The 144,179-nt window shown below is 40.1% G+C and overlaps 6 protein-coding genes and 1 non-coding gene across 17 annotated transcripts in view; 4 read left to right on the top strand and 3 right to left on the bottom strand.

The window, feature by feature from the left end:
* The first annotated feature begins 18,542 nt into the window (after nt 1-18,542).
* On the top strand, nt 18,543-18,649 carry LOC131219795 (small nucleolar RNA R71). The gene has a single exon (XR_009158439.1). It is a non-coding gene; the product is annotated as a small nucleolar RNA R71 (small nucleolar RNA).
* An 18,034-nt stretch (nt 18,650-36,683) lies between these two features.
* On the top strand, nt 36,684-50,304 carry LOC131219565 (uncharacterized). The gene is made up of 7 exons (XM_058214780.1): nt 36,684-38,192; nt 44,999-45,115; nt 45,457-45,635; nt 46,495-46,588; nt 48,135-48,212; nt 48,542-48,643; nt 49,568-50,304. Exons 1-7 carry the CDS (start codon nt 37,704-37,706, stop codon nt 49,700-49,702), a joined length of 1,194 nt encoding a protein of 397 aa, XP_058070763.1. The 5' UTR covers nt 36,684-37,703; the 3' UTR covers nt 49,703-50,304.
* A 1,414-nt stretch (nt 50,305-51,718) lies between these two features.
* On the bottom strand, nt 51,719-90,758 carry LOC131219563 (protein ENHANCED DOWNY MILDEW 2-like). Of its 7 annotated transcripts, none has more exons than XM_058214775.1 (20): nt 90,619-90,758; nt 88,815-89,306; nt 88,631-88,727; nt 82,744-82,794; nt 82,454-82,617; nt 80,643-80,739; nt 80,435-80,533; nt 79,218-79,465; nt 75,973-76,062; nt 75,117-75,638; nt 74,468-74,612; nt 74,264-74,365; nt 70,966-71,058; nt 61,754-61,795; nt 55,611-55,721; nt 54,369-54,440; nt 54,152-54,270; nt 53,619-53,685; nt 53,134-53,322; nt 51,719-53,100 (listed from the first exon to the last, which is right to left on the bottom strand). In XM_058214775.1, exons 2-20 carry the CDS (start codon nt 89,222-89,224, stop codon nt 51,856-51,858), a joined length of 3,963 nt encoding a protein of 1,320 aa, XP_058070758.1. In that variant the 5' UTR covers nt 89,225-89,306; nt 90,619-90,758; the 3' UTR covers nt 51,719-51,855. The 7 variants fall into 7 exon arrangements, with proteins under 7 accessions (XP_058070758.1, XP_058070759.1, XP_058070761.1 ...); XM_058214776.1 differs by having other exon boundaries at nt 51,719-53,133; nt 53,167-53,322; XM_058214778.1 differs by having other exon boundaries at nt 53,167-53,322.
* A 4,667-nt stretch (nt 90,759-95,425) lies between these two features.
* On the top strand, nt 95,426-104,930 carry LOC131219562 (cytoplasmic tRNA 2-thiolation protein 2). 2 transcript variants are annotated; one of them, XM_058214771.1, is made up of 7 exons: nt 95,426-96,101; nt 101,065-101,413; nt 101,502-101,588; nt 102,731-102,852; nt 102,935-103,013; nt 104,075-104,472; nt 104,601-104,930. In XM_058214771.1, exons 1-7 carry the CDS (start codon nt 95,611-95,613, stop codon nt 104,662-104,664), a joined length of 1,590 nt encoding a protein of 529 aa, XP_058070754.1. In that variant the 5' UTR covers nt 95,426-95,610; the 3' UTR covers nt 104,665-104,930. The 2 variants fall into 2 exon arrangements, with proteins under 2 accessions (XP_058070754.1, XP_058070755.1); XM_058214772.1 differs by having other exon boundaries at nt 95,430-96,101; nt 104,616-104,930.
* Nucleotides 104,931-114,791: 9,861 nt separating this feature from the next.
* LOC131219561 (uncharacterized) lies at nt 114,792-126,465 on the bottom strand. Its single transcript, XM_058214770.1, has 6 exons — nt 126,134-126,465; nt 125,635-125,726; nt 123,512-123,611; nt 120,443-121,307; nt 120,193-120,326; nt 114,792-115,728 (listed from the first exon to the last, which is right to left on the bottom strand). Exons 1-6 carry the CDS (start codon nt 126,262-126,264, stop codon nt 114,864-114,866), a joined length of 2,187 nt encoding a protein of 728 aa, XP_058070753.1. The 5' UTR covers nt 126,265-126,465; the 3' UTR covers nt 114,792-114,863.
* A 2,677-nt stretch (nt 126,466-129,142) lies between these two features.
* LOC131219560 (BTB/POZ domain-containing protein At2g04740) lies at nt 129,143-141,135 on the top strand. 2 transcript variants are annotated; one of them, XM_058214767.1, is made up of 5 exons: nt 129,153-129,752; nt 136,971-137,694; nt 138,416-138,452; nt 138,558-138,691; nt 140,743-141,135. In XM_058214767.1, exons 1-5 carry the CDS (start codon nt 129,284-129,286, stop codon nt 141,077-141,079), a joined length of 1,701 nt encoding a protein of 566 aa, XP_058070750.1. In that variant the 5' UTR covers nt 129,153-129,283; the 3' UTR covers nt 141,080-141,135. The 2 variants fall into 2 exon arrangements, with proteins under 2 accessions (XP_058070751.1, XP_058070750.1); XM_058214768.1 differs by lacking the exon at nt 140,743-141,135 and having other exon boundaries at nt 129,143-129,752; nt 138,416-138,459; nt 138,558-138,697.
* Nucleotides 141,136-143,668: 2,533 nt separating this feature from the next.
* LOC131219559 (fimbrin-5-like) overlaps nt 143,669-144,179 on the bottom strand; it is a 14,457-nt gene continuing 13,946 nt past the window's right edge. For all 3 annotated transcript variants that reach the window (XM_058214764.1, XM_058214765.1, XM_058214766.1), the window contains one exon: nt 143,669-144,179. This exon is cut by the window's right edge and continues 225 nt beyond it. In XM_058214764.1, coding sequence (XP_058070747.1) covers nt 144,174-144,179 — 6 coding nt within the window. In that variant the 3' untranslated portion in view covers nt 143,669-144,173.

Here is a 144,179-nt window from a genome sequence, read left to right as displayed (position 1 = left end):
CCCGACTCAATACCTATGACCAGGTCGGACTTGATCTAAGTTAGTCTAGGCTAGACTCGGACTCAGATCGAGTGGCATGCTAGACTCAGTACCGAGTAGGGTCGAGTTCGGGTGAAGTTTATTTCAAAACCAGGTTAAGTCGGGTCAACCCTAACTTGGTCTCACTCAACTCCGTGCCTAACTGACGCAAGGATGAATGTGATGAGGATAATTTCTCCAAATCCATGGAGCTTCTCTGGACTCCTCACAGAGACTTCTCGAATCCACGAGGAAAGAAAGCAGAAAAATAGAAATAAATTCTAAAAAATTTGAAATTGATTAATTGATGACTAAAAATGAGTTCACAACCCTTTAAATAGGGGTACCAAGCAATAGGAAAGAAATCAGAATCAAACTACAACTAAAACTCCTAGAATCTGCGACTTACTATAAATAGTAAACTTACTATTTATAGACAGTTATGATGTCTACTAGCGCGCAAGGTTTTTGGCCAAAAATAGTAAGTGTCCTATTTGGCTTCACCAAACAATTCCCCTAATTATTTTAAGCTCTTTTCACGTTGGACGCAACTCCTAAAGCCCGACGGATAAAGAGTTATAATCAAACTAAAACTTACTATTTATAGTAAAAATGAAATTAAAGCAGGGAAATGACCGTCGATCCAGGGGTTTTTTGCAATTCCGGGCTGTGTAACCCAACGTAATGGCGTTAGTTGGCTAAAGTAGCTCGTTCTACCCCAAAATCATATATTTTACGTCAGGTAACTCATTCCGAATTGCGAGATACGCCCGATCTAAGGTCCGACAGTTCGGATCACTTCTGTCGTCGACCAGGCCTTTTCTAATCCATCTTGGCTATGAAGTTCTCTGCGACCCGCTCCACATCACCAAATCTAGTCCTGGCAATGGACTGGGCTTGGACAAACCTTGACGTGGCATAAACCCGGGCCGTTGACAACCCAACTAGATTGTTAGGATCATTTGTGGATGAACTACAATGTGGCTCTTGGATAGGCATCATCCATCTTCCTAGCCTCTACCACATGGTTAGGATCATCAAGGTGGGTCTTGTGTAATCCATGGTGACCTTTTCTAGTATATGACTAATATGAACCATCCACTTTCTTAGTCATTGAATAAATGGTTAGAATCAACTAATCTAGATGATTTTTTAGGAAGGACGGAAAATTAAAGATGGCCTCACATGATGAAGCTCCCATAATGATGACCACACTGTTTCTAGTATATCAATATGGATCATCCATTTACCTAGCCATTGATTAGATGATAAAGATCATCTGATCAAAAAGTGAATTTTGGGAAGCATTTAGGAGTGTTTTCTTTGTAGGAAATATCGTAACCAAGGGTGCAATTCATTGCACCTAACATCACGAAATTTTATAATAATAATGAAATTTCGTGATGTCTGGTGCAACCAAAAGCATCCCTAGTTACCATATTTTCTACAAAGAAACTATGAGGAAAATACCGTGAGCCCCACCGACTGTGGCCATGCACAACACATTCATATCCGGTCTCGAAAATATAGAAAATCAGATACAGCAGGAAAACAAGACACTTGATGCCGATAAGAGATTGATGTCTAAGGCAGAGCTACAACATAATTGCCCACATATCATGTGTAGCAAGCATCCTACCATCCAAAAGGTTAGTCCCACAGTGAAGAACATCTGTTATAAAAATCAGATGGATCCACTCATCAGGTAAGCCACACATGAGCTTTTGAGGATCCACTCATCAGGTAAGCCGCACATGAACTTTTGACCAGATTGGTAGTTTTTAATTTCTTTGGGTTATGTGAACTACCTTATGAGTGAACGAGTCTGAGTCTGATTCTGCATCAGGTCCATTTAGGTAGGTTGGATGTTCAATCATTTCATAGTTGGATGAGAGAGAGAGAGAGAGAGAGAGAGAGAGAGAGAGAGAGAAGTCTCTTTCAAAGTCACCCACCATGACTTGTGCATGTTCCTAATCAAGTTCTCAATTAAGTGTGCATATCAAGCCATTGATGTTGTGTCCCACCATAAGCAGCTAAAGTGAGTCACCTACTTCATTTTTAATCCATAAAATAACGTTTGAATGTCTTCCAGGGAAAGGGTTGGACTCATGCCTTAGTTTTGAACCATTTAAAAAATAGTGATCGTTCTTCAACCACAAACATGACACATTTGTATCAATAAAGAATGTCTTAATGGTTGACCCAACTTTAGATAAAGCATAATCAAAAAAATGCACTGAGAAGATAATATCAACCATCAATATCATTGAATATGGCCCACCAAGCCCACTTGTAGCTAGCTAAGAGTGGATGGTCCTACACATTCAAGACTTGAAATATTTCTAATTGGATATTTCTTTTCTGAACCTCTTATTTTGATATCCAAATTAAAGCAATGATTGAAATAAAAGAGAGAAATCTAATATTACTGAAATCAGCCTTATAACATCTAAAGTCTTTTCAATCATCTTAATCCATTTTATTATAAAATGAGAGGCATCCTCTCGGTAAAAGCATTCATCCTATTATTCAAGAGAATTCTAATAAACAAAATTTAAAAATAAATGATAAATTAATATCTATTTTCAATTAAAATACTTGTAAACAATCTAAACCGTACATCATGTGCCAAAGTCATCCTGACTATAGGATCAAGTAGGTGATTAGATCTTTTTTTATTATTATTATTTTTTAAATCCTAGTTAGGTGAATCACTTAACATATGCAGTTTATTTTTCACTTTGTGCGAAGATCCTAAGACTACATAGATACCATTACATCTGTGGACTCAATCATCCCAGCCTATTACTCACTATTTTACTTTTAACTATTTATTTGATAGTTTATTAATTGGATGGGTAGGATTGATTGCTTAGTATGATTTTAGATATATGATCCATCCACAATGGGACCCACAATTTGGATGGTATGGATAAATGCACATGAACACCACATGTAAGGAGATGAGACACCAACCTTTCTTAAATTGTGCAAAACTAACATGTTAGCCAACCGCATTATAATTTTAAAAAAAAAAAAAACCACGTGAAAATGAACGGAGAACACCGATTGAGTGGATTAGGTCAGACGGTGCAACAAATCGAAGAGATTTGCCAAGAACACGCTCGTGTACAAGGCAGTTCATGCACACGCCACCATATCTGCCTAAGGATTACACCAGCATAATATCCAAGCCGTACATTACGAGGATCCACCATTTAGGTCTAATGATAGTATGATACCAACAAATTAGTCTGGCTCATGTCATAGTGAGTTGGACGGCTTAGAAAAACTTTTCCGAAGTGCTTTCACACGTCCATTTCCTTTCTAAAGTATGGTCAAGATGATAAACTGACCGGCCTGAAGTTTGTATAGAAGAATCTAAATAATGGATTAGACCTGATGGACGGATTGGATATTGTACACGTGTTCGATACTAGCGCATGTGGTGGCGTGTAGATGGATGCGATAGGGCAACGCTTGACTAGAGAATGATTAATGGCCATTTCTAAATGGTGGTGACTAATCCTCCTGACAAGCATCTATGGAAATCTGGGACCCACAAATCTTGGCCCCCAATGTGGATGGAGCATAACTCAAATATCTCGTTGATGGGATATAATATTAACAATCCAATTGGTGGATATAAATGGACGGTTAATATAAGATGACCTGAGGTCCAAATTCAACATGCAAAATCAGATGATCTAGATCGTCCAGCCAGTGTAATTTTCAAGCTAAATTACATCCTCCCATACACATTGTGACCCACAATTAAAAGGGGTGGAATTTAAATACCTCTTTGCCCCTTTCCCAATGATAAACCTCCACATTTTACTAAAATATCAAAAAAATAAAAATAAAAATTGCTTATTGACACTCGATTCTAACGTTGAAACTTTTTCAAAATGACAACATTATTTTCTTCTTATAACCTACACCGATCGTCTATTTTGTGAGGCTGCCCCAAAGCTCAAGGACCACACCATAAAAAGTTATGGGGACAATGATGCCCACCATTGAAACCTTCCTAGGGTCGATCATACTGTTATTTGCCATCCAATTTATTCATACAGTTACACAGATTCGGATGAAGGGAAAACACAAAAATTAACTTGATCCAAAACTTCAATAACCTCCAAAAAGTTTTTAATTGTAGGCATTCAATTTCCGCTAATTTTTGTGGTGGTCTACTTAAACTTTGAATATGTCTCATTTTTAGGATCATAATCAAAAATAATAATATGAAAAATTAGATGAATGTTATGGATTTGATAAATGCATCATGTTAGGACATAGAACTTTGCCACATCAACACAATAACGAAGAAGGTAAGGGGTCGTTTGGACGAATGTATTAAAGTGTATTCGGTCGTAGTAGGTTGGATATGAGCGTCATATCCAACAGAGTACGGGTGTCTGCCTATTTGGATGGGAGAGAGATGAGCAGGGCAGCGTCGCCTGCTGGATTAACTGCTGGATTGCAGGATAGCGCCGTATACGAACCTCTCTCTCTCTCTCTCTGGATTTCCCTCGGATATGCTCCCCTCTCTCTCTCTGGATTTGCCTCGAGCCCATCTCAGTCCTTCGTATGAACTGAGGGATGGGATTGAAGGTCGCTGGATATGGCGGGAGCGGTGGCGGGAAGGATCATTTCGCGCGATAATCGTCTTATAAATCTCAGGTATTTTCGACGATGGTAGCCATCAGAGCCATCATCGTTGCTACGCACAAGTACATCTTCTTCCTCCTATGGCCTGATACGGTGGCATATTGTTGGGAATCTATCATGTATGTCATCCCACCACTCTGTGAGAGGGTCATTGGCTTCCGATCTGCATGTCCGGTTACACAGGCTCCTGGATTTTGGGAGCTTCTGTGCAATCTGATTTTTTATTTATTGTGCACTCTAGAAATTGGGGGTTTCGGGTTTTTAGGGTGTGATGGCTTAATCTGAGATGGAATAGAGAATCCAGGAGGATTGTTTGTACTTCAATCCTTCTGTATTCAATTGATTGCTTCCATTTTCAGAAACCTCTTTGCTTATGTTTTCTGGATATTGGGGGCTTTGGGAAATTAGATTTTTTTCGATGTTGCTTTCTCCAGATAACCCCCATATAAGCAGATTGTAGGCGTTGTGGCTTAATCTGATTTGGATTTTCTTAATTTAAATAACTGATTCTTCTTCAAACAGTCTGTATTCAGTCCTATTGTTGATTTTCAAAAACCAGTTTACTCATGGTATCTGGAAATTGGGGGTTTTGTGAAATCTTAATTCTACTCTTCAATCTCACTCCAGATAACCTCCAATTTCTGGATTTTGGGCATTTTCGCTTAATCTGAGATGGATTTCCGCATCCAGGAGGACTGATTTTGCTAGAAACAGTCTATATTAAACTGATGGATTTCAATTTTCGAAACCTGTTTGCTCATAGTTTTTGAATATTGGGGGTTTTGTGAAATCTTAATTCTACTGTTGGGAGGGTTTTTCAGAAAATAAAGGTTTCAGGATTTTCAATTTTTAGTTAATCTAAAATCTAACAGTCTTCATATCCAACTGTTGATTTGCTTCCATTTCCAACTCAGTGTTCTTTGATCTCCGCCATTGGCTTAGATAAAGATCTCTTGTATGCTCCATATTATTTTTCTTACTTTTTCCATCTCTCATTCATAACATTTTCTACCTCCATAGCTAAAAGTGATGAAATATTATTGTAGATCACGCTTTACTCTGTTTCACAGTTTGATAGACAGTGCAATATCCCTCGAATTATTATATATGTTATCCACTCTGCTATCTTCATGGAGAAATAATTTTTATTTTGCCTCGTAAGGAAAAGTTTATTATGAAACAAGTTACTCTGTCCATTTCTGTTTGGGACCCAGTTGTTGAGGCACATCGATCCAGTCATTATATACAAATGGTAAACCATTTAACTGAACAGGTCTCACTAAGAATGAGTGTGATGGTGAATGCTTGCCAAATCTGGTTTACCCTTGTTGCATCACTGATTCAGATTCTAAGATTCGAGGGTGCTATTAGTAATCTGAGGCTGGACACATTAATTTCATATTTTGTTGTTAACAATATGACCTAATGTGCATGTGTCATGTCCTTCAAAACCTCTATACACTGACAGAGGAAGCTTGTTTATTTATCATATGCCACTGATCATTTAAATGAGTTTTCGATAGTTGATTCGTGAGTTCTTATTGTTTAAAATATCCCACCTTGTTGCCCAAATGTATACATTCACACCTCTTTTATATAACTCTCCAACTGTGAAATTTGGATGATTTTTGAGCAAGTGAATATATACTTCTATTGTGAATTTATTCTAAGATTCAATCAAAGTGATTCACATGCTTGAAATTAGGTTTCAAGAGATAATGCAGGAAGACCTGTACAGGGAACAAAGTTAAACACAGGTCCTTCGAGAGCATATATTGAAATTTGGACATTTCGAACTCCTTACATATTGGGTTTTACTTTATCCATGTTTTTTTCAAGCTAATGGCATACCTAAAGTACTGCAATAGGAATATCCAACTCATTGTTATGCATCTAACCTCTATCCCTTGACTCGCGTTTTAGGTTTTTAGTGGCAATAGTGAAGGTCAATCCTCAGGTCAGTCTGCAATAGGATCCTTCCTTTGATATGAAAGTAAGATACCGCACGTATTTAGGTATATGTGCTTGGTGTGTATAGCCAATAGACTTGTATTTTTCAAAACTATTTTATTGTTGCAACGAAGATTGTCACTCTTAATGTCAATATGTAGCTGAGTTTCAAACTTTTATATTGAAGAGCATATTTCCAATTACAACAAAGGTATTTCTTCATTTTCCATTTTACAATTGCCTTCTAAATATCCAAAATAAAGAAATAATGACACAACCAAGATCTTGCAGCCACTCTTCCAACAAATATTACACTACCATCTTATTATTTACAAACTGGTACTGCAACAATCATCACAAAATTGTTATGAAAAAATGATCATACATATGTACTTCACATTTGGGCATTTTTCAAATGAGACATATGCCCATTTGGGCATTTTCACTACTCTAATTGGACAGATGTTCTTCAAATTTGAGCATTTTTAAAAATAGGATGTATGCCAGAATACATATCCTTGCACAACGAAATCATGAACTAGCAGCCTCTTCTCTTCCTAGATCTCTATGTACCCAATAGTAATATTCTCATTCTATTTACTAAGGACAAGTTAATTTGGTTGGCCCCATATCAATACATATCAATATCATGTAGTTTGAAGACTTGCTGGGCTGACCCAAATTTGTACCAGTTGATATAGTCAATTTGGTTATCTCTTATTATAAGATTTCTGTTAATTGCCTGTCATAATGATTGGAGTTTTGGTTATCTCTTAATCTACGATTTTTGTTCATTGCCTGTCTGAAAGATATAATTGTGCCATACATTGTTTCTTATAAGGCCCTGCATTATTGTGGACTATGGAATACTCTGCGTGCTACTGTCAGTTTGGTTATTTGTTTTGAAATGAAAAAACATATAGGTTACATGTGAATGGTTTAACATGCATAATCAGGTGAACAGGAAAGAGTTGTTTATATGCTATATGGTAATGATAAGCAATTTTCATAATTTTGCTGCATCTGTCATGAATCTATATGGGGCTGAACAAGTGGATAAATACTTTTTGAATATGATCATTTCAGTCACTAAGACATGCTAATCAGATCTCCATACCGGGGTTTATCTATGAACATTTTCAGTAGAAGATTCTCAGAGTGCTATAAATCCTCATGTTTGCTGTTGTTTCTTATCAAACTTATTTGTGGACCTAATGACAGGTATTTACTTATACAGTGGGGACACCATTCGAAGCTGCGTATCAGGTAGAACCACAATAGATTGATCTTATACTGCATTATCTATTTCTTTTAACAGCTTCTTCTGACATAGCTAATTAGACCATCTTTTTTATATATAAAATATAACCCTCACCAGATGAGTATAACAAAACATCTCTGACCACAAAAGTAACCCTTGCCAGATGATTCACGCATTAGTTTTCATTTCTTATTGTTTAAGTTTTTCATCATACAAGTCCCCCTATTGAGAAAATAAAATGAATGGTTTAATACACCTCAGGAATCCGGCTTCTATGTACTTGTATATGATTTCTGCCTTTAGCTTACTTTTAGAAATGAGATGAACATTGTATATCAGTTAGCTATTTTCCTCTTTCTTTGCCTCTTCAGTAGAAGATAAGAGGGTAAAAAACAACATTCATACACAATTCCATATTGATCTTTTGGTGAAGAGAAAGATGTGATCCTTGAGAAGGGTTAGAGGCCGACCATGGAGGTCTAAGTATTCATATACTATATATATTTATATATATATATATATATATATATATATATATCTATATATATCTATAGATATATAACTTCGTCCAATATATATATTTGTACCCATTGTTATTTGCGATGTATATTTATGAGAAATCCATATGTGAGAGTGTAGGTTATCAGTTGACGATGGATTCTTCAGATGAGGAATCGCCGGATAGAATAATTGTGTTTCAAGCTGTGGCACCTTGTGTATAGGCTCTTGGGGAATATCATCGTATGTACATGTTCAAGCAACTGGCGTGTCATGGGGATGATGAGCGAGAAAGGTTCATCATTTCTATTATTCGGGTTAGCGACGAAGATTGTGTAGATCAACTTAGGATGAATGGAGATTTATCTTTTGAACTATATACGCTGCTACGCAAGAAGACACGACTCCGTGATATGCGTAATGTTAGTCTTGAAGAACAAGTAGTTATTTTTCTTCACACGTTGGGGCACAATGTTTGCAACCGGGTCATAAGTCATAGATTTATTCAATCGGATGAGACAGTCAGTTGGCACTTTCACCGTGTACTAGAGGTAATTATATCAATGTACCGTGATTTAGTTAAACCGGTAGGCACAGAGACGCCATCAGAGATCCAAACAAATCTAAATTAGTCTGCATACTTTCAGGTACATTTGCAATGGATGTATTTTCTAAGTCTGTATTTTTTACTTCCCTCCATTGTACGGTCGCTTCATGGTTATTGATTCTTCACATTTAGGATTGCATTGGTGCAATTGATGGTACATACATTCCAGCGCATGTGTTAGCGGTTGACCACACGAGCTTCTGCAATCACGAAGGGGTGCTCTCCCAAAATGTACTGGCAGCTTATTCTATCGATATGAAATTTACATATGTATTGGCCGGTTAAGAGGGTTTTGCTTGGGATGCGAGAGTGCTACACAACGCATTGACTCGATTAGATGATCTCTTGTTTGTCTCAAACGGTACTGATTATCTGTTATAAAAGTATCAATCTAATTCTTAACTATAACTGTATCTAGTTTTTCAGTTAATAGAACGCTGATTCGAATGTGTAGGAAAATATTATGTTGTCGACGCTGGGTACGCTCATTCACTGAATTTATAACTCAATACCAAGGCGTTCGGTATCACTTACAAGAGTATCAAACCGAGAGAGCTCCTGCGAACATGAATAAGTTATTTAATTACCGACATGCACAATTACGTAATGCAATTGAGCGATGTTTCGGTGTATTGAAAGACAAATTTCCCATCTTAATGAGCGTTATGCATTATGAATTTCAAACACAAGTCCATATTGTGATAGCCTTCTGTGTCCTATACAATTATATACGTTGCCAAAATGAGTCTCCACAGGATAGTGATTTTGTTAGTATATCTGCTACCGATGAGGAGGGTATCCCAACGCCACAAGAGGTATTAAGTAATGACAAGTGGCAATGGTTGTTTCGAGTAACGCAGCGAGAAAAAGATGCTTGGAATCGAATACATGATGACATTGCAACCTGAATGTGGGCAGATGCTCAACAGAATAGTAGGAGTAGATGACGATGCTTTCTATTTAATTTTCATACATTACTTGGTGATGCTATATTTAAGGTTTATTTAACTTCGAAAATCAGGACTTATGGTCACTGTTACACACTTGGTGGTTTGTTGGATACTTATAAGGACCAGTGAATTTATGTTATATAAGTCTATCTTAATATTTATTGTTTTAACGATTATAGTTGCCATTTGCAAAAAAAATCATACATATTTCATATTCAAGTGAAATGGCAGACTCCTTCTTTAACGAAACATCCACACCGACCCAGTCATCGGTAAAAACACTGTCAGTACCTACCTAATGTTCACCACATGCAAAAACCATGAAATCTCTCGTGGAGCCTTCATCTAGAGCGTCGAAGATCAAATGGACAAGTGCTATGGACCAGATACTGTTCGACACATTCCTTGAACAGGTCGCACTAGGCCGTAAGGCTGATAACGGATTCAAGCGGGAGGCATACTGTTCACACCCCAAGTGCAGGGTTGTGATGTAGTAATAAACTCGGTAAGACCGAGGTCGAATCCACAGGGACTGAAACCTGTACGTTATCTGAAAATAACCAGATCTAGAACTAGGCTAAGATGAAATTTAAACCAATTGTGATTTGAGGAATATGGTGAAATATTAATTTAAACTTAAAGAATTCAGAGAAAGTGAACTAGGGATTCAGAGGATCCACTTGTAGAGATCAGGGAGATCTTATACCTGCTTCATGGATATTATACTGAACTTACTTGATATAGTTTTCAAGAGATGAAAGGTATAAGAATTAGGTATGATTCCATCACAAATCCATGCCTAAGAGACAAGGTAAACAACAGAACTTAGACCAATCCATAACCAATCAAAAGATGTATGAGTGCTAGGAAGGATCCCATCATCCACCCATGTCTATGAGACGATGGCGAACAACAGGGTTTCTGAACATCAAAATAAAAGGAAAGGAATTATTCAAGCCATCACAGATCTACTGTAATTTAAATCACAACAAATCATTAATGACTAAAAGAATTTCTTAAATCAAACAAAGTCAATCAGTTCAGTTTAATCAAACCTGTAGAAGCTCCCATCACGCCACAAGCTTCACCTCTTAGCCCTAGCTAAGGGATTTAGCCTAACATAATCATAGGAAGAAAAAGAAAAATAAAGAAAAAATACATAAAAATTCCAAACACTTCTCTCTCCACCTCTCTCTCTCTATCTGACGTCCCCTATTCAAGCAGCCCCTCTTCTCCACGTTTGGAACTCTTTTTATAGCTTTTAGAGTGGTGGAAATCGGATTTGGGAAGCTATCGCATGCGCAGCGAAAGCCTTTTCGCAGCCAAGTTCGGGGCTTCATAACTCTCACGTTCCTTACATTATTTCTGTAAAATCAGCGTCTCTTGGAAGTGTTTTAGCTGGCCTACACGATGGACGGTTCAAATCTGTCATATGATCAAAGATGGTGGGCCACAACTGCCTAGAAAGTCTGATTTTGCGGACGTGCGTAGCCTTTCGCACGTCCGGCACTGACGTGATCGGTGGGCTCCATAGAGGTATTTTCGGAGAAATTCACCCCGTCCATTAGATTGCCCTCGAAATTTCGGTAAGAAACAGATGGTTTTTCATGTCCATTGACTCAGAATCAGAGAAGAAATCATCCAAACATCAATTTGAACATTGCAGGGCAGTCCACTTATGGCCTCTGTATCGCGCACGTGTGATTGCATGAGTCCAAAAGCTCAGCATGGGTTCGATGAATTCGTGGCCCTCTACACGATGGACGGATTGGATTATCCGTACAGGCCATGGGTGGGGCCCACTTGCGTCCGCAAAAACGGACAGTTTCCGTCCGTTATACAACGTTAATGCGGCAATTGCCGTTTTAAAGAAGAAGATACGGGTCAGCCGCGCTGACCCGTTATACACGGTATGGTGCGGCTCGGCACATGTGTACCTCATGTACACACTTTGGTTATACGGGGCCCACTGTAATGTATATACAAGATCCGATCCATCCATTTGTTTCCTCATCTTATTTAAACCGCCGAGACCAAAGTTGAGACAGTTCCAAGTATCAGGTGGGCCCAGAATCAACGGTTTATGGGCTGATCTGTCAGTTGGGGCACTTCTATAGTGATCCAAGGGCTAAATTTTGATATGTACGGTTAATTTATGGCCCTCAGGCCATGTATGAAGTTTTGAGCCAATCAGATGGCGAGAACTATATGATCTTGCATTTTTCACCAATTTCAGGCCTCTTTAACGTGAATAACTTGATTTCCTCGGATCCCTGGTGTGTAATTCCATCGATCTTGGTCCCCTGGAGTCCGTCCCTTGCCTTGGGTGTCATCAGAGCGTCAAATCCATGGTTTAAGCACCCTTTTTCAGTTCATGCTTGTCAATACACTCTGCATCACAAATACAATTAAATCAGGCTATTAAACGGTATCATGCTTGTAAATCCATGCAATAAATGGGTCTGATATGCAATATTTGACCCTCAACACAACCCCCAACCAGCATTTTGCTAGTCCCGAGCAAAATATGCGAAAAGTAAGTTGAGAATTACAAAACAATTTCTATAAACTCGCGTGATTTTTGTAGAATAATCCAGATATAAGAATTCCCAGATTCATGAATGTTGGATATTACTTCCTCCTAGACTCAAGCGCACGGTAAACTTCATAGTCAAGTTCAAAGTATTATTCCATTAATTAGAAAAATTCTAATCGTTGAGATCTATGAGCGTACAGTGTAATCTCAGCTTATCATCATTAAAATTCACTTCTCTATTTTAGAATATCACTGGTAACCAATAAGAAGATTCATGATAACCAAAACTTGCCTCACAGATCATCTTTTCATTCCTTCACTTTTGATTTTTCATTAAAAGTAACGCCAAGAAGGGGAATCAAATCCTCACCTACAGGAGCAAACCTATGATGAAGATCGTATACCTAAATTTTTCACATATCATTCATAGGAATTAAATCTACACCTATAGGAGCAAACCTATGGTGTAGACCATTCGCCCAATCCTTTCAATTTCTCAGGTTGGTTCCCTTCAAGCTTAATGAGTACCAAGTAAATCCTTCAATATCAAACTGAAACCTTAATGTGAAAGCGAGATGTGACATGTGAGATCATAACTCAATCAATGTTTACAACTTCTAATCAGAGATTAACACTTCAAACTTAACTGTGAAATCTAATAACTGAATCTAAGAGTCATAAATTACCAACATCACTCATCTTGTAATTCTAAGTGCCCTAGATGGCCGTCAAAATCACTTCGAATTCATACGAAATTCCATAAAAATTTAAAATTTTCACAATTTTTGCTCAAGACCAAGAAAACACAGATTAGGAAACCTAATCTCCCACCCCCAACCTAAAATCTACATTGTCCTCAATGTAAAAGAAATAAGCATGCAATGCACATGGGACAACAAAAATATAAGAGGAGTGATGGAAAGATAGTACCTGGACGAAAGAATCAAAAGACTTTCCAAAGATATCTACGTAAGAGCAGGTCAGCACAAGAGAGAAACCAATATAAGTAAAATAAAAATAACAAAAATGAAATCCTACCTACACCACTTTCGCAAGTACTCTCGATTGCATTTAGCGTATGCAATAAGCCTTAAAACCCCTAGGTTGCCCCTAGTGGACGAGTTGTAGTCTCGTGAGGGTTTGCAGTAATGTTACCCACAAACATTGAACTAACTAACTAGGAAAATGAAATAGAAAGAAAAACTGGATTGGCTCCCAGGAGCGCTAAGTTTACCGTCTATCCTAAAACAGAATAAAGGAAACTATCTTATTCCTATGAAAACAGGAATCCTACCTATACCTCCATCAGACTAGGAGATCAATCCTGGTAAACAGGATCAGTCAGAAGCATGGACATGTCCTCTGAATTAAATTTCTCGACAAATGGCTTTAAGCGATGTCCATTTACTTTAAACTCCTTGCCATTGTCGGGGTCTCTTATCTCGACGGCCCCATGAGAGTAAACAGTGATAACAGTGAAAGGGCCGGTCCAACGAGATCGAAGCTTACCCGGAAAGAGATGTAATCGAGCGTTATACAAGAGGACTTTCTGGCCTGGCGTGAATGATTTTCGTAAAATATGTTGGTCATGAAACGCCTTCATCTTGTCCTTGTAAATTCTCGAGTTCTCATAAGCATCGTTCCGGATTTCTTCGAGTTCATTTAACTGAAGTTTGCGTAGTGAGCCAGCGTTGTCCAAATTGAAATTCAAACTTTTGATTGCCCAGTAGGCTCTATGTTCCAACTCCACAGGCAAGTGGCAAGCTTTCCCATAGACAAGTCTAAAGGGAGACATTCCAATAGGGGTTTTAAAAGCAGTACGGTACGCCCATAAGGCATCGGTCAATCGAATTGACCAATTCTTACGTTCAGGGTTAACCGTTTTTTCCAAAATGTGTTTGATCTCCCTATTGGAAATCTCAACTTGCCCGCTTGTCTGTGGGTGGTATGGGGTGCTCACCTTATGAGAGATACCGTATTTCTTCATTAAACTCTCAAATGGTCTATTACAAAAGTGTGAGCCCCCATCACTAATGATAGCTCGAGGCGTTCCAAATCGGGAAAGGATGTTTTCTTTCAAGAATTTAATGACCGTGCGATGGTCATTAGTTCGACATGGAATCGCTTCGACCCATTTAGTGACATAGTCTATAGCAAGCAAAATATATAAATTCCCAAAAAATTGGGGGAATGACCCCATAAAATCGATGCCCCAGCAATCAAATGCCTCGATGATAAGAATGGGGTTCAGAGGCATCATATTTCGACGGGACAATGCTCCCAATTTTTGACAACGCTCACAAGCTTTGCAAAACTCGTGAGTGTCCCTGAACATAGTGGGCCAGTAAAAGCCACACTGTAAAATCTTGGCCGTGGTCTTTTTAGCAGAAAAGTGACCACCACAGGCCTGTGAGTGACAAAAGGAGATGATACTTTGATGCTCATCATCTGGCACACATCTCCTCAGGATTTGGTCTGGGCAATATTTAAACAAATACGGATCATCCCAGAAAAAGTTACGTACCTTGGTGAAAAATTTCTTCTTATCTTGCGCAGTCCAATGTGTCGGTATGGAACCTGTGGCAAGATAATTAACAATATCAGCGAACCAAGGTGAATGGGAGACTCTGAACAATTGTTCATTGGGGAACATGTCATTGATATGTGTTGTTTCAAGGGAATCAGAGGGATTAAGGCGAGAAAGATGGTCAGCCACTACGTTCTCTACTCCCTTTTTATCTTTTATCTCTAGGTCAAATTCCTGGAGTAGGAGGATCCATCGTATCAGGCGGGGCTTAGCATCATTCTTAGACAGAAGATACTTAAGCGCTGCGTGATCAGTGTAAATAATGATCTTGGATCCAATCAAGTATGACCTAAATTTGTCCAAGGCGAACACTACGGCTAAGAGTTCCTTTTCCGTAGTCGAGTAGTTCACTTGGGCAGGATTTAGAGTCTTACTTGTGTAGTAAATGACGTAGGGCTTCTTATCTTTTCTCTGGCCTAGGACCGCCCCAAGAGCATAATCAGACGCGTCGCACATAAGTTCAAAAGGAATGCTCCGGTCGGGGGTGTATGATGGGTGCACTAGTCAATGTGCCCTTAAGCTTAGTGAAAGCTTCCTGACATGGTTCAGTCCACTCGTATGGTGCATCCTTTTGAAGTAGATTACATAGAGGACGAGAGATGAGACTAAAGTCCTTTATGAATCTTTTGTAAAACCCGGCGTGTCCTAAGAAGGATCGCACGTCCCTTATGTTCTTGGGTGGAGGTAGGTTAGAAATAAGATCGATCTTTGCCTTATCCACCTCGATTCCTTTGGATGAAATAATGTGTCCAAGGACAATTCCCTTCTGAACCATGAAATGACACTTCTCCCAATTAAGTACCAAGTTCTTTTCTTCACATCTCTTCAGCACGCATTTAAGACTTTCCAAGCACTCGCTGAAAGATGGACCGAAGACAGAGAAATCGTCCATGAAGACCTCTAAATATTGCCCCATCATGTCAGAAAATATGCTCATCATACATCGCTGGAAGGTGGCAGGAGCATTACATAGTCCAAACGGCATCCTTCGGTAAGCAAAGGTACCGTAGGGACATGTAAATGTAGTCTTTTCTTGATCTTCAGGGGCAATCTCTATCTGGTTGTAGCCCGAATACCCGTCAAGGAAACTGTAATAGGAATGACCAGCTAACCTTTCCAAGATCTGATCAATGAAGGGCAAAGGAAAGTGGTCTTTCCTTGTGACGACATTTAATTTTCTGTAGTCAATGCACATCCTCCAACCAGTAGTGACTCTAGTCGGCACGAGTTCATTATTGGCATTGGCTACGATGGTGATCCCGGACTTCTTAGGAACCACCTGAGTTGGACTCACCCATTGACTATCAGATATAGGGTATATGATACCCACATCCAATAGTTTAAGAACCTCGGCCTTAACCACTTCCTTCATGTTTGGATTTAGTCTACGTTGTGGTTGCCGAGCGGTCTTCGCATTATCCTCAAGATATATGCGGTGAGTACAAATCGAGGGGTCGATTCCCTTGAGGTCCGCGATTGTCCATCCAAGGGCTCCCTTATGTTCCAGGAGAGTAGATATGAGCATACTCTCTTGTTCTTTCTCAAGGTGGGCAGAAATCACCACCGGGTATGTCTCATCTTGACCTAAGTATGCATATTTTAAATCAGAGGGCAAAGGTTTTAGGTCAAGCTTCGGTGGCTTGAGGTTAGACGGTAGAGGCACTTCATCAGTTTGGGGTAATTCTTCAAATTGTGGCCTCCACCGGTTAACTTCAAGTACCGGTAGCGCATCAAGCATGGCACACGTCTCCCTAATTATGTCATCATCAAACTCATGGGAGTGGGCCAGGCACGTCTCTAGAGGATCAGAGGATAAAGTAAGGGGTGTCCTGTTATCCACAAAAGTATCGATCATGTTAATATCGTAGATATCGTCATCTTCCTCTATCCGTCTGGCCGTGTTGAAAAAGATATTCATTTCTAATGTCATATTCCCGAAAGACATACTCATGACACCATTCCTGCAATTGATAATTGCGTTTGAAGTGGCAAGGAATGGGCGACCAAGAATGACGGGAATCTGAGTGCTTGTGTTACCGATGGGTTCGGTATCCAGGATGATGAAATCAACTGGGTAGTAAAATCGATCAACCTGGACCAACACATCCTCAATTATCCCTCTTGGTATACGAACAGAGCGATCAGCAAGTTGTAGTGTGGTTAAGGTGGGTTTTAATTCACCTAAGCCCAACTGTTTATATACCGAGTAGGGGATAAGATTAACACTCGCTTCTAAGTCAAGAAGCGCGTAATTAATTCGATGGTCCCCAATTACACATGATATGGTTGGGCTACTAGGGTCTTTAAATTTTTGCGGCACATCTTGCTTTAGGATGGCACTCACTTTCTCAATCAGAAAGATTTTCTTTTGAATATTTTACCGTCTTTTGGTCGTACATAAGTCTTTCAGGAATTTGGCATATGAAGGTATTTGTTTCACGGCATCAAGTAGTGGAATATTGACCTTCACTTGTTTCAACACCTCTAGAATATCCTGAGAGTTAGAGAGCGATTTTGGTGCAACCAACCGTTGGGGAAATGGAACAACCGGCTTTCCTTGAGGTTCCGGTTCTAACTCTGGTGGGGTATGACTAGATCCATCTTCTTTATCCACTTCCGGGTCCTTAGGATTTTCAGCCCTAACCGGAATGGTTTTGTCAATGATCTTTCCACTCCTAAGAGTGGTGATGGATTTAGCTTGCTCCATCTGATTTGAAGAGCTTGGGTCGCTAACTTCATATTGCGGTTTAGGATTGGGAAGAGGTTGAGCTGGGAAGCTCCCCTTGTTCCCAATCGTATTTTCAGCCTTAAGTACTTGGATCGTTTTTATAAGGTCTTGAAATGCTTGTAGCATACCCTGATTGGAAAGCTCTTACTTTTGAAAGTGTTTTAGAACCGAATCCTCTTGAGATTTCCCTTGAGTTGGAATTTGATTTAGGAAACCTTGAGGTGTAGTAGTTTGTCCATTCCTCCAATTGAAGTTTGGATGATTTCTCCAGCCAGGATTGTATGTGTTAGAGGTGGGCCCACTGAAAGGTCTTTGGTAATTGCTTACAGCATTGGATTGCTCATTCAATACTTCTTGAAAGGCAAATATAGTTGGGGAATTTTCAGTAATGTGAATGTCGCAACCATAAATACTACAAACAATTTCCTTAGCCTTATCCTTCTTTAATTCCATGGCCTTAAGTTTTCTAGTGAGATTGGTCACTTTAGCATTAATATCATCATCCTCTTTCAGGAGATACATTCAACCCCTTTCCTTAGAGTGAGTCGGCCTAGACGCAGTACTAGGTCTAGGAGAGATATCCCATGTTTGTGTGTTCTCAGCAAGTTTATCAAAGTAATCCCACACTTCATCAACTCCTTTATTCATAAACTCTCCATTACACATCGTCTCGACTAATTGGCGCATGGGAGATGTCAGTCCATCATAGAAAAAGTTCGTGATGCGCCACGTTTCAAAACCATGTTGTGGGCATGAACTGACAAGATCCTTGAACCGCTCCCAACATTGGAAGAATGTTTCATCTTCCCTTTGGGCGAAGTTCATGATTGACTTTCTTAGGGTGTTCGTCTTATGGTATGGGAAAAACTTCTTAATGAACTCCCTTGTCATGTCATTCCATCTGCCAATTGATCGAGGACGTAGTGAATGTAACCACGTCTTGACTTTCTCTTTCAAAGAAAAGGGAAAGAGTTTCAACCTGATCGTGTCATCAGATACGTTAAGAAAGTATAAGGTAGCTATGATCTCGTCAAATTCTTTTAAATGTAAGTAAGGATTCTCTGACTCAAGCCCATGAAATTTAAGGAGGAGTTGGATCACCCCTGGCTTGATATCCATGTGTCCTTCATTCTCAGGAAAAACCATGCATGAGGGCGTGCTCACCCCCGCCGGTTGTAAGTAATCTCGTAAGGTACGAGGCGGGGGTGCTTGATGCACCTCATTCTCATCTTGGAGATCTTCTACCCTAGGTTGGGGTAGAAGAGGTTGATTTTCAGCCATATCCTCCATTAACTCAGGGGATTTCGAGCGGTGTCTAGTCCTACGATGGACAGTTAACCCCTCAACTAATCCTCCTTCAGTCAAGAGACGTCGAGTGTTGTCACGAGTCCACTTGAGCATGAAACACTCGCAACCCTCAATCAAATTCTAAGCCTAATCCTATGAAGGGAAATAAAAATCTAAACAGAAAAAGAGGGTTGGAAGGAAGTTACCAATTTGGAGTCCCTAAATTGAAACCTGCAAAATAGAACAAAACAAGTTAGTTTCTAAGAATGGCAAGCCTATAAAATTCCTAAGAAGAGAAATATAGAAATAAAAAGAAACAAGGAAGAATTCCTAAATTAGAAAGTAGCAATTTAGAAAGAGCGTACCAAATTTAGAAATTTCTAATAAGCCTACAAAACAGAAAAGTTAGTTTCTAAACAGAAAGTCTTAAAATAGAAAATTTCTAAAAATAAAATAGGAAACAAAATTAGATTCTAAAAAAGTTAGAATTAGAAACTCATTAAAAAGGAATCCTAATCTAGAAATAGTAAGGAAGAGAGAAATTACCAATTTAGAAACCTATCTCAGAATCCTACAAAATAAGAAAGTTTGGTTAGTTTCTAAAAAAAGGAAAACTATCTAAAAATAGAAAGTTATTTAAATAGAAGATTTCTAAAAATTAAAGGAAAACATGGAATTAGAAAATTCTAAAATAAATCCTAAAAATCAGAAAAGTCCTAATCCTAAAACTAGTTATCTTCAGGAAACGTAGCCGTCAATCCCCGGCAACGGTGCCAAAAACTTGTTCATACCCCAAGTGCAGGGTTGTGATGTAGTAATAAACTCGGTAAGACCGAGGTCGAATCCACAGGGACTGAAACCTGTACGTTATCTGAAAATAACCAGATCTAGAACTAGGCTAAGATGAAATTTAAACCAATTGTGATTCGAGGAATATGGTGAAATATTAATTTAAACTTAAAGAATTCAGAGAAAGTGAACTAGGGATTCAGAGGATCCACTTGTAGAGATTAGGGAGATCTTATACCTGCTTCATGGATATTATACTGAACTTACTTGATATAGTTTTCAAGAGATGAAAGGTATAAGAATTAGGTATGATTCCATCACAAATCCATGCCTAAGAGACAAGGTAAATAACAGAACTTAGACCAATCCATAACCAATCAAAAGATGTATGAGTGCTAGGAAGGATCCCATCATCCACCCATGTCTATGAGACGATGGCGAACAACAGGGTTTCTGAACATCAAAATAAAAGGAAAGGAATTATTCAAGCCATCACAGATCTATTGTAATTTAAATCACAACAAATCATTAATGACTAAAAGAATTTCTTAAATCAAACAAAGTCAATCAGTTCAGTTCAATCAAACCTGTAGAAGCTCTCATCACGCCGCAAGCTTCACCTCTTAGCCCTAGCTAAGGGATTTAGCCTAACATAATCATAGGAAAAAGAAGAAAAATAAAGAAAAAATACATAAAAATTCCAAACACTTCTCTCTCCGCCTCCCTCTCTCTATCTGACGTCCCCTATTCAAGCATTCCCTCTTCTCCACGTTTGGAACTCTTTTTATAGCTTTTGGAGTGGTGGAAATCGGATTTGGGAAGCTATCGTACGCGCAGCGAAAGCCTTTTCGTAGCCAAGTTTGGGGCTTCATAACTCTCACGTTCCTTGCATTATTTCTGTAAAATCAGCGTCTCTTGGAAGTGTTTTGGCTGGCCTACACGATGGACGGTTCAGATCTGCCATATGATCAAAGATGGTGGGCCACAACTGCCTGGAAAGTCCGATTTCGCGGACGTGCGTAGCCTTTCGCACGTCCGGCGCTGACGTGATTGGTGGGCCCCACAGAGGTGTTTTCAAGGAAATCCACCCCGTCCATTAGATTGCCCTCGAAATTTCAGTAAGAAACGGATGGTTTTTCATATCCATTGACTAAGAATCAGAGAAGAAATCATCCAAACATCAATTTGAACGTTGCAGGGCAGTCCACTTATGGCCTCTGTATCGCGCACGTGTGATTGCATGAGTCCAAAAGCTCAGCATGGGTTCGATGAATTCGTGGCCCTCTACACGATGGACGGATTGGATTATCCGTACAGGCCATGGGTGGGGCCCACTTGCGTCCGCAAAAACGGACAGTTTCCGTCCGTTATACAACGTTAATGCGGCAATTGCCGTTTTAAAGAAGAAGATACGGGTCAGCCGCGCTGACCCGTTATACACGGTATGGTGCGGCTCGGCACATGTGTACCTCATGTACACACTTTGGTTATACGGGGCCCACTGTAATGTATATACAAGATCCGATCCATCCATTTGTTTCCTCATCTTATTTAAACCGCCGAGACCAAAGTTGAGACAGTTCCAAATATCAGGTGGGCCCAGAATCAACGGTTTATGGGCTGATCTGTCAGTTGGGGCACTTCTATAGTGATCCAAGGGCTAAATTTTGATATGTACGGTTAATTTATGGCCCTCAGGCCATGTATGAAGTTTTGAGCCAATCAGATGGCGAGAACTATATGATCGTGCATTTTTCACCAATTTCAGGCCTCTTTAACGTGAATAACTTGATTTCCTCGGATCCCTGGTGTGTAATTCCATCGATCTTGGTCCCCTGGAGTCCGTCCCTTGCCTTGGGTGTCATCAGAGCGTCAAATCCATGGTTTAAGCACCCTTTTTCAGTTCATGCTTGTCAATACACTCTGCATCACAAATACAATTAAATCAGGCTATTAAACGGTATCATGCTTGTAAATCCATGCAATAAATGGGTCTGATATGCAATATTTGACCCTCAACACATACCAGATTGCGGCTGACGAAGTTACAAAGCACACTGAGGTAGTTGTCACATAGCAAAACGTGTCTAATCGGTTGAGATATTATCAGCGAGAGTATACTGAAGTGAAGGACATGCTGGCAGTGAGTGGCTTTGGTTGGGACTCTGAGAGGATGGTTGTGACAGCTCCTAATGAAGTCTGGCAGCAATATCTTAGGATAAGTTTGACAGGTTTTGAATTTCTTATCATCTATCTCTATGTCACGCCCTAAACTCGGAAATCGGGCTCACAAAATTTTCAATCGCCTAATCTGGCGCTGACAGCCTCCGTAGAACCCCATTCTCGGCTCCCAGCGCCCATTCGCCAGGTTCCGATCCTGGTATACTACGAGGAGGATTTTCAACATCAGTTTGATTCGTAATAAGCATAACCAAAGGCATAACCCACAAACAACAACCAAAAACTCCATCACATTTTCACTATGATCAAAAACTTTAAAAGTACAATGAGCATAAAGGAAAATACAATGATAATAAACAAAAAGCTCCAAGATGATCTGCAAAGCGCTCCTGCCTCAGCGCTGTTGTGCTCCAACGTCACCTGTACGCAACGGTCGTGCATAAGCTTATAGAAAGTTTAGAGGATGGTGTAAGTGTGTGCGCAAGGTAGTAGTATAATTATGCAGTGTCAGAGTAATGCGGAACATGCTAAAGAATCCATAAATGCTATTAGCCGTACCAAGGCCATGCGGTGCAAGACATGAATGATGTCGGCCATACCAAGGCCATGCGGTGTGAAATGTAACTCAAGCATGTGAATCCTCATCTCAGTCCACATATCAATACATCTCAACTCTGGAATATCACCGAGGTCTAGTACACTCCAACCAAATTGCCGTCCCATCGCGCGCAATAAGGTGAGTGGAAGAGACCTCACTATCCACCTGCCAATATCGGGATCGACTTGTCGATAGCGGACCCATTCCTCGAGTTGGTCAGACTCAGCCTAGCTTTGCCCCCTTCTCCCAGGCGGGTAAGGCTACACCCTCTTCTAACCGACCATGACACAATGGAAAGCGCAACCGTTTGGTAATCGGCACTCGGCGCTCATGCACCCACTCGGTCTAGACGTTAGAGCAATCTCTTTGTACCATAAGGGTTTAGGGACTTTCACTCAAGGATATTTATTGCACCCCATGTAGAACAAGATTTTCGGTATCCAATCCTGTCAACCACGATCTGCCTGTGGAGGCTACGGCCCTAATGTCGCTAGGGCGTACAGTACCATATCACACAATACGAATGCATGAATCACACTATCTAGTCATGCAGCAATCCTGCGCGTATCGTGCGCTCATGTAGGGCAACACCGCTCATTCGGGAGCCCCTAAATAATCTGTCCGAAGGCATATGCTATGATCAGTCACTTCTCATATCAAGCATACATATAATGCGTATGATCATGAATTATGGAACTATACTAAACATGCTATAAAGTAATGCACTATCCTTACAACGCAGATGGACTAGACGACCTACACACAACAAGTACGGGCCAAACAATGAACCCTAGGGAGAGTTGTAATGTGGACATTTAATCAACATTATACTTACAATGTGGACGTCAAACCAATATTGCTCCCAAGGCACGGCTATCAAAAACATCATTACTCAAACCATGGTAGAGTTACACATTGTAATGGACTTGTGTACATCCAATTAGGCCTCGACCCATGGGCCTTATGCATATCAGGTGGGCCTCAATGGATGGGCCATAACTACATCAAGATGGGCCTAATCATATGGGCCTCATGCATATCAAGGTGGGCCTCAACAACGGCCTCGTATATCATATCTGCCTAACCAACTGGGCCCCAAGTACATCGCATCGGGCCTAGTCAACTGGGCCGATTTAAATAGCCGAGTCAAATGGACCATATGTATATCAAATCGGGCCCACCCTTATGTGTTTGAGGTCCGACATATCCATAAGTTATCATAGAGATAGATAAAATGAAAACAAGTGGAAATTACCGTGGCCCTTATGGGTTTGAATGGTGGATGACACGGTACACTACTTAACTGGTGGGGTCCACTTGAACTTTAGATCTGGCTCACCACTATTTTTCATGCTGTAAAATGATCTCACAAATGGTTGGACGGCATGGATACAACACATGCATCATAGTGGGCCCCGTCGTTCAATTAGTGGACGGTGTCAATAGAGCACATACATCGTTAGGGTCCATGCCAGGGGGAATGAAACACATACATCTAGTGTGGGTCCCACCGTCAGATCACACGTGCATCATGGTGACCCCACAGGGCTCTGGACGTTAAGAGAGTGAGACAGAGAGAGATAAAGAGAGGGAGATAGAGAGAGCAGCACGTGGCTGCTGAAATGAGCAGCATAGCCGCCTTTTTATTTTTATTATTATTATTTTTATACTTTTTTCTTTTCCTTTCTCAGGTCAGAGGCAAAACAGAGGTGGGTCCCACGTAGGGCCCACCACAGTAGCTGTACATATAAGATATAAATTATATCATATAATATATAATATATATAATATAATACATATATTAAATGCATGACGTCCAGGCTGTCCAGGGCCTGGACGGTCACATAAACCAGGGAGGGCCCCACACGTGGGGGTGGGTCCCACCGTCCAAAGGTGGTGGACACCACACGTGTATGGTGGTGTGGCCCACTCCAAATGAATGAACGGTGTGGATGGGTCCCACGGCCCACCGTCAGTCCACACTTCCCTATTAGCCACCGCACTAGGGATGGATGCTAGGACCTCAGCGTGAAACGAGGTATCTTTCACTCGGTCTGCCAGTTAGCTATGGATTTGGGTGTGTTCCACCGTTGAAACGGTGCATCCCCACTCAGTCTGCCAATGAGCTATGGACTTGGGCATGGGAGTGGGCCCCATACAGACATCGTCCCACTGTCTAGAACGGTGGACGGTTTGGATAAAGCACATACCTCATGGTGTGGCCCATTTAGAGGGGTGGAGGACGGGTGTGGTACTCATGGATCCACCGTCAATTCACATCACTGTTAGCCACCCCTGGCAGCCCACCCTTCACTCCAGCAGACGCCCAGCGTCCCTGGACGATGGAGAGTGTGGGTGTAACACCAATCTCATGGTGGGTCCCACAGGGACGTGATCCACCTAAAATTTATATATATATATATATATATATATATATATATATATATATATATATATATATATTGGATCAAGTTGTTATTTATGTTTCCCCTACATCCAGACCCACCCAAAGGTGGTCCGCAAGGTGGGCCCCACGGATGAGACAGCATGGATCATACATCATAGTGGGGTCCACAATACAAGAAAGAGAGAGAGAGAGATAAAGAGACAGAGAGAGAGAGATTTTGGCGGCGATGGAGGGGCCCCGCCACTATGGGCCCACTCTTTGTTATAAAACATACATCAAGGTGGATTCCACAGATGTGGACCCTTAAATCAAAGAAAGAATAAAAGACAACAACCAAGATCACTCACCGGCTTTTGCTTGCACCCTAGGCTTCCTTAACTCCTTAACTTTGATTCCAACAGAGGAGATGAGGTTTGGATGGTTGAGATGGGAGATAAAGGGGTAGGAAATGGGCCACACTTGAAGCTTGAGATGAATGGGAGAGGCTTGGACAGATGGTGCTCTTGGGTTACTTGGGAGGTGAATTGGAAAATGAAGGGGAGAGAGAATTGTAAAGAGAGATGGGTGATGTGTGATGGAGTGATGGATGGGAGAGAGAGGGATAGGTGTGTAAGGCTTCTATTGACTTTTATGGCAAATGGTGTAAGAAAAGTATGGGCTTGTAAGAACTTTTTGGACTTTTGTGGTTACTTGGGAATGGGTGAAAGGTTATGTGTACTTGACATGTACTTGACATGATGGGATTGATGGGTTGATTGATTGATGTGACATCTCGTAGAGATTCTCTCGTAATTCGCACGCGCGGCGTTTTCCTCGCACCGAACGCTGGCCCGCATCTCCTGACCAGAGTATTGGATCAGCGCGCGAGTCGCGGCATCGGAACAGCGGCGACGGCGTGGTCGCTAGGGTATCAATCTCGGGTTGAGTCGACTTGGGTTGACGGCGTGTGAATCAGTGTCGCGTGCAAATACCAGTTAAGGGTCGAAGGTTGCCGGAATTCTACCGGGAAGACCGCGGAAGTCTATGGAACGGTACGGTCTAGGATACGGGGCTTACACTCTGTGTAGTATTTACCCATAATTACATCTATCTTATTCCTCTGGCAATCTCACCCAAATGTTGTAAGACTCCGCGGAAAACGAATTGATAGAATAAATGACCTCGCAGTCATATGCGGATCTGAATAGACCACGGGGCGTTATGTATGAGGCAGCAGGAGTATGGCCGCAACGGCATCTTCTTCTCGTCTGCAGCGAGACCTTAATGAAGCATGAAATTCTGTTGATGACGATATAAATGATACGATAGATCTATCAGAGGATTACATAACAGACTCCACAGGCACCATTCCATTACCATCGGACAGTCTTGCGACGGGACATCACAGATCCCGTGATACTCCCACTCGCACTCTTGATTCCGATGGTACTCGCGGAGGGATAGCAACAAGGAAACGATCGCGCCCGCCTCATTCATGTGATGTACTCGAGGCCTCATTAAATACCGTTACCGAGTCAATGATGAAATTTGGGCTCCGCAAACAGGTTAATCGTACTAACAAAGTACTTGATGTGCTGGAAGAGGTGAAAGGCCTGACCAACAAAGAATTTAAAGATGTTGGTGAGATCCTGAGTAAGGACAAGTTGTTGGCGTCGTTCTTTATCAGTCTTCAACTCGAGCGTCGAGTGGAGTGGTTAAAGGAAAAACTCCGTGATCACTTGGGTGATGGAGTGATGGTTCTGTCTGACAGGGTGTGGTCAATGGGTTTGTTATGCTGGTTTTTATTATGGGCATGTAATAACTTATATTGTTGTGATGTTTGTTTCCGTATACTGAAATTTTTTTCTTCATAATTTTGGATTTTGTTGTGCTGGTATGTATGCCTAATGTATACCATTGTGACTGCTGTTTTAATGACTAAATATGTTTTTAAAGCAATTTGGTATATCTACTCACATGCTTGCATTACGCACATTAACTCGGATTGAATTAGTCAGTGGATATAAAGGAGGAAGGGTACGTACATACAACTTTCATATTCTTATTAAGGATTAGTATGGGATATTTGAATTACGGATGTTCAGTTTTTAATATATCACAAAAATAATTCATGCATGTTATTGCAGATGGGTAAAGAAAACTATGTTGTCCTCGTCGGACGTCGCCCTAGGATATATGACACTTGGGATGAGGCGCGAGTAGAAGTTGAGGGATATAGTGGCGGCAGGCACCGCGCCTTTCGCAACTAGAAGGAGGTCGTAGCATGCTGGGACATTTTTTTCCGTAAGGCTTGTGAGCCATCCAGACCACTGCCAGAGTCTCCGTGTCTTAAGGTTGCCGCTGCATCTGCTGAAATGGAGATCCAGCACACTACGACCTTGTCTACCCATCAGTCGACCCAGACGAGACACGAGGTGGTGGAGAGGGCCACATCGACTGATGATCTTACTCCATCAGATAGCGAGAAAGTCGTTGCCATTTTTGTGGGCGTCTTGGTTCCTTTTTTTTTTTTCATTGCCTATTATTATTAAATTTAAAATATTATTGTTGTAACTTTGATTAAATTTTTTACTTTCGTTTATGGTTTTTGTAGACTATAGCCGAAGGGTTTAATATATTATAGTCTGTGTGTGGGTTGAATGGATTTTCTTTGTGCTTTTGATATATCTCGACATCTCTAGTATTAATTTGACATGGATCTCCCCATTCTATCGATTACCAAAATGAACGGAGTGGATGAAACACATCCATGAATGTGCGGCCCATATTTGAAATGGACAGTCTCATACGGGTTATGTGAAATCGGTTTGCGTACTGAGATACGCTCTACAACTCCAGCATTTACACAGTGGGCCCCACCATAATATATGTCTTTCATCCATTCTATTCATCCACTTTTACTGAATTTGTTATGACTTCATCTCAAAAATTAAAGGTATATAAATCTCAGGTGAACCACACAAGCTGAAAACAATAGTGATTGGATATCCATCATTATGACCGTTCAATCTAAGAATCTCATCCACGACTTCAGATTCAATATGTTGATGTTGTAGACAATAAACAGATGAAGGGGAACTGCAAAAATTAGCTTGATCGAAAACTTTCATAGCCCCAAAATGTCTTTAATGGTCGATGCTCATGGAGATCTATTTTCCTGTAATGTGGTCAGTAGAATTTGGGATATTCACAGAAAGTTGTTTCTGTATTGACCATCTAATAGGTCAATATATATGGATGGCGTGGATGAGACACAGGTTTAGACGGTACCTATTGAACGGCGTGGATGGGACACAGACATCATAGTGCCCCATGAAGTACCCAATCCAGTCCATGGCACCCTTTCAAATACAGTGGTGGCCGTCAGTTTCAAATTCTGCAACATCCAAACACTCTCACTGTTGGATTGCATGGGCATGCCCGCCAAACATCCACCACATCCACCATCCATGGATTTCGTGAACCGTCCAAACGTGCACACCAAGTGGGCGTTGGATCGTCTACTCCAATTGGATTGGAGACAATCCACTGACGGGCAATAAATGGTTTCGTTTACTGTACACTCCACCCCATTACAACCTACTCCACTTGAATACATCTATCCAAACGGACCCTAATGTGTCATGGTTTCACAATCCAAGCAGAACTCCTGCTAAAGCGTGCGTTTATCAAGAAGTCTTGCCCTGGGATTCTAAGTGGGGCCCACTGTGATGTTTGCGAGAAATCCACCTTGTCCATCCATATTACAATCTCATTTTAGGACGTGCCAAACAAGAAGCATATCTAAAACTCAGGATGACTTCATCTATAAAATAAAAATGTGTACATGTGGTCCACCGATTCACCGGGATGAGAATATTTTTTCCTAACAAAAGCATTTTTTTGATTAAAGGTCATCAAGCCAAAAATATATTGTAGGTGGGACAATAGAGATAAATGGTCCAATATTATGCTGGTATAAAATCTCATATTCCACTAATCGAAGAGTTATAATTATTCTATTAAAAAAAGTATAGCATCTATCAATTTAGGAATTATATTTGATACATTTATATGTATGCCAAATTTGATGGTAATGCAATAATATTATTATTTTTATGTTCTACTAAAGATAGAAATTCATATAATAAAGACAAATATAATAAATTGTCAATTTTTAGACATTTGACGTCTGTTTTTATTAAATAGATTTTTACTGAAAAAAAAAAAAAAAGTGCTTACTTGCAAACATCAGACATTTTTCTGACAAATTACTAATCAAATTATTCAGTACTCGTAAGTACTTAAATTTAACGTTTTAAATTTTTAACAGCCAAATTAATTTTCAAACCTTATTTTCCCATTTACGAAACTACACCTTATATATATATATATAACTAACTGAATAGGGGATGGGTGGACATTTATGGGACGGTTAAAATTTAAAATATCCGAGGGTCCTATTTCACAACAAGTGTCCATCAACCAGCAGTTGGGACTATTTAAGAAGCCTAAGGTATGCCACGTGTACGGATTTCGAGTGCCCGTATATTAAGTGGTACACGCTGCCCGAGTATCAAATAACTCTTAATCAACCTCTTCAAAGCATCGCCCATCCTCCTCACTCCACCATCATATACCTGAAGCATTCAATTCATTCATGGGCCCTTCTCATTATACCTACCCTTTCATTTCATTTCACGTGTGGTGACAGGTGCGCGTGTTTGCACGTGCCATATGTCAGGTTTTGGCCCATCAAAATATTAAAATCAACATGGTTCGAACCTTTTGTGCACATGGTTGGATCATTTTTTGGGCCCCACCTAGTGATGTGGCCCAATAAAGATCATGTATGAAATACACAACAAAAACATCTTACGTGTGGCATTTTTACACGTCATCACATCAATATGGACACGCTTTGAATTGTCCGATCTATAGGATTTTTGGCGTATGGTCCACCCTCAATGGAGTAAACAACTTGGACGGTCTCGATTCGCCTCTACATGTGCCACGTGTACTGTGGATGAGATACAGTTCAACTAGTTTGTAGTAAACACACACTAGAGTAGATACTTCCCACCAAGGTGTCATCTGTGCGGGACATCTGAGCGTTGAAATGTCTAACTCTTATCACTGGATATCCATTTACTTGGACGGCTTGGATAGGAAAGACATCTATGTGATCATTTAGTGGGCCCCACCATGGTGTACGTGTTTCATCCATTCCGTTCATCCATTTTTAAATATCATTTTAGGGCTTTTTCCCAAAGTTGAGATGGATATAATTTTCAGGTGGACCACACTACAGGAAAACAATAGTGATTGGATATCCACCATTTAAATCCTCCTATTGTATTGTTTATTTGACATCCAATCTGTTGATTAGGTCATACAGACCCAGATGAAGGGGAAAAACAAAGATCAGCTTGATCCAAAACTTTTATAGCCCCCAAAAATCTTTTAATGGTCGACCTTCATTGAACACTTTACAGTTTCCTGTAATGTGGTCGACCTGAGATTGTGATATAAGTCATTTTTGGTATAATAGCATAAAATTATCTACAAAGATAGATGGAAGGCATGGATGAAACAAATGCATCATTTTGGGGCCCACAGAGCACCAGCCATCAGCCATTGGCTGGTGGCAGGGGGAGTAGCCAATCCGTTTCCAGCTAATCTATGCCACGCGTACAAATTACGATTGCCTGCGTATCAGGTTTCATACGGTGCCCGAGTATCATATAACAGCCTCGTTGAAATGGAAAAGCCTCTGTTATTTGATTTAATTACATGACTGCCATTACTACTCAACCGACCAAAACGCGTTTTAATCGTTGTGAATTGACAGGAATACCCCTGGAGCATTTTAAGGACAATGGTCGACAGCGCCTATTTAACTGCCTGCGAGACACGCGCAAAACCGTGTACCTGCTTACCACTACGTATCCATTTGAAAACGATTCAGTGATCCTGACCGTCCATTTGTAGATCCAGATTTCAGATAGATAATACTAACTGTCAGATTAGTTTCTTGCAAATGGATTGTCATCAAAAAAGGTTTTCTTCATTCTCATGACCCATTTGCAGGATCAACGAACAGGATGTTAGAATCGTAATATCTGTGTAATTCTTGTCTAAAGGAAAATCATGCTTTCCACATGAACGGTCTGGATAATAGGGAATTATTATACTTGTATGGGGAGGATCGGTGGGACATAAATCCGTCGTTTTTCTCTTCTTTGACTGGGAGGATCGGTCGGACATAAATAGGATATTCCGTGTTTTCTCTCTTCTTTGCCTTGGATCTGCTGTTGGCAGTACGCGGATTCGGTGGTGAAACCCAGACCACCTCCAGCCAAGGCCACCTCCAGCCAGAACGCATCACCAGCCGGCTACGTGGTGTCAAAGCTCCGTGGGCCCCACCATGATGTATGCATTTTATCCAACATTGTGTATTTATTTTTTGGTATCATTTCATGATATGAGCTAAAAAATGAGGCAGATCCACATCTCAAGGAGACCACACCACAGGAAATAACATTGATTGGACGATCATGGTTTAAAAAAAATCCCACGTAGACCACAGCAAAGGAAACAGTGTTAATTAAATAACAACAATTAAAAATTTTCTAAAGCCCCCTGTAATGTTTATTTGCCATCCAATCTATTTGTTGACAAGGTCCAAAGTAGACATGGAAGAATGGAAAATGCAAGTATCAGCTTGATCCACAACTTCCATGTCCCTGAGAAATTTATAATGGCAGGCATCCAGGCCCCAATCCTATGATGTAGGCCATTGAGATAAGGATATGCATCATTTGGGTTCATATTTTAAAATGGTACGACAAAATGAATGGGCAACATAGATTAAACGCACATATAGGATGGGTTTGTAGAGCTTTGACACCGGTTAGCTGGCTAGTTTTGGAGTCACCAACCAAACGGCATCCACCTCCAATAGCGGTGAATTGACGTGGCAAAATTTGAATGACCGGCTGACTGGGTGTCCTCAGATAACTAGGGTGTGGCTTTGGTGGATAAAGCCATACATAAGTTAGCTCGGTTAACTCGATTGATTCGGCTTGCAAAAGCTCTATTTTACTCGGTCTGAAACTAAGTTTGAGCTGATTTTGGAACTTGAAAAAATTTCAAGCCAAGTTAGAGCTTGTCCAAGCTTAGATTGACTCGGATTAAACCTCAACTCAAATCGAATTAATTCGATGACTTGGTTATTTTAATATTGACGTTGCTTACCAAGTGTTTGATAAAATGACTCGACAAAGTGTTGATATTCTGTGCATGATTGGCTGGCAGTGAAGAAGGTGCATTCACTAAATAAATCATTACAAAAAAAAAAACTTTATATGATAAAACTATTCTCATATTTTGATTTTGATGACGCTTATCAAGTGTTTGATAAAATATTTGTAAAACCATTGACGTTGTTTTGTGAACTTTGAGAAATTGAAAGTGTACTCCATGTGTTTGAGTAATTGTCACATAGGCTTGAACTCGGTTTGAAGTGGCCCAAGCTGCTAATCGAAACGAGGCAAGCTAGCCAGTTAAGCTTGAGGACGGAGCCAAACTAAGTTCGAGCTGGGTCAGTTATTGGGTATGATTTTTGGTCCATATGACTAAAATTATATGTCAAATCTAATGGTTAGATTGGATTTCATGTAATTACGACGGTAAGCCTATAAAATCAAGGGTGAAGCCTTTCTCTGAGTTATTTCTCTTGGTGTGACACAAAAAATAATAATATGATAATTGTTGCCTTATACGCTACTTCCAATCATGTGGCCCAAACATGAGGTGATACACCCAGTGGATTCAACGTAGACATCACAGTGGGGCCCACTCAAGTAGTAGACACGTTTGCTTGCAGGCCCACTAAACTGACTGGCATATAAATGCTACAAATACCGTTGAAGGATATTCCTATGGTTTAGGGAATGTAAATTACATATTAATTTGCTAGCTTTTTCTTTATATATATAATCTTAGTATTTAAACTTGAGTCGAACATGTGGAAGCTGGGTGGGCCCTCTGTGATGTTCGTGAGAAATCCACCCCGTCTAGCCATTTTGCCGGTCCATGTTAGGATTTGGACTGCTAATTTTTTTTTCCAACCATCCATCTTGATGGTCACCAATCAGACGGTAAGGATCATGGGATATGGATATTCCACATGTGTCGGCCAATCGACACGACAAGCATGTCCGGCGTGGAAATGGATTGGCTACTCCCCCTGTCACCAGCCAATGGCTAGTGGTCGGTGCTCTGTGGGCTCCACCATGATGTATATGTTTCATCCATGCGGTCCATCTAATTTTCTAGATCATTTTATGGTACTATACTAAAAATGAGTTATATCCGAATTTCAAGTGGACCACGTTAAAGAAAACAGTGTTGAATGAACCTCGACCATTAAAAAGTTTTTGGGGGCCATAAAAGTTTTGAATCAAGCTGATCTTTGCTTTTTTTGCCTTCATCTGGGTCTGTATGACCTAATAAACAGATTGGATGTCAAATAAACAGTACAGCGGGCCTTAGGAGGATTTAAATGGTGGTTATCCAATCACTATTGTTTTCCTGTGGTGTGGTCCACCTGATATTCATATCCCTCTAATTTTTGGGATAAATCCCTAACATGATCTGTAAAAATGGATGAACGAAATGGATTAACAAATAAACTATGGTAGGCCCACAGAGCACAGACCACCAGCCACCGAGCTGGTGGCAGGGGGCGTAGCCAATCCGTTTCCGTCCGGCGCATGCACTGTGGATGACACATTGAACAGTATGCCGTTAACTACTTTCATTTCCTAGCGTTGAATCAATCCCTGCCGTCCAGATGGAAAAAAATCTACAAAATGTGTTGTTTTTAAAAAACAAGCCATAAATGGTAGGCCCCAGTATCTGAATGGACTTGATTGATACATCACCTTAACAAGTGTACGGTTGAGAGATGGCTTTACCATATTCTCCGTGCTCCACCGTTTTATCTCCCTCTTTCAACATCTTTGGGCAATTCCGGAATATCACAAAACCCGGGTTGAATCATTCCCTATGAAAACGACAGGGACATTTATGACAAGACAGGGGCATTTTCGTAATTTCGTCCCGACTTTTCACTCCCTCAACACGCAAGTTTTTCTAATTCCACACGCGCAGTGGCGCTTCCCAAACAAGTGCAAGTACACGTGCGAGATCGTAATACATGTATTTGATCAGATCCATCCACCAGGTTGGATCCTATTTTTGGATCCAAATCACTGAAACTATTTTACACCTCATGTAATCCTCAATCCAGGAAACAAATGGACAGTTACGATGAACAATGCGAGTTTACTTAGTATATTGTGGGCCACCTGATAAGTAAAACTGAATATTTATCAAAATAAAAGATTTAAATATTATTTTTCAATCAGAAGGAAAGATTAGATTGTTATATATATTAATTTATCCACGTGTGACTGCGTGTAAATGAGAAGTCCCCACACGCGAGTGGCATTAACCTAAGCATCGTCGTCCTTTGAAAATTAAAACCACGCGTGCTCCACCACCCATCTTTCTCCCACGCTCAGTGTGACGGACGGAATACTCTACAACAACCGTCTTAGGACGCGGATTTCCAGCGAAAGTCTTTTGCAGGAAGTTCCTGCGCAAGAATGCTGGTTGGGGCCCACCAAGATGTTTGTGAGAAATCCACCCTGTCCATCGGTTTTTTGAGATCATTTTAGGACGTTCGACCGAAATTTAAATGTATCGAAGACTCAAGTGGGCCACACGAGAGGAAAAGGTGGGAATTCAATGAGCACCGTTGAAGCATTCTCATGGCCATAAAAGTTTGATATAATTATATATTTTTGGTGTTTTCAAGTAATCCCATTGGGAATGACCTTATAACGGTTTAGATAGCATATAAACCTCAAGGTAGAGCTTAGGAAGGTATCAACGGTAGAAATTTCTTTCCCCAATTTTACCTCTCGTGTGACCAATTTGAGTATTTTATCATCTTTATTTTTGGTCACGTCCCCTAAATTGATCTATAAAAACGGACGGACGGAATGGATTTAACATATACATTGTAGTGGGCCCCACCCAGCATCCTCGCGCAGGGTGTTCCTTCGCAGGGCTTTCGCAGGAAATCCGCGTCCACCGTCTTAGCGCAGAAATCGGATTGCGTACTGAGGTAAATCAGTATGCTTTATCGCACTGAGTAAACTTTGTTGGGCCCACCATAAATATATTTGTATCTTATCCAATCCGTCCATTCGTTTTTTTAGATTATTTTATTGGTTGATCCAAAAAATTTAAGAACACAAAAAACTCAAGTAAACCTCACCACAGGAAAAAGTGGGGATAATGATGTCCACCGTGGAAACCTTTCTAGGGCCCACATTGTTGTTTATTTGTCATCGAACCTGTTCATAAGCTCACAAAGACATGGAAGAAGGGAAAATAAAACTATCAGCTTGATCTAAAACTTTTTTGGCCCCTTTCAAGATTTCAATGGTATGTGATCAATTAGCATTGTCTCCCCTAGTGTGGTCCACTTGAGCTATGGATATAGTTATATTTTGGGGTAATAATCTAAAATAATATTTTAAAATGGATGAATGGAGTAGATAAAACACATAACTCATCATAACCCCCCACAGTGATGAATGGAGTACGTTGTAGTGTACACGCTATATCGTACTGAGTTAACGCAGTACGTTGAACTGTACACGCTATATCGTACTGAGTTACCTAAGTGCGCAGAAACACCCAAAGCTCGTGGGGCCCACCAGTTGTATTTCTGAAATCCCATCCGTTCATCAGGTTCATCCTCGGTTTTAGAACGGTAGATAACATCTAGATCCACAACTCAGGTGAGTTACACGGAAGGGAGCGATGGGGATAGAATTCCAACCGTAGGTTTGTGCGTGGGGCCATCATGATATTTTATTTCATCAAAACCGTTAATCAGGTGTAAACCCCCAGGATGAAGTGAATATTAAAAAATCAGCCTCATGTAAAGTTCATGCGGGTACATCACGTGAACTTATTGGTTTTAAGAGAAATTTTACTTTGTTCCTTTTGGTATGGCCCATCAGAGCTTTTATCAGGATGATGTTTTGTATGTACGGTTAAAATAGTATTTTTCACCTGATGGACGGGGTAGATATACAAATAAAATATAGTGGGCCCCACATAGCTTGGGTGTGCTGCTTAAAACAGGTGTTGTACGTTATTCGGGTCCCAGTGTAAGTAGACATTTCCTAAAATGACCATTTGGAATCTCAATTTTACTTACTCTAACCAACTCCAGTACAATCTCCATTGAAAAAAAAAAAAAAAAACCCTAAAAAGTTAAAATTAAAATAATAAAAAATAATTAATTTTTTAAAAAAAGAAAACTCATTTTTTAATCGAAAACCCCAGAAATGTACCACTAACAGCAAAAAGATGGGTTTTCTTGCATACCAAACACCCACCTCCCAACCTTCCATGTGTTGAAACATCTTGTCTTTTTCTCATCTGTCATCTTCTCAAGGAATTTTATTATTATTATTATTTTTTAAAATCCAGATGAAAAAATCAGTCTTTGGGCCTCTTATCCTTATTTTTTCAATATCTTTTGTACCAAAAAATTGCTTGTTTCTGAGAAACAATGCTCATGAATCCAAAATTCACTGAATTTTTTGAAAACCCATTTCAAAAAACCACATTTTTTTCACTTCCAGTTCATCAAAAGGCCTTAACATTGCTCTGTAAATGCTGGTGCATGTTACCATATCTTACTTCACAAAATCCATCTTCAAAAATATTTTTTTTTCCTCTTTCCCCTCTTTAGATTTCAAGCTCTAGTGCTTCGAAACAAAAGCCCTTTCATGGTTTCAAATATGTTGGGTCTTTGCTAACATTCTCAGCTGGTGAATTTACCACACCTTGTTTTTTCTTTTTGGTTTTTTTCTCATCACATCTCATCAGATTTGACGCTCTTATGCCTCAAAAAGAAGGCATTCGATGGTTATAAAAAGCATGTTTTTGCTAACATACTCTGTTGGTGAATTCAGCCACACCCTGCTTTAGAAAAACCATAGATTTCAAGCACTTAGGTCTCAAAAGGCCTTCCATAGCTTCAAAAGATCTTGGGTTTTTGCCTACATGCTCTATTGGTGAGTTTAACCACACCTTGCCTTAGAAAAATCATCAGATTTTAAGCTCTTTAAGTCTCAAAAAAGGCCTTTCCTGGCTTAAAAAATCTTGGGTTTTTACCTGCTTTGTTGGTGAATTTGAAAGAGTTTGTTTTCCCCTTCTCATCAGATTTCAAGCTCTCATGCCTTACAAAAACAGGCCTTTTCATGCCTTAAAAGACATGGGTTTTTGCTAACATACTCTGCTGGTGAATCTAACCACATCTTGCTCTTAAAATATCCCATTTCAAAAATCTCCTTTAAAATTTTTAAAAAATAAAAAATAAAAAATCTCTCTTGTCAGATTTCAAGCTAAAATGCGTCAACAAAATGCCATTCCATGGCTTTTCAAAGACATGGGTTTTTTCTAAGCTATCCTGCTCTTGAATCCAACCTTTTCTTCCATTGTAAAAACCCAATCAAAGTCTTCTGAATTCTCTCCCCTTTTGATCTCATACTTCTAAGGAGATGTTTGGAACCCATCCCCAAAGAGAATTCTCTCCTGAATTCCAACCCCAAAAGCCGCATTACAAAGCTGCCAATGCCACCAAGAAGGCAAGCATTTCAGTGAACTTTGAGGATCTGTATGGTTTCCCTGTCGAAGGGAACGTCGACGATGTGAACGTCCTGAATGAGGTGACGGAGAGGGTGCGGCAGCAGGGCCGGGTATGGTGGGCCCTCGAGGCCAGCAAAGGCGCCAACTGGTACCTGCAACCACAGATTTCTTCCCTATCAGAAGCCATCGCAGTGTCTTCGCTCAGGCCATCCATCGTCACCAACACAATAGCACTGAAGAGGCTTATAAGGAAGGGGATCCCACCTGTTCTGAGGCCCAAGGTGTGGCTCTCTGTTTCGGGTGCTTCGAGAAAGCGATCAACAGTGCCTGATAGCTATTACGATGATTTGATCCAGGCCGTGGAGGGGAAGGTCACGCCAGCAACACGGCAGATTGATCATGTGAGTTACTCAGTATCCTGTAAGATTGTTATAGCAATTGGAGAATTGGGTTTCGGTTCTTCCGGGTTAATGGCGTTTGACTTTTTCTTGATTCATTAGTATCATTTTCCAGTGAATCAATGCAATGAATGCTGCATTTCTTTTGAATCTATGCTGAATTTGGTTAGGTGATTCTATGTTTGGATATAAAATCGCTTTAGATTGCAATAATTAAGTGGCAACAAAGTGAAATGCCCAAAGTTGGATTATTTTCATTCATGATTCTGAAATCATCCGAAACTTAGTTGAATCTGCCGAGTCGTCTTGGTTTTGGTGGGCAACTAAATGAGTAATCCGTCCGAAACAGAACAAGTCAGGCCAGTCATATGTCCTGGGCTCCTCGTGTGTTGTATAATAATGCTAGTTAAAGCATGTTCCCATATATATTTTTTTTGAAGTGAACAATCAGCTTTGATTATTTCTGGAAGCCGAGTTCTCTATTCGTTCCAGCCGGGAACTTTGCTGTTCAGAACTTAGTTTGTAGATGTGGAGCCCATGGTTGGTCTATCCAAGCCATTAATCTGACAGCCCCCATCACCGATGGACCATTCTCAGAATATCCTCTCAATCAGTCTAAGTTTAACCTTCCTGTTGTTGGCATGCAAATACATGGTTAAAAGGAAATGCACGAAGGAACCAGATTCAATGGAGGAAAGACCAAAGATTCAATGGTTAGGATTTTCCAATTCGGAAAATTTCAGGAAATGGTACATCCATGATGGGGGTCATTAGATCAATGGCTTCGATAACCATCCATGGGCCCCACATCTACAAACTAAGTTCTGAACTTGAAATTCCCTATTTGGAATGTATAGGGCATTTGGACGCTTATTTCTGTTTTAAGTTGGACCTGTAAACAAACAATTGCAAGGATATTGGAGATGATGAATATGTAAACATTGGAATAATTCATATCAACTTTCTTGAACCTTAGTTATCACAATCAAAAGTCCATTTTATATCCAAACACAGCCTATAGCCTAAAAAATATTAGACGATTCATTTCCACCTTCTTGAATTTCAAAATTTGAAGTCTATTATATTTTCAAACGCACCCTAATTTCATGAATACAGTGATAATTTTTTAGGATGGGTTGATTGGAATTGTTGGCAATTTTGAGACGCCTTATTTATTCATGAAACACTATGTCTCACTTTCCACCTGTATTGAGAAATAACGCTCTAAATATTGTTTGAAACCGAGTCAGTGAACTAGGCCAATCGTCTTGGTTTCAGTGTGATGGAGTTAGATGCTTCTTTGATTCTTTTCCCTGGCGCAGTTAGTTGTACAGGTTTTGGTCTCCAGGCGACTTGCACTACGAAACCGCTATTTCAATCCATGTTCTTCACATCTTTGCCTCCATTGTTAGACTCTTATATTTTGTTTCCTACAAGAAGAGTTTCTTGTTGAAGTAAATATCACTTCTAAGGTATTCCATAACAGTAACGTTGGCCAGAACTGTCACTACCATTACTATAGAGGCCATTACAATTTTATTTTTTATTTTTTATTTGAAAAAAAAAAAACAGCTATGTAATAGACCGTTACGGGGCTGTTACAGCTACCAAGTCAATTTTTCCGAAACAGCCATTACGGCCATTACAACCCTGTAACGTGTAATGGTTACCACTGTTAGTATTATGTAATGGCCATCACATAGCCGTTTTGGGATACTTTGGTGATGTTCGACCATTGTTCACTCCCCAAGTGCAGGGTTGTGATGTAGTAATAAACTCGGTAAGACCGAGGTCGAATCCCAAGGGACTGATACCTGTATGTTACCTGAAACTAGGTAGAAATAGAAGTAGCCTAAGATAAAATCTAAATCAAATATAAATTGATGAATGGTGGTGAGAAATTATTGTAAAATTTAAGAGAAATCAGAGATAAGAAACTAGGGATTCAGAGGATCCACTTGTAGAGATCAGGGAGATCTTATGGCTGCATCAACATTATGAAAATTAAACTGAACTTCCTCAGATATAATTTTAAAGAGATGAAATGTATATGAATTGGAATGGATTCCATCACCAAACCATGCCCAGGGGACAAAGTCAACAAAAGAATTAAACTAATTACCAACCAATCAGATGATTATGAATGTTAGGAAGGGTACCGTCATCCGACCATGCCCATGAGACAATGGTGAACAACAGGGCTTCCTGACGTCATAAACATAAAAGGAAAGGAACATGCTCAAAGCTATCACAGACCCATTGTAATTTCAGTCACAATAGACCATTAAAAACTACAAACATTCCCTTAATAATTAAACCACAATCAAGTTCAATTCACAATTAAATAGTTAAATCAACAAATAGAGTCTCCCATCTCACTACAAGCTTCACCTCTTAGCCCTAGCTAAGAGGTTTAGCCGACCATGATTAGGCTAATGACCTTAGGAGTCATAAAAGAAAGAAAGAAAAAAAAAACAGCAAAGAAGATCAGGAAAAGGAAAAGAGAATAAGAAAAAGAGAACCGTGCTCTCCCTGTCTTCACGTTCCAGCCTCAACCGAGCTAAGATCCCCTCCCCTCCTTTCGGCTCTCTCTCTCTCTCTCTCTCTCTCTCTCTCTCTTGCTTATATAGAGGACCAGTCCCGTGGCCAGAGTCGGCAGGACCGACTCTCTTTACGCAGTGCGAAAGGATTCGCCCTCCCCTGATTTTGCGCACGAAGGCTCTAAAAAGAACTTGCGTTTGCATTGAATCTGGGACGACAGCGCAACCAGTCCGGTCAATCCGACCACCTAGGACTAGTCGAGACCCCTGATTCTGAAGCCTGGATGGTGTGGATCATCAAATGGATCGAAGAAGGTGAGCCACAAACGGCCGGAAAGTCCGGATTTCCCGGACTTTGCAGACTGCGCACCGCGAGTTGCGCTGGACGCTGTGGAATCCACATTCGTTGATTAGCAAGCAAATCCACTCCGTCTATTGGATTGGCGTCGAAAAAACAACTGGAAATGGATGGTTTTGGCTGTCTCTTGATGCAGCTCGCCTGATCTATCTCGCCGCCGTTCGTCTGATGTTTACACGATCAAAACTGATCTCACACAGTATTGTGAGATTTCTCCACCTAGGTGATGGTTACAGGGTCCTTTGGAGTCCATTGGACAGTCCAGATCGGACTGATCACTTCATATGGTGGCCCACAACATTCCACCGCGGGCTCTGTTGCGAAACAGAGCCTGCGCGTTTTAGCGCTGTGATGGTCGGCGGACCACTGCTTGATGCCAGGTGTAGAATCCACTCCGACCATTCAATTCACGTCGAAAAACCAGTAAGAATTGGTTGGCTTCATGTTGGATTCGGTGTGGCCCATGCGATCCTTGTTCCCACCGTCCATTCCTGCGTTTACATGCAATCTGCCTGTGTGTGTGTGCATGGGACCAAAAGGACAGCTAGGCGACGGTTTTGGCTAACCCTTGAAACGAATGAACGGCTTGGATCGTCCACATGGACAATGGGTGGGGCCCACAACCTGAACCAGCGTCCGCACCCCGCGGACGCTGTTTTACTTGAGATTGGATCGGTCAGCGCTCGCTGACCGATCTTGGTTGGTCCGGTGCAGCTCGCATGTGCGTGCAGTCAGTGCACGCAAAACCTCATGTGGCATCCACTGTGAAGTTCGTGTCAAATCTGCTCCGTTCATCCTTTTCCCCAGCCTTGTTAAAGCGCTAACAATGAGATTGAAGCATATCCAGATATCCGGTGAGCCCCAAATTACTAATTTATGGGCTGATCTGTCCGTTGGGCTGCTTCCACGAGGATTTCACTGCTGAATTTCGACGTGTACGGTTAATATATGGTCTTCAGGTCCTGTATAAAGTTTCGAGTCGAACGGATGGTGAGAACCTTGTGATCTTGCATTTTGGACGTCTTTCAAGCCACTTGAGCTTCAGTTTCTCGGTTTCCTCGGATTTCTGGCGTGTATATCCATCGATCTCGGTCTCCTAGGGTCTGTCCCCTGCCTTGGTGTACTCTGAGCGTTAAATTTATGCTTTTAGCACCCTGTTTCAGTCCCAGCTCCTGATTACATCCTGCAATAAGAACACAATTAAAATATGACATTAAGCATTATCATATACGTAAAATCAGGCAATAACTGGGGTCTGATATGTAATATTTGACCCTCAACAACCATGCCCTAACAAAGCGCATACGAGATTCCACAGGAGTCCTCTCACCGCCCAACACAAGTTTGGTTCCAATATCTTCTTGTTTCTTGGCACAACACAAGAGGTATTGTGCATAGGTGCTCAAAACATGTTTACCATGATCCTTACCAGCCAAATCCTATTGTATTGGGTCGGAACAAGGTTTTGATGCCAGTTTGTTGGAGAGAACTTTTGAGTGACTTGATGGAAGCTAGAGATGGGCCATAAAATATCAAAATATCGTACTTTTATTATAACTACACAAAATTTACAAGGCTTTCTAGAGTCACCACACTTTAGAGACACTACACACTAAACTCACTACACTTTAAGCAAAACATTACACTAGAATCTTGCTAGACTCTCACTAGAAGACACTTCACATCATTCTTACAACTCTTACATGTTTTGGACTTATCTTATACCCCACCCAACATCACCTATTTATAAGGAACCATCCACCGACTACAAACTCTCTAAAATTCCTTTAAATACACTGCTTTTAGTCACCGCCTAAGACTATCCATAATAGCTGACTTAGGCACCGACTTCTGGAAATGGCTTCTAATTTCTGGGGCATTCATGATAAACCCTATTGGGTTTGCGTATTCCAACTTTTTTACCCTTTTTTCAAAAACTTGCCAAGACTTAAGATGTTGTTCTTCATGGCTAGAACATAGTAGATGTCAGAGATGTAATTATGTTCTCCATTTTTGTTTGGATCATAATTTTGCCTTTGCCTTTGCCTTTTTACTAGAATTTTAAAAGAATGTCCGAAAGTGACTTCCCATGTATTGACTCTTCCAATTCAACAAATATCTCTTTCATATTGCCTGTATGATTGTCAGTGCTATGTCAAGATACCTTGGGCACTTCTTAGCTTGAAAAGAGGTTTTAAAAAAGTTGCAATATGCGAACCCAGTAGGGTTTATTGTGAATGCCCTAGAAAGTTGTTGTTTCCTAAAGTCTGTGCCTAAGTTGGGTTCTAGAAATGTTTTAGGTGATGGCTAGAGGCAGTGCATTTAAGAGGGATGTTAGAAAGTTTGTAGCTGTTAATAGTCCCTTATAAATAGGTGCATTGGGTGGTGCTTAGGATAAGCCCAAAACATATAAGAGTTATGAGAGTGAGGTGAGGTGTCTTCTAGTGAGTCTCGCAAGACTCTAGTGTAGTGTTTCTCCTAAAGTTTAGTGTGTAGTGTCTCTTAAATTATGGTGAGTGAAGAAAGCCTTATAAATGTAGTGGTGTAAAAAAGTTTGATATTTTGTGGCCCATCTCTAGCTTTCATCAAGGAATAACAATAAGCTTTCTCCAACAAATCCTAACACCTGAGAAATATGCAATAAAGCAACCAAGGGAACTGGCTTCGAAATATGGGACCTTAAAACTCTAATCTAGGAACCATTTTTCCTCTATAATACACCAGATACTTCATCACAGATAACAAATCCAACTTCAATTAAGTGTAACGCCATCCTCATTGTAGGGGGGAAGTGTCTATTTCAAAATGTTAACAAGCATGACCAAGACCATGAGTCCAAACCGTGATTTGAAGGTTGTGTATAAGGTTTCTGCAACTAAAGTTCTCACATCATATCATCCCACACCCTTGTTGTAGCTGGGTATAGCTCATAACATTGGAGAACTCAAAGGCAATTCTCTACAACATTCATTAAACCTCTAAAAGGTAGCATGCTTTTCTTCCCTTGAGCTCGCCACTAACTTAAATCTTAGAGGCTAGTTGAGTAGCAATATGATGACATTACTAGGACTGCAACTTGGGTTTGGGTCACCAAACCCGACTAACCCAACCCGAGTTCGGTTCGGGTTGTCAAGGTCCCAGAGCCAGGTTTTGTTTGGAAACATCAACCTGATTCGAAATTGGGTTGAGTTCAGGTTGAGCAAATTCTAGTCGGGTTACATCAGGTTGAGAATAATTACTTGTATTTGGGTCGGGTTGGATCATATATTGACTATAGAGGAATTCGGGTCGGGTCGGGTTGTGGTTTGGGTCCTCTTGTGGTCAACTTGGGCTCGGGTTGACCCTCAACCTGACCCAACCTGCCCGATTTGCACCCTAGACGACACTATATGTCAGTTCAATTAGACCAAGCATGCCTCTCACTATGCATTCAAACCTAGGCACATAAGCATGTATTTTCAACATGACATACATGTATTAAGGAAAAGAGGAATTCTAGGGTCCCACTCATCAACAAACATACAGTTTTCTGATACACATGATCCCATACAAGTTGAGCCAAATATTAGACGATCCAAATTGTTGATCTTTTGGGACACACCTTGGATGAGGGTTGGGACCCATATTGGAAGATCATAACCCTTTAACGCTCGGTTTCTTTTTCATTGATTATGGACAGTTGCTGTATATTGCCTCTTAACCAGCTATTTATTGGACACACATAGGAAGGTTGGGATTGTCCAATATGGATGGTTTCAGGACCATCCACAGTGAGGGCCATCAGATCAATGGTTTGAATTTAATAAAAATTGTGTTAACATTAAAAAATAAATAAATAAATAGAAAATGATACTTCCCAATGTCTTTCACTGCTCTTGACTCATTTCAATTCTTCCTTGGAATGTATGCAGGATCTGCCACGAACATTCCCTGGTCATCCTTGGCTAGACACACCTGAAGGACATGCATCTCTACGACGGGTCCTTGTTGGGTATTCTTTTCGGGATTCTGATGTCGGGTATTGTCAAGTGAGTCGGCTTTGTTTGTTGTCGGTCCAATTTAAACCTTTGGAGCTCTGATACTGAATTCGGATCTCCCCAAACATGCCAATTTGGAACATATGATGGATCCAGGCTATTCATGAAGTGAACCACACCGTGTATGTGCCATAGCCAGATCATCAGGTCTGTCCGTCATTTGTTGAGCCACATGTGGGTGTCCATATTTTCCACGCAAATAACCAGACAGGCCTAATTTAAGGCCATTGCACATTCATGGCAGGGTCCACCTGATGAATGGCCCAGATCCTTCGTGATATTTAAATTCTGATTGTTTTGATTACAGATTGAGTTCTTATGTGATGGTGCAGGGTTTAAATTACGTGGCCGCATTGTTGTTGTTGGTGATGAAAACGGAGGAAGATGCATTCTGGTTGCTTGCTGTCCTCTTGGAAAACGTGCTAGTGAACAATTGCTACACCGGAAACTTATCCGGATGCCATGTCGAGCAAAGGGTGTTCAAGGATTTGCTAGCTAAAAAGTGCCCAAGGTAATGTTCATTTTGCTTTTCTCTTTCTTGGGCTAAATCGGTATTTCTTTGAATCTTCTTCTGTGTAACAAGGAGTCAGAGATACAATGTCCTGCACTTGAGGCTTACCTCAAAATTCCTCTGTAATTCTGATTTTACCAGATAGTGGGAGGTGCTTTCTTACGGATGAAATGACCAAAATGCCCTTTTGATTTTTCTCTTTCAAAGGTGTTAAAGTCAAGAATTATGGGGGCCACATGGTATGTGTGTCGCATACAACTCGTCCAACAAATGCAACCCACCATGGTATTCAGATGAACCCGACATTTGGACAATCCAATCATAAGGTGGGCCACGCCGTGAAAAGCAATGTACACAACCCAACATATTCAAATTCATGTTTAACGCATCTGATGATTTGATCGGTCGTATTTTTGGTTTGTCTGGTCTTCATGGCAGAGTGCATATGTTGGACACGTTGGATGTCATACACATGCCATGTCAGCCACACAATTCTCAACTTTACACCACTTTTTTAAATAGAAAAAAATGATCGAGGGTATTTTGTTAATTTCTCTCTTCAAAAAGCACCTCACCATAATTTCGATTAGCAGAAGCGTTATTTGGTAAAATGACAACTCCCAAGGAATTTTCGGTAAAAACCTCGGCTCTTCTCTGACAATGGTCTACATTCAACTTTATAAGGTCCTAATATTGGTCACTGACATTGTCTGATCTAGGGATTTTGGGGGGCATTGTCCACCTACGGTGGGGCTCAACAAACCAGTTGTCTGGATTGACAGGCCATTGGGCCACAATGATCATAAAATTCCTCTCGCATTGCTTGAATTTCCTCACAGCTGAAAAAAAAATATTGCAGGATTGCCGCTCATTTGGAAGCTATGGAGTTTGATGTCTCCCTTGTAACAACAGAGTGGTTCTTGTGCCTCTTCTCTAAGAGCTTGCCTTCTGAGGTTAGAACTCCCTTTCTTCTTTAGCCAGCAGCATTTGAATGTGGGCCGAATAGTGATTGGCGGGGCTTGGGAACTTCCAAATGATGGACCCACACAAGTATAGGCCCATGCACTTTGATATGTTGATCTTCAAGCAGCAGTGGTCACATGCCTCTGAGGCTCATGGTTCATTTTTAGTAACCTGTTCTATCTTAAGGGGTCCAACTCAGTCGAGTTGGGTCAGGTAAAGAGTCAACCCAAGCCCGACCTCACCATAAGAGGATCTAACACGAATTCCAACCTGAGGTGCCCGAGACAAACCCAACTTAAATTCACCTATATTGGACCCAACCTGACCCAAATACATGTGATTATTTCCTACTTGACCCAAATTTGCTCAACCCAAACCCAACCCAATTTCAAATCCGGTTGGCATTTCCAACCGGAACCTGACCCAACCCAACTTGCGTTGGGTCAATCAGGTTTGGGTTGACCCAAACCCAACTTGCAGCCCTGGTCCTTCTAACCAGGTGCCACTGTTGCTTCAAATCACGCTTTGGAGCTGCGCTCTCACTTCCTATGTCTTTGTACTTGCTAACATTTTGAAATAGACACGTTCTTCAGTTCCCTGCTTTGCACTCGAATATGCTGCTGCTTCATTTCACACTTTCTGCATGTATAGGCTCATCATCTGCAAGAGAGGAATGCTAAGTTCAAATGCCCCTCTTCAAGCGTCAAACACAAACACACATGCTTGCCAATGCAGCACGTGTAGGGGATTCAGGATGTTGATGGCATGGACCCCACAATGAATGTTTCCTGGCCCCAAAATCCTGCTGGTTATCAGGCGTGCTGTGCAGATGAAGAGGCTCGGAAAATGAACAACCAATGGTCAATGTTCAACATGCATGGGATGGCTTCATTTTTAGGTAATGCAGGGGCATTTTCACACCGGGCTCGAGTGGGGTCGCCTGTGGGATGCAAGGGCACACTCGGGGTGGGCGAGGCCCACGAGAGAGATCTCGTGTTCGAGACTCCTCACCGGGGGTGATTAATGCATATTTCACACCGGGCTCGAGTGGGGTAGCTTGTGGAATGCGGGGATACACTCGGGGTGAGCAGCCCATGTGAGGCGGTACCCATGTGATTTGGAGCCCACAAAGGGGGTTCAGCCAAGGTCCTAACCCATGAGATGTGGGGCCTGGGCTATGAGATAAGGGGATTAATTCGTCATGCTCTAACAATTCGAGCTTTTAGAGCAAATGGTTAAGTGTCCTCCATCAAATTGGTATCAGAGCGGGAGGTCTCGTGTTCGAGACTCTTCACCGGGGGTGATTAATGCAGGGGCATTTTCACACCAGGCTCGAGTGGGGTCCCCTGTGGGATGCAAGGGCACACTCAAGGTGGGCGAGGCCCACGGGGGAGATCTTGTGTTCAAGACTCCTCACCGGGGGTGATTAATGCGCATTTCACACCGGGCTCGAGTGGATAGAAAAATTCATTCTTCATTTACATTAGTTTCTTGTTCTGATTATATTGATTCTTCCACCGTCAAACTCGTTTTCAGACAACTCTAAGGGTTTGGGACATTCTTTTCAATGAAGGGGCGAAGGTTTTATTTCATGTGGCCTTGGCAATCTTCAAGGTAACCAATTCTCCATATACCCTTCTTGCCATTTGCCTTTTTCTGTATTTAAATTTTATTCCTTGAATATTGTAGCAGAAGTTAGGACGGAGATGTACCCAAAATGAAAATGTTTGAGAGAGATCTAAAACGTTTCATCAGGTAGGCCCCACGTGGCTAGGCTGGTCTCTTCTGGTCATCAGATGGTCCATACATGCATTAGAAAATGGACTGACATACACACGCGGGCCACCTGAAGAACATGCTCGAATAACCGAATGAAAATTACTAATGAATCTTTACAAGCTCAGCAAGAGAACGGATTGTCTAAGCTCTCTTACTAAGTGCAGATGAAGGAAGAGGAGTTGCTATCTGCCCATCAGATTGGAGATGTGGTCAGCATCTTGCATGATACCTCTCATCATCTATTCGATCCTGACGAATTGCTGACAGTAAGTCAATTCCTCAAACCTACTCTTTTTACTATACAGCTGTAGCAAAACTCATTTGGCTTAGATGGCATCATTCCATGTGATCTTGCTTGGAGTGGGCCACCTAAATTGGGAATGCCAGGGTCCGGGTCAAAGACAATTTCAGAACCATTTAAAATGTCCACTGTTTGGATTGCATGGAAATGGACATTTGGCTATCGGCGCTTGGTGGGACTGTGAGGTTGGTCACCCAGATTGTGGAATATCGGTCAAAGAAAATATCCCAATCATTTAAAATATCCGCTATTTGGATTGCATGAAATGGGAGGATTCCTTGTGAAGATTTCCATCCGTGCACCGAGTGAGTTGGGGAAATGTGTTCACTATAGCCTTTTTACATGGGGATTGTAGTGGTATCTAGTATGGTCTTAAGACTCAGATGAGTCTGATGTGACTCGTATGAATCGACTCGGACTTGGTCCAACGAGATTTGGTTCAATGCCACAACTCGACTCAGGGCTGATCGAGTCAGGTCAAGTTGCCGAGTCTTCAAACCATAGTCTCTTGTAGACTATAATATTTTGACCACCCTATTATAAGTGTGCAACAAGCTCACCTATCAGGATCCGTTAATTGAAAGGCCCCACCAAGTATGGGCCACAACCTAAAACTTGCACCAATCGAGTGGTTCTAACCATCTTGATCAATGACCTCCAAACTATAAAATGTTTAAATGGCCCACATTCAACAGTTAAAACTGTCAAACTCCACTATTTAAGTTCTGATCAGGTGCAACCTTCAGGCCATGGTCCATTGAGGGTGGGGTCCAGCCGACAATTCAGTCAGGTTTTGTCAGGATAATCTGGACCAGTGTATTATTGCGACTTCTCGAGAAAGGGGGAATAAAAAGCTCAATCTAATCATTCATTGTATCACAACTTACAGGTGGCTTTCGATAAGATCGGTTCCATGACAACCAATGCCATCACCAAACAAAGGAAGAAACAGGAACCAGCGGTCATGGCAGAGCTTGATCAAAGGCTGAGACGACTCAATTGTTCAAAAATGGACAACAAATGATTCAATCTGGCGCAACCGCCCGTATGTAACTACCCCAGTTGGATATGCTGCCTGAGATTTCACTGAATCCCAACCGTTTAATCTGTGATGGATAAATTGTTGAAAGTTTTGAGCTGGACTAGCAATGTTGGAAACAAGTCCATGTCATCAATCAAACTATCTCTGTCTACATGGTACAAGCAAACAGAATCTGGACTGTTCATCTTTAGTGTCTTACTGTAGATGGGCCACACCTTAAAAATCATAGCTGCTGGGTGATCCTAGCATCTGTTAGAATTTGGCTCGTTGAACATTAACAGTTAACTGGATTGTTTTATTCTCACCCTCAATTTGTAAGAATCAAAGTTCCCTACAAGTGGTTAGGATCGTCCGAAGGGTGTGATTTTTGGGGTACATGGCGTCCCAGCAGATGGATGGTCCAGATATGTTTCCTAAATGTGATTAATTATACAGTTCATCCTGTGGATTGTAACTTGGGTTGTGATGGATCCTTATCCACTTGTTGTGATATTAGGTGTGTTAGCATTCACCCAATTGCCTTTAAATTCATTTATTTCAGTTAACAATCTATTCAATTCTTGTAGTTTGGAAACTTGAATCCATCCCATGATTTGATTATCGGCTACAGTAAGAAATTTTTCTTTTTGTTTTTTATGGTTCTTCAAGGATTAGGTGTCCCTTACTGTGGGGCCCACCTTGATGCATGTATTCTACATTTATGTCGTTGTCCATCTGTTTCGCCGGATCATTTTACGGCATGACCCCAAAAATGAAGCAGATCCAAATCTCTGGTGGACCATACCATGGGAAACAGTGGTGATTGATCATTAAAATTTTATTGTGGGCCACAAATTTTGGATCAAGTTGATATTTGTTTTTCCCCCTTTCATCCAGGTTTGTGTGACCTTATCAACAGGTTGGATGGCTAATAAACACTATGATGGGCCCTAGGAAGTTTTTAATGGTGCTGGCTAATAAAGACTATGGTGGGCCCTAGGAAGTTTTTAATGGTGCAGCGCTCAAGCACCATTGTTTCCTGTAATGTGGTCCGTCCGAGATTTTGTTTGCTTCACTTTTGGGCTAATGCCCCAAAAATGATCAGGAAAAACGGATGGACGGTGTGGATGTAGAATACATACATCAAGGTGGGCCCCACGGAAAGGGCTGCACCTAATCCGTTGTAAAAGTGACATTTGTCTCGTGAAAGGTGAAATTGTCCATTGGTGTAAAAAAGTGACTGTGAAAAGCGTGGAGACGAAGACTCATCAAATTTCAATTATTTTTTCACAGAAAAAGAAACCTGAAAATGACAACAGTTATGCTTCACTGATTTGTCCACTTGTGGGGCCCACTTTTGCAATGCGGCCGTTGGAGGGTCGCCGTTGATGGTGATGGGCTAGAATCCATAATGCATTGCACACAAAATTGCATCTGGAGCATCCAATCATAGGATGAAATCTCCATTGTGGGGGAGGGGGTCCATTTCTCACGGACCTCATCCTGTCTGTCCATTTCTCACATTTGGCAAACCTAAAACCCAAGCGGACCATGTACTTAAGGTTGTGCTGTAACTGAAATTCATGCATCTGTGAATAGAGGCACATCAACGGAGACCTATTTAACTACAATCTCTGCCACATGCAGCAATGTGATCATCAAATCCAGAGCATCCAAATATCAGGTCCCACATCAGATTGCCTAGTCCCAAAATCATGGGAAAACCAGCAATTGGGCAGTTAAAAGAATAATCTGGTCCCCGTTCAGTGGGTGGAAAAAGCCGGAAAGGCAGTGATGAGACAAGATGGTCTGGTTGGAACGCACCCTGATTTTCACTAGGGCCCACCTGAGTCCCTTGATTTTCACTGGGGCCCACTTGAGTCGCAGAACAGCTTGATTTTTATCCCTGACTACTCATCCGGGGCAGATGATTATCTGAACAGCCTGGATTTCGTATACACAACACAGTAAGCCCCCACAAAAATCAACGGTGGTGGCCATCACCCTCTCAACTTGTCCTAACCCTCAAACAAGTTATTCCTGTTAGAAATGAAAATCAGTAGTTCTATAACAAGTACAACAAAACAAGCATGTGTGGTACGAATTGCATTGTCAAAGAGGACCAGCATGTCCAGATGAATGGCTACAAACTACAGTCACTCATCAAGCCACCCAGATGACCCCTGGTGCTGGAAAGTCCGGTGGGGGCCTGGCGCGAAGCCCCGCGGGTCTGCATGGAAGCCGGACCGCGACCCGGGCGCTGTGTCAAAAATGCTGCCCATGCCAGGTGCCAGTGGCACCTCGGGCCTTAATGGGCTCCTCGACCTTGCATAGTTCGTCTCATCAAGGCGCGGGGCGTACCGCTGTGTCACGGACGAACCCATCCTCGAAGGCTCAGCTGACATACTCGAGAAACCGAATGGTAAAGGAAGTAATCCCGGCTGGCTGAGTCCGGGGTTCGAAGAAAGCGAACCCAGTTGGCCAATTCCGGGGCTTGAAGAAAGTGAACCTAGCTGACCCGGTCCTGAGCTCCGTTCCAACTGATACTGGTGGTTCCTTTGAGCCAAATCATCAGGGTAGCCTTGCTGACCGAACATGTGGATATGCCGCCGCAGGTCTGTAGTCCGTGCATACTTCTCAGCCATGCTGAGATCATCAGTATAAGGATTACGACTGAAAGTGTCAACGTTTCTATCTCTGACATACCCTGGAAGCGCTTCCTCAATACTCTGAATCCCACCACCGCTGAGACTGAGGCTACCACTGCTTGTCCATTTGTGGGGCCCACTGGCAAACTGGTCATCTCGGTTTGAGCTATACCGTCTCTCAATATCCTTCAGGTCATCATCGGGAATGCTCGGCTGCAATCCATACCCAATTCCAAAATCTGAGCCGGATCCTGGAAGGCCAAGGTCGAAATGCCGGAAGCCTTCTTCACTGCCAGCTCTTTCCAAGCGATTCTCGAACGGTTCCAATGGCTGAGCTTCCAAGATGTTTCTAGAATCAGTTCTTTTGGGCGGTGAACTGATCCTCGGAGAAGTTCGGTTTTCTGACATTCTAGCCTTCATCCTCGCGCGCTTCCCTTTACGTCCCCGCCTCTCCTTAGAATTTTCTTGGGACATTTCCCTCCCATGCCCATTTTTCTCACGGCCGCCCCCATCACCATCACCTTCATGTCTCCTCGGGCCATCTAGGCCATTGTATTTTGGGGACCGGGATGGAGAGATTTCCATATCTTCCTCGAAGGAAACAACTCCTGCTTGTTCGGGCACCACCTCTGCTTGATCGTTGAGAATTGGCATATCGTTTATGATCTTGGAGAGACCACCATAGAAATCATGGTCCTCTGCTGCCTGTTCCAAAGCTGGTGTCTCTTTGTGACTTTCTTCAATGGATGCTGCCTCCTGTTCCTTGGATATATGCCCCTGCTTGGCCTCCTGTTCCTTAGATATGTGGCCCTGCTTGGCCTCCTGTTCCTTAGATATGTGCCCCTGCTTGATGCCGATGGCCTTGTTCCGCTCGGTCCAGTCGGGGCGGCTCCAAAGATAGAGCAATGGGGGTTTCAAGTTCCATTGATCCATTTGCTTGTCATTCACATCGACAGATCCCGGCAAGTAGAAAGACTGTAAAAGAGGAGCACATGGGTATTAGCCACACCGAGGAAAGGTTGTGGAGATTTACTTCAAAGGGGTTATGTGATGCTCAATAATATGGTGGGCCCAATCATATTTCCCATATCAGATGATGACTTTGGTCCAAAAAGAAATGGACAATTGCAACCAATAGCTCAGATTTAGTGTAGGCAAATCATGCAGCTATGATCATTAGATGGGGAAGAGTTATTGGCGGAATACTTCCGCTTGATGAAATCATCAGTGAGTATAAAATGAACATGTTTAAATTGTCTACTGCATCCAACCTTGCCAGAGAGTTTTTCGCCATCCTCCCAAAGAAGATCATATGGTGATTGCTTCTTCTCATCTAGCCTGGTAAAGAAACATCCAAATGAGAGAGAGAGAGAGAGAGAGAGAGAGAGATCCCACAGTTTCAAGATCCCAGCCCAACCACAGACAACAACCTGGCCTTTCATCTGGAATCCAAGCCGTTCGCAAGATCCCAGCCCAACCACAGACAACAACCTGGCCTTTCATCTGGAATCCAAGCCGTTCGCCATGTGCCCAATCACATTTATGACATCACACAAAGATCAGGCAGGGTCCAATCACCAGTTAGGCCAGTGTACAAAAGGATGGACGAATAGAAAGTTTTGGCCAATGGCCACATCCAACATACATGTGTGGCCCACCTGATGAATGCATGATTCTCAGGTCAGGGCCAAGAAAACAATGGACCAACCTAATAGACATCTTGGATCTCCCATGTGCATAACGCATGGCCAGAACGCCTGGATCTACATGCATATAGAATAATAAAACCTTGCCAAAGGCATACCTTTCTGTTTCTTTTGGAACGATAAGAATGAGAAGCTTTGGTTTGAACTCAAGAGCCTTGTCTATGAACTTGTTTGCAAGGCCTGCTTTGACTCCGAACGGAGGGTTCAGACCCATTATCTACTCACAAAATCAGCAAGAACAGAAACATTATCACAATCCAGACATGCTGCTCACAGAATGCTTAATGCATGTTCAAGTGAGAAAAGATCCCGTACCAATTGGGACCCAGTAGGCAATTCCCTTGGGCGGACTGTCATCCAATCTCTCTTTTCAAAACTAAAATCATTCTACAGGGAAAAAAAAAAAAAAGCATCAATTAAGCATCCAATATAGCAGCTAATGGCCAGGTAGCATCAAAAGCATGCACTAATTATCTATGGTGACAAGAAACATGCATCACACCAGTCACAGAAACTGATGAAAATAACATGCAGTGCTTCAATATCAATATATTGCTGAAGTTTGGATGAATGAGGAACTATATGGTCCTCGACCCGAGGGCTACAGTAACCGGGCACTTCAAAATGGGTGCCTTGCACACATCAGAAACATGTACTTTGGGCCTGTTTGATCAGCGGGAAAAGAAAGGATAAGAAAGTTTTCCTTTGACAAGACGTTTTCAGCTGTTTGATATGCAAAGAAAACCATGGATTCCACGAAGTAATCATTAGCCTTTTTTATATTGACATTTCTCTAGCAGAAGGCATAAGGTAACTGTTGTCTAAGAAATATGAGACTACTTGTAAAACAAACAAATCCCTAAAAATGGAATCCAATTTTTATTTCTATTTTTTGAAAAGCAACTAGGATTTTATTAAAATGGAAACAAGAAACAAACAATGCCAAGCTGTCGAGATGGCGACCTGGCTACATGCCAAGAAAGAATCATTAAATAATCATTGTGATTTCCTTTCTTTCACCAGGTTTTCCCGCTTAACAAACAAGCCTTAAGTGTAAATGATATACCTGATGTCATTCCCATGCAACATGAAGTAGGGCCAAAAGTTTGGAGATTCAGACCATTGATCAGACAGGAGTCACAGGAGCACCCTAGATGTCTCCAAAAATCTCCTTGACAGCACAATGCTAACTCTTTAATCAGTGGCCTGAAAAGCTGCGACTTCCACATTCAACAGAAAAGGCCGAAAATTAAATGTCTGGGATCATCCCAGATGGGAGATCATTGGATATAGTCCATCCACTTGAAGTGCCCATCAGATAAATGGTCTGGATCATCGATCCATGGTTGCCACTTGTACAGATTTAGGGCTGATGATTTGTGACATACTCTTAAGGTCAAGCACAATATAGTTCCTCCAAAAGAAATAAACAGTCACCATGACATGCAAAGTTACCATACAGATTTTTAAAAAACCGGATAAAGATGTAAAAGAGCTCATTAAATGCTGGTGCTCTGCAATGTGAGAAACTATTACTAGAAAGGTTTAAGTGCTTACCTTTGGTTGAATAACATCAAAATTTTTGAACGAGCACTGTTTCCCAGATTCTTGAAGCTTGTCTCTCATTAAGAGACTGAAATCATTAGAACCACAGCAGAAGTCGACAATCTGGCAAAAGGGATCGGGCAGAACTCAGAAATCCTTACAGAGAAAAGATGTGTAAAAATGCTGAAACATGATAGTCAACAGGTTTCACAGAATTCAATAGATCTCCTCATCCAAATCCTTCAATTAACACTTCTATATTATATGTACTATGAGGTATGGCACATGCAAAGCATGTGGTTGGAACAGGAGAGAGAAAAAAGGAGGGAGAGAGGGAAAGGGTGTGGCTACTCTCATGTGCATGATACACAGAAAAAGAGAGAAGGGCGCCTAGAGTGGTTTCAATGGTGGACGACCCATCCCCACTTTTTCTAATTCTATGGCCTATTAGACCTTTAGACCTGCCTCGTTTCTGGGCTGATGTAGGCACAGCAGATGCATGAGTGGATGTCACTGAGTCATCCCCCACACAGCCTTTGTTGCATGGCTCCCTGAGAAGACACCGTTTGCATGGACTACGTGCAGATAGGAGGAAAGTGAGAGTGTGCTACTCACATGAAAGGATTGAAATGACAAAAATGTCCTCAAATGAAGGGCCAGAAATGCCATCTTTCCTTTTGAAATTGAAAGCTTACACCCTCCTTTGATTAATTGCAGGGGTAAAATTGGTCAAATCCTAGTCACTTTATATATAGTGGAGATGTGCATACGTAGTAGATGTGTTTGTGTATGCGTATGTTTGGGTGAAGTTCGATCTACCGCAAATCAGTGGAACCACTATTTTGGCAGAACAGAGTGGCATGTTTCCATGGGGCACTCGGGCAGTATGCAAAACCATAACCACAATGTAGGATATGATTTTTATCCTCCTTTTCCACCCAAAACAATATTGGTTACTTTCAAGTTCTACTGAAGTGGATATTAATGATATTAATAAGGTGGGAAAAGCATCCTGCTCGCCCACTTTTCTAGGCACTCTGTGGGTTTTATTTTGGAAATAAGGTTCCAGCAAGTGGGCTTTCTTTTCAGGGCATACCATTGGCTAAGGCCCATTCATTAGTGACAAAATTAAGTGGGAGAAATCATAGTCAAGATCACATTTTGTAATTAATTTTATCCAGTATGCAAGTCTAGGGGTATAGAGGGGTGACTATACAATTTTAAAAAAAAAATTAAAAAAAAAAAATCCAGTATGCAAGTCTAGGAGAATATACAATTTCAACAAAAAGATATACACAATATTATTCTTTTTATGGAATATTGGACGTGAGAAGCAATCGTCTCTCTTTTAATTTATTCAAATCAACATGGTACTTTTTCCTTATCAATAGCAAAGAGTTTTATTAAGAGCACCAAGGGAGGAACAAGCCAACACAATTCACGAAGACAATGGAAACACGACCACAAATAGCTATAACAAGTCTATGATGATGATGAATTGAATTGCAACTTGATTGTGATTTTGTGCACTGTTAAATGACAAGCACTCTAAGAGCATAGAGAAATAAGGAACCATACACTCAAAGTATCCTTCTCTATGCTTTATCCTTGGCCATGTGGTCTTCGGTCATTTCCTTCTTCTGTATTAGCTAGGTGATGCCATCCTCTATTGAGGAGGCCTTCATCTCTTGATCTCTTGGCATGATGGCTACAGTGTGAAGATAGGCAGATCCCGATAGCGGGTAGATCTGTTGGTTGTCTTATGGGTAGTTTGGGACATGAGAAATGATCGGTGTTTCAGGAATCCTTCATCCTATGTGGACAGGTTCGTATATAAGGTTTTCCTGTATGTTAGGGAGTGGGCTTCATGACGGTTGGGTTCTCTTTTCTGTTTTGCTTTGGGTTTCTAGGTGGTTCTAGGGTTGGCTTTCGCCCCGCGGTTTTTTTTGGAACTGGAGAGACGATTTGATCAAAGTAATTTTGCCGCCCGGAGAGAGCAATTGTTTTTCCACAAGGATAATTTCTCTCCATTCTTTCCACCACTTTATCCTAGAGATGACTTGCTGGCTTACCAAGGCATGGGGAAGACCGAGGTAAGACGAAGGGAAAGATCTTATCAGACACCCAAAAATGTCTGCAAACCAGAAAAAGGACTCCTGTGGAGCGAGGATGCCCAGGATCTCACTTTTAGCTAGGTTAACATTTAACCTAGACACAACTTCAAACCATCTCATAAAAAATTTCAGATTTGCCACCATAGACTCGTCAGCCTCGTAAAACAAAATTGTGTCATCAGCAAATTGAAGATGAAAAATCAAACGGGAAAATGACCATCCATGGGTGATTGAAAAAATTCACGGACCACTCGAACGAAGAACTTATCTTCTCCGGTGATTATTGGAATTGACTCGGGGACAAAGATGGACCTCTTTTGACTGATACACACCCTAGCCCAGCGGAGTTTCTCCCATTTCTCAGTTTCCTAATCAATGGCAATCACCTTACTGAGCCGAGATGTTACCTCAGGGGCAGAAGGATTAAGGGAGATGTTACTCGAATTAGCTTTGCTTGCCTCTGAATTAGAGCCTCCCATCAAGGTGCTTGCATACAACATCGGTCCTCTTCAAGTCCCCTCCTCCATAGCTCTCCTATGAGAGGCTTCTTGGGGCTTTGGATATGCAATAGTACTCAACACCAAGGTATTCAAAATCGGTTACGTAATGGCCGTTACGTAACGGTAACGGTCATAACCGTTACGCGTTACGGAGTCGAAACGACTTTTACAAAAAAAAAAAAGAAGAGCAGTAATGGTCCCATAATGGCCCCATAACGGTCCTATAACAGTTTTTCCAAAAAATAAAAAAGGATCATAATAACTGATACGGCCCGTATCATAACGGTAACGGTGGTGGCCGTTACGACCACCGTTACCATTTTGGAACACCTTGGTCAACACCCTCTCCCCTTTCCTTATGCCACCATCATCCTCCCTCCCTTCTTAGTTCGCCACCCTCAGCCCATGCTAAGTGTGATGGGCACGGATTTCTTTCCCATTAAATCTTTTACTTTTGAGACCCTCAATAGCCCTCCAAAGGTCTTGCTCGCTATCCATCATAACAAATGCAAATCCCCAGGTCATAGAAGACCCTTTAAATCCTAGGAATTACCACCTCCCTGAATTTGCTGAACAGTCCAAACACTCGTGAGAAATGCAAGTGCATCCATTCATCAAGGAATCAATTGACGCAAAAAGTAAGGAGCTCACTGAGTGTAGTTCCTTCCCTCAAGCTTTCGCCTGTCCTCTTTTCCTTCCTTTAACTGTCAGGATCCACACCCTCTTTCCTCCTCGTCAGACATTGGAGATGCTTCCGACCTTACTATAAGCACCCTTTTTACTTTGGGAAAATCCCTTCTCCTATTTCCCAATATGCTTTGACGAGATATCTCAGATCTCCTTTGCTACTCTTTGAATGACCCCTGCTAGGCTCAGGCGAAGACTTCCCACCATAACTTCCCTTTGAGAAGGAGACCCCTCTTCGATGTGAAGATCTTCCCCAACCAACATAGGAAAACCCCCTTCTCTCTCTCGCCCTATCATAATGCCAACTTCTATCTCTACCACCATTCCTATACCTTCCTCTAGGGTTTTCTCTTGAAGCATCTCTAGCTAGTGTTTCAAGTATCAACGATATTGGCTGATAAATCCCATGATATATCTTGTATCCCAGTTGTGCGATACGAAACACACAGGTAGTGCCGATATATCCCACCTATTCAATTCGGTGAGCATTTTCGATTTTTGATCCTTTTTTAATGTAAATCACGTTAAATCGGTGTCAAATGGTTACAAATCTATGGTTCTTGATGTTTTCCATGAAAATCATAGATTTCGCGCTTCGGTTTTGAGATTTGGGGGAGATGGGCCTGCAGAAAATTGGGAAAAATCGAAATTTCTCAATTTCTTTCTAATCAATTGCAATCTTTGTATCCAAACACAAAATCAAACATGTATGTAACCTAATCCAGTGATTCTTCTTTTGCCTTTAAATCTATTACTTGTGTTTCCATACATGTCTTTTTACGTTTATAAATTGTATGAATATACTTGCATCAGTTTAATTAGACAACGCTTATATTAGAACCCCATACAAAGGAAACTCCTATTATGCGCACCTTTTTTTTTGTAATGTTTTGATTTCTATGAATTGATATCTTTTTCAACAATTCTTGAAGTTTCATTGAAAAATTCGACCAATTTCCCAATGGTCTCATGTTTCCCAACAACAACGATACATTATGCAATACAACCGATATATCCCATGTGATAACCGAAATGTATCTGCATACCAAGGGTGTGATACATTACACGATAACAATATTAAAAACATTGTCTCTAGCGAACTCCTCTCTAAAATCTACTCTAGATCCATCTCTCAAAACTCTCTTCGCTTTACTTCTCCTTGTGCCTTTCAAGCCTTTGGAAAAAATCTTCTCTAGCTCTCGAACCTTCTTTCAAGATGTCCTTAGCACGAAGATCTTCACTAGGCTCAAAGATGGGAGCGTATTCCATTCTCTCTTATTCCTAGTGGTGCATAGCAATGTGCTATTGTTAAAGCCTGAGCTAAAGGGAACTGATAGCTGACTAGATTTGGCTGCTTATCATTTGTCACTCTTTTTTTTTTTTTTTGAAGGATAATGTGTTGATTTTATTAAAACCAGCTTCAAGAATTACAAGCCACAAACAATACATCAAAAATCTAACTACAATTGAATATAGAACATGCAACCAAAGTGTCCACATTACAGGAGCTAGCTGCCCATTCTATAGTCTCTCTTGATTTTCCAAAAACCATCTTCCCAAGGGACCCCTTGTTGCGAAAACATCTAGAGTTTCGCTCCCCCCAAATGTTTCGAAGTACGGCTAGGTCTTTTTCTAAATCTAGCTTGCAAACCACTCCTTTTAGGCTTGTTTGATTTTCCGTGAATTGGTAAATACAGTGTAAAAATAATAATAATTATTTCCCAATGCATTTACAACAAACCTGATTAGACTGCTTACTTTTTTACACGAAAACCAAGAATATTATAAAATATCTGTGGGTCCCACTGTGATGCATTTTCGCTTATCCACACCGTTCGTCCATTATTCCAGCTGAATTTATAGCATGAGTAAAAAAATGAGGCTTATCCAAAACTCAAGTGGACCACGTCATATGAAAAAGGGAATCGAATACTTACCGTTAAAAACTTTGTGGGGCCACTGTTTCTTTTGGCGGGGGTCACTTGAGTGTTGGATCTGCTTCATTTTTTGTCTCATGCTTCAAAATATTGTAGTAAAACAGATGGACGGAACGGATATATCATATGCATTATCTTGAGGTTCAAAAATTAAAATTATCTCTTTTAAACCAGTTTTAAAGACACGAATTACTATGAATTTTCAAACACAGTGAAATCGTAATAAGTACTATTTACCGTGGATTTACCATTGTTTTGAAAAAACAAACAGGCCCTTAGTTCCTTCCTTTTGTTTTGAATCAATACACTCATAAGTAGTGCACTATCCAAAATTTGTCGATTTGCTAGAAATGCACCCTAGTTCTCTGCTATAACCGAAGGAAGCACCAATCTGAACCTATTAGCCAGCACCTAAACCAGTATTTTGTAGGGGCTTCCAAGAAGACTAAAAGGCCAAAAGCCTGAACAATGACTCTGCACTGTCTCTCTTAGGAGTCAATGCTAAAAAGGCAGTCCCCATCCCAATAGTAAGCTTACCTCTCTCACTAAATTCTTGGACAAGGTCCATGGCATCCTTTTTTAAACTAGTATACTAGCTAAAAGAGGAACGGAACTATTGTGTGTTACCTGTTTCAAACCTGCTCATTTTGCAATTATTCTGATGTGAAGAATGGGTTACTGTTTTACTACAGCATTGCCAAAGGTGCGAAGGATAGATGCACTTATCAGTCAGAGTGGGGCAAAAACATGAAAACCATATGTAGCCAACAAGTAGGAAAACAAATAGTAGGGTTTTTGCAAGTCCAGCACACATTTCATGTTCCAACATGAATAACCACTAGTTTAAATCCAAAGACAAAATAAAGCATGGTTGAGAAAAGAGAAACGAGCAGCAAGAATGAGTACGCAGTTGTTACCGTGTCGCCATTTTGGACATACCAATGGAGCTTGTCAACAATCTGCACAACAAAAATCAGTCTAGTAGCATTCATATTATCTGGAAACATGTGGGCAGTGTACACAAAAGACAATGACGGTGATGGTGATGATTACGACAATGACTAGGATGATCATAATGGTAATTTTTTTTTTAAAAAAAAAAAAAAAAACATAATGATAATCAGAACAATACTAGTAGCAAAAGGAATAACAATAACAGTAATAGGCAAAGTACTCTAATATGGAATTGAAAACGCTAGAATAACTCGCATAGGTATGTGGGCAGGGTAACTTTCAGTAAGCAAGCAACACATAGAGGTGCTAGACTCCAATGTTGCTTACTTCTGAAACAATTTTTAAATGGCTGACTCTTCACACTTTAGCACACATGCCATAGGTGTATGGCAGTCCAGACCATCAGCCAACTTTAAATGGACCATCATTGTAATTTTGCATTGGGAAGACAACATTAACCATCTGATTTTTCCCTTCAAATTCGAACCACTCACTATTTTTTTAACAACCCATTTGGTACCATTAATTGGATGGTTACAATTGATGGATCAGTGTAATTTTAGATATATGCTCCATTCACAACGGGACCCATGATTTAGATGGTCTGGATAGCCGTATGTCAGGGCCACATATGAGGATGAGTCAACACCAGTCTCTACTGGTACAAAACTAACATAGGACTAGCAGTCTATCCTAAAGCCATCCCCAACTGGGGCTCAGTCAACATAAATCACGCCCTCGTGTTGTAAGCAAGTTATGCTAGCACCAGCCGCTACGGAATAGGGGGTCCAACACAGTGCGATCCTTATATGCAGGACCCATGGTTCAGCAACCCAAACCATTGATCTCATGCACTTGTGATTATGGACCGGGCCCCAAAAATGGGGTTGAGGATGGACCAGGTCCGGGCAGGATTTGAAATGATCAGACTGGGCCAATTCAAAATATGAATATGCTTGGCCCACTCCATTTTCCACTACCCAAAATCTCCCTGGTGGTACATAACCTTTTCAATTGTTGGACAGAAAAAATCTCAGAATTTGGACAAAAATAAAATAAAATACACCAGTCACCTATACAATGAAAAAAGGCCAAAGGGATTGGATGGCTAAGATCTGATATATAAGATTTCTGGGGCATCTCCCATCCACATTGGGGCCCAACAAATGGTCTGCATGACTAAACAATGGGCACAACATGCATGGTCTCAATGCCAAATTGGAGTTTCGCCATTCTTACGAAGAGTCCCTTGGCCTCTAACAACAGCAATAACATGTATAATAATGGCAGCAACAACTTTTATTAAGTCCTGTGATAACAGATGTGGCAAGCATACAGCGTTTGGGTATTCATGAGCAGGTTAGATATGATGCATTATTACTTGCCACAACAATGTCCAAGTATCACAAGTAAAAAGACATCCTCCCCGCCTCCATCTCTCTCTTTCTTCACTTATTCTCTTCTCTCCACAATCTTCTCTTGCTACACTCCTACAACCGTTTGTGCATAGATCAGCCCATTACATCGCCCATTTTCACCCACCAGAAGAAGTTTCAAATGGTATCAGAGCAGATCTGATCCATCCCTGCGTGACCCGCCGATCTTGATTTCTACCCGCACCCACGCATCATATTCGTGCTTGGCGTCGTCAGTAGCGTGATCCGATCACATCATGCCTTCTTTCTTTAATGCAGAATCCGTTGGGTTCTGCCCTAATGTGCTGCCATTAATGGAGTGAGACAGTGTGCGTAATCTTCTTCCCTTGGTGTGGCATTGTCGAATCAATCAGATCCGGGATTCTCGGCTTGGAACGTGTTCGGATCAGTTGGATCCATGAACACCCAAATCTATCCGGCCAACTTTGTTGGATACCTAGTACAGCGGTGGTGTCGCCTCTTTTTTGGGATCAATCAACACTGGTTTGCTGGATCTGCATTCAACATTGAGGAAGATTATCCTATCCTTTTCCTTTGTGGGCCACACCATTCAAGTTGTGGTTTTTATAGTGGGTTGTGCTATAGTTGATGTGTGCTGGAAGACCTTGTCTATCTATGCTCCTTGCTCCAAACAAACAAGCCACCAAACCATACGTGGTGGCACCTCCTATTGTTGCTGACAATCCACACGTGGTGGCCCATACTATTGCTGGACGCACTCCCAAATCTACTTCGATCCAGATCTACCTCAGTCCACATTCAAATCCTCTTCAGCCCATTGGCCACACGTGTGGCTTTGAAGAGAAGGTGGGCCCACATTTGACGACTCATCTAAAGGAACTCACGTGTTTGGCCAGCGTGAAGGAATCATGGTCTTAGCCAGTGTGCCGAATTTGCATCGGCCAGCTGGATTGAACTTCATCGACGGACCATTGAGTTCGTTTTGTTGCATCAACATCTAGCACATTGGTTGATTGATATTGTGGTAACTGATTCTCCCCATCTCAGTTTCCTTATTATTCTGTGATTGATTGAAAATGGAAACTCGAGTCGAGAGTAAAACTGAGAATCTACAAATTGTGTCAATTAAATTGCAGGGTGTTGAGAATTACTTGGCTTGGGCTCGTTCTATCACCGTCTTTCTACAATCCAAATGGAAGTATAAACATATTTCAGAAAATGGCCCAAGTAAGGAATCTGATACGAGAGAGGATGATTACCAAGTAATGAGTTGGCTCTTCAACTGTATGGAAGAGCAAGTTTACAATAATGTGATGTATCAAGAGGCCGCCAAAGAAATTTGGGATAATTTACAACAACTCTACTCCATGGAGAAGAATAAACAACGCCTCTATGATATCTTCTGTGAGTTCCAAACAATTAAACAGGGGGACATTTTGCATGCGGATTGTGCTCGATTATGTGGCTTAGTTGATGAACGGTCACTTCACCACCCATTCACCCAAGACTCATCCCAACAACAACGTCAACTAGAAGAGATCTTGGTTGCACTATTTCTGGCCATTGTATGCCCCTATTTGGACCTAGTTAAAACCTAAATTATTGGCAATGAGCAAGTGCCATCTCTTTCAAATGTTTTTACACATGCTTTACGAGTGTCCACTCCCAATCCTACACACCACTTGACGCTCTCTCCAGATAATGCTGCCCTTTACACTGATATGGGCAACAATGCTCAGGGGGGACGCACATTTACTGGTGGCCATGTTGGAGGACGTGGTCATGATCGATCCTCTTCACAACAGTGGTATTGCATTTACTGTAAAAAGACCAATCAAACAATGGATAAATATTGGGAAATCATGAAGAGAAATGGAATCTCTAGCTCTCCTCGAGCCAACCCCGTTGTCTTCTCTAGCAAGACATCTTCTTCAAGCACATCAATTACCATCTCTCTAGCAGACTTGGAGAAATTACTTGGGAGGACCTCAGTCACAGATTCTGGTGTCGGTGCATCCACTTCACTTGCTACCTCAGGTAACGCCTCAGCTGCGTACAATGGATCTTCACCCCTGGTGATTGATTCGGGGGGCCACAGATCATATGACAGGTACCCTCTCAGTTGTCTTCTTTTGATTGTTCTTTCTCTTTCGTCCTAGGCAAAGGGATTGCATCTCTGAGCACTCGATTTGATTTGGATTCAATTTTATTTGTACCGAAACATCCTCTGAATCTCGTCTATTAGTAAACTCACTAAATCCTTGAAATGTTCCATCACATTTTTTCCTTCACATTGTGTTTTTCAGGGCCTCCAAACAAAAGCGACGATTGGTAGGGGGCATGAGCCAAGGGGGCTATATTACTTCAAACCAGAGGGTGTGAACTCTGCACTACTCTCAACCAATTCCATTCCTCCGTCAGTATGGCACGTCCACCTTGGGCACCCTTCTCTTGGTTCTTTACATAATTAGTTCCATCTTTATCTGTATTACCCAAATAAATTGCAAAGCATGTCAGCTGTCTAAACATGGTTGATCGTCCCTTTTACCTCATACTTTAAGTCGTAGTTTATCCCCTTTTGATTTGGTACATTTAGATATTTGGGGTCCCCTTCGAGTACCAAACTTGAACAAATTTAATTATTATGTTATTTTTATTAATGACTTCTCTAGGATGACTTGGGTTTATTTGCTACATGATCGTTTTGAATTTTTTTACGTGTTTAAATCCTTTCACATGGAAATACGTACACAAATTCAAAAGGAAATATGTTGCCTACGATTTGATAATGGAGTTGAGTATTTCTTCTTTTGTGAATTATTTCACTTTATGTGACATTATGCACCAGACTTCTTGCACCCACACACCCCAACAGAATGGTATTGTCGAACGGAAAAATCATCACCTCTTGGAGGTAGCACACTCAATCTTGACTCACATGAATATTCTCAAGCATTTCTAGAGTTATGCAATGCTCACTGCTTGTTGCCTCATTAATGGGCAACCATCCTCTATTCTTCAATGGGGTACTCCATTCTCTATTTTATATCCTAACATTGAACATTTTGCACTGGCTGCTAGAGCATTTGGATGTGTCGCCTTTGTTCATAAATTGGGTGGTTCCAGTGATAAACTTGACCCACATGCTCTAAAATATATGATCTTAGGATATTCCAGAACTCAAAAAGGATATAGGTGCATAGACCCAACTACCAACCTTATGTTAATGTCGATGTCTCTTTGTTTGAGGACATGCCATATTGTCCCAAAGATTCATCATTACAACCTCGCCTCATGCCACCACAACCTTGCCCTATGCTACCACCCCTAGCGCCTTCATTTAGAAGGGAGGATGTGCTATGTGCCTCACCTCTCCCATCGCCACCACTATCATTGGAGGTCCCACCTCATGGTCCCTTTGATTTAGACATCCCTAATGCATTTCGCAAAGGTATTTGATCTTGCACTCTTCACCCCATATCTTATTTTGTTTCCTATAACCATCTCTTTCCTCTTTTCGCTCCTTTGCCTTGGCACTGTCTCATGATGTGGTCCCCGCATCTCTCCATGATGTGTTGGCTCATCCAAGGTGGCGGAAAGCCATGGAGGACGAGATATCTGCCATGAATTGAACTAGCACTTGGTCCTTGACCTCTCTTCCTCTTGGTAAGAAACTCGTCGACTATAGATGGGTCTACACAATCAAATATAAATCTGATGGTTCTATTGAGCATCTCAAGGCTAGACTTGTTGCCAAGGGCTACGCTCAGATTGTCGGCTTGGATTTTGAGGAGATCTTTTCACCTATAGCTAAATTAAATTCTATTCAAGTTTTGATCTCTATTGGAGCAAACAGGTCCTGACCCTTTTACCAACTTGATGTCACTAATGCTTTCCTTAGGGGTGATCTTTCTGAAGAGGTATACATGGAGCAACCTCCAAGATTTGTTGCTCAGGGGGAGAGTGGGAAAGTGTGCAAGTTAGAGGAAAGCCATCTATGGGCTTAAACAGTCTCCGCATGCATGGTTCAAAAAATTTAGCAGGTCTCTTTTAAACTTCGGCTTTCGTCGTTGTAGAGTCGATCATTTAGTGTTGGTAAAACACCGAGCCAAGGGAGTAGTGATTCTGATCGTCTATGTGGATGATATTGCTATCTCTGAAAGTGATGATGAAGAGATGGCCAAAGTTAACAATCACATATGACAACAAATTCAAACAAAAGAACTTGGCCCCTTGAAATATTTCCTTGGAATTGAAGTGGCGCGATCTCACTTGGGCATCTTACTTTCTCAACATAAATACACTCTTAACCTGCTATATATATATATTGAGGATGCAAACTGTGTGACACTCCCATCGATCCAAACGTGAAGCTGGATGATGATCAGGGGAAGCCTCGTGAAGACTCAAAGAAATACAGGAGATTGGTGGGCAAGCTTATACACCTGATTGTCACTCATCCAAACATCTCCTTCGCCATTGGAATGCTTAGCAGATTCATGCACAAAGCAAGGACACATCACTAGGATGCATATTTTCAGATTTTTCACTACTTAAAGGGTGAACCTGGGAAAGGACTCATTTATAGGAGGAATGGACATCTTATGATCAAAAGCTTGTTGATATGGACTAGGATGGATCATTAACATACAACAAATCTACTTTAGGGTACTACACATTCATTAGAGGGAACCTTGCAACATGGAACATTTGCCATACATGGCTTGGATCGCACATTACCTTACATGGCTTGGACCACATACTTGACCTACACGGCTTGTATAACTTATTTTCATTCGTAGCTTTGATGAAGCATTGATGCCATTTTGTGGCTTGTTGGTTATATTCGTATATCTTGTTGATTTTTGGTCATTATGAGGAGTTCGTTATGATTTTCGGGTGGAGCTGATGTTCGTTTATCGATTTTTTAACTATCTTGCAGAGTCCTTGAAATATTTCCTTGGAATTGAAGTGGCGCGATCTCACTTGGGCATCTTACTTTCTCAACATAAATACACTCTTAACCTGCTATATATATATATTGAGCCCCACGTTATGGACCTAGGCCGAGTCCACTTGCATTAAATAAAAAAAGAGGGTGAGGACGTGAAACCCTAACACGTCCTCCCCACCTCCATCTCTCTCTTGCTAGTGCTACACTCTACAACCGTTTGTGCATAAATCAGCCCATTACATTGCCCATATACATCCGTCAGAAGGAGTTTCTCAATAATTCAAAAATCAAGCAAACAAGCACATGGAATATGGCTAACATGGATTGTCAGTTTCTCAGTTCCATTTTGTATAGCCTTGAGGGTGAATCCTATAAACCTAGCTAGACGACATCAAATGGGATATCCAAAAGAAAAAAAAGCAATGCAACAACCCATCAATTATACCTGCAAATGCTTTTAAACATCGAATGGGAGGAATCTAAACAACCAATGTCAGTGCCTCAGTGGGGAAGAGTCATTGGGGTGGGGAGGGAATGGCAGGTGCATCTTCACTGTCTCAAGGTGAATTGGAGGTAAAAATTGTTGATGCCTTCAAGTAGTTGTTCAAGCTCTACAATCCTCAGCCATAAATGTCGGATGCAGACACAATCTGGCTTGGGGGAAAAAAAAAAAAAACTTCTTGGGAAAGATATGTATTGGTTGGAAGCTGAAAAAAGAGCCCAAATATACAGTTCCATACAAATCTTTTATGCAGAGGCCTCCAGAAATCATAGCTTTCTGCCAAGGAATCCATTTCTTTTTTCTTTTTCTTTTTTAATTTAGACACGCACACACCCCACACAATCACGCCTTGGTGGGGTTTCACCACCTATGGATACTCGAACCCTTGACCAGATGTTGAGACTCCTAAGAGCCTCCAGAAATCATAGCTTTCTGGCAAGGAATCCATTTTGAGTGACCCGATTGCTCATCTGAAGGTCTTTTTTAGATTTGCTACAGTTAATTTAGTAAATTTTGTGACCCACCATTTTGGACATTGAATCACATCCCAGAATTCATTGGCGTTTTTTAGGCACTTTGGGCACAATAAAATGTACATTGCCTAAGGCTAAGGGTCACTAGGTTTGAGACTTTGATCAACAGTTGAAAATGGAGCTTAGATTTCGTTTGGTTTTACTTATGAGGTGATTTAACAAGCACAGTTAAGTTGTTTTGTGCAATTCCTTCACCTCTTGTTGCATAACAAAATTATGCTTGTAAACTGCTTAAGTTAATACACTGGCATACATGAAGCACAAACGATCACGATAGTTAGAGTTGGGCATCGAGTCGAGTCGGACCGAGTTAGGGCTGACCCGACTAGATTCGTTTTTGAAATAGACCTAACCTGAACTCAACTCGACTGGTACTGAGTCCAGCATGCCTGAATCGATCCAAATCTGAGTCTTGCCTAGACTAATCCGAACCGAGTCCAACCCGGTAAAAAGTACCGAGTCGATTCGAATTAGCACTGATTCGGATCAAGAGATGAGGGAAGGAGGTAGTGGAGGGGAGAGAGAGGACGACGGTGGTGAATCCGATGATGGTGGCAGGTGGCTGCTGAGCTTGGGAGGGGGGGGGGGGGGGGGGGGGGGGGGAGAGAGAGAGAGAGAGAGAGAGAGGAGGGTGGTGATGGTGATTGTCGGACTTGGAAGAGGAGGACGAGGGAGGAAGAGAGTTTGGGATTGGGCCGGGGTGGGTTGGGTCCGGTGTATAGGGTTAGAGATATTTAAATTTTAGGATTTTTTATTATATATATAGCCGAATCCGAGTCGAGTCGGTTTCGGGTCGAGTCGAGTTTGACCGGATTGAGTTTCAGGTCGAGTTACTGGGTAACTCGAACTCCACTCAGTTTGAGTTCGGATTCGGCGAAGGCTACTCAGTTAGGACCGACTCACCCATTCGGTTCAGGTCAAGTCAGTTCCAAACGAGTCGGATGAGTCGAGTTAGGCGAGTCGAGTCGGTCCGATCCCAGCTCTAACGGTAGTTCAGTCAGTGACCTTATTCAATCAAGGTTTTGGATCAAAGTTCAAAGATTAAACTCAGACTGATCTGTTTAGTTTAAAAATAGTATTTACCAGTTCCTAAAATAATTATGAACATTAATTACAGTATCGATAGTGTTTGCCAATACTACAAGTACTGCACCTCAGCAACATGAAATATCCAGGGAGTACTCTCTGGTAACATGCAATATATCTTTGACATTAATGTGACGTATCAAGATAACAATGATATATCCCAAAATATTGTCCTGTTTCAGTTATAACACTCCACTTTTTTGTCGATACATGCGTTATGTGTCGACAATACAGCGACAGCTTGTCTTCGAAATTCAAAAAGAATTAAAAACAAATTAAAAACAAAAAACATCGTTTTCCAGGATCTCTTCTAAACTGTATTAAGGCAACTCCTTTTGAGTTATTCTGGAAGAAATCTCGTTTCCAGCATGGAAATCAAGACCAAAGAAACAGTCTGGGAACCCATTCAATAAGATTTTTGTTATTTTCTTTGTTTTTACTTCATTATGTTGCTCACAATCCAACGAACATCTTATCATGGGGAAGAGCATGCCTCAGTACTTGTAGATCATGTCAGAAAGTCAGCAATTTCTTTTATTTAACTTGCAAAAACTGGCCATACCCTGAAGTAACCATCGACAATGCATTGCTTTCAAAATCAAAATGCAGCTAACACAATACAGCAATTATCCTTCAAAGAAGTACAACAACTTAGTTCTATTTCATATGAAATCATTTTTAAATATAGCAACCACTACCATACCTCCTTAAGCTTGTCCACTTTCGTGAAATGGCGACCAAAAGATGTATAGCGCATGCCATGGAGAAATGGTGCAAGGTAAACTTTGAGCTTGTTCTGAAGCAAAAAAAAAAAAAAAGTACGGTACCTGTAAGGGTTCTCAGGCTCATTTTACCTTTCAAAAGATGTGAGAAAATTATACACACAACATGTAATAGAAAAACAGAATTTTCTGCAAGATAAATGTAACTGCTGCATGCAATCGTGTTCTTGTAATTAAATGCCAGATACAGAAAACACGATAAATAAATATCAGAGTTGAGCAAGCCTAAAGATAGAGAACAAGTCATTAGCTCATACTTCTATGTCACAAATTACAAATGCATGCACACCCACACACACAGGTGGGCACGTGCACACACAAAGATGCTTGTGCGCAACAGGTTGGACCGCTAATTTTCCAACCAATCTGGGGATAATTTCCATCCTATCATGTGTGTGGATCACCAAATATGATATCAGTTGATCCACTCATCATGTGCGCTGCAATTGTATTGTTTTGTTAGATCAGAAGCTATGTACATAGTTTCCAATGGCTTTGTTCACCTGGTGAGATGATCCAGCTGATTTTGCATTAGGTGGTCCTCATACTAGGCCCGACCTATCAGATGGATAGGATCTTTTGGGCACATGGCGGGTTGGAACTTATCTGCCAGTTGGATAGTAACTTATCAACCAACTGGTTGGACATGAGCATTTCTCCATTCCCACACACACACACACACACACACACATGAAAACATGCATACCTACGGCAATGATCCAAAACAGTCAGTTGTACGGGAAGTTCCCATACAGTCAAGTTGTATGGGGGCCCACCATAACATGTGTAACATCCACCTTGTCCATCAGGTACACCTTCCAAATTTTGGCCCTAAACCCAAGAATCAGCTCAATCCAAAACTCAGGTGGACCACACCACAAAAAACAAGGGAGAGGGGACGTCCAACATAGACTTGTGTGTGTGGCTCCCAAGGTGTGTATATGCCATCCAACAGGTTCATCATGTTCACCCCACCAAGATGAAGGGACACCAGATATCAAGCCATCACAAATCTCAGGTGAACCACCTAAAAGGCTCTTCTCGGACAAATGTTCTCCCTTCTACCCAACCCACCCCATTTCCAAACCCTTAGTGAGATCCCACCTGAACCAGTATTCTAAGATCGATTCCCCCTTTCGTCAACTACAATCTTGTAAGACATCACCCTTTTGGTCTCATTGTGCTTCAGTTGCTCCACCACCATATCTGTGGAGCCATTCGAGTTACTGGCATGAACTGTAGTACCAGTAGGTGCTCCGCCCCCTCAATGGGAACCCAGTCGATACTTCGCTATTTTCACCCAGATCTTCTGATCACCAACTGCTCATTGCAAAGACTGATCACCTCTTTTACTTATCCTGACTCCTATGCCATGGCTTACAAAAGTGAACCCTCAGGAGGCTGCGGTCATCTTATCCTGTGCCATGTGACAATCTCTCATGAAACCCACACCATAGAAGATAACCAACAAATTCAAAAACATGCATCATGATCCAGCTCCTAAAAGCAGAGAACAGCGTACTCTTCTCCAACTTCTTCTATGGCTCATGAAACAGGGAAATCCTAATAGGAAATGTCTGCTCACATATTATCATCGGTCCACTTCCAACAAAATCTAGAACATCAAAGGATGTTTTTCACAGCTATTTTTTTATCTAATTACAAGAGGGGCAGCATAACAATTTCAAATGTAAAACCAAATCACCATGTACTCCAAAATTGATCCTTCCATTTTTTCTTCTATCATATGACAATTTATCAATTGCAATTGTGCATATTAAACAGAATATTGCAATTTTACACAGTAATACAATTCGGAGGCACAACAATTGACCCGGCAATCTTGGTCTTTGATGAATTTGGGATAACAAGCTTAAAATTACTTATAACGTGTTATGTTGTCCATGATATTGCACTCACAATATTTGTTATTGTAATAACAGAGTTTAATTCCAATTCATCTCTGGTGATTCCTATGATGTTTGATTAAAGCATGATATTAGGATCTTCTTAAGGGCCTGGCATGGTGGCAAGAAGGGCAGCAAGAAAAGGAAGACTATTTGATGATCGTCTTTAGTCTTTATGCTCAGTGCTTTGGATGGTTTGGGTAGAACTTGACAATTAAGTCTTCTGAGACGAGATATGCAACTCTGAGGCAGTTTTGCTTCGAGCTAAGCGTCTTGTCATTGAATGGGCCCATTCGGCGAATATATTTGGGTGTTCTATGGAATAAAAAATTTTAAAAAATAGGGGTTTGGGTGCCTTTTCTTTTGTATTTGATGATGCCTTATCATCCTTTTTTGTTTCAATAAAATGATAATATACTTCAAAAAAATATGTTAAAAACAATACAGTAAAAAAGCAATGATAAACCAAAGAATTTCTAATTCCCATAAGCTTTAACACCAAATTTGGAAGTCAAAGACTCATGAATTCAACTTTCAACAGGTCCAGCTGATAGAATGCATTCTTACCAAAGAATGGCCCATTAGAACATTGAATACATGTCGAAGACACAAAAAGAAAAAAAGATGCATTCTTTTGTTTCCATTTTTCCCTTGATGATATTTTTCTGCATTTTTTGACCAAAAATACCGCACTGATATAGTCTGATATGGCATATACCATAGTGATATTGAGCCTGCATCCACCAAAACCGATTTTCAGAACCCGGCATGTGACAATCCACTATTATATGGAATCCAATTGAACTATGGGGCCCCCAAGTCTTATTTGATGGCGTTAAAGCCCCTATATATCAAACGGTTAATTAATTTGAGGTTTACCCGACAGCAAGTCCAGCCCATTCGATTGTATACAAGGACCTAAAAGGCTGATACACATTCAGAGTTCTATCAGTGAGTTTCTTATTAGCAATTTGTAGCAAGTATGAGTAGAATTAGATAAGTGATATGTGGACCATTGAGATTTAAGTCTACAGTCCTAGAGAAGTCTTTGTATGAGCATATACTCTGGAGCATTGACTGAATAAATGTTCTCTTTGAGGTTTTCTTCTATATTGTGAGCATGCGGTGCTTGAGTACTAGTTTCTGAGTAGGTTGTTTGGCATCTACCAACAATTTGGCTTTCTTTGGTATCAATCAACAATCTTTTATTTGAACCTTCTTATCAATTGTGTGGCAAATTGCAGGAAGAATTTGTATCTAAATTAGTACGTATACATCACTGTTCCTAGAAGTTCAAGCTGCATGAAAACACCTTCCACTTAATTATCTGGGTTAGGATCTCAGGTTCACAAACAGCTTTCGCATCCTCAATGCTGCCACCGCCTTCTAACTTCTGCAAAGCTGTCCGGACAGCCTGCAAATATAAACATTAAATTACACATGAATGAATAACAAATCCAAACTTTTTAATGAATGATACATCAGCTACACTGCACACGTCTGGTGTAAGATATACCTCAACAAAACGCTCCACCTTTCCCTGAGTAATTGTCTTGTCCACGTTTCTCGAGGAGTATGAATGTGTAGAAGGCAGCTTGTGCTTTGACGTGATGTCTTCCAGTGATAGTGAAGATGCTGACTTCCTTATCAAAGCCATTATCCTACAACGCAGGAGCGGATTCAGAACATATCGTACCTCAAAGCCGGGAGCATATGAATAAAAAATTTAGAATCTATAAGGAGCCCTGCTAAGTATCCATGACAGTAGGAAATCCTACTTGTCAGATCCAGAGCATTCATTAGGTCCATGCCTTCACCACCATATGTATGCACAATGGCCCAAAATCATGTTTGATCCACTCATCAGATGGGCTAAATGAGTATGTTGAATTTGACCAATGTTCAATGCTTTACAACCATCCATTTCTCACATACAAACATGGCCTGTTTAGTGACTGAACAAAACCACATACTAGTAAGGGCCCATAGATGAATGAGGTGGAACAGGATAGTAGGATACTAAATCCTAATATAGCAAGTAGCCATCGCCTTTCTCAAGGCAGACATATTTTGCTACCAGATAGAAGGATCGGTATATTCAATTCTATAAAAAGAACCAAAACTAAACTAAAAGATAAATATGTGTCAGGGCATTAGTATTTTACTTCTTTTCTGTTTCGACATCTGCTACAGGCAGTGGACTACTTGATTTCTTAATGCCGGTAGGGGACAAAATCTTTTCAAGTTTACTGGTAGACATGTCCTTTGTCTTAGAATTAACTGGTGATTTCTCCTCTCTCACAAATGTCCTGCTTTCCTCCGCTAAAGTTGACTTCTCTGCTTTTATTGAGACTGCCTTGGAACCATCCTTCAAAAGCTTTCTGGAGGCATCAAGCGTTGTGGATTTCTTTGGCAGATCAGATCCTTGCCGGGATAGTCGTTTCTCACTATTTATTGGAGAATCACTTTCTTTTATGGGGAAAGACCCCTTCCCTAACTTAGTTGTGGTCTTTGTGGCCAACCTATCTTTTCGAATGTCTTCAAAGACAGAATCTTTCCTCTTTACGAGAATCTTTTCTTTGCCCGATTGTGAATCTGAGGGACGCACTTTTTTCTTCTCTCCAGTGTATGGGAATATTATATGGTTTCTTATCGGCGTCCCAATATCTTCTTCAATCTTATGCTTCCTGGTCAAATATCATAATGTAAAAAACCACCATAAACATGAATAACAGGAGATATGCTGAAGGAAACAACAATGAGATTCCTGCCAACCTTTTTGTAAAATTGTGTTCCATTGGAACACAGGAGATTGTGTTAAAAACTTAAAATGCCTTCCCCCATCCACTGGCAATGAAGAATCCGAATGTGCATCCGAAAATGAGATTCCTGCCAATCTTTTGTGGCAGGTAAGGAATCCATTTTGAGTATGCAAAGGGTTGCTGCTCACCGCCATTGGACAGTGGGAGATTGTGTACAATTTCTCCTGAAGACAGGAGTGAGGCTCGTCTGAGAACTTACAAGCAGTAGATCAAGATACGGTTTGGAATCAAATCATCCCAAGCCCTCTGTACAATACCCTCATCCTCTGAATCTTCAAAAGATATCTTCCTGATTCAAGCAACTACAACGTCAGCAATTCGTATGCAAAATGCATATCATGCATACATGCATGCATGTAGCCAACCTCAACCAGTTGGGATATGGCTTAGATGACGATGACAATGATGATAGCAATGTCTACATGGCTGCACTGTTCAAAGTACTAGTATTGTTACAGGTTTCAATGACTTGGGATATAGAAACATGTATCAGCAATATTAACACAGATATCAAGTAAAATATTGGTGTCTGAGGGAAATATTGGGAAAATTATGGAAATAGTGGAATTTTTCATTGGAACTTCAAGAGATGTCAAGAGACATGATTACCCACTTAGAACTCAAAATATTACAAATATATATATAGACACACATACACTTTTTTTTTTGAAAAGGTTTTAAAAAAAATTGAACTGACACACACGCACACATAATAGGTTTCCATTGTCTAAGGGCCCAAATTATGCATTGTCGGACTAAAATATTTAATTAATAAATATGATGCTTATGCACTAGTTTTTAAGAAATTCCACACATATAATGCACCAACTTAAAACACACTTAGGAGCAAGGTATCCCGTAAAGGTAACGGTTGGCATAACGGTGCCCTCCGATACCGATACCGATACAGGGGTGTAACGGCGATACGAGGACGTAACGGTGCAAAATTATTTTTTTTTGCCAAAAAAATATGAAAAAATATGGATTAAATCCGAAATATTCTAAGCATTCCAAATATGCATTCATTTATAAATTGGAACATGTTTATCGTGGTGTAACGGTCCACTCTTTGGTGAGAAGTTGTATCGGACTGTCTGATGAATTTATGAACCAAATAACCTGAATTTGACTACAAAATTCATATATTTAATTTTCTAAATATCTAATTTATATACTCCACAATTTGATATCATTTCTCCCAATAGTTCTTTAAAAAAAATGAAATTAAACTTAGGTTGATGGCGTTGCCAATTTGGGGCTGACTTAGAGGACCAATCCATGCCCAAATCAACCTCAAATTCATGCAATTTATTGGCATTATCCCACTTATGAATTGGTGGACATTTATTGGATAGTGAATCATGAAAAAAATAAGTCCCTATTTTAAAAAAATATGCGTCCACAAATTAACAATTAAAACTATCCAAACAATTTGATTTTGGCATTGTGAGTTAGCAATTATAGTCCATAATTTAATTGGTAAATTTTAAGTTAATACATGTCTCGTGTACAATTTTTTAAGGGCCCGAATTAGGCGGGACTTGGATTGTGAAGTGTAGCACACGAGTGTCAAAGTTTTTTGGGCCCCACCCGTGATGAATGTGTTATATCCACACCGTCCATCCATTTTGCCAAATAATTTTAGTGCATGAGCCCAAAAATGAGGCAGATCCAAAGCTCAGGTGGACCGCACCATAAGAAACAACAATAATTAAACATCCACCATTAAAAAAAATTTGGGGGCTACAAAAGTTTTAGATCAAGCTGACATGTGTGTTTTCCCTTCATCCACGTCAGTGTGACCCAATTAACAGGTTAGATGGAAAATAAACATTACAGTGGACCCTAAGAAATTTTTAATGGTGAGCATTCTATAACCATTGTTTCCTATGTTGTGGTCCACCTGAGATTTGGATCTTACTAATTTTTTAGATCATGACCTAAAATGATGTGGCAAAATGGATGAACAGCATGGATAAAATACATACATCATGGTGGGGCCCATGTGGCACGTGTACCTGTTATTAACTCGAGCCATCAAAGCGGGCTGCGTACGCAGTCCATTCATTTGACGTCACCAAGTCCTGTGGGTCTGATCACGAGGTATGTGTTATATCTAAACCGTTCATTCATTTGACGAGCTCGTCTTAAGGCTTGACACGAAAAATAATACAGATCTAATTATCAAGTGGACCACACTGCAAAAAGCAGTGGGGGATTGAACGTCTACCATTGAAGCCATTTTTGGGGTCACAGAAGTTTTGGATCAATATGAAAAAAAAATTTCCCTCTTCATTTAGGTATTTTTGACCTTATGAATAGATTGGATGTAAAATAAACATTATGGTGGGCCCTACAAATTGTTTAATGGTGAAAATCATTATCTCCGCAACTATTTATGGTGTGGTCCAGATGATCTTTGTATATGATTCATTTTTTGGGTAATGTTCTAAAATGAACTCTAAAAATAGATGAACGGTGTAGATATAATAAATACATCACTGTGGGGCCCATGTAACTTTGATTTCCTTTAAACCGTTCGTACAACTCGGAGCTCGAGGAGCATCAGTGCTCGTCTTCGCACGACACGTACCTATAGCAGCGATATAGCTGGTGTGCGGTACACCAACCAATCCGCTTCCATTCTTTTCCCGACCGAGACCGAGAGAGGAGGAGAGAGAAATGAGAGGGAAAAAGAAAAAATGAGAGGGAAAGAAAGGGAAATGGAGAGAGAAGAAGAAAACAAGAGGGAAAGAAAGAGAAAACGAGAGAGAAAGGGAAAATAAGAGCTGCAGCCGCAGCCCGAGGAGGAGGAGGAGAAAACGAGAGGGGGGGCCGCAGCCGCAGCCCGAGAAGAAGAAGAAGAAGAAGAAGAAGGAGAAGAAGAAGAAGGAAAGGAAAAAAAAAAAAGTGTATGTGTTTTTTTTTGTTCTTTTTTTTTTTCCCTATTTCCTTTAGGCCCGTAACAGTCGTTACGGGTCCGTAACGGCCGTTATGGCCCGTCACAAAATTGGGGGGGGTGCCCGTTTCGACCCCGTATCGCATAACGGCCAATACGGCCGTATCGTAATGGATACGGGACACCCTATTTAGGAGAGATCCCCCAAAAAATTAAAAATGATGGGGTTTTTTTTTCTGGAATTCTAAAGGAATTAACGGCGGCATCGTTGACAAAAATATCGCATGATATCAACAACAATGCAGTATATTTTTTTCAAAGGGATGTTGCCAATATCTCATGATATTGTCGATATATGCGATAATATCGATGATATTAGCGATATTATCAATAATATCTTGCAAATTTCATTTTGCCCCCAGTATCTGTACAGCTAACCCAGCGATAGCAGTAATACTGCCCATATTATCGATAATATTGGCAATACCATGAACACTGCATAGACGTATGTCAGACAAGAAATGCTGCAAACAATTAGAAGGTACCTGGGCAAGCACTTTCGGTGGTACGCCTTTGGACAGCGTCTACAGAGAGCAAATTGCAACTCCTCAACCTCCTTGTTTTCTCCTTGTTTACATACAAGGCATTTATGAACAGGGCAAGTAAATGGTTCTCCAGCAGCTATCTCTTTTTTATGCTCTTCTGCTTCAGCATCATTTCCTGGATGAAGTAATTTTGCAACGCATTCTGGATGATAGAAATGGCCACAGGTTGCAGAAACACAGGGGAAAACCTGAAAGCCAAAAGGCCACAATGAATGAGCATCTCAGTCAGGAAGTTTCAAGCATTGAGGACATAGAAGTTTGAGCTACCGACCTAAAAATGTCTAAACTACACCCATTATAAAGCTAGAATGAAAGAAGAATGTACACAACTACACATACCATCACCAAAGAGAATGTACCTAACGCCAGCCTTACCAAAAGAAGCAGTTGCTAAGGCATGCACAGGAGCAGGATTCCAGATCATATTCACAATATGTGATTGTGACACGTGTGACAGATAGGGGCAGGCTCCATTATGCGTGCACCACCGACCAAAAATCATGCCAGCCCGTTCATTGGGTGGGCCAAATGCGCACATAGTGTGAATTATCTACCAGTGCTTAACTGTCCATTTTTTTCAAATACATGTGACCCATCTGCTGAGCAGACTGACCTCCTTTAGGCCGTGGCGTGCACAAGGTAGGTGCACCAGATGAATGGCCCTGTTCTCACACAAACAGTGTTCCATTGGCATATCTTGAGTACCAAAAATATTTTGAGACAGCATTACTTGCTAGAGTTTTAATTGTAATACGACTGTGTTCTTATGACTGGTTTCTTGACTCTTACCAATTCTGTGTGATTGATCTTCATGAATAATCTTGAGAACTTGCTAGAGTGGTTAATGTATCTCTTTTTTCATATTCCTTGTTATACAAACAACTTGCAAGAAAGCCTTGAAAAGAATGGGATTGCTAGAATTGATCTTTATATCATCAGCAGTCACTTGACCATGATTCAATTTTTACATCATAGGCTGATTTCAGTTCAGTTACCGGCATCTACCATAAATGATAAGACGAAATGTTGTTACCCCTTTGTTTTACCAGTGAAATTCATTAGCTAATCCTTCACAAAAAATTGTAATCATTCAGACAAGAAAAGATCAAATTAATATTTTTTAAAGGACTTGAAAATTCTGCTAGAATATAACAAACCTCAGCGTTGCTGGATTTATCTGAAGAGCCCAACTTGCCACAAAAAAAACACTGATGCCGTTTGTATTGGCAATTTGCGCACAAGAAGTTTTGAATTGCCTGTGCCGAACCAACAATGTGAAGGTGAATGCCCCAAACTTTTGGAAGCAGGATGAACAAAAACAGGACATATAGTAAAAACGAAAGATGGTTTCATAAGTGTGCATACTTTCACTTGAGCCTTAGACATGCCAAGAGATTTACAGGCTGAGTCAGCACCAGCATCTTTAGTTGCATGGAAGGACCTCAAACACCTCCCTTCACAACTGTATAAAAAATAGAGTGAAATGCATGTCATTCAGTCATGGAGAAACCAAAATTAAAAAAAAAAAAAAAAAAAAGGAAAGAAAGAAAGAAGCATCAAGCAATGTTTAATGCTGACTTGACTGAATATCAAGCCTTGAGCACGAATATGACCTGATACCAATAGACGAAAAAAAAAAAATAGATATCATGTCGCATCAACAAATTAGTCATAGATAAAGAATGAGGGTAAACTATCAAGATTCTTCAAAACAAAATTCTCGATTCATCAAGGCATAAAGGTTGTGCACTAATTATGATTTAAAATAACATTTTAGTAATTTTCCATTAACATTTGATTCACCAATCACCATAGACAGTAAAATACCTGCTGAATAAATAATGTATATAATGAAGTTCTGGTGTCGGAAAGATGATATGGACATCAAATAGATAATTTATAATAACAGATTAATTGCCAAAATATCTTTGCGAAGATATCCATGATAAACAATAGAAACTACTGTGAACAGAAAAATGGTATGAAAAAACATCTTTACAGATACAGCAATATCCTTCTATTGCAAGGGGAAATTTTCATTGGCTACATGCATGGACAACTCTTGAGATAAGGATGTCCATATCCACCTGGACGTTAACATCCATGTGTTGTGTCTGGGTGTGTGAACAGGGGTGTCCAGGGATGTTGTTGTTTTGCATTTGGATGACACCTCGTGGATATCCTTTTTGCTGAAGAATGTGCTATTGTGCCAGAGGAACATATATTCAAGAGGCAATCCTATGGCACTTGTGCCAACATGGCAGACACACATGAGATTCACACCCTGTCGTGAGCAGGCCCTGAAATGTCAACATATGCTCTCTCCTGGAATCAAGGTCATGTAACATTGGGTTGAATCTGATGGAGTACAGTTTGCAGTAGTGAAGTGGAGAGCACTCACTTAAGACGGTTGTCCTGGATAGCTGCATTCGAGCCCTCCTCAGACAGCACAATGTTTAATTTTTTGGACAGCCCCGTCCAAATGTACAGATCTGTCTGTGAATGTTTCATCCAAATGTGATTGAACATGGATATGCAAGTTGCAAGATAGAGATCCAAGTTTCAAGAGACTTCCATGTTATATCATATATGGACCTTACATGGGCCCCTGGCTTGGACTGTGGGCCTTTGGGCTTATTAGTTTCATGTTATTTCTTTGGTTTTTTCATGTTTCCAATTTTGCCCTTTTTTTATAACATCAGGGTGTCCCCGCCTCATTTTAAAGCGAGACTATTCCCTGCGCATGCATGCAATCACTGGCAAACCACGTGCATCGGATAATTCCAGGGAGGGGAATCGAACTCACGTTTGTGGACTTCCAACCCTTAGTTGTATTTTATGTAATTTGCATATTTTGTCCTATAAATACAATAGGGTTGGACTTCCAACCCTACTGGTCTTTCTTTCTTTGCAGGCTTTTCTACTTTACATGGTATCAAAGCCTAGAGATTGTTTCTAGGGTTTCTTTCTTTATTCCTTCCTCTTGATCTTTCTCATTCAAAGCAGATTTCTTTTCCTCTCTTCTTCTTTTTCTTCCATGAGCTTTATTTGCGAACATTCACGCTTAGCAAAGTCTAGTACAAATAACACATTTCTAGACAAAAATTGGTATAGAAACAAGCCACACAGAATGAAGGGATGATGAAAGCAAAAAACTAAGAGATAAAAAAGCATACCACAAAAGTTCTCCGCCATTGTCACAAATGGCACAAACAGAATCAAACAGGTCTGACTCTTCATCAGATTCGTCTGCATCAGCATCCTCTATTTCCTCATCGATATCTTCATTATCGTCAACTATAAATTTAGATTTCTTTGCATCTAGACTATGAATATCCTGCTAAAGCACCCCTTTAGTAAAGGATTCAACTTTTGAAGTTTAAAAAAAATGATGATCTCAAGCAACTTGAGAAGGACAAGCAATAGGAGTGGCATGCAACCAAGAGAATAATATAGCAATACCAACCTCATCAGATGCTTTCCTCTTCTTGGGTCTCTCAAGATATGCAAGAAGAAACTGTTCAAGAGATTATGTCATAAAAATAAGCATACATCAGATGGCTAAATGCACTGAAACAGGAAAAGTTCCAAGTTGAAAATGAACTGTAGTAATGGTATGCTAAAGCTAAGTCAGCCAAAAGGACTTCTTAACTATGACAAGAATGTTAGTAACACGATCAGCACAGAAGTACAGTAGCAAGTAGAATTGTTTACCAGGAAATGATGAGAAGCCTGTAAAAGGAAGTACAGTAGCAAGTAGAATTGTTAACCAGGATATGATGAGAAGCCTGTAAAAGGACTGGACAAAGAACCTCCCCGAACTATGACCCTTCCAAACCACCGAACCCTCCATCAACTCCACCATCGAAACACTCTTCAACCTCTCCAGAAAACTAATGAACACCACCACTTCCTCATCTGGAAGACCACTACAACAGGAAGCTGCCCAAACCACCACCTCTCCAAATCTGGAAAAACAGGGAGCAACTGAAATATTTTTGCATGGCACTAAGAGGGCTAAACTGGGAAAATCCTCCTTGAGCAAGCAATCACCAAGCCATGGATCCTCCCAGAAGCAAATACGACTACCATCCCCCACTGCAAAGGACACGACTTCTTTGCTTCAGAGCTATCAAGAAAATCACTTTCCATAAACTCGAAGCTCTATGGCGCGATGAGTCTTTAATCCACCATCCACCTGGACCAGTACCATACTTCCCAGCCACAGCTACCGTCCTCCGTGGCAAACCACCACAACCACTTTCCCAATAAAGCTTGATTCATATGATCCAGATTCGGCAAACCACCCGCTTCAGAAAGAGGCATGCACACTTCCTCCCACTCAAAAGACGATTTTTTTTCCCCCGACTCTGCGCTGCCCCAAAGAAAATCGCGCCTGAGCTTTTCGAGCTTCACAAACACTAACCGAGGGCATTTCAATGACATAAAGTAGACAGACATATTGGAAAAGACCGCTTTAATCAAGGTTAAGCAGCCTCCCAAGGACAAATGTTGACTCTTCCAATAAAAGAGCTTCCTTTCAATTCTTTTAACAACTTTGTCCCAAAGGTGTCTCACTAGCTTTTCTATGCACAGAGACAGCCCAAGATAAAAAGAAGATAAAGATCCCACTCCACAACCAAACGACTTACATACCGATGAACCTCCTCCCCGGACATATGAACACAAAGCATTTTGCATTTCAAGGAATTCACCTTCAAGCCTGAGACAACTTCAAAGCATGTAATGATTTTCCGCAATTTGTCAGCCATAGCATCATCTGCCTCGCAAGACAAGATGGTGGTGTCCACAAACTGAAGATGGGATTATCATTGGACCTATCCTTGCCATCTTGAAGCCCCGGATTAGTCCCACTTCCTGAACTTTTAAAAGTACTTTACCAAGAGCCTTGACAACCACCACATACAAAAAGGGGGATAGGGGATAACCCTGATGTAACCCTCTTGAGGCCATGAAATATCCTTTTGGGGATCCATTGACAATGATTTAAAATAAATAAATAAATAAATGAGGCCAGACCCAATACATTCCTGAATCCAAGATCTCAAATTCCAGCCACATCCTAACCGACCCAACATATAATCAAGAAGTCCCAATCGACATGATCATAAGCCTTCTCTATGTCAAGCTTGCAAACCACCCCGGCCTTGTCATCTTTGAATTTAGAATCAGCACGTTTATGAGCAAGCAACGCGGTCCAACATCTATCTTTCGGCCACAAAAGCACTTTGGTTATCTGAAATGATAGAAACCAGAACATCTTGAAATCTAGAAGCAAGGATCTTATACGGACCCCCCAAGAGACTAATCAACCTAAAGTCTTTCAAATTTCCTACACCTTCAACTTCTGGAATAATCACAATAAAGGCAACCCCCAACTCCCTCAACAGCCTCCCCCTCTCGAAGAATTCCTTAGCAAAGCCAAAAACGTAATTCTTCACTTCATTCCAGAAAACCTGAAAGAAGGCCATCAGAAAAACATCCAGCCCCAAGGCCTTGTCCCTACCAAGTGAACCAACTGTTGCTTTCACTTCAACAACGGCCTTTCAAGATCAATAGCTTGGGAATCCAATAATCTAGAAAAGTCTAGATGTCTTGAAGGATAATACCAAAATGTTGCTCGTCAACTACAGTTGGATAGCCAATGCCCTAAAGGTAGTTCCAGTCTCTGATTCTGATTCTGATTCTGATTCTGATTCTTCTTCTTCTTCTTCTTCTTCTTCTTCTCTCTCTCTCTCTCTCTCTCTCTCTCTCTCTCTCTCTCTCTCTCTCTCTCTTCTTTCCCTCTTTCTTTTCGGCTTCCCTCTCTCTTCTTTTTCATTTCAGTATCGAAAACGGAGTGGAACAGCCACGCACTTTAAATTTGTTTTTTAACGTGTTCTGCAGTGCACGTTGAACAGTGCACTTGCACAGTTTTTTTTTTTTACACACGCACACACACCACCACACACTCACGCCGTAGTGGAATTTCACCACCTATGGGCACTCGAACCCTCAACCAGGTGTTGAAACTCCTGAGAGTCTACCACCGGAGTAAGAGTAAGGACCCCACAGTTTTGTTACATGGGCCAGCCTTAATTTATGTGTAGTATATCCATGTCGTCCACTATAATGTTTATTTTCCATCGAACCTGTTGATAAGGTCACATAAACTTTGACCTTGATGAAGGGATAACACAAATAATAGCTTGATCAAAAAATTTAAAAAATATCTTAAGAAATTTAATGGTGGGAATTAAATCCTTATTTTGTGGTTCACCTAAGATTTGGATCAACCTCATTTTTTGAACCAGGCCCTAAAATAAGTTGGCAAAAAGGATGGCCCACATGGATATACAACAAATGCATTGAGGTAGGCCCCACTTTTAAAGGAATACTCACTGGTGGTCCACCAAAGATTTAGATTTACCTGAATTTTTGGATCATGCCTTAAAATGAGTTGGCAAAACAAATTGATGGCATTGATATACAAATACATCGAGGTGGCCCACCTGGCCCACTAGTGGTCCACCTGAGATCTGGATTTACCTTTTTTTTTCCAATTGTTTTTTGAAATAAGACCATTTGATATTTTTCATTTTTCACTGTCGAATAAATGTCCACCTAAGCTTTGGATCTGCCTCATTTTTGGGCTTATGCCCTAAAATTATTTGGCAAAATGGATGGACGGTGTGGATATAACACATTCATCATGGTGGGGCCCAAAAAACTTTGACACTCATGTGCTACACTTCACAATCTGAGTCCCGCCTAATCCGGGCCCTTAAAAAATTGTACACAAGACATATATTAACTTAAATTTTACCAATTAAATTATGAACTATAATTGCTAACTCACAATGCCAAAAACAAATTGTTTGAATAGTTTTAGTTGTTAATTTGTGGACGCTTATTTTTTAAAATAGGGCCTTTTGATTTTTTTCATGATTCACTATCCAATAAATGTCCACCAATTCATAAGTGGGATAATGCAAATAAATTACATGAATTTGAGGCTGATTTGGGGCATGGATTGGTCCTCCAAGTCAGCCCCAAATTGGCAACGCCATCTACCTGAATTTAATTTCATTTTTTAAAAAAACTATTAGGAGAAATGATATCAAATTGTTAAGTATATAAATTATATATTTAGAAAATTAAATATATGAATTTTGTTGTCAAATTCAGGTTATCTGGTTCATAAATTCATCAGACAGTCTAATACAACTTCTCACCAGAGAGTGGACCGTTACACCACCATAAACGTGTTCCAATTTATAAATGACTGCATATTTGGAATGCTTAGAATATTCCGAATTTAATCCATATTTTTTCATATTTTTTTGGCAACAAAAAAAATATATATATATTGCGCCATTACGCCCCCGTATCTACGTTACGCCCCCTGTATCCGTATCCGTATCGGAGGGCACTGTTACGCCAACCGATACCGATACAAGATACCTTAGTTGCGTCTAGATTTATCTAGGATAGCCAGAACAGAAGCCGGGCACCTAAATAGAGACATGAAGTACAATGGGAGATTCGATAAAGCCGCCTTTATGAGAGTAAGACGCCCCTCGAGAGATAAATATCTGCATTTCCATCTAGCAAGATACTTCTCAAACTTGTCTATGACCTTATCCCATAGAGATATAGGGGGCTTTCTAATGCACAATGGGAGACCAACAAAGGAGGTCGGGAAGCGGCCTATATAGCAGTCAAAAAGTTTAGCATATTTCTTGATGTCTTCTTCCTCCATATTTACCCCATACATCTTGGATTTAGATATATTAACTCTCAAACCGGAGACTGCCTCAAGCAGCGGATCGTAGTTTGCAGGTTGATCACTGAATAGCAACGTATCATCCACAACCTGAATATGAGAAATTAGAGTATCCATGCCATTTATTCTGATACCGTTTAAAATACGTTCTTCTTAGCCTTTGATTAGCATTCTGGATAAAGCCTCCCCAACTATGAGGAAGAGAAAAGGAGACAGCGAGTCACATGAGCTCATCCAATGCTTCCCAAAACTGTTATTTACTACTTCTTGTTCTATTAGACACCAACAATATTAATTCTCCTTGCTCAAAATCAATTTGATTGACACAAGCCTATCACCATTCTCTTAACGTCCACTATTGTATCATCCAATCTTTATCTAAGGGTATCCCTACCCCATTTTAGCATTATCCTTTTCCATATACAACCATTTGTAGCCATCTATAATCTCTTTGGCTTTTGCTCTTTTCCATTGTCTCTTGTAAAAATGCTAAACTAGCCATCCTCTGATTGTTCAGCCAACTCCACTCCTATCTGACACAGTTCCCACATTTCAAGTGGCAAGTGAATTGCCCCGCATGGACTTGGTTCCGCACCCCTCCGACCACGGGAACCTTGCCTACTTTCCACAGCAACCAAGATTTGTTGCAACGGATCACTTATGGAAGAACACACCCTTGCACTTTCGACGGCAACCAGACATGTAAATTATGGCACATCACTTCCAAAGGAGTGCCCTGGCACAAACTGGCTCACTTACCACCACAAGCAAGATTACAAATTGTGGCATGTCACTTCCAAGGAACGTACTATTTTGATTAAGATCTTAAACAAGATTCATCCTCACATTAGCTTGGCAAAATTTTGAGACGCAATTGTCTACCGGGCATGTCCCCTTTCATCTGACAAGGGACCAGCAAGTGCAAGCACTACCAACAAGGTGCAATTGCAGTGAGACATGCTTCTCCCCAATATACAAGAGTATATTGAGCTAAAGAAAAACTATACAAAACATAATATTTTACAATTTAAGAAAAACAATAAGCTTGAAGGTACATCTAAAGAATAGTGTTGGCGGGTTCCACATTTTAGCTCCAAATTGACAGAGATGTCTATAACAATTTGAAGACTGGTGTTTCTTTAGTTCCTCGTTCAAGTAGCAAACATCAGATCCAATTTCAATCACAGTTCTTTGGTTCATTTGCAGATTCCTCGATCGTAATGACAGGACGAGATTCTTCCAGATTATTACGCCCTAATTCCTATGCTCAGCTAGGAAAGCATTTGCTTGAGTTTTACAAGGAATTGTTAAAGGTTTGAGAATAAGAGACAAATTGGAGGCATGGTCCTATACTACCAGTATTTAGATCATGATTGCTGGTCCTGTTTTGATATGATCACTATAATCAATTTATATTAAAAACATGGTTAAGAATGTGTCCACAGAAGTTATTATTTCGAACAAACCTACCATTTATGGCATGTAGAGTAAGACATAAGAATAAGAAGACAGTATTTGCCACTTTCATAGTCACGAAACTGTTAAGGAGAAAAAGGGCTATACAAACCTTGGATTTCGCTAGCTCTTCATCTCTCTTAACCATGTCTCTAATCAAAGGCACATGATCAAAAAGATCGTTTTCAGATGGTCTGATTTCATATAAGCTGCAATTTTATTCAAAGTCAGTGAGACCTACTGCTCAGTAGCATAAAAATTTTGAGAAATTCAATTAATAATGATGGTTGTCAAACCTAAAAACTTTCCGCAAGTGGTCCCAGAGAGCCTTTTCTGAGGCTTCCAGATTCACCCTTGCAAAATGAAGGCAATGAATGGTGATTAAGATCGTCCTGATTGTATCATCAAAGCTCTTCCTTGGTTTCTGAAGTTTTATCCAACTATTCTCCTTGGAGAGCACCGACACCTCGGGCTGCTCCTCTGACAGATCCAGCTTCCAAGCAGTGACCTGTTTGTAGATTTTCTGAAGACCATCATCAGCCGTCCCATGCAAGAAGACCTGCTTTTCCGTGGATTCCGGGCTCTCATCCTCACCCCATTGAATTGGTAAAACAGAAAATGGAATGAGTTCATCCTTATCATCTACAAAGTGATAATTCGTGACCGCTTCTGGGATACCCACTCCCTCATCATCTGAAGATTCCATACCTTATACAAAGCAGAGGCACAAAAAGACCAGCCAATTTCTATATTGTATTCATTTTGGCTCTTACTTCTTACCCCACCACCTAATAAGAAAATTGTGAAGAAGTCAGTTATCAAATAAATCAAATCATATTCTGATTTTTAAAAGAATAAAAGAAAAGAACATATTTACTCTGAAAGAGCTGAAATTCCATAATCAACAAAGTTCAAAACCTGATTCCTTTTGCCTTGACAGACAAGAGGGAAACAATAAAAAATATTCTGACGTCCCAAAAACATGGATCGTACCATCCTGTATAGGTGATCATTTATGCACTTGAATCCTCTACAACGCCTGTTTTACAGCGTGTAAAAACCCATCTCTGTGGGGCCCACCATGTTGTATATGTAAAATCCATTCCGTCTATCAGGTTCTATCCTCAATATTAGGCCCTAAGGCCAAAAATCAGCTAAACCCACAGCTCAGATAGGTTGAGAATGAGATGCCAACTATAGCTTTTGTGGTGGGGCCACCATGGTGCGTATCATCCATCAAACACGTTAATCAGGTGTGACTCACCAAGATGCCAAAAAGATACAAAAATCAACCTGATACAAAAGTCGGGCGGGCTACACCATGTGAACTTAGCAGTTTCGGGAGCATTTTTACATTGTCTCCAATGATGTGGGCCATATCAGCTTATAGTCAGGCCTATCTTATGTATGTACTGTCCAACTAATGGCTCCCACCTGATAGACACAGTGGATTTTACATATACAGAGTGGTGGGCCCCACCGAGCTTGGTCATTAGCGCGTAAAACAGGTGTTGTAGGCAATTACTGCTCATCATCTGTAAATAAAAACACCAAGTTTAAACCAAATTCAATTTTTATTTTTATTTTTAAAGAAATTATTTGCTCCAAAAGAGAGTTGAAATTCCGAAAAATTAATTGAAAATGATCAAAACCTAATCTTTCCTACAAGCATTCTTCCCTTGAGAATTTGTGATATGTTCAGGGGCAAAGTGGAAACAAAAGATTCTGAGATGATGAAAACATGACCGTACCGAACTCCCTGTAGCAGGCTCCTTTCTCTACATGAAAACACCATTTTTTCAACCATATTTATTATTAAAAAAATAATGATGATGATTTCTATGAAAGAGCTGAAATTTCCAAGAAATTAATTGAATTTTATACTAGCCTAATCTTTCATATAAAAGAGAAGCGAATAATAACCATAAAATGAAAGTATTACCAGAAAAAATTAAAGGAATTAGGGGGAAGAAAAAAAAAAAGGAGGAGAAACCCTAACCATTTCAATCTGAATTTCTTGAATTCTTCAAAAGAAAAGCCTGAAATCGAATTAAGTGATGGAAAGAGAGAAAGGGAAAACAGCGTATTTTATTTTCTTACCCGACGAAAAATCGGCGTTGTAGAATCGTCGATTCAGCGGCAGCTTCTTCAGAGGACGGAGGGAACAAATGGAGATCCGAGAGACTCTTGTGTTAGTTCAGCACCATTTTTAACATGGTGGTGACTCTACAACGATGCACATTGAGTGGCTTTACTGTAATCTAGACCGTCCAAAACTCTTTATTCATCTGTTGATGGAGCATGACCGAAAATTTCAGTGATAAGATAATGAGAAAAATCTTTTTTTTTTCTTTTTGAATTGAATGGATGGTTAGATTTCTTGATCAATGTGATCTTGGAGATACGATCCATCAAAGATTGGACCCCCAGTTTGGATGGTCTGGATAGTTGCATGAAGATGCGTGGGCTAGGGGGATCAGTCACCACTATTTTCAAAATGGTGCTGACTAACACAGAGTCTACGCACATAAGATGTGTTCTCACACAAAGTCGGTGCACTGGAACTTTCATATAAAACTCATTCTTTCCCATTTGATTTTCACTTTCTATGAGATCTGAGCCGTTCAAGTATGGAAAGATCATAAATTCACCCAGATTTTTAAAAAAGGACGAATCCGATCATCGCATTGGCCAGACTCATGATGACCTAGAGCATCGGTTGTCCAGTGTTTTTCACGGTGTGGCACACCTGATGAGCGGGCCATTATCGTTCTATGTGATCTTTATCGTGCAGACCACATTTTGGATGGACAGGATGTTCTGTACGACCGGCACATTAGGTGATTACAGGTGAAATTCACTAAAGCATGGTGTGCCACACACCATCCGCCTCGGTGACGTGGCAGAGTTCTGGGGGGCCACTATGATGTCCCTTTTATATCCACACCGCCCATACATTTTTAAATATGGTTTTAATCCAGGATTCTAAAAATGAGTCAGATCGAAACCTCAAGTGGACCACACCACAGAAACTAGTGTGGATTGAACACCTACATTGAAAACTAATTTGGGACCACACAAGTTTTGCATCAAGCTGATATTTTTGTTTTCCCCATTTCCTGGTATGAATGACTTATTAACAGGTTGAATGGAAAATATACATCATGGCGGGCCTTAGGAAGGTTTCAACGGGCATGGTACCCACTACTTTCTATGGTAGTACAATTGAGATTCGGATCTCCGTAGTTTTTTTTTCTTGTTCTCTAAAATGATCTCTAAAACCAAATGGACGGTGTGGATATAACACATAAATCATGGCAGGGCCCACAGAACTATGTGACGTTACTACCGAGGCCACACAATCCGCTTCCGAAATTCACGGGCTGTCCCCAGCGGATTGCATGTGACCCGGGCTGTGTGGGGCCCTTTAGATGTACGTGAAAAATCCACTCCGTTCATCTGTTTTGAAAGACCAAAATAATATAGGATTATAAAAATCAGGAAGCTACAATAATCAGATGGGCCATATCACACGAAGCAGTGGGGACTGAATACCTGACGGTGATGGAAGTTTTGAATAGGATAATATTTTTTTCTTAAGTTTATATGAGTCGTAATAATTCTACGAACGGTTTAGATTGCATATGAACATCATGGTCAGCTCTAGGAAGGTTTGAGCAGTGGACGTTGTTGTTCCCACTATTTTGTTGGTGTGGCCCATCTTACATTTGGATATGCCTGTTTTTTAATTCACATACTATCGTGGCCTTTTCAAAACAGATGAACGGAGTGGATTTGTCGCTGACATCTATGTGGACCCACCTAACGGAACTAAGAACTCGTGTATAACATTGAAAGATGCGAGCCACGAATAATTTCTCCATGGAAATTAATGAAGCGTTTCTACTTATTAGAGGTTTGCTACCATACGTCCCAGTGTATTGTTATAGGATACCTCGGGACTGTAGCCGTTGGATCTGGGTAACGTTTGATGATCCAAGCCGTTGATATGACAAGATAAACATAACCCAATGCCTTTATCAAAAGTTTTTAAGATGGCGGTATCATACACCTCGATATCTACCAAAGGAGGAAAATAATTAAACGATCAAAGGGTGAAGATAATAAAATGTGAGGGTTTTTCTCTTTCCTAAATCATCCACACTGTGTTCCATTATATGAACGGTTTGGATGATTCCAGGTGTAATAGCCATAGTTCCGTAGTATCGTAGAACAATACGTCGGACAGTACCGTAGCAAACCTTCTCGTGTTATTCGCTGCGAAATTGGAGGGAACTTTTTTTACTGTAGACGCCACCTTTTTTCTTCCTTCCTTTAAGGAACCAACCAAAACTTATCTTACTAACTTAGACCTCTCACGTAGGGACTACCTAAAAAGTCTAATTTGGTAAGATAAGTTTTAGGCTGTTGAGAAAAAAATAAATAATAGGTAAGCGTCTACAATGATCATTTTTTCTGCGAAAGGTTAAAAGCGCATGAAGCTTTAAGAAACTTCGATTCTCTGGCCGACTGTGATCGATGATATACCAAAGCTCTTACAAATCACTCAAAAAGGCCCAATCATGTTTATTAGTACATATGTATCTCTAACTATAAATAGTATTTATTTAATATCTGATTATCGAATAACTGGACATTTATTGGATGGTTAGTAATTAAATATCCAATGGCCTTATAAGTGTCTAAGAATCACAAATTAAGATTATTCAATCAGTTTCAGTTTTGGACCGTAACTTCAAGTCCATTGGTTCCAATAATTTACTTTATTAATCTAAGTCAGCGTGTATCATTTTTAATTCATGCGTATCGAGCACAAATAGAGCAGTAAATAATTCAATAGCATATTGTCTCTTAAAGCTAATGTTCAAAGTATGGTATTTATTCTTTCCAATCATTCAAAATTACGTGGCCTTATGAATGGGTCGGATGGCAAATAAATATTACATAAACATTAGGTGAGTCCTGAGAAGTTTTTATTGGCAACACATTTGTGACGAATATTCCTTATAGTATGGTCCACTTGAGATTTGGGAAAATGGTCTAACAATGTGGATATAAAATAAATACATCAAGGTGGGCCATGGTAAGGGTTGCACCTAATTTGGGGAGCAGCTTGGTGGACCCAAGGTAGGTGAGACCTTTCATTGTAGGGCTCACATTGGTATATGTGTCTTAAATTGGCACCATCGTACTATATTTATAGCTTATTTCAAGGCATGATCCTAAAAATGAAGATGACCAAAATCTTAGGTGAATCACATCACAGTAGATAATCATGATTGTATTTCCACCATTAAAAACTTCATGAATCCTCCTAAATATTCATTTACCATCCAACATGTTGACAAGGTCACGACTACCTAGATGAAAGGAACACACAAAGCTCCTGTGGCTCAAAAGAAGTCAACTACCACTGTTTCATGTGCAAGGGCTCATTTTAGATTTGTATACTCTCAAATTTTAAATCGTATCTTATGGTAAGCTTTTAGCATGGATGGATAGCGTGGATGTAGGTACATACATCACAGTGGGCCTCGAAGCCAGGGTCTCACCCACCTTGGGATCCACTCCTTAACCTGCTCTTTGGAACCCATTGTAATGTTTATCTGTCATCTAATTTGCTGAAGTGTGTAATCCTGATCGTGGGGTTCATAGTGATTTATATACATTAAATCTGCACTGTCCAACCATTTTGAAAGCTTGTTCAATGGCATGATCCAAAAAATGAAGCTAACTCAAATCTTAGGTGGACCACACCATGGGAATATAGTCATGATTGAATTCCCACCATTAAAATATTTGTAGATTGCACGGGAATAATTTTTTGCCATCCAACCTTTTTACGAGGTGAGAAACACTTAAATGAAGAAACCACACAAATATAATATTAATCCAAAGCTTCTGTGGCCCATAAGAAGTTTTTAATAATCACTCACCACTATTTGCCCATATGAGATTTGGATACACTTGTTGCTTCTTCTTTTTACTGTGCATCGTGTCCTACGATGAGCTTTAAATACGATGGGCATCATGGATGTAATCACATACATGACAGTGAAATCGGATTGCTCGTACTGAGTAAACTCGGTAGGGCTTACTGTGAATGCATGTGGTTTATCCATGCCGTCTATTCGTTTTTCCATATCATGTTATTGGTTCAACCCAAAATTGATGCATACAAGCTCAAGTGGGCCATACCACTGGAAAAAGTGAAAGTATTGATTTCAACCGTTGAAAATTTTCTAAGGCCCCAGTGATGTTTATTTGTCATCCAACTTGTTCATAAGATCAAAAGGACCTGGATGAAGGAAAAACACAAATATCAGCTTGATCTAAAACCTCTGTTGTCCCTAAGAGTTTTTAAACGGTAGATGTTCAATACACACAATTTCCGGTAGTGTGGTCCATTTGAAAAATTGATATAATCTATTTTCGGTATAAAGCTCTAAAATTATGTGTTAAAAGAGATGGACGGAGTGGATACAATGCACGAATGACACAGGGGCCAACTGAGTTTACTCAGCACAGTTACCGTACTGAGTGACTTAGTCCGCAATCCGCTTCCCATGACAGTAGATTCTCACCCACCTCGTTGGATACGGGTCTCACCTAGTCTGCACCATTTTCTTATGAGGTGATCCACAAGATAGAACAACCTATTGCACAGCCAATGACAAGTGGTCAGTGCTTTAAAAGCTCCACCACGATGTTTGTATTCCATCCACTCCATCCATCCATTTTTTCAGTTCATTTAATGGTACGAGCCTAAAATTGAGGTAAATCTAAATTTCAAGTGGACCACAAAACAGGAAATATTATTGATAAAATGCTCGCCATTAAAAATTTATCAAGGGTATAAAAATTTTGGATCAATATGATATTTGTTTTTTCCCTACATCCGGGTAAGTATGAACTAACCAACAGGTTGGATGTCAAATAAATATTATAGTGGGCTCAAATAGGTTTTTAATGGTGGACATTCAATCACTACTGTTTCATGTGATGTGGTACACCTGATATGTAGATAAGCCACAATTTTTGCATCAACCCTGAAATTATATGGAAAAATGAATGGACGGTGTGGATAAAAGACATACGTCACGGTTGGGCCACGAAGCACCGACTACTAGCCACCTGGTCCGAGCCATACCTAAGACCGAGCCAAGCATCTGGAGAGAGAGAGAGGAGGAAAGAGAGGGAGAGACGAGGAAAGAGACGCGGGAGAGAGGGAAGATGGCGTGCGCGAATACAGCATGCCAGTCGAATTCATGCAGGGTAGACGAGGAAGAAGCAGATGTGCGTGAGAAAGGAAGAAGATCCTGCATCAGCAACAACACCGCCAACGCTGCAGATCAACCCAATCTTCTTCTCTGCTCAAAGTGCAAGAAGGACTGCAAATCCCTCCTACCCATACTGCCTACCTACCACAGTGAAAGCAACCTTTGCCTCGACTGTTTTCGTTCATATATCTTTGGAAAGTTCAAGCTCGCTGTCACCTCCCATAGCATGATTTCCCCCACCGACTCCGTTCTCGTTGCCTTCTCCGGAGGTCCTTCATCCAGGTCTCTCTCTCTCTCTCTCTCTCTCTCTCTCTCTCTCTCTCTCTCTCTCTCTCCAAACACATCAATTCATGCATTTGAGTTTGAGTAAAATTTCAATTCCAATAGAATATTACACATCTTCTTCTTATGTAAAAAAGATGTTTTTTTTTTTTTTAATTATAAAAAAAACGAATAAAAGTACAATTTCATCTCTGGATTGGATGATCAGCAGAGGGTTTCAAATTCACTATATCAGCCCTTCCTACACTTGCTTGTCCTTCAAATAGAAGGAAATACACAATTCTTGCAAAACACGAGACCTCCCGCTCTGTTACCACTTTGATGCAGGACGACTAACTACTTGCTCTAAAAGCTCAAACTGATAGAGCATGGCGAATTAATCCCTTTATCTCATAGCCCTGGCCTCACATCGCATGGGTTAGGACCTTGGCTGAACCTCCTCATGGGCCCCACATCACATGGGTACCGCCTCACGCGAGCCACCCGCCTCACACGGGCCGCCTACCCCGAGTGTGCCCCTGCATCCCACAGGCCACCCTGCTCTAGCCCGGTGTGAAAATGCCCCTGCATTAAATTTGCTCGGCTCAATGCAACGTATACACTACACCCCTCCACTTAAATAAACAATAATTTCTCTGCAAAACAGGTCAAAAATATTCAGCAAGAAATTCAATACGGTTTTATGGGTCCTGAAAGTTCTAATAGGCCGTCAACTTCTGTTATGCTGCGACCCTCAATGATTGCAACAAGGAAAGTTCCGTTTACCTTTGAATTAATAGAATACAGAAAGTATAATAAAAGATATTAAAGAAGAAAGAGTAGGAAAGAAGAGTCATCACTTGGGTGGGTGATCGTCCACCTTCGAATAAAGGAGGGGTAACCATATACTAATTTTGCTTCCTTTGATGTCATTTTTCAATGGATGAATAACCATATATGTGGAAGTTGGCTTGTAATTTATCTAACCATACAGGCATATACTAATTTTGCTTCCTTTGATGTATTTTTCGATGGATGACTAACCATATATGTGGAACTTGGTTTGTAATTTATCTAACCATATACTAATTTTGCTTCCTTTGATGTCATTTTTCGATGGATGACTAACTATTTATGTGGTAGTTGGCTTGTAATTTATCTAACCATATACTAATTTTGCTTCCTTTGATGTCATTTTTCGATGGGTAACTAAAATTATCGACTTGATATTCAAGCTAAAGTTAGGGGATAACTTTGTCCCATGATTCTAAATATACTATAGTGGAATTATTGTAAATATATTGTAGTGGTGTAAGTGTAAATATCTGATTTATCAAGATCTTTAGAATCCCTCAGGTTAAGTGTAAGTATCTGATTTATCAAGATCTTTAGAATCCATCAGGTTTTCTAGAATCTCCCTATATGTGGCTTAAGAGGTCTATATATAGCGTCACCGTATTGATTCCTCCACTGTGGGTTTGAGCCCGTGGCGCAATGTTAGACAGGGCTTGTTTCAAAATTGAGTCTATGGTTTGATCCTTGTAACAAATTTCTCTAACACATTTCCTGTTATTAGAGCGGTATCTGACCAAAACAAATGATATGATTTGCTTCTCCCTCATGAAGGGTGTCAATGTTTCTTTTTTCTTTCTTCTTCTTTATTTGAGATCCTTCTTCAAAGTTCAAAATCATATTCTCTTCAAAGATTTTATCTAAGAAAATCTTTGGCTAAATCTTACCTAAAATTCTCAACTTAAACTGATCAATTCTAAGTTTTCTCCTTCTAAGATTGAGTCCAAAATCTGATTTTCTAAAGGAAAAAAATAAAATAAATCTCTCATCATCTTTTCCTGAAATCCCAAAATCACCAAGTCCCAAATATTCCAAATTTCCGAAGTCAGCAAATGACCAAAATCTCCAAATTATCACATTACTGCACATTTCATTAGTTTTTAACAACAGATATCATATCTCTCTAAAAAAAGAAAAGGATTTGATTTGTAAACCTTTTAACAGCATGGGTGCAGTGTGCAAACTTTCATCGATGCTAAAGGTGTTAGTTAGAGTGGCAACTTCTTGGAATGTTCACAGCCCAAGAATCACATTACGTGGATGGTGAGAACTATGAGAAAAAGTCACCTACATTTTTCATTATTTGACCATCCAATTAATGACCATTGTAGGTTATTTTGTGCATGGCTTGGATCATCCAATCAATCTATGTTTTGGGTAGTCACCTATCCGAGAGGTGGCCATATTAATGGATGGCCCTGATCAACGAGTACCTTCACTAGTACTGAGCATTGGTGAAGGTTTACACTTCGTCTACATGTGAAGGTTAATGAATCCAAAACATAGAATTCTCAAATCGGGGAATCGGACTGGTGTTAAAAGTTATTCTATTTCCAAATCTACCAGGATGTTTGGTGCTGGTGCTGGTGCTGGGCAGTGACCCTGAATAATTTCCTTTGACAAAAAAGCTGACTCCACCATTCCATACTTTAGGAGGTTGGCAAGCATTTTTAGCAGTTACATGAGAGAAATGATCATAAACCAAGAAGTTGTGACATAGCTAACACTATCAAATCCTTTCGGAGATATTCGATGAAATGGACTGATGCAAAGACATTTTTGTTCATTATAAAATCCTTTTTCACTAACTACCTCTTTGCACTAGTTAGTTATTTATAATATCAATCCATGAGTAAAGCCTTGATATTTGGGTGGTGTGAAGGAAGATTCATAGGCCACTTAAAACTAAATGTAGTTGCAAACGGACCCATACAACCCTACTCATGACCCAACCCAACCTAATGCAACCCAAGATGGGTTACAGTTGAAGATTTGGTAAATCGTGTGGGGCTCCGGTTTGGGAACTCGACTCGGGTCTTTTGTGTTATTCTAGTGCCCAAAAAGTAATTAGCAAGAACACTATATGATGAGTAGTAGATACAAAATAATAATAATAGTAATAATAATAAAATGAAATGAACACAGTTAAAGAACGAGTGCACCTAATGCTGTGAACGAAAAGACGAGAAAAAGAGAATGAAGAATGATAAAGCCAGCAGAGGTGCGTAACCAGGTCGCTTTCTTGAAGACGATTCACGTCTATATCTCAAAACAGGTGAATGGCACAGATGCCTTGCTGCAACATTTACAATTGTCATGAAGAGGTGGTTCACCGACTTCGTATCCTGAAGAGAAAACATTTGCAGTTATCATGTGCTTTTTGGAGATTCTCAACTAAAGCACTTTGTTTTTATTCACCAGCCAACCAAATGCCTCGATCCTAGGCAGGCCTTTATAGGATCAAATAAGCTCCGTTGCATCAAAATTCTCTTGGGAGGAAAATTGCAAAGCTAGGTAGAAGGATTTGGTGGAGAAGCAACCTGATCTCTCTAATCTCCACCCCAATCATCCTTCACAAGCTATCTAGAGCACATTGATGGAGAATTTCAGGAGATTCACCAAATCCCCACCTTCTTGTGAAAATTCTTGTGACATGGAGGAGAATAAACTTCATTGTCTCCTAGAATGGAAAAGCATTGAGGGATGAAGCACATTTCTCTCAAATGCAATACTGGCCTGCTTATGGAACACAAATTGAAGATGCTGTTCTGTACAACAAAAATCCTCCCAAAACTGAATGCAAGCACCATTGCCCACCCTGAAAATAGTTTCCTTCCTGAAGAGATCTTGGATAAGATTGCTTTCCAAGCACTCAATGCTCTATATTGAGAGGTAGCCATCGAGAACCAACCACCCTCAGTAAGCCCGTACTCATTGGTGACAACTCGTTTCTATAGATTATTCTCTTCCACCCCAAACCTCCACAACCACTTGCTGAAAAGCACGAAGTTCATTGTTTTCAATCTCTAATACTAACTCCACCTTTGCTAGCTGGTTTGCACGCGCACTTTGTTCCAATCCATGAGGTAGAATTTCTGTTTGCTCATCCAAACCGCTCCACAAGTAGTCCTTGTGAATCTTTTCCAATCGGTGAATGACACTTGTTGGACACCAAAATAGTGACATCAAGAGTAGAGGCATGTTGTTAAGGTAATTCTCCTGCATAGGGACAAATATCTGCCCTTCCAGTTAGAGAGCTTCCTCTCAAACCTCTCAATAACCCTATCCCACGGATGTTGCATAGGCTTATCAGCACTGGGAGGCCAAGGTAAGAAGAATGAAGGCCTCTAACTTGCACACAAACACTTCTGTGTCACACGACTTCATTGGAACCCAATTTAACACCCAAAGTCTCACTTTTGTGGATTATTATCTTTAGCCTTAGATGGCTTGAAAGCCTTGGATAACTTGAGTTATCAACTTGAGAGGCATCGGCATTGCAAATGAAGCTTATAAGATAAGGATATGAATTTGGTTATAATGGAGGAAATTGAGCTTTTAAATGGAAAGAAAATGATTGCGTAAAAAAGAGATGGAGGGAAGATGTTTAGAAGAAAAGCTAAGCAGAAAAAGAAAGAAAGAAAAAACCGCCGGGATGGTACTAGTAGGTTCCATGATCGGAGATTGACAGATTGTGACTTCTAGAGGATGGAGGGGATTGGATTGGTGGGCTGCATGAATGAAGTAGAGATACCATGAAAAGAATCTTGAAGTACACGTGTTGTTTTTGGTATTGAATTAATAAGAATGAATATAAGGAAATTTTATTCATAGGCTTCTCAAATCTATCTAGAAAGATTCTTGAAATCTTCTCAAGCTTATCTAGAGAGATCCTAATCCTCACAAGCCTATGTGAAAGACAAGGATACTTCATAGTACATCAAAATTACAAGAATAACCTTGGAGAAAGTACATCAATATTTCTTAATAACAACTATTGTCTCTTAACTTTGATTATCGATTGGTGGTTTCACTGAATTCAAGGCCTGTTTCTGAGCATCTTTAAGCTATAATCATTTTATAATTTTTCTTCCTTGAATTTGTTTCCTGATTAAAGTCATCTTTGTTCTAGGGTGGCACTACAATTCATACATGAGATGCAATGCAAGTCACAGAGGAATTTCGATGCAAGTAGAGACAGATCATTACCAGTCTTTGGTGTTGGAGTTGCTTTTATTGATGAGAGTGCTATTTCTGACACCCCCTCTCATAAAGTTGACAAAGCAATTAAAGAAATTAAATTGCTAGTGTCGAGTTTAGCTCCCCCGGCCAAAGAGTTACATATCACACCCATTGAAAGCATCTGTTCTCTGGATTGCAGTGAAAGGAGAAGCAGATTGAATGAGTTATTACATACTGTTGATGATGTCACTGGGAAAGAAGACCTTTTGCAGCTTCTCCGTATGCTTTGTTTACAGAAGGTTCTGTTTTACTTGATCATTTTATAGTATTGGACAAGGAAAGGTGGTTAGAGTTTTCTCAAATTTCTGTTGTTTTTATTTGATGCAGATTGCTTTTGAAAATGGATATAGCAAACTGGTGTTAGGGACATGCTCATCAAGGATTGCTTGCCATGTTATTTCAGCAACTGTGAAGGTTTTTCACCAACTTCATGTTATAGACTTAATTAAGCAAATGATCAGTAAGCTGCTTTCTCTTTGTTAGACTGAAACTTCTCCTGATAATGTATGTGTTCTGAATCTTCAGACACTGTTGAACAAATTCAAACACAAAGCAACTAAACAACTGAAAATTTAATACCATAATCTATAGTAGAAGGACATGGTTTATAGCAACTGGCTGCAGATAAAATATGAAATATCAAAAATCGATGGGGAGGATACTTATGATTCAAAAGAATTGCCTTGCTTCCAATAAAGAAGAGATTTCTTAAAAAAATAAAAAATAAAAAATCTATATGCAGATGATGGTCATTAGCTTATGTGCAAAGCAATCCCTCCTATACATGTAACTGCAGTTCTAGCTAAGTGCAGATAATAGGATGTTGAAGGATTATTCACTTGTGCAGTGATTCAAGTCCTCTAGCCAGTCTGCTTGAACTTTTGGATTGCAGAGAGATAATGGGATAACTGCCCCCACCAAACTCTAAGCAAGAAATCACGATCTTTAAGTTAGCTTGTGTTACTTTATTCTCAATCTAAGTTGCGTGAAAGCTGAGGGAAGCCACAGCAGATTGAGGTTTGGGAGTGGGGAAGCTTCATGTCAACATGTGCACAAGCATGTAGGTGTTTGCAAACAGGAGTGAGAGCGCAAGTCGATGCAGGAGCAGCACCTGAATAGAAGGTTCCTGCACGGCTGCACCTAGGGTCCTGGTTTTGGAAGAAATACCATACTCAATTATTGTTTTTGTTTTCACAGAATTACTTTGGATCGAAATGTTGAGAGCCTGTCTTGGCACTGAAAAACCTATATGAGTAATACCTGCGACTTAAAGGGAAAAATAATCGATATAACATTGAGATAAATATTTAAAGGTACAGTACTTGGCAGTTAAAATATAACTCTTAAAAGAAAAGAAATGAAATGAAACTTGGCTGTTAAAGCATTTGACAGGGATGTCATGCCACAAAACTAGCGCAATGTTGGAGTGAAATTCATCAACTGGAGTTTGCTGTAATGACTATGTGAGCCGACTCAATAGGGCCACACTGCATGCAAATGTCTCTGAGAAAAAAAGTACTTTTGAACTCTTATTACTACTTTTGCTCACTCTTCAGGGTCAAGGTTACTCTTTACCTGCTGATATACAATATGTGGATGCGAGATGGGAAATCCCAGTAGTTCTACCTCTTCGAGACTGTCTTTCACAGGAGCTCACCATGCTCTGTAATCTTGATAGGTAAAAGATCTCTTGTAATATACTTCATTTTTCCATCAAGTCCCATCATTGTTTGAATGGCCAGTTCTCATTGGCAGTGCAGTTTGAAGACCCAGGAGCTGCTTGACGACCATTGCTCTGGCATTAACGGTTTAGTCTCATCATTCGTTAAGCTCTTGCAGGTATGACATGTCATTTTGTGCAACCTTTTTCTACCAGTAATTGGCGAAGATTTGGTCTGGGAGATTAGAACCTGTCATTATAACCCAAGGAGACTTGGAACCCTGGACAGTTATTTTTGGGCCCGATTGGATAAATGTCCTAATTGATAGGGCTGTCAATCGGTACATGGACCCGTGGTTACCCGATGAATCCGACCCGACGGGTCAGGTCCCATTTATTGGGCCTGCTAAGAAATCAGGTCGGGTTTGGGTCTCACCTTCTGGACCTCGCTAAAAATTGGGTCTGATTGTTTTCAGGTTAGGTCCATGTGATCGACTGGTTAAATTTGGGTCGGATTTGGGTCCAGGTAGTTTTAATAGTAAAATTATATATACTTAATATGCATTGACTATTCTAGTAAAAGAAATGGGGTTTCCTAAGCCACACACATGTAAGAGAGCCTGTTTACACACCAGGTGTGTGTCAAAGTGGAATGGGCGCATGCAGCTAATGTATTACCTGCTGCTCATTTTCCAGTTAGATGGCTAGAGTTGTAGGGTGTTATCTTCGTTGTTTTGTTTTGTTTTTCTTTTCTTTTGTATTCTTTGGCCTTTGGCCTTTTTGATAAATTCTTTTTATTGCCTAAAAAACAATTGGCACATGTGCACGTGATCTAATCCATCCATTGTGTAGGCCCAATCATGTAAATGCTCTTACTTGTCCTGCACCCATGTCAAAAACTAGATCCAAAGATGCAATGGGTACCTGAACCTGATAAGATCTGGGTCTGGGTCTCCAAGATCTAGATCTGGACCTAGACCCAGCAAGACCTAAACCTGGTTAGCCCAGGTATGGGTGCTATAGGACCCGAACTGAACCTGACCCATTGACGGTCCCACTTATCGATTTTGCCTCAATCTGAAAAGAGGGGCCCATGCCTACACACCAGTCCCTCATGTCAGATTGTGTTTGGTATCGAAAGGGACTTCCATTTCCATTTACACAAACAGTCACCCAACTAGCACTTCTATTGTCACTGCTGCTGAAATTCCTAAACTGATAAAATATAAGCTTGCTGCAGGAAGAAAATCCTTCCCGAGAGCGCACTATATTGCGAACAGCAGAAAAGCTGAGCCCATTTTCTTTCAACAGGATACCTGAAACTGACTCCCACGACAATTTGTCCACCCGTCGATGTCAGAAATCGCAGAATTTCAAACCTGATGAATCCATTCCAGTGGATGTTCTCTGCCCAATCTGTGGCAGCCCCCTCAGTAAATCATTCTTGCAGAATTTGGGATGCAAGCTTGGGAATTCCCAAACAAGAGGTGAGATATTTGCAGCCAATTGCTGCTCAAGCTGCTGGTTTCAAATCATCCCAAAAGATCCATCATCACTAGATCATTTCTATTCTCTCCTACCCAAAGTTATGACTGAAAGAGTTGAGGATGAAACTGGAGCGGGTCCGAGTTGGCTAAGGTGATTATATGTACTTGCATGATCATTATTATTTTCTTTCCAATTTTCTTATTTAAATTATTTGATGAATTTTCAAATTTTGTTAAAAAGATGGAAAAATATGTTCTTCTATTGGTTCTGAGGTGCAGTGAGTCTTTCTTCAGGGAACAAATAAAAGATTGCTTACTGTCGGAAGATGAGGATGGAAGCTGAAGCTCGATCTGCTAATGGTAGCCAGGTTTTCAACCTGAAGCCTTGAAATGTCATACTAATAATTATCAGTAAATGCTAGCTCATTTTTTTTTTAATTTTAAAATCTCTTTTCTTACCATTCTGATTTCTTGCATAATGGGATGACTTAATGTTATCGAGATCATAGGAGAAGCTTATGTTAGTGTTCCACACTATTGTTCATTGATTAAAATGCCTGGATTGGATCTTTTCACTACAGAAAATGAGATATTAAGGGTACTTTTGGATGCACTAACAAACTGAATGAAATTATGATATGATAAAGTAGAATATGTTCATGGAGCCCAACTTTAATTACAACCCACAGAGACTCACTTGATGAGTGAGCACATAAAAACCAAAAGAGTATCACAACTAACTTTAATTACAACCCACAGAGACTCAAGGCTGAAAGAAAAAAGACATGTGGACAGCTCATCACCGTCTGCTAACAAGGTGGGCCATACATGATCATCATCATCCATCATAGTTCATCAACACTCCCTCGAGTTGGAGCATAGATATCATGAATACCCAACTTGGTGAAGAGATGAGTAGATGAGTTTACTCAAGAGTTTTAGTAAGCATATTGGTCCATTGATCTTTTGATCTGACAATAAGCATGCGTATTTCATTGCCATCAACTTTTTCTCTAAACAAGTGACAATCGACTAATGCTTGCTTCTTTTATGATAAATTGTATTATTGGCAATGTGAGAAGTAGGTCGATTATCACAATGTTGCCTAATGGATCCCTTAACCCTAAGCCCCAACTCATTCGTCATTGTTTCTAACAAAATAAGCTCACTTGCAGTATGAGCCATTGCCATGGACTCTCATGCTTGATTGAGTTACCACACTTGCTTCATACTTCACTAGGTAACTAAGTTACCTCCCACAAAGATGCAATAATTTGTATTAAATCGCCTGCGAAACGGAGAACCAGCTAAGTCAGCGTCTTAATAATGTATAATTCGAAGATGGCCATTGTTTTTGTACAAAATTCCACAATTAGAAGCTCCTTTCAAAGTTATCTTTGTATATCTTTGAAAATTCCACAATTCAAAGATGAACTAACCAACCATAGTCACAGGGAAAGTGATGTTTGGTCAAGTGATTGTCAAATAGAACATTTAAAAAAAAAGATGACGATATCTTCCTGGATCACCAATCAAGTTTCCTTGATTTTTGGCTGGCTTATAATTTGGATCCATAGAAGTTTCGACTGATTTTGTCCATCATAACTGTGTTTGGAAAAAAAAAAGAAAAAAGAAGAAGAAGAAGAACAGAACAATTTCATCGACTATGACTTAGATACAATAAGTTTTGCAGTTTAGTTTGTTTCATTTATGTTATTTTATGCCACGTGTACAATTTTTAAGTGCCAGAGTATCAAGTGTCATACTCTAAGATTTAGCCATATTAAGGCAAAATTTCTCTACATTTCTCTTTAAAGAGAAGATACATGATGGAATTAGAAATATCCTAATATAAGATTTAGCTAATTACAAATCCTAAAATCTAATTAAAATCAATTAACATGGATACAATCTAATATGTTATAAGAAGGTTATGAACAATGTGGTGTTATGTGATAAAAAATTCATGTTGAATAATGGCTGTCATTTTATTCAGTTGTAGCCTTTTCTTCCTCCTCCTCCTCCTCTCTCTCTCTCTCTCTCTCTCTCTCTCTCTCTCCTTTTTATAAAATAACATCAGCCTTTTTATAGGGAATTTTAATGACAAATTCCTCATGAATCTGAATTTTATTAAATGATGCTTTGAGCAGTAGAAAGTCTGTAGCAGTGCTTTAGAAGAAAAATGACCAAACTGCATCATTTATTTTTATTTTAAAAAGTGATAAGTCAAGAATCATGGGCCCATGTGCTATCTGTATGACATCCAACCCATCCAATATATTCACATGAACCAAAAATATGGCCGATCAACCTGTCCAATAATTGCATTAGTTCAATCAGGACCTAGGCCGCTGGATAAAGGCGCTTTGCAGCGATCCAAACTACTGAAAAGATGGGCCCACCTTGAGTGGGATACATTAAAGAGAACTTTCATATCACCTTTTCTTATTTAAAAAATTAAGAAGATTGTCTATATTCAAAGAAAAGAATCAATACAATTTAAGGGTGACTGTTTTCCGGACATCCCCATCCAAGGTGAGGCTTTCATATAAATGGTTTGGATTATAGAAATATGGCACTAGATCCAAAGGCTAAAGTCCTCCAACAATTAGTTGTATAGACAGTTTGGATGTAGAGATATGAAAACCAGCAAACCCTAGCAAAGGCATGTGCACTGAGAGCGCGCATCCATGATGTGCATGTATCCCAAGTAATATGAAGACAAACAACCATATGGGTGGCCCATCTCAATTCCAGAGGTGAGGCGTGCAGGGTGAATTGAATCATCCATCTATCCGCTTGCAATATGGATAGGCTTCAGTGAATAAAAAATAAATGATGTGAGGGGATGGCATGCTTGTTTTTTAAGTTACACCAATAAATATATGAAAATGAATAATGATTATAAAATGCTTTACTTATTTGGTGATGTGAGCTGCATTTTTTCGATTATAAAATGCTTTATTTTCCTTCGAATCGATAGTTGTGGATCATCCCACCGAGGTGATTTTCGGACCATGGTTCATAGATTGTGTAGCCTGCCTGATAAGTGGTCTAGATCTTGTAACATTCACATGTTTCAATGGAAATTATGAGTAGTAACTAAAGTGAAAAATTAGCAGGGTCTTCTAACATTGAAGGTCATTATTCTTGTAGAATTTTGGTGACAATGAAACTTGCAATCTCTAGTAGCAATATTCTGTGTGAGTCCACCTTGATATAACAACCTCTTGAGGGAAGGAGCACTTTTTTGATCATACACAGAGTAATGTTGAAATTGATGTAAACCACAACCAGAGATTTACATGGTTCTCGTCCATAAATTCACACCGATCGACTATGCTCAAAGGTTAAGAGAGAGAGAGAGAGAGAGAGAGAGAGAGAGAGAGAGAGCAGCTCTTAGTACAATGACGTCTCTCTCTCTTCGAAATATACATTACCTCGAATGTACTAGAGTTTATATGAAAAGTACTCCATGTGAAATTACAAAATTGCCCTCTATGCTAAGGGCTATGCCCCCCGATAGCAAGCAAGTGGGCGTTGTACCCCGTGACTCCCAGCAAGCTCTCAACGCATAGCTTGAAAGTTGCTTCGGGATAAACAATACGTATCTGATGATCAGGCTCCACAAATAACACAACGCTGATGATCAAGAAGAAGGGCTCATTGTAGAAGGATCCTAACCATCAAATAAAAAAGGGTTACCAAACGTTTGCTAATCAGGTGGGGCCCATAGAAAAGTGAAGTACCTCGCACGTGCATTTTACTAGTATTTAAAGATTACAAATGGTGGTGAGCACTATTAACTATAATCCATCGGGTCTGGGTCCATGGATTCATATCCGGTTAGTAATCAGGTTGATCAGGCACTCTATAGGTACCGATTATGTGATTTTGTTACACACACACATATAGTTATATTTTAATAACCATAGGGAAGTATTTTTTTAGTATTAGACCCAAAGTGGGATCCGAATATGAGCACTATTCCAGACCCGATTTTGGATCTACACATATTCCAGGATGTCACTCATGCATTGAAACTAGACCGACATAGCATGTGGTGTACCCAAATCAGATTAGATTTTGATCTTAGCTAACATATGGTAATAGCATCCGGACCGTTGGCCGAAATTACACTCCTCGTATACTATGTGGGCCCACTTTTACATAGGGTTGTCAATGGGCCGTCCAATCTTTGTCCAAGCCTAGCCCGCATTGTTTAATATATGGGTCGGGCCGGACCAGACCATGCTGATGGACTGTTATACATGGTCTAAACCTAACCTGATTGTGAAACAAGCCAGAGTAGGCCCTCAGGCCTGATACTCCAGCCCAACCCTGCCCAAAAGGCGAGCTCGACTCATTGACAACCCTACTCCATGTATCCAATTTAAACCTTAAAACCCGAAAACCCTAAACCCTACGAAGAAAAGAAATTGTTATTTCTTATGCACCTGCCATTGAAACTACAACATAAGCAGCTTAAAATATAACTTGCAAAGATTAGGGCCGTGAGTGGGTCGGGCCTGGGGTAGGTCTTGGCCCTGATTTTGAACTATTTTGGGCTAGGCCGGGCCTATTCAAAAGTCTGATTTTTCAGGCCTGAGCCCGGCCCATTGACACCCCTAGCAAAGATGGATCTTAGCAAAAAAAGTCCCATTTATTGGGCAATGATAACCATGTGAAATTATGGTTAGATTAAGATCACTGATAAGCTTTATTTTTAATAATCCATTTGATGGTTGGCTAGTGACCCTAATGCCAGCTAGCTAGATGGTGTCAAAAAGTTGTGGGCCCCACCATGATGTATGTGTTTTATCGTCGCCGTCCATTCATTTTTCTAGTTCATTTTAGGACATGAGCCCAAAAATGAGATAGATCCAAATCTCAGGTGGACCACACCACAGGAAACAGTGGGGATTGAATGTTTACTATCGAAAACTTTTTGGGGGCCATAGAAGTTTTGGATCAAGCTGATATTTGTGTTTTCCCTTGATCCAGGTCTATGTGACCTTAACAACATGTTGGATGGCAAATAAACATTACAGTGGGCTCTAGGAAGTTTTTAATGGTGGATGTTCATTCAAAACTGTTTTCCTGTGGTGTGGTCTGCCTGAGATTTAGATCTGCCTCATTTTTGGGCTCATACCCTAAAATGAGCTGTAAAAATGGATGGACAGCATAGATGAAACACATACATCATGGTGGGGCCCACAAAGCTTTGACACCAGCTAGCTGGTTGGTGTTGGGGTCACTGGCCAAACCGTGTCCACTAATCAAACTGTTATTAGTTCATTGCTGGTTTATACATTATGGTAATCACATATAAATCAAAGTCCATGGCCTCTCCTCTTCTGAAGTACTAACCTACAAACATGGCTTTTAAGCTAATATTTATCATTTGGAAAAAAAAAAAAAACAATCATTTATCAAATTTTAAAAGTTAGTTTATGAGCATATGTAAAAGTAATTGTGTCCAAGTTTTTTTATTATCCATTTTGAACATTTAATGTGACCTTATATAACTAACAAAAATAATTTATACCATGTATAGTCAAAAGAATCATACACTTTTGGGGTCTCACTGCATGGCTTGGTGATACAGACGTCCAGCTTTCAATATTGAGATCATAAGTTCAAGCATCCATGTGGGATGTGTGTAAAAAAATAAAAAATCATACACTTTGAATGCCTTGCCTAACTTTGGAGACGCCCTAATGATTCTTTTATATCTCTGAACTCGATAAATAAGTCAATAAAACTTAAAGCTTAATTCTTGCATATAAAGATCTCAAACTAGTTAGAATAAGGAATTATATAGATCTTGTGATAAAGAAGAAAAAGAAGAAAAAGAATCAAATTGAGTAATTGTTTTTCAATATTATCTATTTATGAAAAAAATTCACTACATTTCATTTGTGTACTATTTAAATAACTTTACCTAAATTTACGGTAACTTGGGTACATTTATTAAATAATAATAGTATTTAAAATTTTTCTACCAATATCCCAATATCACTAACATGTTTTAACTTTCATATGTGTGTGTGCATGCACGCATGGTAGGACATGCAAGTAGAGATATATTAAAGTCAATTAAGATATTAGAGGAAATTGAAAAAGGTAATCTATATGATTTAATCTTGTGATATGATTTTTAAGATTTTTTATATTATCTTATTTATTATTATTTTAATATATTAAATTTGCTTAAAATGTAGTGATATGTGATAAATTTGGTAAATCAATCTCATAAATTGTAATTCCTATTTTGTGCTAATGTTAATAGAGATTTTTTTTTTTTAGTAGGGTGTTAGATGTTTTTTGACCATTCACTTCATTGATAAGCAGTCCATGAATATATCAGATCTTTTCACAACACCATCAACAGGGGCATCGGGAACGTAAATAGTCATTTCTGTCAACAGCACAGTGGTTGAGTTGTACCAAAGTATCAGGAACGTTGATGGTCATTTCTGTCAGCAGAGTTGGTTGAGTTGCACTGAAGTATACAGAACATTGTCAGACCGTGTGGTTGGTACTGAATATTCTGCTACTGTATAAGATAGAACATCATCTTCCTGCTAAAAATGATACCGAGTATAAGATAACCCTTGATTAGAGGGTCCCTTACAAAAATTATCAATAGCACAAGGTTAACCATAGGTCAAAAGGGGGTTCGAAATCAATAGTAGTAAAGATAATTTTACTAGCTGTGTCACTGACACAACAACAAAGATAGTTAATTGTGATATTAGGGATGAGCCCATAATTAATTAGATTGTTAAGTTATGAATGAACTTGTTGATGACAATTTTTATGTGTATATAACATCCAAGTTATGAATGGACTTCTTAATAACAAATTTTTATGCGTATATAACATTCAAGTTGTGATCCAACTTATTGGTAATTTGTTTGTTGATTCACCCCAGTAATGCGATGAAATTGATAGAATAACAATATACTAGAGAGGAGATTTGGGAATTCTTGAGGCACATTCATCTTAGAATAATTGGTGTTATGGCATGTGTAGCGTTGGTAAGAGAACAATCATGTACACAATCAATTCAGAAAACCTTGTCTTTTGATAATGTTACCTGTGTGATTGTGAAAATGCAGATATAATTAAAAGATTGCTGGATTTGTATCTTTGAATTGGAGTAAAAGGTTTATGTTGGCATGTATATGTAACATCCCACCTATTTGAAAAATTGGGGCCGCCATGATTATCATTTATACAAATATCAGTAAAATGGATTGATTAAATGTAAAACACATACATCGGATATAAAAATGATTGTACAAAACCTCATAAATGTAAGATCCCACTATGGATGTAATATGGCAAAATCAAATAATTGATGGAATGGTGACAATCATACAATCGAGGTGAGTCTTAAAAGCCACGTTAAATCATCATAGGTGGTGAAATTCCACTAGCGTGAGTGTGTGGGGTGTGTTTGCGTGTGTTAAAAAAAAAAGAAAAAAAAGACACTACATATCATGAATAGATCTCATTTAGCATAATCATTCTCAATAATCTATTTTCTTGACCATTTATCAAATGGTTATTATCACTAGATCAAAAAGGTTCTCAAGAGTTTGTTTAATCCAAAATGGCTACCAAATGATAGATAATCCAAATAAACAAGATCTTTTTTCAACATAATTAGTCTATATTATCAATTTCTGTAGCCATTGATCAATTGGTTAGAATCACCCAATCCAAGTTTGTTTGTTTGTATTTTTTTATTTTTTATTTTTTAAATCCATTTTCTTAACCATTGAACGGTTATGAACACTAGATGAAAGCAGTTCTTGAAATTAATGGTCAATAAAATGCAGTGGCACCTACATGGTAGAGGGTACCGATCAATTGTCAAACCTTTTTTAGTGTAATCAATCCAAACCTTCCATTTTCCTAGCCCTTGATTAGATGGTTAGAATCACCTAACCTGAGTAATTTTTGGAAGTTAAATATTCAATCAAAGGTTGAGTCCATAAGACAAACCATCAAGATCAATAATTAGACCTTCTTCTTAGCATAATCAATCTGAACTATTCATTTTCTTGGTCATTGATTGATTATAATCATCCAATCAAAGTGGTTCTTGAGTGATCAATGAAAGGTGGGGTATACATTATAGATAATCCAAATCAAAGATTAGATCTTTTTATTTTTAATCAATTTGGACCATCCATTTTCTTGGCCATTGATTGAATGGTTAAGATTACCCGTTAAAGTGGTTCCTAAAAGTAATTCTAAACGAAGTCGGGACATCATGATAGACCATCCGGATCAATGATCAATCATTTCTAGTATAATAATTTTGAATCGTCCATTTTCCTAACCATTGATTAGTTGGTTACAAATAATAAATAATTCTTTCTTATTTTAGGTGTTTAACAAGTGACATAATATTAACTATACCAGGACAACATGACTAAGCCAAATAAGGCCTGGCCGAGCTTGACCTAAAGGGGTTGTTTAGAACCAAACTTTCATTTATACCAAACCCTCCCTAGCTTTCACGTCCAAAGCTTTTGAAAACTATTTAAAACTTAAATGGTATTTAGCAAAATTGTTCATCCAAACACTACCCAATTAGCTTTTATTCTTTTATTCTTTTTTATTTTTATTTTATTATTTTATTATTTGTTTTTTCAAAGAAAGCATATCTATGTTATAGACTAAAATTCCATTATGTAGATCATATCCGTTAAAAGTCCTTCAATATACATTAATACACTATCTTCTAATAGGTCCAACTTTTACATCAAGTAGTTATTTGATATGGTATCAAAGTAGAAAGTCATATGTTGGTATGACTTGTAATATATTCCCACAGGGATCATTGTTTATGGTATGTTGCTATTGTTTATGTTCCCCCTAACATCCCAAAGATCATCTGGATTAAAAAATAAATTAAAAAAATCAGATAGATTGGACGACTGCAAACAATATAAAATATATAAGTCACCAGGTATGGCCAATCCGAGTTTTAAATCAGGCCCATTTTTTGTGCTTTCCATTCATCCCAGTGAGCCACACCTGATGAACGAGTATGATGGATTATACACATCATGATGGCCCCAGATAAAAACCTATGCCATGGCCATTGTTCCTTGTGATGTGACCTGGGTTACAGATACTGTTGATTTTTGCTTGCAGGCCTAGCTTTGAAGGGCAAATTTTATGGACGGATTGGATGTCTTACAGAAGCATGGAGGTCCCACAAAACTTGGGTGACTTGTGCTGCCTAAGTGCCACAAGGGATGAATATTAATCAGATCCACCCCGTCCATCTTGTTCACCGACGCATTTTCACCATGGATCCTGAAATCAGTTCAACTTAAGACTTCTATGGGCCATACCATGAGGAAAGGTGATAAAACTACTAAATTCACATGGGTTGGCCCATGAAACTGTTGAAGTGATGATTTTGGGTCGTATCAGATGAATGGATTGGATGAAATATATATACCACACACACTTAGAAGCTTTGGTCACAATTTACATTGTTCCCATGGGTGTCACCCATCTTGGTTTTTTCATCTAGCTCATCTTTTGCTTGTAGAGTGACACATCTGATCTGAACCATCCATTAAGTCTAGAACACATTTCATGCACTCTCATACAAACGTTGTACCCTTGATTTGGTCATTTTTCCAAGTCATGGATGTCATGGTTACGATTCCCTAATAAAAATGATTCTTTAGAGTCATAAGATTTCCAAAAAAATGGTGATCCAACCTATTTTTCTATGAATAATCTTGACCAACCATATTAAAGGCCATTGATCAAATGATTCATATTTGTGCTTGTATTATAGTCCATGAAATGTGTGTTGGATCTAATGAAATGTTGCTATGAGGAGACCAATGAATTAAAGAACAAGGAACTTGCAAAGCTCAATTAATGTCATTTTGGGTTGACTCAACCATCTCTATATCAATGTTCTTTCTTTTAACAGTCGGTGATGACGGTGACCAATACCGATTCGGAATACATTTGACTGCATATGTCCTAAATAAGACAGCAATTAACAGTCGACAATTTGGAAGGTTCCAGAACCATCGGCCTCACTCGTACAAAATGAAAACCCATGCATACACTAAAGAGACTCCAGGGATGAGCATTGGAAATAGCATCAGTTAAAAGAGAAGTCGAAGAAGATTGATCATGGATTTTGAGTCCTAAAAAAGCTAGTTACATCAGGAAATAGCATTTGAAAAGTTTTCTACAGCAAAACTTTCAGAGAACAAAAGGCAATCCCGACGACTTCTGGTGGAGGGGAAAGAAAAAAAGAAAAACTAAAATAAAATCTCAAGGGTCTGCATCTCCTCTATAAAATCCTTCGAGTAGAACTACCGAATCACTACACTATCAGAACAATACATCTCACTCATTTCAGCATTGCTCACAATAACAGAACTCTGGATTATCTTCACGGGATGGACTTACATTCAGTATGCCGTCTCTACAGCAACCCTTATCAACTCAGTGAGGAATGTGATGATCTCTGCCATATCTATTTCAGTTTCTCCTCTCAACAGAGTCACAAAGGAGTAAAATGTGCATGCATAACACCCAGCAAGGAAGATGAACCAGCAGCAAGTAAAGGTAAGTTGCGCTGTTCCATGCCCACAAAGATTCCGCCCATTCCCAAAAGTCACCGATGCCGACCCCGCCAAACCCCTCCAATGAGGATTTCAAGATAAGCAGCGTGGCTGGAGGGAACCCAATTACTGCTAATGCTAGATTACAACTTGTAAGAAGGGCTGCTCTCAAGCTCGCAGCTCTGTGCATGCGCTTCAAAGGGTGTACGATCAGGCACATGGGAACCAAGAGCATAGCTCCAATTTGCGCTGCTGCAAAATTAATGATTGACATGAGACCCAAACCTATAGAAGCAGCTGCAATCATTACAGCTTTCAGCAAGGTCCAATCGACATTCTGAGACTGGCTTGGTACAGCAGCATTGCCAGAATATGAAAAAGGGGAGCCCAAAATACGGTGAAAGATGAGGAGGATGAAAACGGAAAGCGTAACCCATATTAACATGCTGGTGGTGGAAGTTGTTTCAGGCAATTGGGAGATGAGATACGGCAGTAGCGAAACCATGGCTCCCCACAGGTGAACTACGAACACCATTTTTGCAGCATGAAGCCATCTCCATGATCCAACAGCAAATCCCATGTCCTTGTGATGGCTAGGTGTTTGGCTTCCAGAATAAAGAGCAGCTGCAAGTACTGGAAGGGGCATGATAAGCAGCACAAAAGAAATCATGTAGACTCCAACTGACACAAACTTGCCTGGAGAGGTCAAGAAGTAGAGGAAAAAGGACTGATGAAACTTCTCAAGGAGGTTATTTATGGATCGTATGACTCCTTCAATCAACCTGCATCAGACATCAAACATTTTTAAGCTTGAACTACCAAAGTTATGAATCTAATAAATCATGACATGCTGATGCCACAACTTGATGCTTTTTTTTTTTCTTTTTTTTTTGCGTTACTAGTTAGTTGAAGTATAAAGTAGAGAAGTCCAACTCGCACAGGAATTACTTGCAGTTACAGTGTAAAAAATGTGGAAGCAAGTAATGAGGTTCCTATATCAGTATCAGTCAATAAGGATGTCATGTATCAAAAGCAAACAGAAACAATTCCCAGATACTCAGGGTAATATCACCACTCCTACCAAAAGCAAGTCATAGACCTACCTGACTTTTGAAGTAAACATCCACCAAAAAAGCTGTTCTTTCTTTACTGTCTTCCTTATATGTCTTTCCTAGATAACATATATTTCTACTAAAAGGAATAAAACATACCAAATCCTTTTTCCTTATTATGGCCCAAGCGACCTCCTTCTTAACAGACAGCCCCTGGCAACAGTCTTTTGCCTTTTAATCAAGGGCTATCCGTATGATGTAATTAAGAGCTCATGCCAGACCACGGCCTGAAATGTACAGAACCTGGAATCTCTGGAATAAAATGTCCTCCCTGCACCACGTTCTTACGTGCTTGTTTATGTTATTATTATTTTTTTTGAGAGATAACGCAGGGGATTATATTAAAACAAAAAGAATTATATTAAAACAAAAGGAAAGGGAGATACAAGAGGAAGAAAAGAGAAAACAAAAACAAAAAAGGAACAGAGCACTGCTGAGATGGCGGAACTGCTAAACAACTAGGAAATCAAAATTGCGATCTACAGCCTTTGAAGAGAAAGAAGCCCATTCGACCAGAGATTGGCTCGCCCTAAACATTGTGGACTCCGCCGAGGTGGCTTTGTCGTTGAAACACCGATCGTTCCTTTCTTTCCAAACAGCCCACCAGACCGCTAAAAGGGCCATTTGCCAAATCGGACTTCAGTGTTTTCCTAAATTGACCCCGTGCCAGGAAGCGAGGAGACTGTTAGTCGTAGCCGGAAAGCAGCCCTGCACCTTGAAGTGGAAGAGGAATTCCGACCAGATTTTGTAGGTGAAGGGGCAGTGAATGAAAAGATGATTCACCGTCTCTTCATTGGCCATGCAACAGACACAGATATTGGCGATCTTCATACCCTGCTTCCGTAAATTACCAACCATGAGAACCCTCTGTTTTCCCAGTAACCACCCAAAAACTGCGATTTTAGGGGGGACGGAGTATTTCCAGTCGTGATACCGCAGCAGACCTTCAGGAAGAGGGAGGTTTCGAAGCAGAAATCCATAAAGAGATTTAACAGAAAATCTGCCCTGATTGTCCAGACGCCAAGAAAGACTGTCCGGCACATTAAGATTAGGAGATAGGCTGTAGATGCGTTGTTTATGTTATTTATGAATGCCTACGAACTTCCCTCCCTGAATAAATAAAACGCATGCAAAATTGATTTAGCGTCAAACACCCCCAAACCCCATGGTTATGGAATTTAGGGTACTCAAGAACCGCAGACACAATTCTCCCTTAGTCATTGCGGCCTTCATGCCTACTTCATCCTTTCCCCACGAATCCATAGGAGAGATTCCATAAGGAACACCTACAACCCGCTAAACATATCTAATGGATACACTCCACAGAAAATTAATGATGAAAAACAAAGGCATATTCCATTCAACTAAGTGGTCATCAATAAACTAGATCGATCAACATGTAAATGATTGACTTCCAGGGCAAACATATCTGACAAGCAATCACTTACCCTAAAGCCAATTAGGCTCAACACGTAACCTAGCTTATACACATGGCTCGAAAAGAGTTTTGTTAAGAATGCCTTTATGAGAGGATCCTCAAGATTTTCTACAAATGAAATCTTGACAACCCTATTGTTGAGTCTGCACATAATCTCAAACAATGTGGTACTTTCTATCAATGTGCTTAGCCCCTCTGTGATTCTGGAGTTCCTAGCACTTTGCAACCACTCTATTGTTGTCGCAATATATGGGAAGTGGTTTATCCATCGTTGGGACAATCCAAAGTTCCATAGTTAACTTCCTAAGCCAAACATCTTCATTAACTACTACACTTGCAGCTATGCATTCAGCTTTCATGGTGAAATTCTCAATGAACTTTTTGCTTCACGCTGCACCAACTGATAGCACCACCACCCATCGAAAATGTGTATCCACTAGTCGATCATCTAGAATTCCAATCAGCTCAGAATTCCGAGTTGGTGTAGCCCGATGATTGGCCAGTCCTTGTCACCATACATGAGAACATACTGCATAGTCCTGAGATATTTCATGACGTATTTGAAGGCAGTCCACAGATTCATGCCTGGATTGCTTTCCTATCGGCTAAACCAAAGACCAGATGATTCATTCCCACACTAACCCTGGATATAATAAATTGCATAAGTTCATCTATTGTTTAAAACATGGTGAGTCAACACCAGAATCGTCTGAGTCAACACAGATTAGCAAAGAAACAAGCCTTTTTTATACCATCCAGCTCGTAACAAGTGACGTTTTAACTAAACTCGCTTTAACTTAGCATAAACTCAGAGGATCAACCAAGTTTGGCGTGACCCAGTCGAGTTTTGTATTAGGCAAATCGATGTTGAGATTTGAGTCCACAATCAATCGTGAGAAACTACTGACCACAACCACAGCATATACAATTTGATAAAAGTTTCAATTTGTCAAGTAACTAACCTTCACAGACAAATGATTGTCCACCAAAACATCTCATCCATTGTATAGTTGGCATATAACAATGTTAATCCATACTTTAAAAAAACATAGGGCCCATTCTAGATGGGCCATTACTTGAAAATCACATCTTGCATGATTCATATATTCCAATTAGTGGCTATCAATTCAACGGTAAAATGAAATGGTCAATGGTCCAAATTCAGTGGGTGAAACCATATGGTTAAAAAAAATTTGTTAGCGAGTCTCACAGTTTCGGTTGTCTGGATGATGTGCATACAGGCAACCCAGGCAATAGATGAGTTGCCAATATTCTAAAAATGGTGGTCGATGCTCTGATTTTTTATTTTTTTTTTTAAAAAAACGATTTAAGAGTAAGTTTCATGAAAACTCGGACAAGAGATTGGAGAGGCAACTCACTACACATGTTGTGGCTAAGTGTTAATCGGGATTCAAGTGGGTATTACCATTACCATGCCTTGGCCCAAGTTAGGGGTGTCAATCGGATAGTTTCAAGGCAAGTGTAGGAATACCCACACCCATACCCGCCAATGGGTACAACACCTATACCCATACCCATTAGGGTGTTGGGAACCCATTGGCATTAGGGTACGGATTAGTGCGCGTTTCTAATTTGAAATTAAAAGAAAATTTCCACCACTAACTCAAAAGATTAGATTTTATAGCAAAACTTTTAAAAAAAAAAAGAAAAAAAAGCTATGGTTTTTCTTTTAAAAAATAGTAACCATTCATAGGGTGGGAATCAACATGTGTTTGAGAGAACTCAGCAATCAAAAAGCTGATCAAAGCATCTCTTGGCTAGGAAATTTTCATGGTGAGGCCCACTTGATGAGTCACTTGATCTTGCACCAATATTGGACTGTCCTTCTATCTTTTCAAGCATTCCACTAGCACATATGTATAAATCGGTTCAAGTATGGGCAGGGGTATATCCACCCCCAGCCCAATGATTAATAGGGCACAAAGATAACGCCTGAATCCACACCCACGCCCATTTAGTAGGCACACCAGTCTGTGCCAGGCTGGACTCAGGTACCTATTGTGGCCCACCCAACTCATTGACACCCCTACCAAATAGGGCCAATGCACTTGATTAGGTGGGCGATATTAGTATGAGAAAATTAGGAAGTTAGAAAAAGACGAGCAGTTCATATTCAACATACACATCTAGACCACATGGTTATTGACTGGTCTAAAATTTGCAGCAAGGTACATTTCCAGTGGGACCTACTTGATGAATGGGCCAATATGGCACTCGTGTTGCAAATTGCTTCTTATTTTTCTTTCTTTCTACTTTCTTTCTCCTTTTTACTACCTTTTCTTTTTCTTTTTCTTCTTCTTCTTCTTCTTCTTCTTGAGATGGAGAGAGAAAGAGGAGATTTCCTCATCTGTCTCTCCCACATATCGGTTAAATACACCCATACTTTTTACCTTTGGCATTGCGATAGAACAAAGTTAGGCTATTTTCACCCAATGTAGATAGGATGGTTGTATTGTCACTTGATGAGTGGGTGTAAATAATGGATCTCTTATTCTTTTTATCATTATTACTAGAGCTTGTCAAAATTTATGGAACTAGGCTCAATCACAGCAGTCTCATCCAAGTCTTGACTCGATGGGCAACCAAGTTTAGTCCAGGTTTCTGGTTTTTGAACAATGAGTTGATCACCTAAGATGAATTGTAAAAGAAATCCAAAAAGATAAATGAAGTCTGACCTGCCGCCTTTCAAAAGAAGTGCAGAGTGCCCAAACTCCTTATTCAAAGAGATCTTGGGTGAAATCTCCAAAGTGATTGCATCTACTTGATAGTCACGAAAAGCACCATGGGAACCTGTGGGTACACCTAGTGCCTTGCATAAATTACAGAAACATCCCCGTGTAAGATTAATGACAATTGGGATGCATCATCTCACTTGAGAATTTGAAACAACCACAGGTAACAAGAAGACTAATTGTTTGTACTAACCTGAGAATACATTGAACTTGCAAGTGTAGCAGTGCCTTCAACAAAATCTGTCGCAGGGATTCCAAATCTCCATTGTGGATTTAGGCTTCCAGCCATTCTGCTTAGCCACTCAATTATGTCACCGACAATATTGAGCAACATCGAGTCAAGTAAAGAAAATACTGTCTTGACCTTTACACGCAGACCTTGCCTATGAACTGCCAAATACTGCACGATGTTGATGAGATCTAGGTTTGGCATCTGGCCATTAGATGCTTCTGCATATATACTAAGAGCATCTTTGTCAGTTTCTTCCTGTCTGTCCACAACCTTAAAGACAAGTGCAGCAGCCATAGTTCCAGCACGTCTAGAAACCTCTGATATTCTCCCTTTAGGCTGGTTATCTTTCCATTCATGCAGGATACTGCTTGCGAGGCACATGTCAGCTTCTGATTTCTCTGAACTACTGAAGAAAACAGGGTTGTGGTAATCTTTTAGCCATGCAGCAACTGAGGCATACTCTCCATATCGTGAATCTGCAGCCAACCACACAATATCCTTGGCAAGCCAAGCAACTCTGCTAAGTAGAGACAAAACCGAGTATGCAAGGCCTAATGATAAAGCGTCACTTAGTTCAATCTTTCCCGAGTTGTAAGGCGTCACCAACACAATTGCTTCTTTGCCATCACCACGTGGAGCTCTTATCACACCAACAGAATTGATGCCAGTTGAATTACAACTACTGTTTTCACGTGCCGATCTAGAATGGGGACTACCAGAGAAAAAGTTCAAGGGATGAAACAGATTGGTTTGGGAATGGAACTTGTGGTAATAAACTTCAGCATCCAAATCTTCCAGATGCTTTGCTATCAATCGTGGGATTTCTCTGTATTGGTTGCACAAACAAAGATGCACATCTAAGTCAAACATGAAGCAACAGATGGTGCAATCAAGAGAGAGCACAAAACCGTAAACCATCACAAATTTTGAAAAGCATGCATGGCACAAAACTGCCAATCATCTTGAATTTTGAAATGGATTCTCAGTTCATCTGATGGATATAGGATGACTCCTCTGTTCGTCATATCCAGAAGATATAAGAATGACCTCATCATACCATTACAAAGATCATCATTCACCAAAGAAGACAGATTCGTATATAAACCATAACAGCCACCTAACAAAATAGACAAGTCCAGTAGTGGCTGAAACTCAATGAAGATTGAAATTCAAGATGTATTCAGAAAAGGAATAGAATGCAGAGCTTATGTCCATGTTTGTATTAATGTAGCTCACTTACCATGTGGAGATCAGTGCTTTAAATAGCGAATAGCGTATAGCGTAGCATTCACTCCTCTTAAGCATAAGGCGTGAGCTACATAACATGTAGTGTAAGCTACATGTCACCTCTAGAATTTTAATTAAGGTTGTGCCTTTTCTTTTCTTTTCTTCTTTTTTTTTTTTCACACACACACATACTTTTAATTAAGGTTGTGCTTGGATGACCAAATATCATAAATTTTCATGATCTTTCACACCAAATTAGACTGACTAATAATGAAATTTCATGATATCTCGTGCAACCAAACACAACCTACAATAATAGGAAAATAGGGCAAAAATTAACTATAAAGATAAAGAAATAGCAACGAAATTGGTTTAATACTGTTACTTTTATTATTTAACTAAGATTGCTGAAAGATTAACTAATTTTTATTGAAAAATAGAAAAATGTAACAAATCATTGAAAACATTAATTGATTTTTGTTTTAGTGAATAATAACAAGTGTAGTCTATGTAGCATGTAGCGTAGGCTATGTAGCATGTAGCGTAGGAAAATTAGCATGTAGTGTAGGTAAATTAGCATGTAGCATGGGCTACATGCGACTTAAGCTATTTTCATGAGTTATGCAGCATTAAGGCTAAGCTATGTTACGTAAGGTAAGCTAGATGCTACATAGAGTAAGCTACTTAAAACACAAGGCCTAAGGCCACTCATAGGTCCGTCTCTAAGAATTTGATCGAATGGCCTGATGGTGAAGGCTCCTAAAGGATCAAGTTTCCATCGCCAACCATCAACATTCTAGGTTGAAATGGCAAGCGAACGAGTAAGGTCCAAGGCATCCAGCATATCTCCAAGAATTAGATAGAATGACCTAACGGTGAAGACTCTGAAAGGCTCAAGTTTCCATCACCAATCATCAATATTCTAGATTGAAATGGCAAGCAAACGAGTGAGGTCCACTCACACGTGCACACACACACACACACACACAAGAAGTATTCAGGTATACTGGAATGTACCTATATGCAAGTTTGCGTGGGATCCACCATGTTGTACGTGTTGCATCGGAACCGTGCATCTACTTGGTCCCCTCCAAAAAATAGAATGCCCGAAAAATCAACCAGATCTGGAACTAAAGGTGGACCACACCATTTGGAATGGTGCAAAATTATACCTAAAAACTCCAAAAGCACATAGTTCAGCCCACCTAACACGAGTTTCGGAATGGCCTGAAATTTGATCAGGTACCTCATTCAGGTGGCGCAGACACAACGAACAACTTGGATGCATGAACCACATCTTGGTGGGCCCCATACACACACCTTGATGGGCATTCACTCTCAATTGATTCCTGTGGTGTGACCTGCCCAAGTCATGTATTAGCCTGGTTCTTGAGCTTTGTGCATAGAGGGAAGGGGGCAAGTGATGGATGGATTACATGTTTGAACCATGTCATAGTGACGCCCACTTTGCTTGACACTATCACAAACTGTGGTAGTTATGACTGTTTGTGATTATTCTCATACATAATTACATAGATATCTACATGCATGTGTGTGTCTGTGCATGCAAATGCATGCATGTTTCTATGTATGTTTATACATAGTGTTAGTTGGTCTATAACGTTCGGCCAAAACCATAGAACCATGTGAAATACAAACATGTGGACAAAATTCCCATCCAACTTTAATAGAAAATGGCACACGATAAAAGAATCAAAGTTTACCAATTAATATCACAAATAAATAAATAACCACAGATAACAAAAAAGTTCTACATAAGTTATGAGTAGAGATAGTACATACATTCCCGCCTCTACAGGCCTATCTTTCCAGCCAAGTATATCCTTAACCAATTTATTTGCTTCTATTGTGTCCTGAGCAGAGAACATGGGGTTGGCAGAACCTACGTAACGACAGTCTGCTTAGTTGAAATTTGAAATACAAGATTTGAGAATGCTAGAATTTTAGCTCTAAATATTGGAACCATTGATTCATGTGACATGGGCCACTTGGAGCACTTAAAAACAATTGATGGAAGAAGAAAGAAGTCAATCAAAAACACCATGACAAATATGTGAGGAAGTGCAAAGAAAGCAGATGAGCAGACTTGGCAGACACAAAACAGAAGTAAACAAAAGCAGACCAGATAGAAAGTATTTGAGCTGCATAAACAATAAAAGATTAACAAAATCATATTAGCAGGGTTTGGCAAGTACCAAACAATCAAGTATATAAAAATATATAAAATTTTCCTGTTGGAGCTGCATCAGGAATAGAAGATCTAACATGGTTACTAGCCAAACCAATTTTCAGAAAAATACCCAGTTGTCAAGCAAAAGGCATATATGACCATTTTTCAACAAACAGTAACTCTTCAGGTGAAACATATTTGCAGAACTTGAAGAAGCATAGGTGCATATAGCACTCCAAATATTCTTAGAGAAAATTATGTATGCATATCAAAGAAATTCATCTAAATATACTTATCCAGAAAGATGGCCAAACCATCTAACTGGTGAGGATGTTGAGATGGATGAGTTGCAGACAGGGAAGTATAGAATTAGGAATGAGAATGCATCTGATGGAACTTAGGAGTAGCACCAATCAATAATAAGATTAAAGAAAGTAGAGTTAGATGGTTTTCTCAGTGTTCAAAATATCGGTACCGCATTACATATTACACCCTTGGGATACAGATACATATCAGTTATCGCATGAGATATATCGGTTGTATTGCGTAATGAATCATTGTTGTTGGAAACATGGGGAAATATTGGGAAATTGGTCGAATTTTTCAATGAAACTTCAGTGATTGTTAAAAAAGACATCAATACACACAAATCAAAATATTACAAAAAACAAGCACACATAATAGGTTTTGTTTGTATGGTGTCCGAATCTTTGCGTTGTCTAACTGAATTGATGCAAGTATATTCAAAGTCTATTCATATAATTAATAAATGTAAGAATACATGTAGAAATACAAGCAATACATTCAAAAGCAAAAGAATAATCACTATATCAGGTTAAATACATGTTTGATTTTATGTTTGGACACAGATTGCAACCGATTTGGGAGAAATTGGAAATTTTTGATTCTTTTCAATTTTCTGCGACTTAGCAATCTCCTCCAAATCTTAAAATCAAAGCTCCCAATCCATGATTTTTCATGCAAAACATGAAAATCATGGATTTGTAATAATTTGATACTGATTTAACATGATTTATAGGAGAAAAAAAAATTTTGAAAATCGAAAATACTCAATTGGACCGAACATGTGAGATATATCCCACTAATTGTGCGTTTTGTGTCAAAAGGTGGGATACAATATATATCGTGGGATATATCGGCCGATATTGTCGATACTTAAAATACTAGGCTTTCTTTCATTTCATAAATGCCACAAGTTTTGAAAATACAAGGTTCAAAACTAGATACATGGCTTAAACACGGCAAATTAATAAAAAACCCCAAAGCATGCTGAGACCGCTGACACTTCCCTACAGCACTGGGCTCCTTTGAGCCTCAAGTCATGATTCGAATGTGATTGATGGATCGGATGTCATCACACATGGGCAGATGGAGGGAAAGAGAGAGGGAGAGAACGTTGTCTAGGCTTGTAGGAGCCTATTCCATGGAGAGATAAGGATGACCCAGCTAACCCTCAAACAGACATACAAGTTGTCCTCGATTTTATCAGGATACTAACCAGGATATCTCTCAACAAACGCCCGACTTCTTCCCTAGCCACTGTAAGCCTGGGCAAGGCAGTCCACCGTCCAATTTCTCTCGATACCAAACGGCCCCTTAAAATATAAGTTTAGAGATGAAAACTACAGGCCTATCACCTCCTAGTATCGGAGATCAACAATACAGAGAGAGAGAGAGAGAGAGAGAGAGAGAGAGAGAGAGAGAGAGAGAGTACCTGGCATGAGAGCATTTTCAGAAATGTAGGTGTTTTTAGCGAGAAGCGGAAAGAGGAAGAGAGTGAGAAGCCCTGCAATACAGCACAAAACACTGTTCCCCGACCCACAGAGGGAAAAAAAATAAAAATCAGCTCCAATACATCTGACTGAGAATAGGACTGCGTTTGGATACACCCTAAATTGCAAATGGTTCGAACTGCTATGTTGGGCGTTTGGGACGGGGAAGAAATAGAAAACCACAGTAGTTCAGATACCATATTTCAAACTTGTCAATTCCAAATAGACATTTCCAATCAGGACTGACATTGATTTGGGTGGAAAAGTACAGAAGACGGCATGCCACGCAATGTGGATTTCAATTTCCCCAAATGCATAGTGAAAGGGATAGCCATCTCTTTAGCTAAACGAAAAAATAAAGCATTTGTGATCTGGAGTGCATCCAAACGCACCATAATAAGTAAGAGAGGAAAGGTGTGTTTGGATGATGATGATGAATACCTAACAACGGTGCTGTGAGAGATGAGGAATATCCCGAGACGAACGATCAATCTAGGTTTTCTCCTTCCCTCTTCTGGTTTTGGATTTGGATTTGGATTGTTGTTGTTGTTGTTTTTCCCATTTTCATCCATCCTTTGCTCAATCACTAAGCCTCAGCTTCGAAATCGAGGTTCCCAACAGTAAAAGAGGATTAGAAAAATCCGATTTCTCGATCATTGGATTAAAAGCAACATCTGAAATTACAAGTGCCTTCTACTGGGGAATCGGCGGTTGCTGGTTCGAGCATTCCCACACCTCAGCAGACAAATCTCTCTCTTTGAATAGTCCACGCAGGGAGCGCGGCTTCAGTGGATCCTCTGATCCACGGTGGTGGTGGATTACTGACTGTGGGGCCCACCTTGATGTGTGTGCCTTACATCCACACCGTTCATCCTTTTTGATAGCTCATTTTAGGGCATGATCCAAATAAGAAGCTAGTCTTAATCTTAGGTGGACTACAACACAGGAAACAGCAGTGATTGAATACTCACCATTAAAAACTTTTTCTAGGACCACCATGATGGTCATTTCATAAGGTCACGACTTAGGGCCTGTTGGATTTTCCAACTTCAGAATAAATGCCATGTAAATAGCCAATTATTATAATTTCACATATTTGAAAATTTCTGCTTCTATCTACTTTCCTAGGATATTTTGAAGCATGAGCTAAAAAATGAAGAAAATCTAACATTCAAGTGGTCTGCACCAAAGTAAACAGTGGCCCAAGAAGTAACAGTGAGTGCTTGATTCCATCTTTACATTGGCTTAAGAAAATCAAACATGCCTATAGACAAAGAAACCACACAAATGTCAATTTCATATGAAACTTTTGTGGCTAACACTATAGTATGGTCCACCTTGTATTGAGATCTGTTTCATTTTTTGGATGATGTCCTGTAATTAGCTAACAAAATAAATAGACAGCACATGCATTTTAGTGGGCCCTATAGTCAGACATACACCCGCCTTGGTAGATATGGAGATCGACTGAAGGTGTGTCCCCATGCAGGGCTATACAGGGCTATCGTGATGCATGAGTTTCATCCAAGTCATCCATCCATTTTGCTGAATTATTTTAAGATATTAACCTTAAAATGAGCCCCAAACTCAAGTAGACCACAGTGAGGGATTGGACGTCTACTATTAAATAGTTCTTAAGGATAAGTTGATATTTGTGTTTTTACTTCATCCATCCAAGTTTAAGTGGATTGGCTGGTATAGTGCACACCAGTGACATGGCTGGTGGGGTACGTGTAATGTGAACATTGTTGCCACTTGACTGCTGAGTTGTAGGAACATTTCAAAGGAGATCAAGTTGGATGGCCATTCATTTTATGAGATTATTTTCGAGCATGATACCCCTCCAGCGTGCTCCCTCGTCCCCAGCTGCTCCATTTATTTGGAGATACGATGTTCTGTCGGAATTTATCTGCTTTGCTTGGTTAGCAAGCAAAAACAAAATTCTTACAATAGACACTATGAAGAAAAGGGGCATGTATATTGTCAATATTTGATTATGTTGTATGAAGGAAGAGGAATCAGTAAACTACCTCTTCCACCGCGCTTTCATTTCGCAGATTTGGGCTGAATTCTTGTCTCGTTTCATCGTAAGCTAGTGTATCCCAATGTCTTCCTACAACTTGCTTTCGGCTTGGCATGGAATCAAGATAGGCAAGTCCATCACGCACATTTGGAGAATGTTGATTATCGCTATATGGTCGGCAGTTTGAGAGGAAAGAAATAACATATGTTTCAATAACAATTCTACTTCGGCCCAGCATGTATGCTCCAGAGTTAAAAAATCTAATCTACAAATGAGTGGGCATTGTATTGTAAACAGTCTTACTTTGATTTGCTTTTTTTATGTCACTAGTTGTCTACCTTCTCAGCAGATTCTTTCTGTCTTTCGTATCTTTCTTTTATTTCCAATAAAATTTCAATTATATATATATATATATATATATATATATATATATATGATTCCTATTCAAAGCAGACCACGTCAGAAATAGCAGTGGGGATAATGATTCCCACCAAGCCACTGTTAAAATATGATGAGGCCCACCGTAGCATTTATTTTTCATTCAATTTATCTGTAAGGTCACGCAAATCTGGACGAAGAGGAGGACCAAATATCATATTTATACATAACTTCTGTAGCCTCAACAGGGTTTCAATGGTAGACGTTCAACTCCCCACAACTTTTTATAGTATGGTCCAGTTAATCTTTGGATCGGTCGTACTTTTAGGCTCAAGACTTAAGACGAGCTCCCCAAATGAATGACAGTTGGGATATAACACATACCTCATGATGGGCTCGGTGACGTCAATACACCAGCAGATCATAGCACCTAGAAAGGTTTCAATGGTTGATGTCAGTATAACAATTGCTTTCTCTGGTTTGGTCCACTTAAGCCTTGAATCTCATGCCCTAAAATAATCCTTCAAAATGGATGTACGGTGTGAATAAAACCCATCCATTTATGGTGGGCCCTACATAACTTTACTTAAATGGAATATAGCCAAGAGCAGGGGCAACACGCAATCCACTTCCTTTCTGATAGGTCGATTGCATCCTGCAGGAGTTCCGTTGGGGGCATTGATGTATGTGTATTATCACGCTGTTCGTCATTTTTTCTATAAGCTCGAAAATGTGCACACCAAAGGCTCAAGTGGACCATGCTGTGGGATTGAATACCCACCATTGAATCCATTCACTTCAACGATTGAACGACTTTAACATCTGATGGACACATATAGTCCCTTTAATTCATCCATTAGATATCTGAAATCTCAGTAAATATATTTTTTAAAATTGGGACACTGATTTGGACGGTCTTGATCTGATTTGAAGATACGTCACGTGTGCAATTTCTGAGTGCATGTGTATAAACCACCGCACACCGCCAGAGTATAATTTGTTTTTTTCCTCTTTCTGCTACGCCTGTCCGCCCTACCTATAAAAGCCCTTACATCCTCACTGTCTCGCCGGACATTTTCATTCCCGCCTCTTTCTCTCTGAAAAAATCCCAAATGAAAATGCTCTCAACAGAAAAAACTACCAAAACCCTAACCCTACAGAAATTCATCTCATGAAATTCTAACCACTCGATGTCGAATCAACAGTCCTGGACGCTCGAATCCGACCTCGACGGCCTTGATCTCGACCTTGAAGACCTCCACCCCTCCATCCCCCTGAAGAAGGTCCCAGCCGGCGACATTTTCGAGGCATCTCGGGCCGGCGACGTCGACCGTCTCCGATACCTGATCGAGTCGGGCGCGAACGTCAACCTGCGGGACCAGTGGGACTCCGCCGCTCTCTATTATGCGTGCCTGGCGGGCCACCTCGATGCCGCGCGGATGCTGCTTGAGAGCGGAGCGATATGCGACGAGCATACATTTGATGGGGACCGTTGCCACTATGCAGCTTTGAATCTGAGGGTGCGGAAGCTGCTGAAGGCATTCGAGGCCCGGCCGCCACCACTGGGCCCGCTGCAGGGCGCTTTAAGAGATACGTTCTTGGGATGTGCTGCGAACCAGGCTTATCTTGAACAGTCCAATGGTCGAATTCAAATTCCAGGTTGGGTTTTATATTTACTTGATGCTGATGGTGATGATCAAACTAAAAAATATTAGAAATCATTTTTCATAGCTAAACTTCTTTAGTCTTTTTAAATGGCCGTATAAGGTTAAAATTTAGCATCAAGGATGTGTAGATTGAAAGTGATAAAAACTGCAATTATGACAGAATTCATGGTTATAAAGATGATTAGGGAAAAAAAATTTACGTTGGAGTTCCAATTCATAAGTGGATGTTATCGACATTCAAATGTTGTCTGAGTCACTAAGAAATAACATTGGCAGGGACAGGTTGCGGCTTTTTCTTGGTTGGTGAGTAGGAATAGGGTGCTTACGATTGATATTCTTTAAAAATGATCGGTGGTGATCCCCAACTATTATGTGATGTGTATACGGGATATTGAGTCGGTAGATCATTTGTTTGTCCATTGCCTGTTCGCTCAGAAGGTGTGTGAGAGATTTCTCATTTTCTTTAGGATGCCATTGGTGATTCCGGGGTCCGTTGAAGGTCTTTTCCTTGCATGGCGTGAGGGGTTGGAAAAAGAAAGAGTAGCGTGGAGGCTAGTTTTAATGGCTGTAATCTGGGCCATTTGGGGGGGAGAAGAACAACGCTGAAACAAAAGCGGGATGGAGTTGGAAGTCTATATGACACAAAGTTAGATGTAATGGGGTGGGTCTCTTGTATTAAGGCCTATGATCAAAGTGATTGGTCCTCGTTGTAAGGACTTTAGTTGTTGTATTTTGCCTTGAGCCTTTTGGCATTCCTTTAATAAAATTTTTTGTCACCTTTCAAAAAAAAAAAAAGAAAGAAAGAAATAAAGAAAGAAAGAAAGAGAAAAACAACAACATGGCCAGGGTTAGAGCCTACAGTTCAATGGTATGTAGGGTTTGTTTCAACATTGAGGTCTGTCTGGGGTTTGGGACCAGCTTACCCGCCGAAAGAGGAATTGTATGATTGTCAACCCGATTATATGTCTACTTTAGTATCCTCAGATTTTTAGTTCGTACCAGTGGGGTCCATGGTTTGGTGGCCTAGATTGTTGATATGATGTGCCAAAATGGATGTGCCACACTTAGGAGGCATGCTTGATTGGAAAAGACCTATGAAAAGATGGTTAATAAAAGAAATACGTTAACAGTTGACATTCAGCTGAAAATGGCCAAAGAGTGGATGGATAGGATCTTCCATTCTGCTAGATTTTGGGGCATGATCCATCCACGGTGGGGCCTATCAGATAACGGTTTATATCACTCAAACTATGGACCAGGGTATGCTCTACATAGGCTTGGGTTGAGAATCTCAAAATTCCTCTAACGTAAAAAAATGGTACTAATGTATGATGATCAGAATCATCAGATGTGTTATTTATGGTATGACTGGGTTGAATTTGTTGCATTGGAAGCGGTTGATCATCAAATATGATGGTTTGGTCTAGCGTGCACATAGAAAACATACGCTTGCAATGTATGCACACAATGAGTTTTATAGACCCACAATGGATTATTTACATCCACTGTTCAGAGTATTGATATCATTACATGTTTCGATGACTGCAGATACGGAAACATTTATTGATGTTGTCGATATTATCGCTGATACTTGGAAAATTTTCTTTATCTGAGGGAAATGTTGGGAAAACGTGGAATTTTTCAATAAAACTTAAAAGAGATTTTAAAAGACACATGTTTACACATTTGGGAATCAAAATATTGAAAAAAAAAAACAAAAAAACAACTGTACATTTTATAGAGGTCTAAACCATGTACAATCGAAAAACAATCATACAACATAAATATGTAAAATTTGTAGCCAATCAATAGATTGGCCAACACTCATCAGTATATAAAAATTCAATATTAATTAATATCGAAGAACACATTTTCCTATATAAAATTATCCTTAAAAGGACATTTTCCTATATAAAATGAAGAAATTAGGATTTCCTCAATTTCCTTCATTTTCACCTAATGTTAATATTTTTCACTCAAAGGTAATGCATGAAAATCATGCATAAAGATGGATTCCCATTTCAATCCATGCTAACATTTGGAAAAATTAAAAGAAGTTTTTGTGGATTTTTTGTCACCTTTGAGTTTCAACCCCTCTTTGCTTTGAGTTACGATTTCTCTCTCAAATCCTCCATACTTCGGTTCAATAAAAACCAAAAGTTGATTGAAATCACGCAAGGAACAATTTTTATTTATTTTTAAATAATAAAAAAAAACTAAAAAATGAGAGTTTTTGTCTTTTTGGGATTTTTTTCCCTAATTTTCTATCAATTTTTTACCATTTACCAATGTTTCATTGCTATCTGGGATAGTATCGCTGGTATTGTTGATACCAATGAACTTTTGTAAGAGAATCTTCTCAAATTATTGTTGTTATCGATAACATTGCCAAATATCACCGATATTATTGAAAATATCGTCAATATTTGGAAAATGTTAAATGGCAGTAGTTTCGGTATCGGTGACTTGGCGATACGCCGATACCAATAATATTGGCGATATTATCAACAATATCGGTGATATTTGAAATATTTTTTACATTATAGGCTAATTGCATATTTGCTTATCCTTTGGAGTCACATTGAATGTATTCCACAAACTCATGATTTTGTACTTCTGGACGTATATATTACTTCTCAGTGAGAAGTTTGGACCTAGATATATGATATATGTCATGTTCGATAGTTATGTCACTATTACTTTGATCCATGAGCATGCTATCTCAGTGGGTTGCTTCCAATCTCATCACTAAGTGTTTTTTCCCTTTCTTTGCCTAAAGACGCTCCTATTTGCTCGAAGGACATTGTAGCGAAAAAGTTCAGTTTATTGATTTTATTCTTTTAGGCTGCATTTGGTCATAACAAATATCATGAAATTTCATGATATTGGTGCAAGCAAACATAGCCTTATTAATTAAGGCAAGGCAGTTATGATAAGCAATTTGTTAAGGAATTATCTTGATAGAAATAGGGCAAAGATTGCATAATGTGCTGAACATTTTTCTTTCAACCAAAGGTGGATAAAACCATATAGTGAGTTTAAGGAGACAATAATATCATGGGTTTTAACTAATCTCCTATAGACAAGTGATAAAAAGAAGCTGAACATGCCATTTTTTATGAACCAGACCAAACTGGCCTCCTTCATCAGGTGTATGGATGCACAACCCCATTGATGGATATGTCTCATTGTCTACCATCCTCAACACCACATAAATGGGTTCCAGAATACCCACTACACTGTGCACGCGCTCCCAGAATGCATTGCTCAACACACGTTCTTTAATTCTCCAGCTTACTCTCTTCCCCCTCATATTCCCATCTGTTTAGTCCTGAGAACTGAAAAGCTCTCGTAGCCTCTACTTGTGTCTGAGGAGGCTATTTAAGACGATATAATTTGTGGCAAACTGCATTGTCCTTAGGTGCATTATATCCCCACCACACCTCTCGCGCATCGCTGTAGCTTCGGACACCAGCTTACCGCTGAGTTGGGACACTAAAGGTTCCATCAAACTATCGGGGTTTATCCGATAATGTACCAAGGGCGAACTGCCGCCTATTTAGTATCTGAAGGTGACTGGTTTCCTAAAGAAAATAATAGTAGAATCGAAAACTCTAATTCCATTCATTCTATAGAATGACGGTGACGCACCATATGGCACGAAAAGGAAATCCGATTTCGGTAAGACTTGATTTGAATCGTAGTTCAGATCCAAGTCAGTTCAGTGATGACGACCACGAAAGTCACTGAATGGGTCAGTCTTTTCCTTCAGTTTGTCCCATTAAAAAAAAAATAAAAAATCAAAAGCGTGGGAGGGCATTGCCGATGTCCGGGACGGACACGACTTCTTCTAACGCTAGAAGACCACAGGAAGACACCTGGGACTAGAGCATAATCAAGCCTACTGTCTTTTCTATTTCTCTTTGATTCTCTTTCTTTATATTGAATCCGAGGGCCTCGAATCGTGGAGTTGTCAAAGCCTTTCCCCTTGACTAACTAACATCCTCTTTCTCCAGCCTTCCTGAATTTTTTGAATCTTTTGCGTCAATGTGATGATACAGGAAGAATTTAGCGTTTCCAACCTCTTATTCTGATTAGTGCGGCTGAGAAGATAAATGTCCCGCACAGAAGAATAAAGGTGCAGTTGGCGAAGTGACCTGACGTTTAATGAGCCGTCGATTTTTCTATAGAGTATATAGAGTTATGTGAGTTGTGCGGCATTTGGTTATGCTGTGGTCTAGACCTATATAATATAATAGAAGGGTGCGATGAGGAGGAGGTTTTAGTTTCATTTTGACTACTATCTTTTTGAAACAGATAGTTCATAGTGCTCATTCTATCGAAACCGGCAAAGCCAACTCATGTTTCCACTCATGTTAGGATCCGTTGCTCAAACTGAATCACGCCAACGTTATGGAAGTTCCTAGATCGTGTGAAATAAGAGTAGTACCAAAGGCACCCTTTGATTTCAGAATAAAAAATGGAAAATTGGCTATGGAGATTCTGCGTGGTCAGAGATTCATACAGACACAAAGAGGTTCGATAGGAAAGTCGTTTCGATCCAATCAATTCTTGGGGTCTGATAAAGAAAAAAACGATATGTCAGTGACCTAGCACGACAAAGCATTCTTCGAGGGCATGGAATGTCTAATTTTCCGGTAAGAATCTTGACAGTAATGTCTCTGTTAGATTCTCTGGTTGAAATACGGAAAAACCCCATTCAAGTCTTGATGGAAACGGAGTAAATCTATTAGCCCGTACCAAATGGGAATGGTAAAGTTTATGCTTTGGGAGTCCTATGCTGAGGATTGGGCTTATTTAGAACAAGTAGCTAATAGCCTTTTGAATCAGTATGTTGATGACGTGATTATGCTAGTTGAGGCATTAATGCTTAAGTATTGGCTTCAATCATGTCTATCGTATTCTCAATGGCATATTCGAGCTAGTTATGATTACTCTATCACGGCTCGTGATCTTTTGGATCCTCCTGCCGTTGTATTTCGACCGGACCGTAAAGACCCATTATCAAAATCTTTTAAATATGGTCGTATGTTCTAGTGTTATGATTTAATTCGAAGTAAACGGGCACCTCTGCCTTTGGAGGCATTGGTAGTGCATCATAATATCACAGTTGTGACAACACGCCTGTGGTTAAAATCTCACCAATGGTTAGGTAGGATAGTAACGACCAAAGAGGCTGCGGTTGATGCACGTGCAGCTCCCAAGGTTATAATTACAGCGTTGCCTTTACCCCCTCCATCATATCGCTTTCAAAATTATGTCAACTGCAAACAACAAACACACGCAGAATGATCCAGGCACTTGGGGTCGTAATTTATATGGATGAAGACATGGTCTCTATTGATCCTGTTTCGATTCACTTGGATGAGAAACCTTATAGAGATTGTATCAATTTGGATAAGAGAGACAAGTTTAACCAAGGTTGTTCAAACAGGCATAGATCAACTAAATGGTATTTCCATTGCAACAGGGATTATGGATTTTGAGTTCAGGGGACATAGTGTGGAATTTGTAGCAGCCTAGTAGGCAGAAAATCACCCGTTTTACGTGTTAGTATGGTGTGTACTTTGCATGCATTCAAGAAGGAATTTGAGTTTGTTGCAAAATGGATTTCTTACTCTTTTTAAGATTTCAAAGCAGACTTAAAATTTCAAAGGTACGACATCGGGCATTGATGTGGATGATGTTATTGTCCTCTTTTTATTCAAACAAGCCATGCTGCATAAACTGGAAACTGAATGAATGTGTGTGTATATCTCACTCTTTTTAGGATTTCAAGCTAGACTTTTAATTTCAAAGGCTGTGACGTCAGGCGTGGTCACAGAGGATGTTGTTGTCCTCTTTTTCTATCAAACAAGCAATGTTGCATAAATTGGAAACTTAATGAACATGTGCGTGTGTGTCTCACCTGTTTTAAGATCTCAATCTAGACTTAAAATTTCAAAGATTACGACATGAGGCATAGACGTAGAGGCTGTTATTATCCTCTTTTTTTTCCCTATCAAACAACCCATGTGGCATAAACTAGAAACTGAATGGACATGATGCTTCACGAAACAATGCCAATAGAATGCAACTTGGGTTGGGTCACCCAAACTTAATTGGCCCAACCCAAAATTTGGGCCATGTTGGGTTGAGTTTGGATTGGGCTTGGGTTGAAAATCCGTAAGCCCTCAACCCGACTTGGGTTGGGTTGGGGCCTTGGGTTTGGGTTTGGTTTTGGGTTGAGGCACTAGCCAGCCTAACCTAACCCAAAGCCAACCTTATATGTAGTACATATACATGTGGGTTATGACTAATATATATGATATAAATGTAAATTCATGGCATAGATAGAAAATAGAGTTCATGCAAGTTTGAGCTACAAACAACAAATTTTTGGTCCATAAATGTTCACATTCATCACTGCTTGATGAATGAAGATATCTCTGACACTTGTAGTCGTCTACGGCCTATTTTAGGCAGTCCACATAGCACCCATCCAAGCCGAATTTCAATAGGGTCGAGTATTCAATAAATTGGGTTGGATTGTGTTGGGTAGCTTGGGTTGGGTCTAGGCTTCACACGAGCCACCTATCTCACACAGGTGGGGCTCACCTCACATAAGCCGCCCACCCTAAGTGTGCCCCTGCATCCCACAGGACATCCCACTCGAGCCCAGTGTGAAAATGCCCCTGCATTAATCACCCCCAGTGAGGAGTCTCAAACATGAGACCTCCTACTCTGATACCACTTTAATGCGGGACAACTAACCACTTACTCTAAAATCTGGAACAAATAAAGCATGGTGAATTAATCCCTTTATCTCATATCCCAGGCCCCACATTGCACGGGTTAGGACATCGGCTGAACCCCCCTCGTGGGCCCCACTTCACATCGGTTCCACTTCAAATGAGCCACCTGTCTCACACAAGTGGGGCCCGCCTCACAGAGGCTGCCCCACCCCGAGTGTGCCCCTGTATCGCATAGGCCACCGCACTCGAGCCCAGTATGAAAATGCCCCTGCATTAACAACCCACCTGACTTCCACCCATACTTTTCTCGAATCTCCTTTGATGCTCTTATGCTGTGGTGCACATGGGGTAATTTCCTGTTGAAATGTGAAAACCATTTGAATGGATTATATTTTAGTACCAAAAAGGCAGAAAATAATCTATTCGGTGAACTGACTTGTGGCATATTTTATCAGGCCGTTCTTCGTCAAACAATGTATCCAGTTCAGATCATTTTCCTTCGGATGTTGTATTTTATGTGCAAGGAAGACCGATCGAAGCACACCGAGTTATCTTGAGTGCTCGATCACCCTTCTTCAAAAGGAGATTTGAAGAAAAATGGAAAAATCGCAAGGAAGTGAGATTCGCAAGGGAGAAATTGTCTTATCCTGCGTTGTACAGCCTCATCCACTTCTTCTATTCTGACAGGCTTGAGGTTGCCATCGATGACATGGAAGATCTTGTGGAGATTTGCAAAGTCTGCAAGTGTGAAGAATTACAAAAGGTCCTTAAGAAGGAACTAGTTCACCAAAAATATGCAGAGTATAAGGCGTTGAGAGATGTCGATAGCTCTCAAAAACGGTTTATTTTACAGGGGATGTCTCTCCCGGAGCATGATCGGCTTCCTGCTGCCATGCACCGCATTCTTCAGAGTTCCCTTGCCGAGTGTGCAGGGGCTGTTGATGAGATGGAGATGAGGGAATCTGGTCATGATCTGGCAGATGTTTGCATAAGAGTTGACAAGAAAATTTTCCGTTGTCATCAAGTGATTTTGGCATCCAGGTCAGAGTATTTCAAAGCAAGGCTATCTCGGATGACAGATTTTCTCGAAGGGAGAGATGGGATGCCTGGTCAGTCTCTTCCGATTCTTGAAGAACATGATCTAAGTACTGAGGCATTTGAAAAGCTGATAGAATACATGTAAGTGTGTCTTTTGTAATAAAAATTGGGGAAATTATATTGGAATTTTAGAGTAAAATTCTGCAGGAATTCTGATTTTACCAAGTGATGCTTTGATGAATCAAAATCCGAAGGTTGTGCCTTTTGGGGGGAGCAATTACCAAAATGCCCTTGTTTACTATTTTCTTTGAAATGTGAAGTGAAGAAGGTTGTGCCTCATGTGGTATGTGGATGACATCCAACCTGTCCAAGAGATGCACCCCATGATGATGATCGGACGAACAAAATATCTGTTGTATCCAATCTTGAGGTGGGCCGCACATTATAAAAGAAAAAACAATATACACCACCCAAAAGCATCCGAATTCATGTGGTTCTTATTTGATGATTTGATTGGTTGTATTTTTGGCTTGTGTGATCATCATAGTGGGATTCATATGTTGGACAAGTTGGATGTTATACACATACCACGTGGGCTCCACAATCTTCAACTCTATCACTTTTGAACAAAAAATAAACTAGGGCATTATGGTAATTGCACCTCTCAAAAATCACAGCTGGGAAATTTCGATTCCCTGAGGTATTATTTGGTAAAATCCTGGTTCATAAGGAATCATGCAGGAAATATTCCAATTATATTTCCATCCCCCCAAAAACGTTAGTTCTCAATCCCCCACAAGGGTAATCTGGTGTGTTCTTGACGTTTCTTCCTGCACTCCCTGTTTGAGACTTCTGAATTCAGGTACACTGATGGTCTGAAGGATGTAGACCCTAATCAGGTATCATGTATGGAAAGTTATGGATCTTCCCTGTCCTCCTTTTCCCGATTGTACTTGAAGTACTTACAATAGCACTATGATGAAAAATGATTGGGATTTGGGCAGGCTGAGGAAATCTTTGATGCTGCTTCAAGATATTTGTTGTTTCCTCTTAAGCGTGCTGTAGCTGATGTGCTGCTACCACATCTGGAAATGGTCTCTCCTGCAGAGCTGTGCCACTGGCTGATATTATCCGACATGTATGGTGTTCTCTCCTATTTGTCTTTGCGACTATAAATTCACCGCCACATATTTAAAAGCCTGTGATTTCTGTCTGCTCGAAGCATTAAAAGTTTGTACAAGTAGGACATCTTGATGAGATCTGGACTGTTCATCAGGTGCTGCCTGACACAGATGGTCCTTAGTTCAAAACGTTTCACACTGATCTGATATCCCTAACCATCTGATCAGTGGCCTACAAATGACCACTGAAGACGAAATATAAAAATAATGGTGCACATTCAACAGGTAAAGCGTCTTGTTCAGAGGCTTTTGATCCTTCAATCATTGAGATTTTTGAGCGATTGGCCACCCTCTATAGGGCCTACCTGATCAATGGTCTTGATCTAATGCAAGTTTCTCTTATGGACACTTTTTGGATTCCATACACAAAACTGTCCATCACAGATACAATCTTTTGCTTTAAGAAATGGCATGTCCTTTCAAGTTCAGATTTCATGAGGTTATTTTATTTTTAAATATACACTTTCCATTTTCTTTTTCACCCCATCTCCCTAGTTAGGCGCGTAAATACATATTGATGATACTTTCATTTGCATGCATTATTTTGGCTCTAGTGAGCAACCTACAATCTCATGTTTTGGATTCATGCACGGAACTGTTCATCATCTTGGCATGGTTCGCCTCGGCATTTCTCAAGGGAGTTTCTTGTCGAGAATGTGGAAAAAAGTGTTCGTACATTTGATGATATATGAAGAGTGAACTGTAATGCAAATTTTCAACAAGCTCAACTATTTGATATCAGTGCCTTCTCTTCCTTCTTTTCCTATGTTGCCATGCATCTTATCGGTATCAAAAACATCTGTGATATTCAAACTCAAACCCATACAATATAGAATGTAGTCATCTACTAATTGTTACAGCAAGATGCATCATCACCCTCTAGAAAAATTTCTGCTATCCCAGTACGTATTTTCATCATCTTGTTCTGTATTCATAAGCTCCAGATGAGTAATACTAAGTAGACAAGTGTTAGACTTCTAAGATCCATCTTTTGTAAGATTTTCATAGCATGGATATGATCCTCTAATGGTTAAGAGCCTTATGCGACCTTCTTGCTGATAAGGCATGCGAGTGTCAATGGAACTAGTGTAGGCTTTTCTAGAACGGTTGGTTATGATGGTAATTTGGTACACTCGTCATGTGTGTGGTTGGATTGTATAGTATGCAGGATCATAGAAATGTATTCTATCAACTACAACAAGGGTATAATAATAAAACACTACAAGAAGATGGAGTTCTGCTAAGAGCACGTGTGCATTCACGAGTGGCAACATGTGTGGCACATCCGAAAGTGTATCAGGTGGTGTCCCCACTGCATAGATGACCTGGCTAACAAACTAATCCTGTGAACTCATCAGGTGGGCCTTGCTTTATGCCATAGTTTAAAAACTCCAAACTCGATTCGAGTCAACTCAACCCGACTCGATATTTAATAATTATAAAATAAAAATATTTGGGATAGTAAGGAATGTTTAAATAGTTCTAATATACTATTAAGTAGTATAAAATGAAAAACAGACATCAAATTATTGCACAGCTTATTGGTTGAGAACATCTGCTACCCTTGCAGAGGGCATGCATCCGAATCCCACTTTGCCACTTGTTTGACTAAAAATGAGTTTGACAAGGCAAGTGGCTCTGCTTGAGATACCACAGTCACATCAAGTCGACCGAGTTAGCAACTTAACTCGACGAGTTGCCCTGAGTCACTCTTCGAACCAAGTTTTGTAATGACTCGATTTGAAATATTGCCAAGTCGAGTTGAGTCGGCTAAGTTTTGATCTGAGTCATCAAGTTTTTATAACTTGGGCATACAACCACTGGCAGATGCATGTGTGGGCTTAGCAAGCTCCCAGAAAATAATGGAAATGGTGATGTATTATTTTTCTAGAAAAAATGTTCATTTATGGTGATATATTATTTTTCTAGAAAAATGTTCATTTACTCTTGTATTATGCGTTGCATAGATAAGCAGGCTTCTGCTAATGTTGTGATCTTGTGTTTGCAGGTATGGCGTATTGAAGATAAGAGAATACTGTCTAGATGCAATTGCTTGTAATTTTGAAACATTTGCTGACACACGTGAGTTCCGAGCTATGCTTTTGACGCTTCCACCGCCCTCCGGAGACTCCTCCCTACGCACCACCCTTCCAAGCGCACCAGGGGCTGGTGTGAATGCTGACCAGGGAAACCTTCTTGATGATTTGCGGGAGAAATGGCTCGAGGCAGAAGCAGCCGAGCTCGACAAGAGAGATGAAAGTGCAGCGCTGTTTGACAAGCGGCTAGAGATGCTTATGCTCACTGCAGAATGGGAAAATACCAATACCGACACTCACCACACGTAAAAATGCGCCATTTTGGTAAGGTGTTACCCCCACAAAATGTAATTAGATTCTTCTTTTTTTTCAAAAAAAAAAAATAAAATTTATTTATAAAATAAACAGTCTTCAGTGTTATATAGTGTTTTGCTTATCTTGTGATTTGAGCGGTGCAAGTCCTGTAATTCTATTTATTGAGTTGGTGTACATTGGATAATCACATGGTAACAATTTAGCAACTGTATTGTTTGGGAAAAATAAAAACTTCGGTTACGTTTGGATGTACTATCAAATTGAATTGCAATAATGAGTCTAATGAGGGGCTGTTTGGTAGACGCTTAAAAAAATGAGTACATCTCATTTATGTTAATCATAATTATGCATTAGAGAGCATATTACTTTTTGGAAAGGATTAATAATCTTGATAACTAACAGTTAGTCATGATAACTAAAGAGGTTTTGACATATGGCACCCTCCCCTTTGGCCCAAAGACTAATACTAAGGCCCTTTCTTATGCAATTTCCCAAATAACACCTTCCGTTTTCCAAATATGGTTTAGAAAAAAAAAAACACCCTGTGAAAAAACAAAGTATGGTTAGTTTAGTAGATCTTTCAATTTTTATTTTTATTTTTTAAATAATTATTATTATATAAACAATATTGCCCCTCCGAAATCCCCCAAACTCCAACCCCCAACCGTAACCCTACCTTCTCCCAATGTAGAGGGGGGGGGGGTGTGGGTGTGGTTGGAAAGAAAGATTTTTTTTCTATGCTCAATTGTCATGAATAACGGCTACGACATGGTTCTTACATGTTCTGCCAGCGGATTTTAGCACTATTTATTTCATTAAAATTTTTTTTTTAATAACGGAAGATGGAAAACTGGAGGTTATTTGGAAAGACACATTAGGTAGTGCTTTCTTGTTTTTGAGCTAAAAGGGAGCCCTAAGTGATAAGATAACCAAATTGTAGCTACCTTCCTCAGCGTTCATATTGAGAGATTAGGCTGCAAGCTGCAATTAAATTACTTTCAAGTTAAAGATACTCATATCTACTAACAGCTATCTAGACCATCCCAATTATGGGTTCCATTGTTGATAAAGCATTTATCTAGAATTGCACTGATCAAGCAATCTTAACCATCCACATTAGCTATCAGACTAACAAAAAAAAAAAAGAACGGATTGTTAATAATATCTCCTTTGAAATTATTAACTTATGCTCCATTCACAGGATGGTCAGTGGTTTGGATAGTTTGGATTGACGGATGACAACTATGCCAGGTGGACAGTCGAAGAGTAACCACCCTTTTCTAAAATGTGCAAAACTAGCAAAGGAATCTTGCCCTTTCATTAAACTGAACATTAGCAATTCAATCTCTGCTTGGGCTTCCAAACATGACCTTTTTTATTTTCCGTGCACGCATGAGTAATAAAATCTGAGTAGGCAGCATGTGCTTAATTAATTGGACCCCTTTCCTCCCATGTGTCTAAAATCATGCTGATCATGAGATCCCAACCATCCAATCAATGGCCGTCAAATGGATGTCTAAAAAGTAAAACAGTGAGTGGAAGTCTTAATTAATCCTGTTAATTATTATTGTAGGAAAGGTTGGGCCCCTAAGCTTGCATTTGTGTGATCCTTGAACCGAGGATTATGCACTCTATACCTGGGTTTTCATTCCGGACAAGTGGGGCCCATGGTTTAGTAAATTCAGACCATTGGTTTGTTGCATTCCACCATGGATCGACCACGGGCATCACACCCTTAAAATCTCCAGGGTAGGGCAATCCCAACCATTCAATTCGTGGCCTACAGAGGCAGCTAGAGAAGAAGAGATGCTACAACATTCTGCATTCAACTGATAAACGTTCCAGGATATGGACCCTGGTCTGGATTGAAGAACTATGGGCCCCACTCACCAGAACTGAAAACCTAACCATACGTCCAGGGCATGGAGTTGGAGGATCCTGCTATGGCGAAGATGATTATGTAATTTGGATGATTGCAGATCCACAACCAACGGGACCGTCCACTAGCTGGGCCTGGTGGGGCCGGCTCTCTTGACTCGCCCTATTGAATATGGCAATTTTAGTTGGCCTAGGCCGGGCAAATCCAGATTTTCCCTTCCAACAGGAGCTGGCCCACAAAAACAAAAAGTGGGCCAGGCCACTGAAGTCCTGTGATAAAATAGCATGATAGAACACTGCTCAGCGAAATGGTTACAACACTAATGGATTTACCCCCCCCAAGTCGCAGCTTGGGCTCAGCCCAGCCCATTTAGCGCTCTACATCTCAAAACCACACTGATCGACCAATCCTAACCATCCAATTGCTGGCTATCAAATGGATGGTTAAAAGTATAATAGTGAGCAGTCCAAATTCGAAAGGGGGAAAAAAATGCATGGTTACCATCATCTGCTCCTTGTGATTTTCAAATTACGCTCCATCCACAATCAGGTCAGCAATTTCGATAGTCTGGATTGCTGCGCAATTGTGCAGAGGTAACCAAGAAAGGGTGGGCCCCTTTTCCATGCATTGTTCAACATCATCGAAGCAAATGAATTATCAGACAGAATACATCTCTACAGAAAGAAGAGCCCAAGTACCTACATCTTCTCAAATGAAAAGTTTGATGGATTACAAGATTTCTCATTTGGAGATGAGCATTTTTAAGATGATCACAGCCGTTGCCCGCCATAGCTCCTTGCTTAACAGCGATAAAACTGCAACTGCCGGACTGTCGATTGCTTTTGCTGCCATTTTCTATCCTTTTCTAACACTCGCTAATCCTGCATGCCAACCTCAATGTAGCCCACTTCACATGCTAGCGTGGCATGTGTGCCACATCCAAGCTGTGCAATGCCCGGACCCAAAAATCAGTGTGGCCCAATCATCATGTGGCCAATGCATGTACAGAGAGAATGGATGGTTGTGTTCAAAATACATTTAATGGCCACCTAATAAATGGACTGACTGGATTTTCGGCAACAGCATGTGCAACACAGGGCCCGCTCAATATGTGGCTTTGATGCAGCAGGTGTCCGTAGAAATAGCAAACCTATCTTTCTATACTATGAAATGGAAGAAGGGAAAAGAAGGGGGGATTATTCACAGTCATTACTC

This window comes from Magnolia sinica, chromosome 11 (assembly GCF_029962835.1).
Source record: "Magnolia sinica isolate HGM2019 chromosome 11, MsV1, whole genome shotgun sequence".
Classification (NCBI taxonomy): Eukaryota; Viridiplantae; Streptophyta; class Magnoliopsida; order Magnoliales; family Magnoliaceae; genus Magnolia; species Magnolia sinica.
This window is presented reverse-complemented; position numbering and strand designations above follow the sequence as displayed.

Coding starts and splice junctions, on each gene's coding strand:
- LOC131219560 (XM_058214767.1), top strand. CDS start 129,284: ATGTCGAATCAACAGTCCTGGACGCTCGAATCCGACCTCGACGGCCTT. Junction 137,695..138,415: donor GAAAAGCTGATAGAATACAT/GTAAGTGTGTCT, acceptor TTCTGAATTCAG/GTACACTGATGGTCTGAAGG. Junction 138,692..140,742: donor TGGCTGATATTATCCGACAT/GTATGGTGTTCT, acceptor TTGTGTTTGCAG/GTATGGCGTATTGAAGATAA.
- LOC131219565 (XM_058214780.1), top strand. CDS start 37,704: ATGTTTGGAACCCATCCCCAAAGAGAATTCTCTCCTGAATTCCAACCC. Junction 38,193..44,998: donor CAACACGGCAGATTGATCAT/GTGAGTTACTCA, acceptor GAATGTATGCAG/GATCTGCCACGAACATTCCC. Junction 48,213..48,541: donor TGGCCTTGGCAATCTTCAAG/GTAACCAATTCT, acceptor TACTAAGTGCAG/ATGAAGGAAGAGGAGTTGCT.
- LOC131219561 (XM_058214770.1), bottom strand. CDS start 126,264: ATGGATGAAAATGGGAAAAACAACAACAACAACAATCCAAATCCAAAT. Junction 123,612..125,634: donor TGAAAATGCTCTCATGCCAG/GTACTCTCTCTC, acceptor GTCGTTACGTAG/GTTCTGCCAACCCCATGTTC. Junction 121,308..123,511: donor AGGCCTGTAGAGGCGGGAAT/GTATGTACTATC, acceptor CAACCAATACAG/AGAAATCCCACGATTGATAG.
- LOC131219563 (XM_058214773.1), bottom strand. CDS start 89,224: ATGGAATCTTCAGATGATGAGGGAGTGGGTATCCCAGAAGCGGTCACG. Junction 82,618..82,743: donor AGAGGAAAGCATCTGATGAG/GTTGGTATTGCT, acceptor GGGGTGCTTTAG/CAGGATATTCATAGTCTAGA. Junction 74,613..75,116: donor GATGTCGAAACAGAAAAGAA/GTAAAATACTAA, acceptor CCTGCGTTGTAG/GATAATGGCTTTGATAAGGA.
- LOC131219562 (XM_058214771.1), top strand. CDS start 95,611: ATGGACGGTGTGGATAAAAGACATACGTCACGGTTGGGCCACGAAGCA. Junction 101,414..101,501: donor GTATGCTTTGTTTACAGAAG/GTTCTGTTTTAC, acceptor TATTTGATGCAG/ATTGCTTTTGAAAATGGATA. Junction 102,853..102,934: donor ATGCTCTGTAATCTTGATAG/GTAAAAGATCTC, acceptor TTGGCAGTGCAG/TTTGAAGACCCAGGAGCTGC.